The 144,179-nt window shown below is 40.3% G+C and overlaps 6 protein-coding genes across 20 annotated transcripts; 1 reads left to right on the top strand and 5 right to left on the bottom strand.

Moving 5' to 3' along the window:
* Positions 1–5,278: 5,278 nt before the first annotated feature.
* LOC118211321 (serine/threonine-protein kinase 35-like) lies at positions 5,279–22,881 on the bottom strand. 2 transcript variants are annotated; one of them, XM_035388456.1, is made up of 3 exons: positions 22,156–22,881; positions 18,701–19,451; positions 5,279–10,265 (listed from the first exon to the last, which is right to left on the bottom strand). In XM_035388456.1, exons 1-2 carry the CDS (start codon positions 22,664–22,666, stop codon positions 18,739–18,741), a joined length of 1,224 nt encoding a protein of 407 aa, XP_035244347.1. In that variant the 5' UTR covers positions 22,667–22,881; the 3' UTR covers positions 5,279–10,265; positions 18,701–18,738. The 2 variants fall into 2 exon arrangements, with proteins under 2 accessions (XP_035244347.1, XP_035244346.1); XM_035388455.1 differs by lacking the exon at positions 5,279–10,265 and having other exon boundaries at positions 18,545–19,451.
* A 15,220-nt stretch (positions 22,882–38,101) lies between these two features.
* Positions 38,102–40,839, top strand: LOC118211579 (proenkephalin-B-like). Its single transcript, XM_035388912.1, has 3 exons — positions 38,102–38,293; positions 39,040–39,192; positions 39,949–40,839. Exons 2-3 carry the CDS (start codon positions 39,064–39,066, stop codon positions 40,579–40,581), a joined length of 762 nt encoding a protein of 253 aa, XP_035244803.1. The 5' UTR covers positions 38,102–38,293; positions 39,040–39,063; the 3' UTR covers positions 40,582–40,839.
* A 1,975-nt stretch (positions 40,840–42,814) lies between these two features.
* Positions 42,815–77,501, bottom strand: LOC118211028 (helicase with zinc finger domain 2-like). 4 transcript variants are annotated; one of them, XM_035387743.1, is made up of 20 exons: positions 76,604–77,501; positions 68,850–69,904; positions 67,127–67,310; positions 66,731–66,838; positions 65,291–65,808; positions 61,611–62,252; positions 60,541–61,330; positions 60,283–60,358; positions 55,900–59,320; positions 54,756–54,841; positions 54,479–54,616; positions 53,826–53,981; positions 53,566–53,710; positions 51,648–51,776; positions 48,086–48,278; positions 47,105–47,239; positions 46,780–46,995; positions 45,411–45,567; positions 44,527–44,694; positions 42,815–44,409 (listed from the first exon to the last, which is right to left on the bottom strand). In XM_035387743.1, exons 2-20 carry the CDS (start codon positions 69,839–69,841, stop codon positions 44,297–44,299), a joined length of 8,367 nt encoding a protein of 2,788 aa, XP_035243634.1. In that variant the 5' UTR covers positions 69,842–69,904; positions 76,604–77,501; the 3' UTR covers positions 42,815–44,296. The 4 variants fall into 4 exon arrangements, with proteins under 4 accessions (XP_035243634.1, XP_035243633.1, XP_035243632.1 ...); XM_035387742.1 differs by lacking the exon at positions 76,604–77,501 and adding an exon at positions 74,749–75,256; XM_035387741.1 differs by lacking the exon at positions 76,604–77,501 and adding an exon at positions 75,025–75,256.
* A 91-nt stretch (positions 77,502–77,592) lies between these two features.
* On the bottom strand, positions 77,593–100,282 carry helz2a (helicase with zinc finger 2a). 3 transcript variants are annotated; one of them, XM_035387738.1, is made up of 20 exons: positions 100,123–100,278; positions 96,754–97,780; positions 95,555–95,738; positions 95,349–95,453; positions 94,383–94,900; positions 93,370–94,002; positions 92,121–92,916; positions 91,647–91,722; positions 87,994–91,549; positions 87,752–87,837; positions 87,006–87,149; positions 84,440–84,664; positions 83,858–84,002; positions 82,984–83,100; positions 82,436–82,628; positions 81,888–82,022; positions 81,262–81,474; positions 80,581–80,737; positions 79,206–79,373; positions 77,593–78,561 (listed from the first exon to the last, which is right to left on the bottom strand). In XM_035387738.1, exons 2-20 carry the CDS (start codon positions 97,737–97,739, stop codon positions 78,410–78,412), a joined length of 8,589 nt encoding a protein of 2,862 aa, XP_035243629.1. In that variant the 5' UTR covers positions 97,740–97,780; positions 100,123–100,278; the 3' UTR covers positions 77,593–78,409. The 3 variants fall into 3 exon arrangements, 2 of the variants coding, with proteins under 2 accessions (XP_035243629.1, XP_035243630.1); XM_035387739.1 differs by having other exon boundaries at positions 84,440–84,604; positions 100,123–100,277; XR_004761947.1 differs by lacking the exons at positions 77,593–78,561; positions 79,206–79,373; positions 80,581–80,737; ... (2 more) ...; positions 82,436–82,628; positions 82,984–83,100 and having other exon boundaries at positions 84,440–84,636; positions 100,123–100,282.
* Positions 100,283–100,427: 145 nt separating this feature from the next.
* Positions 100,428–110,952, bottom strand: gmeb2 (glucocorticoid modulatory element binding protein 2). Of its 5 annotated transcripts, none has more exons than XM_035387745.1 (10): positions 110,811–110,952; positions 108,698–108,858; positions 105,833–105,921; positions 105,279–105,409; positions 104,664–104,767; positions 104,170–104,327; positions 103,786–103,857; positions 103,279–103,416; positions 102,531–102,653; positions 100,428–102,444 (listed from the first exon to the last, which is right to left on the bottom strand). In XM_035387745.1, exons 2-10 carry the CDS (start codon positions 108,826–108,828, stop codon positions 101,807–101,809), a joined length of 1,584 nt encoding a protein of 527 aa, XP_035243636.1. In that variant the 5' UTR covers positions 108,829–108,858; positions 110,811–110,952; the 3' UTR covers positions 100,428–101,806. The 5 variants fall into 5 exon arrangements, with proteins under 5 accessions (XP_035243636.1, XP_035243639.1, XP_035243637.1 ...); XM_035387748.1 differs by having other exon boundaries at positions 103,279–103,413; XM_035387746.1 differs by lacking the exon at positions 110,811–110,952 and adding an exon at positions 110,222–110,459.
* A 2,031-nt stretch (positions 110,953–112,983) lies between these two features.
* Positions 112,984–129,778, bottom strand: LOC118211898 (stathmin-3-like). Of its 5 annotated transcripts, none has more exons than XM_035389469.1 (6): positions 129,760–129,778; positions 129,303–129,461; positions 118,176–118,271; positions 117,386–117,567; positions 116,211–116,402; positions 112,984–114,963 (listed from the first exon to the last, which is right to left on the bottom strand). In XM_035389469.1, exons 2-6 carry the CDS (start codon positions 129,319–129,321, stop codon positions 114,904–114,906), a joined length of 549 nt encoding a protein of 182 aa, XP_035245360.1. In that variant the 5' UTR covers positions 129,322–129,461; positions 129,760–129,778; the 3' UTR covers positions 112,984–114,903. The 5 variants fall into 5 exon arrangements, with proteins under 5 accessions (XP_035245360.1, XP_035245359.1, XP_035245357.1 ...); XM_035389468.1 differs by lacking the exon at positions 129,760–129,778 and adding an exon at positions 129,626–129,750; XM_035389466.1 differs by lacking the exon at positions 129,760–129,778 and adding an exon at positions 129,568–129,721.
* Between the last annotated feature and the right edge of the window lie 14,401 nt (positions 129,779–144,179).

Raw genomic sequence — 144,179 nt, 5'->3', positions numbered from 1 at the left:
CAGCACGATGCCACTATTTAATCAGAAAACAGGATGGCCAGGTTACAGTTTGCTTAAAAGTACCTAAAAGCCTACAGAGTTTTGTAAAACAAAAAAAAAAAAAAAAGGTGGACAGATTCACCGAGATACCAAGATTCACTTGTATCAGAGTGATGGCAAGAGCGAAATGTCCCAAGATCCAAAGCACCTCCCCCCCCCATCATCTGTGAAACATGGTAGGACGGAGTGTGGCACAGTGGGTAAGGAACTGCGCTTGTAACCGAAAGGTCGCCGGTTCGATTCCCGGGTAAGGACACTGCCGTTGTACCCTTGAGCAAGGTACTTAACCTGCATTGCTTCAGTATATATCCAGCTGTATAAATGGATACAATGTAAAGTGCTCTGTAAAAAGTTGTGTAAGTCGCTCTGGATAAGAGCATCTGCTAAATGCCTGTAATGTAATGGTAGTTTGGACATGTATGGCTGCCACAGGTACTGACTCAATTGTCTTTGTTGATGATGTAACTGTTGATAACAGCAGGACTTCATCCTACAGCAGGACAATGATCCCAACAATACTGCTAAAGCAACAAAATAGTTTTCAAAGCCAAAAACTGAAAAATTCTTGACTGGCCAAGTCATTCGCCCTATCTGACGACAATGTGTTTCATAACATAGAGAAAACTTCAGGCAACTAGCCCTCGAAACAAGCAGGAACTAAAGATAGCTGCAGAACAGTCCTGGCAGAGGAGTACCAGAGAAGCTACTCAGCACCTGGTGACGTCTTGCTATTTTCACATTGACTCATATTGAGGTGCCTTTTCGCGTAACCAATGCAAACCAAATGCCTCCCACCCCCTCAGCAGATTAATTTGTTTGAAATGAAAGTTCAGTTACTGGAAATAGAACATGTGGCTCATACACTTTTACAGATTTATAATTAATACTTAATTTAATGTCAATAACCAAAAGGCTTTCAGCGATTGAAAAGCTTTAGATGTTGGCACACAGGAAGAAATCAATCATTTATAGATAATAATGATGTATTGACTATTCCTTGGGCATGCTGGGAATTTCTTTAGGGTTCCACAAAATGAGTGGCCTGAAAATGCTAAAATAAAAAAATGTAATTGAACTTTACTTCCTTTATTGATTAGTTACTTTCAGATCATTTTGTATCGTTTTATTTTAGAAAAATCTAAAAAATATTTTTTAAATAAATTAATCATAAACGAAATAAACCAATAAACCAAATAATATTTGACATAAAAATATACACTACATAGCCTAAAGTATGTGGACACCTGACATGTAACATCTCATTCAAAATTATGGGCATTAATATGGAGTTTGTCCACCCTTTTCTGTGACAATAACCTCCATTCTTCTGACAAGGCTTTACACTAGACGTTGGAGCATTGCTGCTGGGATTAGCTTCCATTCAGCCAGAAGAGCATTAGTGAGGTTTGGCACTGATGGGGTGATTAGGCCTGGCTCGCAGTTGGCTTTCTAATTGATCCCAAAGGTGTTGGATAGTCATGTTCTTCCACACTGTTCTCAACAAGTATTTCTGTATGGGCATTGCTGTGTGCCTGGGGGGGCGGGGGGTTATGCTGAGACAGGATAGGGCCTTCCTCAAACTGTTGGTGAAGCACAGAGTCATCTAGAATGTGATTTTATGCCGCAAGATGTCCAGATACTTTTGGTCATGTATATAAGGATAAGCAAAGGCTTTATAACATAATGAGACTGGTAATGAGCTTTAATGTGTGCTGAAAATTTATATTATTTAAACAAATTCAATAGCTCAAAATAAAAGATTGTTTTTAACAAGTAATATTTATCAAAACATATATCAAAATTATTCACACCCCTAACATCTGTGTTAATTGAATCCAACAAAAATAAATATGCGTTAACATGATGGTAGCCAAATAATGTGGCACACACGTAAAATCCACCACCAATGGAAGAAGCAAAGAGAGGAGACAAAGGGTCGTTGCCTTCACAAGTCAGGAGATGGTTACAAACAAATAAATTATGATTGTTGGGGAGGAAAATAAAAATAGTTTTGATTTGTCATTATGAAATTAGTGTACTTTCCATGTTTGGGAATTCAAATATAGCTTAGTACTTCTAGCTTAGTTTTTATAAAAATAATTAATTCAATAATTGTTTCTGTTTCTATCTAAATGGTAAAAAAGCTGAGAAAACCACTTCTGTGCACTTCATTGTAAGCTTGCGGGTGAGTGTGTTTTCATGAGTGCATTGTGGAGGACAGCCACTCCAGCGCACTGGCTCCCTCCTTCTTCAGCCATTTTCTGTTCCTCTGTAAGGAAATCAGGTACATTTGCTAAGATCCAATTCAGGCCATTTGTCTGTCAGGGTTATTGAAAGAAAGCTGCAGAGGACAGACCCCACCCACAGCTCATTTGTAGCAAGTGTATATCTGTGATGGACTGGATTTGTCTTTCATTGGCATTTCAACAGTAGAGACAATGGGCCTCATTGACAAAACATGCTCACGATCCAATTTTTAAAATATAAGGTCATATTAACCTTATATTCATTGTTTCATTTCAAATTCAATGTGGTGGAGTACAGAACCAAAACAACAAAAATTGTATCACTGTCAAAATACTTATGGACTGCACTGTATACAGTATATACTTATAGTATTATTTATTTTTCTGAAAACTATGAACTATAAAAAACTAATAAAACTAGAAAACTAATAAACACATAAAAGGTACATAATGCCTCAACCAAGTAATCTACTGAACACGTATTACTTACCAGTGTTCTTGTTGGATGTCTGCACCTTCATTATTGCGCATTAGTCTCTTGCACATGGTATTTCAGCAAACAATAATCCCATTAGACAGCTGCTTTTGATTTCCCGACACAGACTGCTGTTAGCTCTCGTGCTACTGTACAGGGGGCAAGGACCTGAGCCGCAGACTTTAACAAAGTCTCACAGTGGCCTGACTCTAATGTCACTTTAGTGTGCTTGGCATCATGCACAAGAAAGGGAGACACACCACATATAGTGCATATTATACTTACGGTAATGTTACAGCATAACGGGACAGCCCCTTTCTTTTCTTCTCATTTGACCTCGCCATAAGACCATGGGACGTTGTCATCTCAAATATGTCACGGCCTACTCTTCGCTGGGAACAATGTCAATGTGCTGCCATGTTACACGTGGTTAATGAACCGCTGTCGCGGTTTCAAACGCACTCTTTATTTTTATTGGACGTTAACGACGGAGCCCTTGCAGTAAGTTAGCACTTCCGCGAGCACAAAGGCCTTTGTTGCCATTGAAAGCTTGACCTTGGGCGTTATTAACAAGTAGCCCACTGTTCTGGGAAGCGTTCAATGAGACGTCTTCCAGTTTAATGACGGTCTCTGTTGTTTCTGAGGCAACTCACTCCAGGGGACTCTCTTTCCCAAGGCCCGAGATCATAATTGGTACAGCCGCCGACGATTGCATGCCGATGAACCCGTGCCACGAGCCCCGTTTTTACGGCACTTGAATTGCGCAATTAAATGAACGCTGCGCTTCCAATCATAAGCTACACGCTTAAGTGTTAAAGTCTGTCTGGAAAACTGCCCGCGTCGAAGTCTTAATGTGCTGCTGTCCGCGGCGCAAGCCTGGCCCGACAGGCTTTCATTTCGCCCGCTGTCATTGGTGTGTGAAACTGCTTTTTTGTCTCACGCAAAAGTACAGGCATAGATGAAATGAATACAGAGCTCTCTGCGTGCAGAAATGTTAGTTATGAAGCTGTGCCTCACGGGTTGTTTATGAACTGTGCGTGAATTGATAATGGCGACTCTTAATAAAGCTCTATGTCATATTTTGGAGTAGAGCCAATGCTCGTTTACTCCTTTCTGCTCCCGTTTCGCACTGCTGTTTACAAAGCAATGCTCAGCCGCCAAGTGTTGTTATTTAAACAACACGTTAAAGGCCCAGACGCGGAACTACGCTGAAGGAGCCGCAAGAGATGACCCAGCTGAAGAGGGAAAGGGAAGAAACAGAGCTGTGGCATCTCCTTTCTTACGACCGTGCTTTCCAAAACAACACGGTAATCCATGTTACTTCATTTAATAGTAGGTGCACTTTTTTAGACTCCCCCCCCAACCCCTTCCCCCCACATATAAAATATGCATTGAATTTTCTCACTTTACATCTGATCATTTTGGCCCGAAGCAGTCAATGACACAGACGCTCATCTGACACAAAGTCAGCAGGATTTCGCTGAAGTAAAACCCTGAACAACTGAGGCTGTTCGCATGGTTCTCGGTTTATAATTGCAGAGGGGGAAACCATCATGCCACACCCACGAAGGTCCAGGAACCCTTCTTCATAACAACCGTGCACGCCTGTGAAACCTCACTGCACGTTCTCGTGTAAATCGTATTTCCCCAGTCGCCCAATGCCCACTGCGCTTAAGTGTTGACGAGACACCGGGCACAGTTGGTACTGGAGCGCACGCTGGCCACAGGACAGAACCGCCGATTGGCTCAGAACACCCGGATAAGCCGATAAAGCCCGTTTGGCTGAGCACGTCCTCTCACTAGCCTGACTGCAGATGAGAAAAATACAAGGAACCATCACCAATTCATCACCAAGTAAGCTTGATCATTAAAAAAAAAGAACATTTTTTTTAATTATTAAAAAAAATATAGGAATATATTCTATACGAAGAGAATATACTTTAGATTTAAAAACTGTCCACAAGTAATAAGGCATGAAACAAATTACTGAAGGGAAAACATCACTTGTTTAAAATATAAATAAAAGCCATGAAATGTTTGCACACCAGGCGAAGACTTGCAGTTCAGAGATCGTGTTTTTCCAGCCTTGTCCTCTGTCTGACCTGCCGTGGGATTCTCCAGGGTCATGCCACAGCAACGTCACCACCACCACCACCCCCTCCCCCTCCCCCTCCCCCTCCCCCTCCCCCTCCCCCTCCCTCCCATTCGCCTGTGGCACTGCAGCCCTTAATAGCTTCCAAACCAAGTGCAGAAAAGCATGTGTTACCTCAGACAACGGGGCAGTACGCCACTTTACTTTCACGCAGATGCAGACAGCACAGCTGGGCTCAAAACCTAGAGCGCCAGGCTTTGATTTGTTTGATTAACAAAGCTAAGCCTATAAAACGTTGAACTGAAATTGCCCCTTTGGTTTACCATTTTTGTGTGCTTTCTACATTCCATATTAATAGGCCGTTAATTTCAAACTGGAGGGGAAAAAGACAGGTCAGTCACGGCAATTATGACAATACACAACCAGTTTAATTTCTGATCATTTATTAAGACAAACAGAAGTCAACTTATTTACACAGGAGAAAGAAAACAAACACAAAAACAACAAAATTGATCACCAACACATTTTGGCTCCAGTTCTTCAGCCAAAACTGTCCATAACATTAGACTTTTAAAAGGAGAATGTCACATTACATTGTAATATACTGTGCTCCTCCAAACCAAGTGAAGCTGATCAGAAGCGTACAAGCTTGAGTATTAAAAAAAGCTTTGCACAGTGTTTTTCCAGTGAGAGGAGGTTGCATAGGAGTTTGTCAAGTTAATTTTCCACATGGAGCAAGAGAAAACCCAATACTGTGCCAGAGGTCAGAGGTCACTGGTGCGTCCTGCAGAACAGGAAATGACACCAGAGAGTGCTGTGCTAGTCAAACGCATTTCACCTTTCAGACCGTTGCTAAAACTGACGTAAAAATACCAGCAGCAATGGGGAATTCACAAAACATCGGGAGAGAGCCATTTTAAAGCACGTACTTTACACACACTTTAGTGGTCATGCAACAGACAAAACCTACAAGGTCGGGAAGGACAAGACTGTGACGCAAGGGTTTTGAGCTCTAAGTAAGCTTTCAGTTGGTGAACATAAACTGAAAAGTAAATAGGAACAGTAAATGCATTTGCGGAGTCCCACCTGAATAATTTCCACATAAATCACAAAGAGCAGAATCGCTCAACCTCAACTCACTCACAGTAGAGATTCATCATTAAACAAGCAGACGCTACAGGCCAAATCTGCACCGATCCTTTCGGTAAAAGACACACAATAGGAAGCCCATGCTAGACATTTCTCGGTCTTAATTGGAAAAGAATCGTGAGCACTAAAGTCTGAATTATGAGGTATATATGCAAATGCACTAAAGAGCACAATAAACTGGAAAGAGGCTTGGGAAAACAGGTGGCCATTAGAATGAGTTTATCCTTAAAAGTTGAATGATGAACTAAATGTTACCCATGGCAAATCAAAATGGCTAAAACAAGCAACAAATATCTCCAAATATTAACAGAGAATGTGTTTCATGGTTCTACAATGGCAGATGTAGGCTCCTGTTAGACTTCATGCAAAAGAGCTCTTCCCAAAACACAGCACTCTTAATACGCCACACGAAATACACCCCTACAAAGCAATGTTTTCAAAAAGCCAAGCTTCATGAACAATCAACAGAAATACAGAAACTGTACACAGACCAAATTAGCTTTGAGACCGAGAACATGGCAGTCAGACTGAGCAAGTGAAAACCACTGCTCCCATGAATTAGATAGAGTTCTGTCCACTGACTTCAAATCCAGTCTTTCAGATCTGTTCAATGCAACTGTGAACCAGCACCGTCAGGTTCATAACTACAGAAGGAACTTCAGAAAATACTGGTCTGTTGAGTTTGACCCATCTGAAACCGAACCCCATTACCAGTCTGATACTTTCATTACAGCTGCATTAATCAAATTAGCACAACAGGATTGTGGTTCCCTCTAAATCTCTGCCCCCTCTATCCTCAGCCAATATGTAATACCTGAAGTACACTCGATAGCTTAAGCAAAGTAAATCTTGTGAGGAGCATGGTCCATGAGGTAGTACCAGATAAGGAATAATCAGAATCATGTCTCAAGGCTTATGCCGGATTTACACCAAAAGCATTTTTCTGCGCAGTGTCGCAGGTATGCGTTGCTGGCACTGAAAATGACAACTTCCTAAGGTGGGCGTTCCCTTCTGGTGTCTCATTTTGAGTCCGAGGGGATCCACTTTGGATTTCATTGGCTTTCTGTACAGTATGCAAGTTGGGGGAAAAAAACAACAAAAAAAAAACAGACCTTGCAGATAGCCATCTAAATGCATTTGCAAGGTGGTTATGTGCACATGTGTGTGTAGAAGCCTGTACAGCAAATTCTGTAATTATTGCCAGATCTAGAACATTTAACTGGCTGCAATAAAACTATCAGCAACCACTGCAAATCTAGCCAACAGTGTTATGAAATGATGTTCCAATGTACTAAGTAGTTAACAGAGTGTTGAACTAGCTACCCAAGTATCTAGTTAAGTAAGTCAACTGAGCCAGTTATCTGCTAAAAACTGTTGGCTATGGAGTTGGGAAGTAGAACGTAACTCTGGCTAGTTAGCAATTTGGGTAAAAAGGTTTTCAGCTTGTTTAGCTAGCTACCTATCCAAGCTGGAACATAACACGATAAAGAAAATTAGTTATGGAAGACTTGGTAGTCGAAGCAAAAGAATCGCGCCTTGCAGGAGTGCCACTTTTGGTGTAAGGGTGAAGCCACACACCCTCTAACGAGAAGCAAATTTGTCAGGTGACTACATCGCCTTCATTCATTTTCAATGCAATTTCTTGTGGCCACAAGGCATGTTGGGATAGCAGGGCATGCGAGGCAAGCTGGAGAAGCGACCGGAAGGATTGAAAGACATTTTTAATAGCATTACATCTACCAGTCACTCTGGAGAAAAAGAAGCCAAAACTTCCAACTGCTCCAACCTGAGGTATCATTACAAATAGATAAATGACATGCATGTAGTACTGTTAAGTTAGTAGTGTTACATAACAGGGAGGTATAACAATATCTGTGGTTTGATTGGAGTGATCCGTGTCTGTGGTCCTGAAGAATACGCATGTCCATTCAAAGTGCAAATCACATAGTTCTGAGCTGTGATGCAGGACAAAAGCACATTTCAGCCTAGTGTGATCAACAGCACATAGTCTGGGTGTAAACAATTCTACTGCAAACAAATGCACATAAGGGCTAACTGCAGAAAAAGGTTTAGGAATCGAAAAACAGCTTACATTTTGAAATATCTTCACAAGTTTCGACTCGACATTCCTTGAGGCATTGCCGTGAGAGGTCTAGTGGCTATACGCAGTAAAATACAAATGAGCTCAATCCACCATCACAGTTCATTGATGCAAATGTGTACAGGCCATTAAATAAATGGAAGTGAAATACAAACATGAGAAAGACCATACAAACTGAAACTGATCCCATATAGCTAGTAGTAGGAGTGTTCCGCTCGTTAAACTTAATCCTACTGTACAATCCAATCAAAGGAGATAATTGTGTCCTTTAGATACTGGGGTAGACTGACGAAATCAAGCCAAAGCACTATATTAAGAGTTCTGATAGCAAGCTCTCGTTTTATAACACCATGCAGTTTTTATTCAAACTGATATTAGCTTGCTTCAGTGAACCTACTCTACTATTACCAGTTATGATATACACTGTACAATTCAATTTAGGCATTTTTTTCCTTTTTGGAGTATTGAAACAATAGTCAAAATTTGTCTTTAACTTGGAATCATAGTTAAAATGCAAGTGTTTTTATTTATTTCTCTTTTTACAAACACCCTTTGGCAAGTTCAGCTATCAAACCAAAATAAAATTCTAAAAAAAAAAAAAACAAGACCTGGTCAAAACCTAGTATATGGCTGGACCTAACATACTTCATCTGGCCGACCAATGGTGTAACTTCATCACTCGGTCACTCAGTCACAGACATTCGCGTTTGTAGGGCTTGCCCTGCTGTTTCAGTCCAGCCAAAAAAAGGGTGAGCTGGCACTTGCATGTATTTATAAGTCAAAGAACAAATGTTGATTGAATCCCAACTCAGTTAGATTGCTTGCCTTTGACATTTTTACATCCCACTTGGAAAAGAATATGTTCCATTATGCATATAGACATACTTGCAAGCAGGACACTTAATAGTAACTTATAATAGCTTTGAACAAGCTTAAGTATTCCAGTTTAGCGGATCCCTTTACAGTCTGTACCGTACTGTAATCTGTGGGCAAATGCAATGAATGAATAACTGGAAGGAATTGTTTCAATAAACATAAAAATTGGTAAGAATTAATCGAGATTAAATCTCTACAGGTCGATCCATCATTATACGGCATCCAAGAGTTATCATTCATCATTCTTAATCTCTCATGTTTAAAAACAGCATCTGAGGGAATAAATGCACACCTTCAACAAAAAAACTGCAAAATATGGCGAAAAGAGCATTTACTGCATGCAAAAATTGACAAATTAGTCACTCATCTAACTAATAAATGTTCCAAGGCACCAAGGTTAGAGGGGTAAAAACAGAAGCCATGCTTAATTTCAATTTTCAATACGAATGTCTTTTGTTACCAAAATCACAATAAAGGTAATGGCACATGTATGTTCAACAGTTCACATTCATAAATTCCTTTCAGCTACAGACTGAATCAGAAATTTTACCTTGGGCATCATACTTCTGTAAACTTGGAAAATACACCAAAAACATGAGCTTCAGTAACGGCTTTTGAGACCACAGATCTACAAGCAGAAATGATCAAAGTGTTTTTTTTTTTTTCTCGACAACAAGAACATGAAAGGATAATTTCATGGGAAGACTAGAAAACTTGGTGAAAATGACAAAATTGGTCCTGAGGTGTTGAATACAGGGACAATGACTCGATATACAATGTGACTAGGTGGCCTTGCTCTGAGAACCCTTGGTGAGAATGGTTAAAACTGGCTCAATCCAAAAGCCAACCCACCCATAGGAGCAGAGGACTTTGTTATGAATTGGCCTAAATAAAACAATATCCAATGGCAAACACAAACAAAAGAAATCTCAATTTTCAACATAATCACAGAAATGAATCCCTAGGTTATCCATAGCTATTCCAGTATTACCACGTACAAATAAGTTCTATGCTAAATAAGGTAAACAAATTTCAAAAAGCAGTTTTAATTAGGTAGGCTTTGAAAAAAATGCACATTTGAAAACATAAACCTGACTTTGTGCAAATGCATTGCATAGGATATCCCATTTCCTGTGTCCTATGTATGCTCAAGTGGCTCCATTTAGGCTATTCCATTTCCTTTTTCTTCACATTTAACAGTGGAAGTTTCACAGTTCAGAAGATCAGTCCCTTTTTCCACCTCCCAAAAAAAAAAAGCAGAACCTCAGGCAATGGACGTAAACAAATCTGCGGAGAGAAAAAAGACATTGGTAAGAAAAAACACTTGTGTAACAAAAGCACAAATGGAGGATAAATGTCAATGTCCGTGGATGTTATGCGATAATGCATGGGGGAGAAGGATTTAGGGGGAAAAACCTGCTGCAGTTGCAACAAGGATAACCGAGGACCATTATGCATCAAACGCAGCTAGAAAAATGTACTAATTCAGCTACAAATGCCACGATTCCAGAGAACAAGGACAAACAGAAACCTGGAACATGAGCAGCTACATTCACCTAGTGGTGGTAATAGCATTTTGCCCCACCCCCACCCCCACCCCCCACACATTTTACCTCATTACCACAGATTATCTGATTAGTGTAAGAAATGGGGACCCACTATGAACATCTTCACTGTGGAAGGAAAAAAGGAAGAAGAGAGATAATAATCCTTATTGTTGGGCTACTCAAATGTAATTACCGTCATCGGGTTAAATTATGCAGCACTCAAAGGACAGGCAAGCATTTTAAGGATGGGATTTGCTCTGCGCAGAATAAGCTCTGGGCCTCTCACAGAGGAATAGACCCACAGGACCCGGGCGGGTTCCAGTTCACTCCGGCTCCCCTCCGGCACGACCCTCAGCCGACGCGCTTTAAACTCCCAGATTTTCCCTTCCTTCTGAATGAAACGGGCTATGAATAGATCTCCTTTTTTTAAAAGGCTGGCGTTGGCTTAAGCAGGCCTGAGCGCTGGGTCTTTTTCAGCGTTGCGCAACCAAGCACTCACAGCGTAAGTTCAAAGGGTTCAGCGAGACTGCGACACAAAGAACGCGTCCGAATCCAGGCTGACATCTGTTGTATTTAAGCACAAGCCTCGGACGTAAACAACTGCAGTGCGCTTGGCTTTTAAAATGGAGGGCTGCCAAGGCAGCTCGCCTGGCTCAACCGCAGACTCCCCAAAAGTGAGCTCAGTTTCAGCCAGCGCCAGGTCTTTGTTTATCACAGAAGGCCTTCTTCGCATTTCAATTTGAAGCCAAGCACATGGGTTTCCATTTACACCTGTACGTATTTAACAGTAAATGAACCTTAAAATTAAAAGTTCAAATGTATAACTAATTTCTGTGGCCAATGCAAATGACCACACGGCAGGGATGCAATAGCCCTCTCTCCAGTGACTCAGCAATTACGCTTCAGTGCAATTAAGTTTCTCCACATTCAGATATTCTGTGGAACCCATAATTCATTATATATTATTCTTTGCCCTTTCAGTTATTGCATCTTAATACATTTATAAAATATCACATGCTCAATAATGCTTTGTTTGCAAAATTTATAAATAATTTATACCCTTTTATTCTCAGTAAACAGAGATAACGGAGGCTTGGCTCTCCAGACGGACATATTTAATTCAGTGGAACAGTAGTAGAGCAAAGAAAGGTGACCAACTGCCATTATGCAAAAGATGATCCCAGATCTTTAAATGTTTTAGATAAATTTCCCTCAAACCGTTTTCATTTGTTTTGCTTGATTCAAAATTAAGAAAAGCAACAGTGGAACCATTTTGACAGGACTGCGCTTGTTTTTTTGTGCAGAATTTGTACTTTTACTATTTGGTCAAGTCGATGGATTTATTCTTCCTTCACTGCACCCAAAACCAAGGAATGTTGAGGTAAAGTAAATCCATGAGCACTTTCCTTTGAACAGTTTGTTCTCTAGCCTTTGTAGCACTTTGCTCTCAAAGCTTGTACAGGCATTTTTTTTTTAGCAGATGCTCTTATCCAGAGCGACTTGCATTGTATCCAGTTATACAGTTATACTGGAGCAATGCAGGTTGAGTACCTTCATCAAGGGTACAACGGCAGTGTCCTACTGGGGAATCAAACCTGCCTTGTACAACGTTTAGCGAAGCGCTGATAACATTGATTTTGATTCATTGATTTTTACCAATTTAATTCATTCACGTGACTTGAACAAAACCACCACACAAGACAATGAAGGCAAACGGAACTACCAGCCAATGGGGACAGAATGATCAGACAATTGGCATGTCTGCCAGTCAAACAAAACAAGTGATAACAGTGCAATCTGTGATGAGTTTAAAGCCAGCCTCCTCAAGATCAAGCAATCATTATGATAAGAGAATAATCCATGCCACTCGTACTTTGCATACCAACGATGGCCCCAAACCGAAACTGGATTTCCACAATTGCATAGTGGATATTCAGAAGGAACACAAAAGGAAGTTACTGATTATTTCCACCACTGTGGATTGATGTGTGCTGTCTGAGGCCTCCAATCCAATTAGGCAGTGCACTCAAGAAGCTCAGTGAATCAGCAAATTCACTACAAGGTGGTCTGCGGGTTAGGGAAAATCCCAGCTCAGTACAACCCCATTTTAGAAACAGAGATATCTCCGTCAACTTAAAATGGCCTCCCTCCTTGACAATGTGCATACCTCAGCAGAATGCCAGGGCTTTAGAAGTCAGAGCACAAATGGCAAAGACAATATTCTTTAAAAGAAAAGTATGTTAGAAAGTAATGTTAGAAAAGTACATTTAAAGTTCATGACTACGCTAGTCAATTAGAGGAGGGGGAAAAAAAACTCAAACACTGAAGCACTTATAGAAATGGTTAAATGAAGATTAACCATTGACATGAAAAACTAGAATCATACAACATAAGGACAATAAAACTAGGCAACTAGAAACAGGCAATAAAAGTAGTAAGCCTACTATTTTTGACAAGTGAGTCTTGAGAGACTTTCTGAAAGTGGGGAGTGATTGAGTGTTCAACAGAGATGGGGCTGCAATGGAGAAAGCCCTATCCTCCCCCCACCTAAGGAAATCAGGAAAGGTTTTGGTTTTTGGTCTAACTACATTTAAGCTTAGTTTTCTGTGAAGGCACAGAACATTAACCAAGTAGTGGGGCAAATGGCACTACAGCAATCATAGACGTATCTGTGAAGCAGTGGGCTAGGCAAGCAACTGCTGTGTAGACTCTTCACCCTACCCAGACTTGAACACAGGCCAAGTGATTATGGGTGCATCATAACACAGCACTGAGCGGGGCATAGCGGGCACCTCTTCAGAGGATTACCAACGCACAGTTCGCCCTGTACTGTCTGCAGAGCAGAGATTAGAGTCCTGGGGAGAACATACAGTGTTGGCGTGGCAACAAGGTCAGATCTTTGTTGAAAAATAGACGAGGGGTCATACCTTGCAAGTGGAATTCCTGCAGGGTCAGTGCGTCCACAGGGACGGCAGGTTGAGTCATCTCACCCACCTGTCCTGCCACACACTCCTGGTTTGGTTTCAGACCTTCCTCTTGCTAGCTACTAAAACCAACCCAACAATCGGCTAACAGAATTTCTGGTACGTAATAAAAGTAAAGTCCTATAATTGCTTCTCATAAATCCAAAGAAATCTATTTTCCATGAACTGCCCTATGATTACATCATGTGCAAGTGTTTTGAGTTTACCATCAGTTCTCCTGGCAGTCCATTAACCCCCTTAGGTTGTGCAAGGAGTGGGTTTATTTGCATTCATAAATTTTAATTCAAATTTTTTTAACGGTGAAATTTTCAAATCAATCTGGTCACACAGTATACCGTTTCAAGGTTTTAAAACGCATGGTTCCCTCTAGAAACAGTAACAATGGTTCCTTATTTCGTAACTTGGGGAGACAAAGCAGGGTTGGGGCGTCCTCACCTATGCATTTCGGAAATCCAGAAACAAATCACAGAAAAATCTGTGTCCTTATCACAGCAAGGGCCTAGTACATGAAATCCAAAGTAGTTTTTGGTCCTCAAAAACATGCCAACTCAGATAAACATTGATTGAATGTCCATTGTTTACTTAGCACTTCTCTGGAAGAATTATCATTGCTGAATGATTTGCCATTGCATACACGCCAAGAGTATTGTGTACATATGAAATGTCACCATCTCCAGTTTATATATACTCTCTGGACCTAGATGAGCCCACATACGAGGTTCTCTGACCAGTACTGGCTAAGCAGTTCCTCAGTATAGCCAATGGGATCTGTCATAACGTCTCCCCAGTACACAGCCAGCCAATGGCAAGCTATTAGTGATGACTGAAGCATTTTAGCCAATTAAATTGTGCTCCTAACAGCGTATAGGTTGTTAGGCTTGCATAAAAATACACACATCATAAACAAAGTTTTTTCAGTAAGCATGCTGACAATGAAAAAAATAGCCTCCATTATAATAAAGAGACTGAAGCCCCATTACCTGCTGTGTGAAGTTTGGTTCACTTTGTAAAGTTTACAGGTTCTTACATACTCTTGGGTCAACACACTCCAAAATGTCTAGCATTATGCAATTCAGATGTGGTTAGAAAATGCCAAAATTGTGGATATCAAACAAACTGAAAACCCTTTGGCTCAGGAGCTGTGTCAGAAACAAAACAGCCTCAAAAACAGATCCATGAATAGGTTTTTTTTTTTTTTTTTTTTGGAAACTGCTTCAATCAGTCCAACTGCCTTTGCTTCTTGCAGCATTATTCCAGGAATCAACAAGTGCTCAATGTGTTACCTAGGAATGACTGAGACCATTGTATAAATCCAGCGGCTGTATTTTTATTGGAAATAATGTTGTCCAGACAACAGCTTTCGCATTGAGCTAATGTAAGAACATACACTCCATTTTCTCCCTTTTCATAGCAAATAGAACTAACCCTCCTAAAAGTTTATTCTGAAAATTCTTCTGTCAGGTCAGGTCCAAATTCCCCTTCCCAACTACTTTTGGTGGCAGAAAGACAGCAAGTCTGAGGATAGTACAATATCACAAAAATGATATCCTACAGTGTGATGTGGGGACTGAGAGGACCTCTGTTAAGGAAACTGAAGGCAATTGGGGAAATGAGGTGAAGAGGGTATAGTCACATACTAAATACAGAAAAAGCTTAAATTGTGTCAAGTTAAATCTGTTGCAAAGTTCATTGAAACTAGCAAACATCCCACCAAGAAATAAATCAGAAATGAACTAATCCTTCCCTTTCCCATAGCTCAAAAGCTGTGTCAAGAGTGGAACTGTAGAAACAAGTGATTCTTATGAATGGGACCACAAGGGGAAAAAGGGGGTGAGTGAAATGCTACCTAAATAGTTTCCAAATCTTCAAAGAAGATAGGTCAATTTGATTTGCAGTGTATTTCGAACTGCAAATAAACGGACCGAATAAATACTGACTGGTGACAACTTCATGGCGCTGCGCCGCACAAGCCTGACACAAACACAGGCCTTCTGCACACCTGCTGCAATGCGTTCCACTTTAACCCCCACGTCCCTATAGAACACAGCATGACGCTTCACATTACAGAGCTGCTGACATGCAATGCTGGGCCTGTGTTTCTAAGCGCCAGTGGTTTGTCCTGCCCTGCCCTGCCCTCGTTCACCCCATCCGCCTGCTGTTCCTCAGACAGCCCGGCTCTTTTCCCACATACATGAACACACCCTAGAGAGCCCCCACTGAAAACACGAAAACACGACCTGTTTTACTGAAAACACGACCTTTTTGAGTCATAAATAAACCTTGCCATTCTCAAACGTATGGCATTTATGCACAATCACATACAAGCATGGAATCCAAGAGAGTGAAGTCACGGAGTGCAATAACATGTCAAATGACGACACACTATCATCATGGACCAATTTGTTTAAAATGACAGCTTTACCAGAAACAGTTACCACAAATAAATGACTGAAATCAATGATTTTTTTAAGCTAATGAACACTTCATAAAACCACAGACATTGGAATAAAAATAAGTGTGTGAACTTGGAGGGAGGTATATATAAAAAAAAAATTAAAAAAGTTAAACCAGAACACTGATCAACCTTACCAAAAAAAACCCATAATCGTATAACCTACTACACAAAGGAGTCTATATAACCCTGCCCCCCTAGGTTAAAAAAATCGAATTAATAATTCAGAGAACCGTACTTCCGGTAAGGCCACTTCAAAATGGATGCGAGGCATGGTGATAATTTGTTCCGGTGTGAAATCTGTAGGCCATTTCTTGGAAGGCACAAACCGTACAAAATTTGTCACCAGAAGAGTTACAAGGGTCTCTCTCCGGTACAAACACTGTAGGAGCAGTGGGAGGCACACGTGTAGGCTTACTGCCAAGGGAGAGCAGATTACCCAGAACACCCCCTTCACGGGGAGCCCCCTTCCCACTCTTTGGTGGATAAACACATTCATTTTAATAAATATTAAAATAAAATTTAGAATGACACAAAACTGTAGAGAGAAAGATACGTAGAGATATTCATTCAATTTTGGATATTTTCTGCCAATTCAATGATCATAGAATAAAAAAAAATGGTAAACAGACATTGGAAAAGGATCATTCAACTTAAGTTAATTTATTGGTGGTTAGAAAAATACAGCCACAGCCACACACCTTTTTAAAATTTGCTAGAGAACCACTGAAAGTTAAAGGTAATTTTCTTGAGTGCCAGGAGCTTAAAACTTCGAGTTCACATTTTTCTGGCCGGGTTATCCTTCTGTAGTGATCTGCATCACTTTACAAAGCTCCTGTTTCTCTGGAATGGCCATGATAAACTGAGAGTTTCAGGCAGAAGGAAGTTAAGGGCTGGCCCCAATACAGCGAGTGTTCTAAATGTAGCAAGAACACTGCATTGCAGATCGCCATTGAGACCCACCACAGAAATAAGCCCTTTGCTACTTAACTCCACGCACAAGTTCTTTACGCGGCATCACCCTTTACGTTAATCGCTGCAGCAGCAAATGTTCAGTGTAGTAGGAAGTCACACACAAGCACACACAATTCTTCAACAAGTAATGTTCCTGTGAGTTTAAGGGTGGGAGCCAACTGTCAAACACAGCATTAGTTAGATGTGAACAAGCCACGCTTTGGCACAGGCTGCCTGAAATCCGGTTTCTGGATAACACTTCCAGCAACACCTGTCAAGTCCAGGCCTTACTTATCAAGCGTACACACAAATTTAATGGTCAACAGCGTGCAGCGTGCATCGTAAACAATGCATCGAAAGCAAACTTTCACCAGGAACATTCACACACGTTTCACAGCACACATACGAACACTCCCTTGTGGCTGAATGGTGGCAGGGTGTGGTTAATGAGCCATCAAGATGCAAGGAATGAAAGCAGAAGACAATACAATAGACAGAGCCTAATTACCATCTTGGGTTTCAGCCTCATAAGAGTCTTAAACCGTCTTGATCACATTTTTTCAAAGGGAGGTTTTCTGGCAGTTTGAAGACATTGTCTTAGTTTTGTTCTCAACTATCCCCACCTCTTGGCCAGGTCTCCCTTGTAAAAGAGATTCTGTCTCAATGGGACTCTCCTGGTAAAATAAAGGTTAAATAAAAACAATTAGCCTATTTTTCCTTGAATGCGTGTTCCCATACGCAATGCTAGCAGAAACACTTTAAAAAAACATTTTTCCTCACATATATTGGACTAACCACTTTCTTACACCAAATGCAGCAAGTTACAAGTGCTGCTTATGCTGATATTAAAGGTTTCTGCAAAACATTTTCAATACCCAAAAGCTGACACTGAAATCAGATAAAATGATAAATCAAGTTCATACAAATCCTAAATTTTTTGCATGGGAATAAAACATATGCGCTTGCGTCAATAAATAAGGCCCGTGGGGCTCACGCCTTCAGCTGAAGCATGTTCAGCGCACCAGAGACCTGATTAGCATCGGTGCTCGGGGAGGTTTGGTTGTTACAGGTGATGAGGGCAAGGCAGGGAGGGAAGGCAGGAGAGGATCCAAAACCGTGCAGAGCACAGCCGATTTAGATTATGCACACAGTCTGCTCCCACCCCTGCCCCAGGGGGAGGAAAAAAAACCCTGAAATGTAGGCTAAGAGGCGGGGCCTCAGCTGCAATGGGGAACGCTGTGCTCCTGGGATATGGTTTCAGAGAGAGAGACGGAGAGAGAGAGAGCACATCTGCTCACGGCGGCATGGTAGCCAACACAGCCAGAGAACCAGACGCCCAATTAAGCCTCCTCAATGAACTCGTGCGCTGGCAGCCACAGAACATCCCGTCCCCATGGGCAGCCTCCCATGTAAGGGGCCGCTTACGCCGCGACCTTCGCCCTCATATTGAAGTGCGCCAGTCTGTATCCTAGCATCCCTTCTGACAGCCAGTGTATTGCAGATTAGTTTCAATCTGGTGAAAATCATTTTTAGCATTTGTAATGGGAATTAAACAATTGCCATTCCTAATTGCTTTCAACACCTCCACTCCCTTGTCACCCAGGAAACAAAACTCTCACAAGGTTAGCATATAGTATAATGAGACATTTAATAAACCACTGGGGGGGAACATTTAAAAGTAGTAAAAACCAGTACATTAAAAACAAAGGCAAGCACAAGAGAATGACATGAGGATTTACCACAACGACGACAACACTGAAAATATATAAATAATCATACTGGTACCTGGAAAACAAAGAATGCATTCACTCAACTTCTGAACCTCACGCGGCACATGTGACCTGGTCCATTCGGTTCTCTAGTTCGAAGGCGTCGGGCCGGTCCTGGGGGTTGACCGCCAGCATGTCCTGGAGGAGCTTTCTAATCCCATCAGACATAGAAGTCCTGCGTTTCTGGGGGATGTGGAGCACCATCTTTGGGTTTTCCAAGAGCGCTTCCCCGACTGGCACGATCTCGGTCCCCTGCCGCACGTACGTGCCCAAGAGCTCCCGCTTGGACTCGGCGTCGATGAAGGTGATCCTCTCGATCATGGCCCATATGATGATTCCCAGAGCGAAGATGTCCGCTTTTGCCGTGTAGTGGCCCTCCCACACCTCGGGGGCCATGTAGAAGTCCGAGCCGCAGGCCGATGACAGCCAGAACTTGTTGACATTGACGTTCTTGCTCCCGTCTTCCCCTTCCTTTTCCCTCCCGCCCAGGCCCGCACACACCTTGCTCAGGCCGAAGTCGGCCACCTTGAGTACGGGCGCACCCGACTTCTCTGAGATCAGGATGTTGTCCGGCTTAAGGTCCCGGTGGACAATGTTGTTCTTGTGGAGGAAGGCCACCGCACTTGTGAGCTGCAGCATGAAGCTCTTGTTGGTTCGGGGGTCCGGACGGCGAGAGAGGATGAACTGGTTGAGGTCCCCGCCCTCACAAAACTCCATCACAAACCACAGGTAGCAGGGCTCCTCAGGGTACCCCAAAACTCTCTCACCTGCAATGGGATCAGACAAAGCAGTCACTGACTGACAAAAGTGCTTTGGAGTCAAAAACCTGGACCATGTTCAGGTAGATAAGATATATCACTGATGAGACTGCCCTGTGTGCACAGAGTCTCATTTTAAATTGGGTTTACAACACTAGAAAACCCACTGTAAATAAAACACAAAATTGCTCCATAGCTTGGCAACTCCTCCCCAAATGTTTTCCCAAGTAAAATGTGCCACAGTTACTTGGGATTTTTATTAATTTATTCAAAGATAATAAATATATAATATATAAATATGCTATAATAAATCCAGGTCCAAAACTCTGGCCACATTTACTTGTATGAATAGTTTGTCTTGTACTGTATTGTAGGTCAAAGGGTTAAGCATCTCAAAATTATGAACCTGGAAAGGTCTAATCAGGTGCTCATAGTCCTGGTCTTACAACAGTTAGCCTACTTGTTCTGCAACACTCATAAAGACCCTTCAAAAGTGGTCAGTCTCCCAGGACATAGCATGCCAGCTTTATCTTGTTCTCAGTGCGATTATAGTTTAACCACCCTGAGCAGTGCAGGTGTTCCTGAAGGAGCCGAGGGCGGACTCAGCAGCAAGTTGTAACTCCTCCACCCAACTACCTGTGGGCTTAGAGTTGGAAGAACCAGTTTCTCCTAGACCTAAATGTGCTTTGCTTTCAAAACCTCCATAGTTTAAAGGAGTGTCACAATCACAGTAGTTTTGAACACAAGTCTCATACTCCATCACCAAGTCCTTCTGTGCCAACAGAAATTAAGATTTCTACTCATAACTAGCTCAGAAAAACAAAATGGGCCTTCAACTTGTGAGCAGATTTCTCTTACATGACCCCGATATACCCATAAAACACGCTGCAGAAAACCGATGCAGATTATACTGGCTCAATCGTTCAGCTCTATTTGTATAATCAAATCTGCGGTCTTTAGCTAGTCAGCAAAATGGTTCAAAGTGCTTTAACGTTTTTAATTTGTGCAGACTCATACTGCTGTCAGTTTGTGCTAAATTCCAGACAACAGCATATCAAAACATGGCACAAAAGCAATAAAAGCAATACCCATTTAAAACCAAGAGTTTTTGAAAAGATATGGATCTATAATTCTTAGTCACTAAATCATACAAAGATCTTGTATGGTTCAGTGTTTCTAGCGGTTTTTTTAATGGTGATTGCAAATATAGGTGATTTTCCTATTCCCCTGCTCGGTAGTTTGGCTTAGTTTCTGAGAGAGTAGTGTCAAATTGGAAAAAAGTGGGTTAATAGTTTGAAAGAGCTAGAATTCATTCTTGATGCAGCAGTGATAAGAGGCAGAGCACCAAAGGGACTTAATTTCTTCACATTACTTATTCCAGACATTTAAGCTTAAGATCCTGAAACTGTATGTCTGGCAGCTACTGTTCCAATAAATATAAACAATCACCAAGTCAGTCCAAATTTACCCTTGCCAACAGCCTGCCAACATATTTCATACAGCAGAACAATCTAAACAATTAAGAGTCTCCAAAGATAGCTATTCTTCAATATTATTTGGGTCACAGGTGAATATGAGCCATTTCCTAAACAAAGTGAAGTCAGCTGTGAGTGAACACATCAACACAATAGAAGTGACCGGGGATTATTCACTTTGTTTATACCAGTTCTCGATGACTTGTCATACACATGGTTTTAAACAGGGTTAAATCGACACAAAATTCACAGCCTCAGTGGAACATAAATAAGGTTTACACAGTCTATAAATGTAACACGACGCTTTCGTCATAATGGAAGTACATTTGTTATCAGTGTATGTTTTCAAATGCTGACCTATTTAAACTTAAACGCAACGCCCGAACAAGGGACGGCATTGATTAGAACTGCACAAAGCGCCTTAGCCAAGAGCGTTAGCCAAACGCAATACAAAGCTTCCTGGGTACAAGAATTCTTAAGACACAAAACGGATAGAAGCGACAGATAATAAACGCAACCTGTTTTAGGACAACGCCTCTGTGTACATCAATATAAATATTTAATCCGCTGACAAGTGTTGTGGCCGGATTGGAACACCTATATAACCAACTAAAGAGGAGGCCTACAAATGAAAGAAGGCAACAATCGCCATTAGAGCCGCTTCCATACCGAGTCAACTTCTACAAGACCCTCACAAAGCCCCCCATCCCCCTCCAGAAAATTACATAATTCGAGACCCCACTATCCCAGCATGCTCTGAATTTAAAAAATAAAAACGGATATACCACTGTCAGCATTGACTACATATTCACAACCACAGATTTAATACATTTATCTGCATAAATACTGGAATTTTTAACAGCAATTCCCGAACACCATAAGACTAAGAGTAAAATTAAAGACTCGTTTAAACAATGGGTGATACTAAGTGACACAGCAAGTATTCAGCAGCATACCGTGGCTTATTAAAGCAGATACAACTGTCCATTTATTTCCCTTGAAAGTAGCCAACAGTTACATATGTTCAATCTTTGGACATTTGAGTTCAGTTATTAGACTTTGTGTTCAGTTTATATTCGATTAAATATGCAGTACAACTCAAATGGTCACCGTTGTATTTGATAAAACAGGGACTACAACGATTTCCCAGCACTTCTCATTAAAACAACTGAAATCAATTGTGACGATGAGAGTAGCAAACAGATTCAGATTGCTGGCCATTGTTTTTAAGAATTTACCTTTAAGTGAAGTCTCCACCAACCGCAAATACTGCCTGGATCGCTTGTTCCCATGGCTCATTTTCTGTGCCAAACCGTTCTTTTGCAAAACGCATTCTTCCAGCTGCACCACATTCTCATGTCGCTTCTCAAGGCTTGTCAAGGCCCAAAACTCGGCGAGCGCAAGCTCGACATTTTCAGGAGCGTCGCAGCGAAGTTTCTTTACCGCTACCCTTGCACCCGACCTCCGCGCAATGGCCTCGTACACCACGCCATAGCTTCCTCGTCCCACCTCTCGCAACAAACTGTATCTCGGTGCCATTACCCTACGCTCCAATTTCCCGCTCTTACGAAAGCTGCCGGGATAGCGGTCATCCTCCATTAGAACGTCATTGTCTTCTGTATTCGCTACAGTCAATGATTTTAAAACATGCACCTCTTCCTTTTTGATTTTTTCATTCTTCAACCCTAGCACCGAGCCGCTGGCTCGCACACTTTGTTTCCGTCTCCTCCCCTTTTCACCTGTATCCATGGGCTTCTTCGTCAGGTTATAACCAAACGTTTAAGAAAAGAAGGGTTTTCTCCACACATTACTCATTAAAATGCTTCGATTATTTATTCTACCGAAAGAGGGTTAAGCGAGAACTTCCGTCTGGTACTCATTAAAAAAGTTCACTTCTCATCAGGAGGCATTCTTCGACGTTCAAATTGTTTGAACTAAATAGACATGACTGTCTGAACCATTGAATGAGGGGGAGGGCATGCTGCGACTGCACCATTCTTAAAGCAGGGGCGATTGTAATATAATGAAGTTAGATATAACCACAAAGATCAACACATGGCACGATATTTTAAGCATAAAACGGGTACTATATTGAACTGAAATATATTGCCAGGCATATTTAACATTGCACTCAACTGGAAATACAAGTTAAAGCTCACATATACGTATTCTCCGCTATTGCTATTATTGAGACTGACCCAGATGGTAGTCGTGACATTACTTATATACGTGCTAAATAGCTGTTTTGATCAAGAAGTACAGATCTAATACTGGTCAATGTGTACCTAGTTTAACGAAACAGCATCTTTTTAATGTGTACATCAGAAAACTAGGCTACATATTCAAACTGCAATAATCAATATGCCCCTTTGTTCTTTTCACAATCAGTGAAAATAATAGTAACGTGTTTTGGAGTGTTTTCAACCTTTCTGTGCTTGTCAGTTACGCGTTTAAATACGCGGATAATGGTGGAAGGCAAAATGCATTTTTAAGAATGCAATATATCTTTGATTTTCTAATGTCACGGATGTCCCCATACTTCCTGGGTTTCTAACATGGTTTCTCCTGCCTATGCCTGCATGGCCTCTCACGTGTATGCCATGTTCTGAGAACATCACGTGTGGTAGCACATGAAATGGCAACTGATTTACGGCTTGCTTGGATTCGATCGAATGCAGACTTGACTGGTTCCTGATATTTTCTAAAAAATAATTTACACCTTCTCTCTTGAAGTATTCATGTGAGGGATGATGAGATGGTGATGATGCTGATAATTATTTTTCTTATTATGGGTCCCTATTATTATTATTATTATTATTATTATTAACAACAACAACAACAACAACAACAACAACAACAACAACAACAACAACAACAACAACAACAACAACAACAACAACAGTAGTAGTAGTAGTAGTAGTAGCAGTCTGCCCTAAAAGTATCTGGATCTTGCCGTAAGGCATAGAGCTACTAAATTTGGTGAATAGCCTGCAAATATCACTCACTATTCAGTCACCAAATCCCATCCTCTTTGACCACATGTTGGCGCTATAACAAGCTGTTTTACATTTTGGCCTGTATCTCATGAACTATAAGGCCTACAAACATGATCTCTTTTTTGGAAAATTCCTTGAGGCATGCAGAATTTTCAATGTTTTTTTTTTTTTTTGCCATATTGGATTTTTCTCAATTTTGTGGTTTTTGAAAAACTTTTTCTCCCTCAAACTCACCCTACACTGTTTAACTGATTGTCATGACCTTTGGGCTGAAAATGAAAAGTTTGAATGAACTCCTGAAGACCAGTGGGTCATTGTTCATGAAACACAGGATTTTGACCACTTGGAGTATGCCGAGAATTTATGAATATAATAATTGTAATCCAATGTGTTCGGCTACAAAACACTTTCAAAATTTCTGGTGAATATGGATAAAAAAGATATGGTGCGTAACCTTTGAATAACTCGTATGACCTGGATGAAACTCACATTCCTTTGTTTGTCTGACATCCACAATATATATCATGGACAAATAGCTGTGCTCTGTTGTGCCACCATCAGATTAAGCATGCATTTTTCATATTTTTCACTCTAACTCAACTGCTTGGCCCACATTCAAAATCCTTCCATTCAAAGATTCATCTGTGTGAGGTGTTTTTTGTGATTCATTACATCACGACAAATGATACTTAAGACAGGATGATACATAAGACATTTGTGTACCATTTTCCCAATACTTCCCTGTTAATTGTCGCTTGCGGCTATTGTTGTTGTTGTTGCTGTTGTTGTTGATGATGTTGTAGTTGTTAATGATAAATTATGCTTGTGATGGAACAAACAGTTGTATAGGATTCCAGTGCTAAAGTAAACTATAAGGCTATTCTTTATTCTATGACTATTCCAGCTAATTACAGTCAGGGCCCTGTTTCATGATGCAGGATTACTGTGTTTGCTGGATAGCTGTACCATCAGGAAGGGGGCCTCAATACATCACAGAACAGTCAATATTTTGAACAGAGTGTCAGAGTGAGGAAAAACAAGTATTTTTAAAAAATATTTCTCTTTAAATATACATAAAATGGAAACTATCGTTCAGCCCCATCACTTGCATGGTAAAATAATGAAAACAGACATGGACAAATATACGACACAAGCATGTATACACAATATACAATATTGCAAAGTTCTCCAGGCATTCGCCAAACCCAAATTCGTCCATCAGACTGCCAGATAGTGAAAGATTCATCACTCCAGAGAACGCATTTCTACTGCTCTAGAGTCCAATGGCAGTGTGCTTTACACCACTCCTGCCGATGCGTGGCATTGCACATGGTGATCTTAGGCTTGTGTGCGGCTGCTCGGCCATGGAAACCCATTTCATGAAGCTGTCGGTGAAGAGTTTGTATGCTGAAGTTGCTTCCAGAGGCTGAAACTGAGTAGTGAGTGTTGTAACCAAGAAAAGACAATTTTTGCGTGCTATGCGCTTCAGCACTTGACGGTCCCATTCCGTGAGCTTGTGTGGCCTACTCTTCAGTACGACCCATTCTACTGCCAATGTTTGTCTATGGAGATTGCATGGCTGTACACTTGATTCTATGCACCTGTTATCAATGGGTGTGGCTGAAGTAACCGAACCCACTAATTAGAAGGGGTGTCCACATACACTACATGACCAAAAGTTTTTCGTTACGCGATTTCGGAAGGGAAGAGACCCAGTGAAACTCCAATAACTCTTATATGAGATTGGGGTTTGGGACCCACTGGCTGAAGCCAAATCACAGCCTTCATTCAGAGTGGGCATATATAGCAAGGTGTAGGAGTGCTTTCCTGGTGCCATGACAACGCACAGTAAGACATTACAGAAGACAGCAAGCCATGACAAAGCTGGCTCTTAACACAGGCGGTGTGTGTAGTAGATCAGAGACGTGACCGTTGACCCGATGGCTCATTATTTATTTATGAATATGACATCGTAAATGAGGGACAAATAGTAGGGCAGTGGATGACAGGATCTGCTGTGACCTAATTGAAAGCCATATATTTAGCCCTGTGCTATAATGGGTCATCAAAGGCAAGCAGGAGGAGGTGGGGTTTGCCCTCGAATGTAGATTCTGCTAAATTAATTGTGGGACTATTCGCAAGCAATGGGCTTGTTCAATTCCCCGGTCAGCCCTTCTGTACCATTTCATTTTCTGCTGTGATTATCCCCATTTATTACAAAATTTGGAATGGCGAATCATAATGCCAGCTCCCGTTCACTCCCATTACTTTACCGCACACTTCTTTTCTCTGCGCAGTCCCACAGCCAAGCTGCTCGCATATGACATTAAGACTAAAGAATGGGTGTAACTGGTCCCAGCAGACCAGAGTCCCGAGACTACTGGGATCCTCATTGCATGATGATTACTGTGTGAATTCTGTGTGGATACTGACCAGTCAACTCAACGAGGGCCAGCAATGAACTGGATTAATATTTAATTCTTATTTGAATTGGCAGACAGAATTCTAATTATACTTAAAAATAATAACAGCACATGCCAAACAACCGATAAATTCCTAGTAAACAAGGAGATGATTAAAGAATCAAAAAGAGTTTGTTTCTTTTTGGACGAAACTCAATGGCTGCATGGAAAAAAACAGCCAAGGGAGAGGAAAGACTGTATATGAAGAGGGAAGACTTTAAGACACATTTTGGTTGACATAAAGCAGATGGCATATATTAATGTACCTAGCCATCATACAATATGTCAATTAAAGCAAAATGATCATTTTTAAAAAACATTTCTGTCTCGCTCTGACCATGTACAGATCAAATGTACTAAGCTGAAATATGCCATTTCATCAGAAATGGTGTTCACCTGAGGATGTCATTCTGAAAACACATCCACACATCCACAGAAGGGATTTTCATAAGCAGGTGTATTTTGTTTGATTCGCTTGCATGTTACTCACGTTCATGGACATAATGAAAGGTGAGAGGAGGGACCTGTGGAGAGAACGCTTGTTTTAGACCCTTCAGCAGCACCTCCCCCAGTTCTTGTTTATCTCACTACAGAGTGTTATATATCTCAGCATCAGATGTTGAAGCAACAAAACTAAGTGTTGCATGTAAAAAAGCTAAAGTAAAAAAATGCTTGTTGGGTGGGTTTAATATTTTCAGCCAGTCTCCAAGCCAATACAGTTACCTGTTTGATATGTTTAAACAACTTACATTTTCCCACAGACACAGGGAAAACTGTGATGGTCAATACCATAATGTATAAATAAATAAATAAGTGCATTTTTCTTGATTTGGCCCTGTACTCCACAATTGTAGATTTGTAATCAAACAATTCACGTTTGGTAAAAGTGCAGATTCTCTGCTTTTATTAAAGGGTATTTTTTAAATATATATATATACATTGATTTTACCATGTAGAAATTACAGCACGTTTTATACATAGTTCCCGCATTTCAGGGTACCGTAATGTTAGGGACAAATGACTTCACTGGTCTTTCTGATTAGCCAGGTGTGTTCAATTGCTTGCTTAGAGTTTTCAGTAAATCTACTCTTGATTCTAGGCTTTTGATTGCCTTTGGAGGTTGTTATTGCTGTTTTTCAACATGAAAACCAGAGTTGTGCCAATGAAAGTCAAGGAAGCCTTTATGAGGCAGAGAAATTAGACAAAAATAGTCAAAGACATAGACCAGACCTTAGGCTTACTAAAATCAACTGTTCAATTATTGCAAAATGGCCAGGTAAGCCAAGGAAGACCTCTATAGTTGAGGTCAAATTCAAAAAGAATGCTCATCATAATGAAGGAAAACCCCCAAGCACCCGTGTGACAGATCATTGCAAACCACTAGTTAGCTGTAAAAAATGGAACAGCCAGGTTATAGTTTGTTAAGAAGTATCTGAAAGAGCCTCCGGAGTTTTGGAAAAAGGTCAGACCAAGATTCACTTGTTTTAGAGTGATGGCAAGAGCAAAGTGTGGAGGCCAAAAGGAACTGGCCAGTGTCCAAAGCATCCCCCTCATCTATGAAACATGGTGGTGGGGGTGTTCTGAAGTGTACAGAAGCATCTTATCTGCTGAAGTTCAAGCAAATGTCTCCAAACTCATTGGACGCCACTTCATCCTACAGCAAGACAATGATCCCAAACATACTGCTAAAGCAACAGTTTTTCAAAGCCAAAAACAGGAACATTATTGACCGGGCAAGTCATTCACCTGATCTCAAACCAACTGAACAGGTGTTCAGGCAAAAATTCAGGCAAATAGCCTCTGGAGCTGAAGATGGCTGTAGTATAGGCCTGGTGCACCTGGCGATGTCCATGGGCTACAGACTTCAAGCAGTTAATATCCCAAACATTATGGTGCCCTGAAATGGGGGGCTAAAAAGTGCTGTAATTTGTACGTAGTGAAATCGAAATGTATAAAAATATCCTAAATGATAGCTGAGAATGTGCACTTTAACCCTATGTGAATTGTCTGTACTCCAAACTAAAATTATGGAGTACGGAGCCAAATCAAGATAAATGTCTTCGTAAAGGCCCCAAACATTTATGGAGCTCATTGTATTTTCCGGTTAAAGATATTTTATATTCTGTGAAAGTGATATAGCATGCAGTTTGCCACAGGGCTGAATTCCGGGGCCTGTTTTGTTCAGTCTGTACATGCTCCCATAAGGCTGGGATGCCGCTGAAACGTTCCAGTGAGACTGTGGCCGTGGTTAAGCTGAGTCATTATCTAAAAACAACAAACTTAAGGTTCATCTTTAAGAGTGAACTTAGAGGCTTATATTAGAAATGTGTCCGAGACTGCATTTTATCAGTTTAAGAGTACTGCCAGAGTCAGACACTTGCTCTCTCATGATGACACTTAGAGAACTTAATGCGTACTTTTATCACAACCAGGTGTTTCTGCAACACTCTCTTCTGTGGTCTTTACAAAAAGTCAAGAAGGTCAGCTACAGCTTGTACACAGTACGATGTCCAGTGTTAATCTAACTCAAACAGAATACATGTGAGTGCAGTAGGAGCAATTTACTGTGCACAGAACACTGCTGCTAGGGAAGAGCATGTGCATTATCTGCGTTGCCGAGCATGTATATTACCAAGTGTATGCATTGGCTTCCTGTCCTTTTTAGAAGTGACTTTAAGATTCATTTATTAGTATTAAAGTCTTTACATGGGCTTGCCCCTGAGTACATTTCTGGCATATTTTTAAGGTACTTTCCATGCAGGTCAGTTAGGTCCTGTAGTTCTGGTTTTTTAGTCGTGCCCCAAACCAGAACCAAAATGTAAGACGTGGCAGTTTAAGTTTCTGTGGTCCTAGGCTAAAGCCTACCCGAAAAACTAAGGACCGCACAAGCAGTTGATATTTACATACTTAAAACACACCCTTTAGCCTTGCTTTCACCTTGCAGCTTTCAGCTTTTTCAACAGCCATATTTCTCCTGCAGAATTCCCAGCACTGGTAGTTTGTGGCTGCAGATGCAGGCCATGCTGAAGGATTCAGTAGCTCAACACCCTTTAAATTGACAAAAATATGGGCAAATTATTTATTCCAGACTCAGTGCATCATAGAGAACATGTCATCTGCCATACATAGTCTGGATAACATTTGTCATCTACATTTTCATTACAAATTTGTAATGTTTAAATTCTATGAAATCAATCACGTGCCAGTAAAAAAAAGAGAAAATATATATCTATACATCATATCATATTTCATAAAGTTATCACTGTTAGCACATTTGATTTCTACTCCAAGAGTATTTTGTTCCCTATGCCTAATAACCACGACACCGGAGTTTCAATGAAACCCATCAATGGTTTGGCGCCTCCCTCTGTACTTCTGAAGTACTGCAAGACCTAAGACAAATAATGTAATATGACAACTGCAACAATAGCTACTACTACTACTACGAATAATAATAATAACTCCACAATATGCAATAATCAAAACATTCAGTAATTTTTTTGATTTATAAGTAGATTAGATTTTACAAACTTCTTCTGTGTGCATTGCAGACAACATTATTGTGGGAGTCATATTTACTTGTGCAGCTCATACTTTATCTAGTGGAAGGTATTTGATAAAGCAGTTCATAAGAACTTTGCTTGAGGTTTCTGAAACGGTTTTGCTTAAAGACCCCACGCCCTGTTTACATTTCAATCTGCTGCAAAGTAAATAGCAACGTGACTCATCGCATAGTTTGTTAGTGTCTAATGTGATCCGTCTTTCCAGAACGCACGCTGCCTTCTCTGTTTCTGTATAGTGCCACCTCATTTCTGTATGCAGTATGCGCAGATAATGACTCAGTATGCAGTATGCACAGATAATGACTCATGGAAATCAGCAGTGAGACTGCACCTGACAGCCAAGCCTTTCCAATGTCCACAGAGTCCATTAATCTTTAAACATATGAGCACCAACAATAGACAGTAATACCTGGGATTAAGCATACTCTCACCAGTAAATATAGCAAATGCCTCTTGTTAAAACTGGCTTGCATGCTAACCAAAGAATAATTTGTCTAACCAGATTTCTGTGTCATACAAACTTTATATAGCCAGTTCTTGATATTCAATTACACTGCCCCCACAAAATCATTATACCTTAAAAGGGTATATTTTTTTTTCATAGCCTGTATTTAAGAATATAAAGACATTTGTTCTGACATCCTTTCAGAATCTAATCTCATAATTCATCATTTTGTTCCTCATTAATAAATTTGTACACTCAGTCATTCATTCATTAGTTGTCCTGCTATAAATGGATTAACAAAGGTTGAGATAAAAATGTATGAAGTAAGCATGAGGTAAGTTAATAGAAAATGCATAATTTTTTTGTTTTAATCTGCAAATTGTGTAAACTTTGTGGCATGCAAAAAGCATGGAATGCAAATATATTTGGAGCTGTGTTTATAAGTTTAAAATAATGACTCTCTCTTGTGCTCTCTCACAACCACTCACACACACTCTCTTTCTCTCTTTCATACACAATCATAAACACATACAGTGGATATAACTGCTTTGTATCATCTAATCATTGTATCTCTAAGATATTGCAAACCATATTTGTTTGGAATGGAAATATATTTGATTGATTGAGTTGATTACAGTCACTTTACAAACTGTAAATGTGGTACACACGTGTGTTCATATTTGAGCACATACACTCACACAGTGGTATATCCATGGGACGTGTGCATGAATTTGTAATATATCTCAAATTATGTATTACTCATAATGTCACTATCCACTGCCATTCATACATCTTCAGGCTGACTGAGAGAAAACCTTCTTCCTTGCAGTTTTCATGGTCAAATGTCACATTGACAGTAGCGGAGGTATGGTTTGTCACCCTTTAAAGTGCATGGGGGTATTAAAAACACAACTTGACTATTAGTACCTCATTGTGGGTTCAGCTGCAGCGTTTAATTCCTGTCATCCAAAGGAACTTTGAAAATGAAATTTCTAGTTCTTGTCTGTCACTGCAGTTAAAGGTAGCGCAAAGTGTTTTCATCCTCACTTCTTGGTAGCACAGCCTGTGCAGTTAATCAGCCTGCACCATTGACAAACACGGTGCACAGGGTCAACAGAGGCTTGCAGCACGACTACCTTTCGAAGGGAGCTGAATCTCTTTGCCGTTCTGTTCTTTCTGTTTTTGTCATGCTTCTCTTCCCATAGTTTGGGCGTGGCACATTATGCACCTCCGTCAGTATCGAAGCCTTGCTCAGTTTCTGTCATGAACCCCTGTCAAAAAGCTCTGGTATCACAACACCTACAAACTGAGGCACTGACCCCGCCTCCCTCTCACCATTTACTGAGCCAATTAACATTTCCAACAATACACTCAGATCCAGCAATACAGACATAGTGTGTGTGCAAGGACACCGCATGAACTTTATCCTCTCTGCGGAGGTCCTGTTGCCATGGCAGCAGATAAGACATGACACTACTATAAATGATCATTATGAGGGGGTTTAAGATTTATCTATTGACTTACGTAGGCTTGTTTCTTGATTTTTTTCTTTCTTTGATTTTGTGTGTCTTTGCCTTAGCAAGGTTTGACACAGACGTAGTTCACATTAATTACACAAAAGGGTAGACTATGACCTGTGAGCTTTTATGAGTTTCATTGATAGAGAAATATTTACTCAGTCTGGGTGAATTTTGGAGAAAATTCCTTTGATTGGATTTCATTTGCAACTATTTCAATTGGCAATGTATTGGACATTTTTAGTTTACAGATGCATTTATACAAGTAATGTGGTATGTTTTTCTGAATTGTAAACTGAATAGGACTGAAACATATATGCAACAAATATAAAAAGCATAAGATTATACATGTGTAAGGGTAGACAGTATATTTCTGAATATCAATATGAACAGCTGATGTGTGTCTAAAATAAAAATATTGAAATACATAAATGTTATAAACAGAAGTTGTGTTACTTCAATCTATTACATTTGAGATATTGACATCAGCAGACACCTTTAATTTTCTTGGATCTACATGAACCTCCTATTCCCTTGTGTGCAAATTGACCCTATAATGTGGAACCGTCCTGCCCTAGCCAGCCATCTCTGTTTTTCATATTTCTGCTTAACAGATGGCTCCTTATTGAATTACTGAGGTGAAATTTTTTTTGCCTTTCCACAAAACAATCTCCTCAGATGGCTTGCTAGCTATTTAAAACTCAAACCTAGGTGGAGGATGTCAAAAGATTCTGCTAATAAAAAAAAATCCCAGTGCAATTTAATTTCCGGGGAACAGTGAAATTTGAGTTCATATCACCAGATCACTAAAGCCTGACATCACTGAGCTACACTGATCACACTGCTGTGGCGTGTCAGACTAAAGACACTGAATAGCACTGAAAAGCATCTTCAGTGATGTTTTCAACAGCGATACCAATGGGGCTGCTGGGAGGCTCATCCAGTGATGGCACTGATCGCATGCCAGTCCAGTCCAGTCCATCAGTCAAATCCAGGAATGAATCCCGAGTGTGCCGGAGCTGACTGCGGCCAATGGCGTCGCAGGGTGACGCCCGCCTGTTAAGCTGCACATGAAGCGTCTTCCTCCGACTCCTGTCTGTGCAAGCCCTGCTTGCCAGGTGTGGTGAGCTCAGATAACGAGTGGCACTTGACATCACATAATTTGAAGGACAGCAAGCACTTGTACGTACTTACCTGCACCCTCCCAAATGGATAGCAAATTGATGGCGAAGTGTCCAGTGCTATTTGGGTGGGAATTCTAAATTTGAAGAAAAGGGGGAAAAAGTAAAATAAACAACAAAAAACACTACAGCAAAACTTGACTGAGATAAGAACTGCAAGGGGTGATGCCCCAGGGGTTGGCCAACAGAAAGATTGACACAAGGCAATGCTCACAGCCAAAGCTGGGAAAATCTGACCGCAAAATACGATAGAAAGGATTAGGGTGGAAGGGGCAAACGTTTCCTTGAAGAGGTTAATTATCCTCTTTCTTTCCCCTTGGCAGTAGAGAATCTCAGAACTTCCTCTGTACATGAATGCATTCATACAATTTGCATATTCTTCAATAACGAACTAATAAAGTTTTCTCTCTTTCTCTCTCTAATGATGCATGATTTGAAGTCTGGGGATGACAGCCTCATTGAATATTTTATTTTGCGATAAAGTGAATCATCTGGCATTTATGCAGACTGCTCTCTGTTGTGTCATGCAAACCGGTTAATCCATGTGTATTTGCATAAAGCAATTAATGCCATATTGCTGGATGCAGTGCTACAAAAAATTAATAGTCATGACTACTGAGATTCCATTGGCTTTTATTTTGGCGGTGTTCATCTCAAAATAGACAAAGACATGTTATCTCAAATTAGGGTCAAGATATTTAACCCTCAACTGTGTTGGTCTAATTGAGGAGACTAATATGCAGAACGAGGTCAATGAGAATATTGATCACTGTTTTTGGAATGCATACTGATGAGTCGGCTGACATCACAATGCACACACAAACTCAAGCTAAATCTTTAGAAAGACCAGACTATATGTAGTAACTTTATTTTAACGTGTAACTTGATTAATTATCATAGAGATAATTAATCATGTATTGTAATAAAGCATCATCAGTGCATCAAAATGTAAAGAAATGGCTCCGTAATGTGGATGTTATGGTGTGATACAGGCATCAAAAAAGAGGAATTCAAGTTAAATTAACTAACCATGACAGATTAGCAATAAGTGAAAAAAATAAGCAAGTTTTTTGCTCTCATATGTACATTCTGATATAAGATCTGCTGAAGAGACAATGCTCCACACAAATAGTGTGTGTCTTCGACATTTTTCAGGCCTTCGCAATAATATTTTGTGGAGCACAAAAAAGCATGGAAATAATTTCTGCAATAGATGTTGGGACATCGTTTTCATTTTGACATGGTCCTTTTCACTGTGTCACTGTGTGTCAGATCCGTAGCACTCAGAAGACATGAACCTGAACAGCAGTTGTTAAAATTCAGCTGTGACTGGAATTTCACTTTAAATTCAGCAAATAATGTGTCACTGATTGCCTTTTTCATAGACACAATCCAGTTCCATTGAATCGCTATGTATAGCTGAACAGGGATTTAAGGACCCTTTTAGATGAAAGAACACAAATATGTGAATACAGTGTTCTTAACTGAACATTCTACTTCTGATGTAACAATCACTGCTGGTAATTAAAAGCATAGGAGTTCTTGAACACTGAATTAGAATTTTGAAAAAAAAAAAAAAAATCCAAAAAACCTACTCTTCATAGGGTTAATATGAGGAGGGTTTCAGGTTTAAAGGTTCTTCATTTATGTGTGATGCATATCCATGGCAACTATTTGCCTCTTAACATTTAGGAAAGAGGTTTTATAGTACCAGAGATGAGTCATGATGAAACTGAAGCTGCTAAAGCATTGCTTAATGACACAATTCAGAACTCTGAGTAACAATACTTAATTTTTTCATTGGAGTTCTATAGATGCCCTTAATGCTTGATAATGATGACAAAGTGCAAAATAGTAGATTAAATGGCTGCTGTGACAAAGATTTTTTTTGAGCACAGGCTTTTGCCCTAATCATTACCTCTACCTTTACCAAAACGCAGTCAACATTTTTGTTCGTTTGACAATGAAATGCAAGCGTCAGTTCAGCATTCACCAAACTGACACCAGAAGTTAACTTGCCAAACCGTATTTGTGGGGGAAAAAAAACAACAAAAAAAAAACAGAAAACAAAATAAAACTAAAGCAATTAAATCAGGGAGAGATGCTGATTGAGTCCATAACTACGCGTGTTCAGATTTCCTTTTTGGCTGTATTTAAGCTTGATTCCAATTCTGAATATTGGTTTTCTTAAATGGAGTGTTCAAATTGTCCTGCCATCTTTCTGCTCCCTCCTCGGATCCCAGTTTAGGAATCATGGGAATTGGAGTTCCATGCTTTACAAGGGATTGTTCAAAGTAACAGTTAAGGTATGACAGTTCTGGAGAAGTTCTGGTACCATGACTACCCCTTAGTTTAAATACCCTTAGAAATGTATTTCAGATCAGTTCTAATTATGTGGCTCCTGATGACTCATCAGTTGTGGAGCCTGAGCCCTTTTGTCTTAACAGATATTATTTGCATGGATCAGTGGCCTCTCCCCCACCATCCTCTTTGATAACATTGACATGACATCGGCAAGGGAACAGAATTTAGGAAATCTGTCATACAAAGCAATGGAGCGGATCCAAAAGTGCTATTGCCTGCGCAGATCTTAAGAGAAAGAAGATTTCCTATTCATTGTTGCTAAGGAACAGCTTAGTGTTTAGATTTGGCATCAACAACAGCAGGAGAGTAAAATCCTTTGGCTTTCCACCACAAGCACCAAGCAGTTCAGATATGTGCTAACTGCTTATTTTTAAGGTTCCAAGCCCCCAGTCGGTCTAAGTCAAGAGGTCACACTAATCAAAACACGCACAACCAGTTTCCACATTGCTTATAAAAAGTAACACTTTCCATAGTACGAATGCCTTTGTTCCTCTCAAGGACAAAAGTATATTTGTTTTTATTGTTTATGTTTGAGTCCTTACTCACAGAACATTAAACATGTTCAGGTTCAGGATATTATGTTCATTAATACTGACATAGTAGATGTGTTAATCCAGTGGAATCACGTAGTGTAGATTTACAGACAGGGTAGCGATTTCTTGTATGCTCTAATGCCCATAGTGCCATTGGAACTAAGTATCCCAAGAGATGGAAAGTGTTTCAATGGACAATGGCGAGGCATGTATGTCATAAAAATATGCTCTTCGTGCTGTAGCTACACTACCGTAGGATATATTAGAAAGAAGGTGTGCCTATGTCAGAACTGTGAGGTGCTATCACATGGGCTTTATGTGTAACAAAGAATAAGTGGCAAGCTGCCATATATTTGCCAATAGGAGTAAAGCTCTGAATCTGTCCAGCATTACTTTGTCCATGTGTGTCTGGCAATTGCCTTCAATCCAAAAGCAGTTGTGGCTGAGTCTTGGGCCTGGATTGAATCAGAATTTGTCCTTACCTCCAAATATGTTGCTGTCCACAAGTACCTACCCAATGTATTGAGGAGCCTGACATTAGCAGTATCCGTATGTAATGGCCTTCTCATTCACCTCATCTAAACCCAATCAAGCATTTGTGGTACATTCTGGAACATTCTGTGAGATAGCACTTTCCATTCCCGTTAACTCGGTGTGGGTTGACCGAATTGAGTAGCACTGGGTTGTATTCCTTCTGCAGAGTTCTGGGTGCTGCTGGGCTATGCCATCAATCATCCAGGTAGTACTGGCCACATGCTATGGCCCAGCACTCTTTATTTAATTTTCCCAGAAGACTGAGGCAGGCCTACACAAACAAAATCAAACACATAATTCTGCAGTGCACGTAATAAGTAGACAAATGGTCTTCTGAAAATGGTTGAAAAATGTTAACAATTGGTTATTAAGCCATGTCCAATTTGCATCCTATTGAGATATAGTCCTGTTGCTTGAACATTACATTGCCTGGCATTTCTGCAATATAAGAACTAGATCATGACATTCACAGATAAAGATTTTAAAAAGTGATCTTAAACAGGTGTGATATAGAGTAGGAACATATTACATGTAATCTTGATTATGTAATCAGATTACAAAAAATGAAGTAACTGTAATCAGCCCAGGATACTTTAAAAAAATACATTATATGACCAAAGGTATCTGGACACCCCTTGGTCTGGTGCTGTTTTTCATGGTTTGGGTTAGTGAAGGCATATCTTAATGCAATGACATTCTAAATGATTCTGTGCTTCCAACTTTGTAGCAACAGTTTGGGGAAGGCCCTTTCCTGTTTCCACATGACAATGCTCCTGGGCACGCAGCGAGGTCCATATAAAAATGGTTTTGTTGAGAACAATGTGGAAGAACTTAACTGGCCTGCTCAGAGCCCTGACCTCACCAATCCTTTCTGGGTGAATGGAAGCAAATCCCTGCATCAATGCTCCAACATCTAGTATAAAGCCTTCCCAGAAGAGCGTAGGTTGTTATAGCAGCAAAGGGTGGACCAACTCCATATTAATGCCCATAATTTTGGATGAGATGTTGGATGTCAAGTGTCCACATACACTATATGGCCAAAAGTATGTGATTAATCTGATTACAGTCACTTTTCTGAAGATTACATTTTGGGTTACTTCAACATACAATGTACACGCACAGACCATTGGTACATGCGCACACGCAAACACATTACGGCCAAAAGTATGTGATTAATCTGATTACAGTCACTTTTCTGAAGATTACATTTTGGGTTACTTCAACATACAATGTACACGCACAACCATTGGTACATGCGCACATGCAAACACATTACATGTAAACACACAGACGCACAGACACTCACACCCAATAAACCCGCTTACTTTCCTGACAAGCTACAGTAACGCTAGTTCCATTTACAGTAGATTATCAGATCGCATTGTATTGCAGTGGCCAGCTTTCAAACTGTGTCTTGCCTAGCAAATGCGTGTGTCGGCTACATGGGCTTGTGTGGGTGTTTGTGTGAGGTGCTGAGACGAAAATTGTGATGAAAGAGTGAGCAGGGTGTTGTTCATACAAACGATCGTTCCTATTGGCCCCATGAAATTAACCATTCTGATGTACGTCGGTGACATGACGAAGTCTCCGTCAATAAAAAGACACGATGCGAGCTATACCAGGCCAGTCAAAAGGAAAACAAAAGTTGTTTGCATCGAAGGTTCTGCTTTAAAATGCACTAGAAGACGACACTTGAGAAAGAAAAGAACACAAAGAGACAACGGAAAAGGAAAACTGCATTGCCGTTCTTAGTGGTCGGAGAACACTTTCATATTGCGAAGGTAAAATGTAGTTTTTTTTTAGTATTTATTATGTTCACTGTTGGAATACTCAACAATATTATACCAGCTACTTGTGCTCATTGGAAAATAATTTTGAAATGGAGGCTTATCCACTTTAAAGTGCAGTTTGTGTGCTTTTGTGTTTGGTTTTGAATCGTGCACATTATGTCTGATTGAGAAGTGGAGCGAATTAAATACAAATTAAATTAACATCGTAAAGTTTCTACCTCTATGAGACTTTTATATTGCTCAAAATTAAATGGATTTTCTGTTCAGCCCCCAACACCAGCAGACCTATATTATTGTTGTCTTCCATACTGCCGAACTGAGTTTGTCGTCTGTAGCTCATTGATAAAACTAGATGACGAGAAAATTCAAGTAAAATGTTATTTGTCTCAGAAAGCGTATCTGTCATGCTTATGTCTACTGATCACAATACAGACTTAGAACTTTCAAAGCCCGTTTACTGGTGTTCGACTTAAACAGTAAGATAGATTTGACAGATTGCATCTACCTGACGATAAATCTAGGGACAATCTCAAGGACTGAATCGCTCCCGTTTAGCAAACTGTGCATGAGCTACAGTTGTGGAAGTGTCCATATCTCGACACAACACGGTGATTTTTGTGTTTTTTCTTTCTTTTTCTTATTTAATGAATGATCCGTAATTATGTGCATTATAATTGATCATTACAATGTGATTAACGATACGTAATTTTCTGTACAATCATTAATTTGCATTTCAGCGCGTCAGAGAGTTATTGACCGAAATGGAGTGGTACCCACTGGCGCTGGTTCTTTGCTTGAGTTTTCCATCTTCCGCCCAGGCAGACTGCTCGACCCACTGTTTAATCTGCGCGCAACGGAGTCCCAATTTAGACACGCTCATCAACAGTCTGGTAAGATTGTGTTCGCACATTTATTGACATTTCAGGACACATGCTTAGTATCAGTTGACAGAAACTGCTTTTCATAATGAAATTGTCGATAGCCTACTTATAGTGAAGTGCCTTATAGTGAAATACGAATTACTGGTGAAAATCGGTACTTTATCAATCAAGTGCAGAGTTCAGCACCACGGAAAGCGCTCGTGGTTTGCTGGAGATTCAAGCCGGTCAGTACACGTTGTATAGGCTGTGTATTTCCCATACGCTTTTGTTTAAACAATCCACAGAGGTACTTAATGCATAAATAGGTGCAGATAGGAACACATTTTATGTCAAAAAGAAATCGGAATCTTTATCTCCATCAAATATGCCATATTAGGCTATACGTAGGCTATACAAATGAAATGCAATAACGAGCAATGAGAGATCACTTAAATCACAGAAAGTGCAACTTGTACAGCAATGACTAAGTAAGTTGGAAAATATTCAATTTTAATTATCTATCCAAATGCTTGTCTAGCTGTGTTATTGGTGTGACAGTGACTTTTCTATATTGCCCGAAATTTGAATGAATTAAAGAGAACTGCGTACTATGAAGAGAGAGATGGTATGAACAAGTGTAACTGTTCAACGGGGATGAATGTGGGTATTTTTGGAAATAATTGTCTTGTAATGTGGATACGTTCTTCAACACTTCACGATTAATTACATAATCTTGTGCTTTTATGGTTTAAAATGTTTCACATACTGTTAAAAATTCGTTTTCAGACTTGCACTTTAGAGTGTGAAGGTACCCTCTCATCTACAGAAGAAATAGATAAATGTGAGAATGTCCTTCGGTCATACGCTAGTGGTTCGAATGCCTTAAACGAAAGAAATGACCCTGAACTACGTGGCCCTCAGCAGGGAAACCCACAGACCATAACTACTGGCAATGTAGTAAAGCGATACGGCGGATTCATCAAGAAAATAGACAAAAACAAAATATTTACTGCTCTCCCACGTGACACTGCTAGTCTTAAACGGTTTTTCGCCCCGAAATATGACAACTCTCTCAGAAAATTGTCGGAAAGAGACATCCCAGAGGCGGAGCAGGATTCCCAGCAGGAAGATGGAACTTCGGAAGACGAATTGACAGTCTTCGGCGACGACACTCCCATCAATGAAGTGAAGCGCTATGGAGGTTTTCTCAGGAAATTTGGCCCCAAGAGAAGCTACAACTCGGCGGACGAAAACAGTCAAGAGGAGTTACAAAAACGTTATGGGGGTTTCATGCGGAGAATTCGGCCGAAACTCAAGTGGGACAGCCAGAAAAGATATGGGGGCATTTTGCGGCGCCATTTTAAAATATCTGTTCGATCGGACGAAGAGCCAGGCTCATACGATGTCATTGACCTATAGATTACCTTTGGAACTTAAATCACCAGTGCACAGGAATTCTCATTATCCGTTCTCCCCTATTCTATCTTCTGATTACCAGGCCCCACTAGGCAGTTGTAATATTGCTGTAAGGCACATTTAGAATGATATCTGATTTTGTCAGTCACCTTTTACTGAATTGGGGACTAACCAATAATACATTAATGTACCTGAAAATGTTATTTATTTCTAATCAGAAATGCTTGTATAATAAAATTAAACGAACAATAAACATAAACAAATGCATAGTTTCTGTGTCCAGTATTCAAAAATTGTGAAGTATTGTGAAGTAAAATAGTCACAGTATTGTGAATTTGATTTCGGAATACAGGGCAAACCAGACAGGAAAAATAAGTAGCACCTAAAATCCTACTGACTTATCAGATAGTGAATAGTCTGTATACGATCAAAATGACTACGCAACATGTTTCACAAGTAAGCAGAAAGACATTTATGATGTATAATGCTCTAAGCAATATGGTTTGGCGACTGCAGCCAGCACTTTGCATGACGATGCTCTTAGGCAGGATTGGTGGACTCTAAGAAGGAATATTTGAGTCCAGATTCATGGTGGATGGACATAATATTTATGTCCGACTCCGACACAACACACTGTTCTGCTTAAACAAGTACAGTCCAATGGACTTCGTTGTATTTATAGTTCTTCTAATCAAATATCACAGCGAAAGAAAAACAATGATTTTATTTACTGAATTGTCCTTATAAAAGTCCACGTTTCCTTAAAATATTATGTGCATTTGTTGCGGTATTTGTAGGTTTTTGCTAACCTTTGAAATATATTTTACATTTGAAACCAATGAGTCAATTGAACTTTAAAATAAGAATAGCAAGATGTTTAAAACGACGCCTGTTTTAAACCGCTGTCACTTGTGAGGTTTTCCAGTCAGCTCAGCTAAAAAAGCGTCGTAGCCTATAGTCAGACCTATAGTCAGTGACATACTATACTAGGTTTGTTTCAGCAAGCAACGCCAGTTGTGGCACTGCAAATTGTCCTCACTGGAAACAAATACAATTTTATAGAATATGGTAGTGTATGCCTACAGCTGTACATATGGAGCGAAAGTAAATTCGTTTTTTTAACAGTTTGATTGGGATCACGCAATTTCTATAACCAAATAAGAACACAGCGGTGCATTGTAGAAACATTAAACTGTTGCCCCGTTTCTGGTTAGAGCTGCTCCCGAATAAGACTTCGCGTCCTTACAATAAATTAGTTAAATAACATTTAAGATGTGCCCATATGACGACTCTATATAAGACTCTATATAAGACTAAGTGTGTAGGCTACCGACTGAAATGGTATCGCTACGTAGCAACGTGAAATCTAACACATTCGCGCCCTCTTGCGGATCAACAAAACACTGTGGCGTGATCTTCGAATATCAGTATGTATTGAATGTAGTCCACTACCTTATAACAATTTGGTGGTCCTTTATATTTTAATAATCCTTAAGATTCGTGTTTGGAACATGTTTGGTAACTGGCATGCACTTTTATTTTTAAGCACTTACATTGAAGTAGAAATTTCTACTTCTTAGGGAACTATCAAACAATATCTTGGGATTTTATTTAAGGATTTACATATTGTCAACATAAGGTACATGACAATCTGCAGTAAATAATGAGACTGAGAAACCATTATAATTATATACCTATATATTATTGGTCACTTATTGTACTATAATGTGCAGACTGTAGCCTGTATATTGTGTTATTTGTCATAAAACATTTTCTACAATATATGCTTTAACACTGCACATCGAGTTCCGAGGGGCTCTGTCAGTAAAGGCACATAAACAGATTGGTACCATAGTGACGACATTGTGGCAGTTTGGACAAAAGTTGGTCCGGTCATACTGGGCACTTGTGAGCCTTAAACATGCCTTGTAACTATGTGCTTTTGCACATGAGCCCAAGTGCCTGTTTCTCTATTTTCTATAACAATCGGTTCAAACTCCAGAAACTCACTTCCTACATTACTTTAGGATGCAATATTGATTTGGTTGCAAATATGATTCGATAAAAGTGAATCGTTATATTGTTGCTCTCGTACAGTTGCCCACCATCTATTTTCCTTCTCTTACGTCTAAGTGTGTTTGTGCCCCACCAGTGGTTTTCTGTTTGTTGTTACATACATGTATGTGCATATAATCTTCAAATTTGTGGGAAGAAAACCAACCACTTCACAAAAGCCAATGATTGCAACAAAACTGATTTATTACAGACATGATGCTTTACAGCTTTGAATACGATCAAATATCAAATTTCTAGAAAATTCTCATGTGTGAAGACTGCAGATCTAACCTAACTTCCACAGGACTTTGATCACACTGGTTGTGTATAACTCACAGAATGAGACGCATTCATAAAAACATTGCTCATGCATGTGTTTTACAAATCTCTTTGGATATTTAAATATACATTCTGAATATCAAACTCAAATGTATCTTTGAAATTATCATAAGTACCAAAGTAGAAAAATAAAACCACAAATCATCTTTGAGAATAATTTTACAAATTCAATACAACTCACCCTGTAGTTGTCACTTAACAAGATATAATTAAAACAAATCCTAAGGTAGTTGGAATGACATTTGTAATTAAGACAAAGCAACCATAAACTGAGAGGACTGGCTGAAATAGCTGAACAGCATTCATGTGTGAATCAACTGCACTACATAAGAAAACTACAGCTAGACATTTAGAAAATAGAAATTTAAGGCTTACGTTTGTTCCATTATTCAGTAGTATGAAAACGTATTAAAGTTTAAAAAATGCATTAAAAAATTTAAATCATATTGGGAACAAAAAAGTAATCTTAATACAGAAGCTTAAAAACAGAAGGTCTACATGGGATGAGATGACACTCATTAATGACACTTGAATGAATTGTCTGAATTTACATGTCCTGTGCTAATATTATTGGTACTTTAATCCAAATTGTACTACTGTTGTAAGGCCCAGTGATGCTTTAGGATTTTAATTCATAGTTGTTAACATACGAGCCAAACCATATGGTCTACAAATATATTTTATCATCTACTAACCCTACTAATGTGTCCATCCTTTGACTGACTGGATGATTACACATGGTCAAGTTTCTACAAATATTATTTTAAGCTTAAGAGCTTCTCTCCATTAAGACTTAATAAAATAATTCATATGCAGTGTGTTTAATCTATATATGTACGCCTGAAGCAAACCCCAGGTCTTTTCTTACATGTGGACTCTGAACAAATTTTGAAAGAGCAGACTTCACAGCCACAGAAAGTTTAATATATAAATAGTTTTGCGATTAATGACCCAGATGACTACGTCAACAGATACTTTCAAAGACAAGACTGAAAATACGCTATCTTGTGCTTGAGAGGAAAGTTTTAAGTTTGCCATTTCTATGAAAGATAGTTAAAAATATCAGGCTCACCTACAGGTTTTAGGACAGTACATGTATACTTGTGAACCATATAAAAGAACGGACACAAACATTAACACATGCCTGAATTAGCCTAAACAAACCAGAAATCCAGGCCCTTTAAAATAGTTTGAAACAAAATTATTTTGGCTGAGCCGATAATCATACGGCCATTTTCAGTTGAATCACGGTGCTGTGGGAACTGAATGCTGTTATTCTTGGTTTTTTTTTTTTTTTTTCACGTGACTTAATCAAATAACTGGATTAAGTCACGTTACGCACTGTGATGTCATCCGCCGTGGTGACACAGTTCTTCGACGTGTAATGTCGGAGCAGTCTGTCCCAGGCTTTACTGCACCTCAGCAGCTCTTGGTTCCCTTAAATAAAACAAAATGCATTGAACACCGCAGAACACACAGAGCTGTATCATCTGAGCTTCAAATTCAAGACGTGCATTTCATAAACAGGGCAGGGACAGGTCAGGCCTCACTTACCAATGATGCACAGCCCCACCTGTGCCCTGGTGATGCCTACGTTTATCTGGTTGGGATCGCCCACAAATCCCACGTTTTTGGAGAGCCACGCCCTGCTGGGATCCTTCTCGATCTCGGCACTGGGACAGGAGCGCACGGTGGACAGGATCACGTAGGGCCACTCGCTTCCTGGAAGACACAACGCTGCTGATTACGGAGGAGTACTGTCATGGCCGTCTCTTCCCCCAAGAAAGTAAGCACAGACATAACTACAGACTTTAGTGAAAGGTTAAAGTGTTGCGTTCAGTTAAGACCATGATGAATAAAGGGACAGCAGTGTGCTATAACGGCTGCGGAACTGGGCTTGTGAGATCAGGGTTATAAGTTTGTTTCCCAGGTTAGGCACCACCACTGTACCTTTGAGCAAGGCACTTAACCTTGCACCAGTAAATATCTAGCTGCATAAATGGACTGTGTGAAAAAAATCTAAGCTGTGTGAATCGTTCTGAAGACTAGCTTCTGTTACATGTCTAAAATGTAGATTGATTGTAAGTGCTTTTTTTTCACACACTGATGAAATATACCACCGAAAATGTCAAATTTAATCCAGCAACTTATGTGGCTGAAAAGTACACAGTGGAAGGGATAAAAAAGCTTAGAAGTAAATGTTAGAAGCAAAAATCTTACAGCTGTCATTGGTAATATGCTAAAATGTGTGGCCAAACACCTGTTTGCATTATTACCAGATAACTCCTGTAGATCAGTATCAGGAAGAAACTTTCAGTCAGTCAGTACAGTGGGAAGGATTAGAAGGCAATACTCTGACACTGATCACACTGGACAAGAGTGCATTTCAAGGGAACACTGCAGAACAGTTAAAACAAGTGGGGGATGAAATAAAGAACCTTGGCTCTTTGTGATGGTGCTGACTGTGATTTCATCCATGGCTTTTCTTCTTAGACGTTTTTTGATCTCAGAGACCTGGGCGTTGTAGGGAGAAAGAATTGCAATGTGCTCCTGACGGATTCTGCCATCATTTACAAGTGACACAGCAATGCCAACCTGTTGAGAAAAAGCACTTATCAACTCATGACTCAACAAGACAACCATCCACATGTTGAACAACCATCAGTAGCCCAACTGCCACCCTACCCACCACTACCCACCCCACTCCCACACGCATTACCTACTTGCCTTCCTTCCTTCCCTCTGTCAATCCAGCCACTACCACCCCCTGGATTCTCTCAGCTTCCCCAAACAACCACCATGGACAGTTCACACCTCCACCATCCCCTGGGGTCTCACCCCCACCCCCACCCCCACCCACACCCACCACCCCCTCATTCACCATGGATAATTCACACCTGCACCACCCCCTTGACTCTCTCCTCCCATCTCCACAATCACCTGGGACACATCACGCCAGCACCACATGCCCCTCAATCCGGACCGCTGGAGTTCTGGACTCAGCCTACCACTCCTAGGCACTGATACCTACTGCACTAATCTTTAATTGAACATTGTGGGGTAATTTGTCCTCTGCATTTCACCCATCCTAGCTACTGAGGAGCAGTGGGCAGCCACAGTGCAGCACCCGGGGACCAACTTCAGTTCTGAGGCCAGTGCCTTAGCCAACTTTACTGGATAACTGTCAGCCTTGGACATTTCACTGCACAAGCCATTTAATGCCATTTATTGCTCTTATTATACCAACTAATATTTGTATTGTTATTTTTATACACTGTGTCTTTAGACTTATTGGGCCTAATTTACAAAACTTTTCTGAAATTATTCTTACTTTTGTTCTTAAAAATGCTATGAAAAAATGATATGAGATTTATGACACACATGCTGACCTTTGTTTTTGTACATAGCCCAGGTGTATGAGATGATGAATGCTGGCTGTTTGTAAATTTTATGCACAATCCTGTTCATGTGATTTACATAAAGAAACAGCCATGAACAAATACTGATAAGAAAAAAAATGATGAATGGCAAAATATTCTTAGAAATGTTCTAACAAGCAGTTTACGATCAAATGTGATCGTATGCATGTTTTGTGAATGAGGCCTATTGTGTGATCCTTATACTTGAATTTGGTGGGACGATTCGGAATAAGAATTCCAATTTACTAGCACTTGTACTTGTTGCACAAGGCAAATCAAATTTGAAACTTAAAATCTGAAACAATAAGAAGTGCCAGCTAATTACTGCAGGATGGATAACTCCTTTCAGGCCAACTGGAACCTCAGTAAATATCTCAAAGTTACTCACAGCAATTGCACTCTCCTTTCTGTTTGCTTTGGAATTTTCATTTCCCTTCTCTGTCGTCACCACCAGGCTGATCTCTTGTCCAATCACATGTCCGAAAACAGTGTGGGTGCTTCTATTGGAGGTCGTAAGAAGGAGGGCACTGTTTCGCCCCGGCACGGCAGTTTTCAACTTTCCGTCGTACGACTCCACGGATGGAAATTCGCAGATGTCTTCATGCTACGATGGAGATATGCAAATTCCATTATCAATAGCTGGAGGAGTACGTGATGGAAATAAATAGAAAATACAAGCATGAATGATGCCACGCCTGTGCATGCGATATTACCATTCTGTACTGGGTGTCCAACATCACTGCCATGCCCATGTAGCGTTCAAACAGCGACTTTGCCATGCACAAATTTCGTACAAATATATTCTTGACGATGGGCCGGAGCTGTTTGTGATCACCGAGCAGCACGACCTGAAAAAACAGAGGAGTAATTCAGATTCAGATTTTGAGCACTGTGGAAAAAAAAAAAAAAAAAACATGTATGGGATTTACATTAATCACCCTGCCCTTGATGCGAGTTAGGTGACACTTCGCGGTTGAGCTCAGAGAGCTCAGGGTATGAAGAATAATTAAAATACTCTTTAATGCTCTCAGTCAACATGCTCCCAATGGGATTTCACTGGGGGTTACTGGTATTCCCATGCAAAAAACTGATTATGGATCAACCGGAAGTGCAGGAGAAACAACCGTACGTGTGGCACAGCAAGCAGACTTACGAGATGCATCACTTAATGGGAAAATGGTGTCTGAGCAAATAGGCAGGGAGGAGCTCCTGGAATGGCATCAGCTTAGGTCCTCAATGTCAAAACATGTCATTTATTCACAAAAATTACAAACTAGTCAAATGATCAGAACAGGCCATTCAGCCCCAGTTGAATACACAATGGCCCGTTCTCATCATTTCTTTAAAAGAAAGTTTATCAGAAACCAGCCATTCTGTAGTTAACTACAGAATCATAACCCACTACTTTACAACCTCAGGAAGACTACTTGTATGGAAATTCACAGAGGTCTTCATCCTATAATAGAGAAATTCAAAAGCCATTTTTTTTCAATGGCTTTTACTACTTTTCATATAGATTGTATAGAGTGTTTCATTTACTTATGAAATTGACTGTCTTGATATCACCGGTAACACAGACAGCATCATGGTGCTTGCACGTTCAGAGGAACTGCGCTAAAAAATGTTCCAAGCAACAATTTTCCAAGACATTCAACGTCATAAATGAATTATCTGTCAGAAAACTACAGACATACCTTTTCTGGTTTATAGCTGACCAATGGGACAAGAGCCTGGGGCTCAGTTGCCATGGCGCACTCGTCAATGAGAATCTGCCGTGCGCTGACGGTCTTGGTGAGGTTAGGGGTGGAAGCAGCCGTGCAGGTGCACAATATGACATCATGCTTCTGCAGCTCATGCAGCCGTGCTTGATTCAGAACTTTTTTGTATCTGGGGATTCATTCCAAAACTTTCATTACATACACAGACCAGGATTCAATCAAAAAATTTCCCTCATGTTCGATATGCAAATAAATTCTGTTTGAAGAGTTAATTCTGCTGGTTGCTTAGCTCTCCAAACTGTGCAAATAAAACTCACACTTGCATTTATTTTGATGTCAAAATAAAGGAAAACGTATGCTGATTGAATCCAGGTTCACGATTAAATCCAGCTGTGCATTTTCTTCTTTGCAAAACAAATTTAGCAAAAACTTTTATCAAGAAAATGTACTGTCTAAATTGTGTTTGTTGTTATTCATTCCAGTTTGTTATGAATGCTAGTTACGGTCTGCTAGTTCAGGGAAATGTAACTGAAAAGGTAACTACATCATAGTACACTTTCAGAGAATCTGTGTAGAAACAGTATGCTGAAGTATACTTGAATTATACTGTTTCGTATTTTAGTTCAGTAGTTTAGTTTTAGTAATTTAGTATTTTAGAATAGTTGAAATGTAATTAAAGAACAAGAAAGAAATTACACTCAACAATAAAAAACAAAACAAAAGCGTAGTCTTTCAACAAACAGGTGGACTGGATCTCTCAGGTAAACAAGTTTTCAGGTTGACCTTCTTTCTTGATCAAATTGGATCACTTGCGTTAATTTTGTTGCTGTGTGTTTGTGTGTGTATGCGCGTGCGAAGGAGTGGAGAATTAGGGAGACCAAACGCGGCTCAGCAGGATACGTTAAGTTATCCACCTGGGCGGAATAACCACGAAGTCTCGATAGAGACAAAAGGACAGGGAAAAAATAAACGAAAAGAAAAAAAAATACTCCCATGGGAGACTATCCCAAAGAAAAAGCTTTAATGACCCGAGTACAGGGTAAAGAACTAAGGCTTAGGGAGTATTGCGTATACTAGAACAAAACACAACATTCTGAAAAGAATGGTAACGTGAGAACTTTGAGAGCAGCCCTCGCACAGAGGACTGTCAAAATAACCACAAGAGAGTTGTAGAAATGAGTAGGTAGTAGAACTAACTTTGTAATCCACAATCCAATAACTTCAAAGTTCAGTTCCGCAGTAACTCTTCGCGTAAGTCAAAGGACGCAGAAGAGGGACTGATCTAGTACTGAACAAGCAAACCTCTTACCAAAACAGACCAAGTTACCGGCTTTCATGTAACGCAAGTTGACACTAAAGCAAAGCTTATCGGTTTGCTAGGGGTTTAAATAGAACGCCAACAGGTGCAAATCGTAAAAAGAGATTTGCACGCATATCATTCAATCAATGAAATGAAGAAAACTAAAAGGCCATAATAACTGAAGAAAAGCCGCACAAAAACACAAATGGCCGTAATAAACCAAATAATGACGCAGATGGAAAAGAAATGGTGTTAACACCCAAAACCACGACAATGCGCACGTGTGTATGCGCGGTTGTGTGTGTCCAAGCTAAAGCTTGAAGCTGGAGCCTCCATCACACAGAATGCTGATATGTGTACTCAGAGCACATATCAGACATTGTAGCTTTGAAGATCTCCCTTCTCCTTGGTTCTTCTGCCAATTGTTGTTTTCCATTGAAAGCACAAACTAAACGTGATAAGGGAAACTAAAGGATGAAATACTTATAAATTTGCAATTTAATTCAGTCTGAGGGTTGACTCAAGGAAGAAACAGGCAACTTACTGTAAATAAAATGAGGTTTGTAATTTCCACATTGTCTAACCCAGTGGTCCCCAACAATGGTCCTGGAGAGCTACAGGGTCTGTTGGTTTTTGTTTTCACCTTAAAATCAGCACCCAATTGAGATCCAAGACACCAGGTGAGTTGAGTTAACTGTGTAATCACCTGCTCTAATTGATTCATGAAGTGCAGAGTCACCATGAAAACCAGCAGACCCTGTAGCTCTCCAGGACCAGGATTGGAGACCACTGGTCTAACCAAAAGGCACATCCAACCACAGAAAGAAGAAACATTATTAATGTGGTGCATGTAACTGTGGGATAGATTTAGTGTTTATCTTGGAAATCTGGTTAGGTAACTATACACGCAAGTCATGTTACTGTTCATTTTTAAACAAACACTGTCATTCAACCACGTAGGTCAACTAAGTACTCAATTAATTTGCAGTGGCAACCTGGGGAATAGCAGCAGGTATGGAATTCCTACCAGAATTGTATAATTAAAAAAAATAATAAATAAAATTGTAAAAACTTTGGTATCTCCAATCTAACCAAAATTTGGAATGTCCAATTTGCAAACTATTTGCAAGCATGCTCATATACCGCCCCTGCTGCCAGATCGGGACAGTGACGGCACTCCCCGGTACTTCTCCAGAACAGTTGTGCCTGCCAGCCAACTGCTTCTTTTCACACAGTAGCTGCAAGCTGCACATGCTCAGAGCAGGGGCGGGGGAGACCCATTCATACGCATGTGCAGAGAGCTAGCTACGGGCAACTTGTCAGCCAGCAGCAGTAGCTGGAAAAATTACCAATGCTATATATCCCTACCGACTGTATCCCTCCCATATCCCCGAGTGACGTGGCCAATTATGTGGCACTCCTGTGGGGCTGTTGGCCACAGTCAGCACTGGCATGGGTCGGATTCGATCTGAGACTGTGGTGCTCACTCACGTGCTGCAAGTGGCGCTTTTACCGAGAGAGCCACCCAGCACCCCCAACAATGATTTGCCTTTAATACTGAGGTCGTATAATGTTGATAGAGACTTAAAATAATAACAAACAATTGTGAGAACAGGAAGTGACTCATAAAATAAATAATTCTAAACATAATTGCATAGCAGATGTTGCCAATTATCAACCTGCCCAATAGTCTCGATCTGTTTCCAAGCAGCATCTGCTATTGACAGCCAGTCAGAATTAAGTAAACAAGATTAATTCCATGCATAGATGCAATGTTTCTTGTAGTTGTCATTACCTAGAACAGGGGTCCTCAATCTTATCCCATGTAGGTGCAGGCTTTCCTTCTAACCAAGTAGTTACACACCAGATATAACCACTAGAGCCATTGCTAAGGACCTTGATTAACAGAATCAAGTGTGTTAGTGCTTGATTGAAACAAAAGCCTACATCCACACTAGCCCTTTCTGGATGAGACTGAGGGCCCCTCATCTACAATATCCATGTTCTGTTTTTCAGTACTGCAGTCTTCTGTACAGCAGTACGTTTGAATCCTCACTGACCTGATGAGTGGTGAGCACATTTTGTCTGAAATGAGGCCAGGTGCTGTGCAGTACCACTTTGGAAAGCAGTGTGTGTTGTCAAGAACATAGCTCAAGTAAGAGCGGCATGGAGCCCATTGGAAATTCCCCACTTATTCAGCACTGTTACAGCAAATATTAATCCAGGTATTTAACTTACGCTTCAATATCTGCATCAGTCATCGCCTCCTTTGATTCATTGGCCAGTCTGATTCTTTCATCAAATTGTTTGATCTCTTTCCAGTGCGGATTGTCTGGTTCCCTTATACGGTGGTGCATAGTGATAGACCTGAAATAAGTATGTTGTATAACACACACACACACAGTTGTTATCTGAACAAACATAACTCTTCAGAGACCAGTAAAAGTCCTGCAGAGAACATTTCCATCAAACTTCTGAACAATATTCTTTCATATGACAGAACATTTGAAATAATTTTCTTTTGTTTTATTAAAAATTCTCAGCAATCTGCAGGGGTGTGGGGGGTGGGATAGGGGAAAAGATACATAGCCAAAATTATGTGGACACCCCCATTAGTGAGTTTAGCTACTTCAGCCACATCCATTGCTAACAGGTGCATAAAATCAGGCATCTCCATAGACGAACACCGACAGTAGAATGGTTCGTACTGAAGTGCTCAGTGACTTTCATGGCACTGTCATAGGATGTCACCTTTCCAAGAAGTCAGTTTGTTAATTTCTGCCCTGCTAGAGCTACCCAGGTCAACTGTACGTGCTGGTATTGTGAAGTGGAATCATCTAGTAGTCGCAACAGCTCAGCCACAAAGCAGTAGACCACACAAGCTCACAGAATGGGACCTCCATGTGCTGAAATGAGCACTGTGTAAAAATCGTCTGTCCTCGGTTGCAACGCCCACTACCGAGTTACAGACTGCCTCTGGAAGCAACGGCACAAGACCTATTTGTTGGGAGCTTCATGAAATCCATGGCCGAGCAGCCGCACACACGGCTAAGATCACCATGTGCAATGCCAAGCGTTGGCTGGAGCGGATATAAAGCACACCGCCATTGGACTCTACAGCAGTAGAAATGTGTTCTCTGGAGTGATGAATATTTCACTATCTGGCAGTCTGACAGATTAATCTGGGTTTGGCAAAGGTCGGGAGAATGCAACCTGCCCGAATACGGAGTGCCAACTGTAAAGTTCAGTGGAGGAAGAATAACAGGCTGGGGCTGTTTTTCATGTTTTGGGCAAGGCCCCTTAGTTCCAGTGAAGGGAAATCTTAATGCTACAGCATAGAATGACATTCTAGAGATTTGTCTGCTTCCAACTTTGTGGCAACAGTTTGGAGAAGGCCCTTCCCTGTTACATCATGACAATGCCACCCCTGCACAAAGCGAGGTCCATAAAGAAATGGTTTGCTGAGTTTAGTGGGGAAGAACTTGACTGGCCTGCACAAAGCCCTGACCACAACCCACATCGAACACCTCTGGGATAAATTGGAACGCCAACTGCGAGCCACGCCTTATTGCTTAACGCCTAGCATCAGTGCCCGACCTCACTTATGCTCTTGTGGCTGAATGGAACTGAATACCCACAGCCATGTTCCAAAATCTAGGGGAAAGACTTCCAAGAAGAGTGGAAGCAGCAATGGAGGGATGAACTCCATATTAATGCCCATGGTTTTGGAATGAGCTGTTCAACACACATATATTTGATGTTTGGGTATCCACATACTTTTGTCCATGTAGTGTACATGCAATGGTTGTATCAGTATCCCATGAAAGAATTCAGGAAAAAAGATACATGCTACTGCGGCTGCTCCTACCATTACGCAGATTACTTTCACAGATTATGTTAATATGTTAATATAATGAAATTAAATTAAAATATGTGAAGGACTCTGTGAGCATGTATGCCGAAGCAGACATACCCCTTAAAAAATCACAGAAAATTCTGCCAACATGTAAATCGGTGAGTTTATAGAGGAAACGGAAATACAGATTTTTAAACTGAAATCGTGTAAAACTGAGAACACAAATAGGAAAAAGCTTAAAACGATAATCTCCATCCTTCTAAAGAAATCTTTTGCTTCCATCTTCACTATCCATTATACCTGAGCTGTGGCTTGGACCTCTCTTGCCGCATTGACTTGCGGGAAAGCTGGAGAATACTTCCTGGATAGGGATACTCCAGCATCTCCATCTGCCGGCTGTACACCCTGAGCGGCTTTATCTTGTCCCCAAACTTCAGCAGGTACTCTGTCGTCAAACCAGAAATGGCGTGCTTTAGCAGAGGGGCCACTCACCCTCCAATTCAATTTGGAGTGCCACCGCAGAAACGTTACTGCTGATGGAAGGAGACGGAGGAACTTGCCTGCAACAACATCTACCGATTTATTGGACGGGCCGCAGTAGAGAATAACCTCTTTCTTCTTGCTCTCTTCAGGATCCTGACATTGCCTGGGGTTCTCAGAATTCAGCACGAGGAACCAGTACACAATGTAAGCCCCCACCACAGTTTTTCCGGTGCCTGAAAAAAAAATTGATTTCTATGAGGAATTATTACACTTCTCCCCCCAAACTATTTGTCGATGTGGAGTCGCGATGTGACCACTTGTCAGTGTTTTGTACTCACTGAATTACCGGCATTAAAAAACCAAGACCTACGTTGATTGGACATCTAACCAACGTCTTAATGTTTGGCAGCCTCAAATAACAACCTTAGGTACTATGGAAACCAAGTACTGTAAATTACTTACTGTTCTTATTACCATTACTGTTAGCATACATATTAAAATGTATGCGTAAATTTTCTTCAGAGATTTATTGTCACAATGTGAACCACATATTTGTATCTAGTGAAAATAACAATGGAGATGGCAAGTATGCCATCCACTATTGCAAACCTTTTGAATTATATTTAGTCTTCCCTAAACTGGTCAAAGATGTGTTTATTTAGGGAAAATCAAGATAGATCAAGATAAAAAAAAAACAAATATGGATTAGACATTGTGGTTTTAGTCTTACCAGGTGGTCCCTGGATGACAGTAAAGTTGTTTTTCATGGCCTGTTCAATGGCAGCATACTGGCTTTCATTCAGTTTTGGAAGGCCTTCTGGTGGGATTTCTCTCATGATTTTCCACCTTGGCACCGGAGATTCAGAAGCTGCCGATTTAAAACAGGGCAACAACAAGAACAAAACAGGCCTCTTAGAGAGCTGAAGCATAAGAAGTCAACAGTGATATTATTCCAGCAAATAAGACATCATAACTGACGTTTTTCATGTGATGTCATGTTTGTTTACCTCCTCTGGGAATTCGACGTCCCAGCGCAATTGTCTGAACAAGTTCATTTGTGCGGATGAGGTTGTTAACAGCATTTTCTTTGCGCCTACGAAGCAGGAAAGAACACATTTTTCAATTTTTACTTTATAAGATATGTATGGTATTTCCTGAAAGAGAAAGCATTAAAACAAGAAAACACAAAGATGCTCAAAAGATAATTATTATTTGAAAGTGACAAAAAAGCAACCTTCAAATTTAAACATGAAATATGTATTACTTTTAGAAGATACAAGATTTAACAACTGTTGGAAACTAGCTAATAAAATCTCATTCCACACTAGTGGAGAGCGCAGATTCAGATTCTGCGGTTGTGATTGGAAAACACGGAATTAACAACGATTGCCGCACCAAACACAGAAAACAACAATAGCCCAGCAAAGGAGTGTAAACCTGGACATATGGACATCCATGATTTCAGAATTGCTTTAGTTTGTTCAGTGGTTGGCAAAACTAGTCTATACTTGAGAAGCCTAATAGCTTATGGGGAATACAGGGGTAGGTTCCAAGGCTATTGTGGGAAAGAAGTACACTTAAGTTCACAGCCATCACCACCATGATGGATTATATTATTAACAGTACATGTAGAACTAACAATGGCCAGATCCTGGTCAAAGTATTAACAATCTGTAGAGGTTTGCACATAATATATGCACAGCTGTAGAAGTCCTTATACAATGTAAGCACAGCTTCCTGCATGCAACCTAGGCCTTTCATACAGACCATGTTGTGAATGACAGAATCCAGCAGGAGTTAGATAAGGTGAATACATGTCTTGTGCCAAGACGGGGAAGGAGAACGGAACAGAAGAAAGGAATGGGGGCTTGGAAATAACGGTGGTTGAAAGATGAGAATGTTGTTATTTACTCATATCTAATGTGGTCATATCTAATGTATTTCATTATCCCTAGTTGAACCACAGATACATAAAATTTAATGGCACACTTGGTGAAATGGTATACAAAGTTAAAATGCGGATACATGGAATCTGCAGTTGACAAAGCCATGGTTAGCCAGGGACTGCTGTATGAAGATCAAAAAGATAACTACCATTAACACTCAAAAACAAGAAAGCTCATTTACCTGGTGACTATCGATAATACTTACACATCAGGAAGAAGTTTTGGGATGATCTCAACTGTGAACTTTGTACTTTTCTGGTACACACAATCTGGAATTGTGTCCATAGGCAAATGGTTTATATAGAAATTCACCTCTTTGTATTCTGAATTCTTCTTTGTCTCGGAAGAACCAGTAGTGACTCCATGGGCTACCCAAGTAAAATTGCTGGGATCCACATCTTCAGATTGATCAATAGCCACAGTTTGTTTCAAGTCCCTTTTTCTGATGCACAAGTAGCACTTGGCAAGGTTGCATTCAATGGCCCAATCTTTAAGAAAGCCAATGGGAAGAAGAAAACTGCCTTCCCGTACTCTAGTCCATGTCAGCTCCAAGTCCTCAATGATTATGCTCTCACTTTCATCCACAGCAGTGGAAGCAGACTCCATTTCACAAAGTGGTCCCCAGATCTTTGCATAGTCCTCAACATTGTCATAGAACGACTTTGTTTTACGCTGTGCATATTTGGAAAAACAGTCGACAGGACTGTGGGCATGATTCAGACACACTTCAAACTTTTCGTTGATGTTCAGCAACTGAATGGCGGGCATCAGAAGCCCCAGCTGCATCTCTGTTGTCATCTGAACTAGAAGGGTATCTCCGGGTTTGAGCTTGAGTGTGAGGTCAACATAATGCTCTGTCTCAATTTCTGTCAAGCCATCTATGTTGTCATTCTTTTCAGTGGCAGCATAATTTGTGTTAGTGCTCAATATGATTGACACTGCCATTTCCCAATTTTCCATCTTTAGTGCTTCCACAATGTCTTGCCAAGCCTGGTGAGGGACATCAGTGCATGGATTGTTTTGGTGTAGTCTTTTGAGCTCCACATATGTCTTGGTGGTGTTGATGGAGTACACTCTTCTTCTCCATGTTAGCTTCATGTGCCTGCAGTCTTTGTCATACTGTGGCTGATCCTCAAGCTGCAAATCTCTGTACAGAACAGGTATATAATCAGGCAAAGTACCTTTGTCAAAGGGAAATGACAACTTGAATTGGTCTCCTTCTGGGTCCACTGCAGTGACAAATGCCAGCTTTGGAGAATTTTGTTTTTTCAGGTTTACAGCATGGGAGAAGGTTTCAGCCTTCCTTTGGTACTCTTCTGCCTTCTTGCTTGTTTTGACAGCTTTATCGCACAAAATCTCGATTTCTTGCCAAGAGTATGGGACCGGAGTTTTACTGACTGTTGCATGGAGAAGTCTCTGAAGGATCAAGTCCAGGTACCTGCGGATGGGTGAAGATGCATTTGTATAAGATTTGAGCTGCAAAGAGTAGTGACCAACATTTGCCTCTGGTGCCGAGTTGGAACGAATCGTGTAGGACTTGCCAAGCAAACTCCTGAACTCTGACATAGCAGGCACAAGCTGTGGGTGGATGTCATCAGTTGTGATCAGGTCTGCCACTTTAGAAAAATCCCCTCTCTCAGCAGCAGATTGAAGCTTCCTCCAAAGTGAAGCTAACACCTGGAAACTCTTGCCACCAGAAGGTTGCTCAACACTGCCAATATGGTGTGTCAAGTGCACAGACAGTGGTACAATGTCTTTGTATTTGTCTTTCAGAGCGTTTACACCCATGACATCGGGGGATGCCTGGCATCTCAGGGGAGTGCAAAGATAAGCTTCTTTGTTGCTGATCAAAAACTCAGAAGTAAAGTTGTTAAACATTATCATCAGTTCTTCAATCATTTGATGGGATTTTCTTCTCCCAATGGATGTCCTGTTGTCGGGCTGTGCATACAGCCAGTCACCGTGAAGCCTGGCTTTCCTGTGGGCCCTAGAAAACTCATAAGCCACAGCCACGCAACCTTTCAATGTGTCAAAATGGAGCCCATTTCCGCTATGTGTTGAGATGATGTCTTCAGCTTCCTCGTATGACAGCTGTTTATCTGATTTTATCAGTGACAGCACAAAGTTTCTGGCAATAATCCTGTTTGTCGCCTTGTCCACAGTCACAAGCAATGAAACAGCTCTGCGGTCATACCCTTCCTGAAGACTCCATTGTTTCACACTTGATTTTGGGAACATGTAATTTGGCTCTTTTTTTGCAGTTTTGGGGTGATAAAAAGTAGCTCCACGTTCTCTTGCATGTTCGTCTAATGGGTTGTCCTTAACTACAAAACTTGCCACGTCTGCAATGTGCACCCCTATGTCATAATGGTTATCAAACTCCTGAACACTAATTGCATCATCAAGATCTTTGGCATCTTCAGGGTCAACTGTAAAAGTAGTTACATTTCGGAAATTCACCCGGCTCCCATCGTCCAATTTGGTAAAAGCACAATTTTGTGAATCACTCAGGACACAATCAGAGGGAGGTCGATTGAGATCGAATTCTTTATCCAGAATCTTCAGCCCCTGATCCAAGGATGTTCCCAGGGGTAGAACCTCTGTTACCTTCCCTAATGGAAACCGACAGTGTTCTTTCCAGCACACCACATGTACAACATAGACATGCTTCCGCTTTGACTCTTCATTTAAGGTCTTGTACCTTTCAATCTCCCAGTTTCCATCATCATATTTAAATATTGGGATCACATTGCGATTTTTCTTGCTAACCAAAATTCGAATTTTGGTGACATTCTTGTTAAGGGGTACCATGACCTTGGAGACATAGTCATTTTCCTGTGTTTTGTTATCATCGTCCTCAAAGGTGCACACATAGGACTGAGAAGATTCAGCATTCTTGGTGACACCTAAAACCTTCCAGGTGTCCAGACCATTGCCGCTCATTGATTTTTCCACTACAACCTCATCACCAGGGAAGGACATGCCCAAATTCTTTCTTCCTGTGATTACGATATGTGCAGTGGGGTTATCAAATGGCATGACATAGCCAGTGTCAAATCTTTCCATTACCAGTTCACCATGTTTGTACACTCCTGGGTGCTTTTTCACCATTTCCAGCAGAGCGTCTTTCTCAGCATTAGAGTAATATGCTCTCTTTTCTTCACTGAAGTTTGGACGGTCCTCATCCTCTGATTGCTCAGCCTCATTTGCTTCACCACTGACAGAACTGTAATCTTCTATCAGCTGTTGGAGTATCTCATCCACATGGCCATTTGCCCCAGTTGTGGTTGTGACCAATTCAACATCACTGACATTCTTGCTCTCAGGCCTAATAAATCTTGAGATTTCCTCCATTTCATACTCTAGGCAGTCCTCTGTGAGGTGCTGCGGTTCAGCGCTGTTCGTTTTGATGCACTGCTCTATGTAGCTCTTCCAGATCCTTGAGCACTTTCCAAAGGAGCAGAGAGCTGCAGCATCTCCCACCACGATGACCTGGGACTGTGCTCTGGTCATGACTGTGTTCATCACCCGTGGATCGTTGAAGAACTCCAGGCAAGTGGTGTGAGAGGACTGTAGACTCTCTCGAGTATGAACCGTTGACATCACTATTCCCCGGAACTGCTTGCCTGTTCAAGGAAATGAAAACATGCCAGTGTTTAATATTATATCGTGTACACACACACACACACACCTGTATATATATATGTATATGTATGTACGTATGTATACATACATATAAATGTATATATATAGTAAAGGCCAAAATAATTTTATTTTTAACTTCACGTACAGAAGAATTCTGTTAATATATGCACATTTATTGAATAACAAACCAAAGTACAAACATTTTTTTATTTCTACCTATAATAACACAAAAAGATGACTTTTACTTAAAAATAAACTTATACTCGATTTTCCTCGAAATAGCCTCCTTTGGCTTTAATTACAATTAAATTAATTATTGGAAGTCTATTCAATCATTTTGCAATGTTGGAGGTAGAGGAGTGGGAGGGAGGCAGAGGGGTAATTACATTGAGTGAAATATTATCTACCTTAAGTTCTTTAATACCTCAGGTACCGTAATATTTTTAGCCTGTACTAAAATTGCAAGAAATATAGCATATAAATATAGCAAAGGAGTTAGGCTTAGATGTGTGGGGCCAAGTAAACATTGTGGGAAGAAGGTTATTCCCAATGAGAAATTGAAAAGAAGCTTAAGATTTCCAGGTGTGGTGTTCAGTAAACACCTAGAATGTTCCACCTGATGGACAGTAATGTTAACAGGAGAAGACCAGGCAGAAGACAAATATCTTGTATTGTCTAGCAGGAGAAACCATCGTACAACTACAGGAAGAACTCAATGCAACTAGAGAGAAACCAGTTCCCCTGAGTCCTGTGAAACGGCAACTACGATCTGCTGGTCTGTGTATCTGTGAAAAAGCCCTTGTTATGTGCTGTTAACATGAAGAAAAATTCCAGTGGGTCATCAACACTGGACAAAAAAGATTGGAAAACAGCTGATTCTTTTAGACCCTTTGCAACATTAAACATTAGCTCCTTTTTGTTAAAATTAGATTTTGAATGATACCTTGAACATTATTCGCATTTTCCACGGTTACTCTGCCAAGACGTCTTTTTCTCAGTTCTTTCCTGATAAGGACAACCTTAGATGGAAATGGAAGATAATTATGGGGTTACTTGCGCACTGACAATCATATACATAAGTTAACATTAAAATACCATACCTAACACAGTTTCTTGTTGCATTTAAGAATCTGCACGCATGGTTTATTTTACCCATATCTGCACTTTTCAAAAAAGCACATTTCCTGTGAGGGAAAAATACCTGACTTCCTTCAGAGAGAACACAGATTGTTCTCTGCTCCTGATTCCCCCACTGACGTGGCCATCCTTCAAATAGTTTTTGCACTACATCTGCAACACATGCAACCTCATCAAGATTGTACCAGGACATTGTAGTCGCGTCCAAATGACACTTTCCACGAACGTGGTGGAACCTCAGGGAATGGAACTGTGGGTGAGGGGGCACATGTCCACATGCCTTGATGGCACCACTCTTGCCATAAAAGTGAGAGGACACAAAATCGACAATTTCTTCAGAGGAGCGGTAGTTTTCATTGAATATGATTCTGCTTTTCAGGGCCACAGAATTCTTTTGTTCTTGGTAGTGATGGAAGAGGCGACTGAGTAGTGTGTGGTTGGAGCGCTGGTCCTCGTCCACTGAGAAGAGCTTTGGACCCATCTGCATGTGATCTCCAGCCAAAACCACTCGCGTTCCTTGCCCTGCCAGAGTGAGGGGCATCAGAGCTTCACACTCTAGCATCTGTGAGGCCTCGTCAATCAGAATGTGGGTGAAGTAACCAGCTGGAAGATTCAGGTTATAGAGTTCCCCTGTCATGAATGCTGTTGTTATGATCACTCGGTGAGAGTCTAAGGTGGGTCTTCCAGGACATGTGAAAGATTGGCCATCCTGATGGCAATACTGCAGCGTGATGTCATCAGTTGCACTCATAGGCACTCCCTTTTTGTTGGCTTTTATCCTGAGAGGTTTGGCTTCAGTACGTCCAGCATTTACATACTGATGAAAGTGATCCTTGACATACAAATCTGCAGAGCTAAAGGAAGAAAGTGATTAACTTTTTAAAAAAAATTTTACCGTAAAAATGAACAGCACTAAACATCTGTGTTAAAATCGCAGTTTTACTCAGTCAGAACACATCGCCAGAGGATGCTCACCGACTATAGGACAAATTACTATCAGTTACAATAAAATTACAATAGACTTCAACCAGTCACATATACACATGTGTAGGCTTGTGCATGTTGGTACTGTACATAATTTGCACTCATATCTATAATTAATAATGAAATAAGCATTTATGAAGTCGTGGTTACCTGTTAGTATAGGTACAGATCAGAACTTTGGTTCCAGGTTGCCGTACCAGCTCTTTAGCTGCAGTGGCCAGGGTGAAGGTCTTCCCTGTTCCAAAGGGTCCATAGATTAGAAGTGGTGCCACAGTCTTGTTGTCATGTGTATCCCCAACGATGAAAGCCATAGCTGCTTGCTGCTTTGCATTGAGCCTGGAGTATCTTCCTGTGTGCACTGGGACACAGCTCTTCATCAGGTCTGGCAAAACCCACTCTACATCTGGTAGAAGGTCTACAGCCTTGTGCATCATGCAGAAGTGGAGGCGGTTCAGCTGAAACTGGACCTCCATCTCACACGTAGTGTTGTTCTGGAGATCCAGCTCAGTGCAGCATCTCTTGGAGAGCTGCAGGTACATTCTCCTCTCAGTGCTAGCATCTGGAACAATGACTGCCTCATAGATTTTTTGATGCTGATTTTCCACAAATGAAGAAACTGCTACCAGAGCTGACCGGACACCTCTCTTTAGGATAAACCCCTCTGGTGTGTCAGGGGTGAGCATAGACGGTGCTGGAACTGAGGCAAAAAGTTCTTCTGAAAGAGCAATCTTCATGCCAAACTGAGGCTCATAAACTTTGTCAGACAAATAGATGCTGTCTTTGAGGCTGAGTCTGGAGGTTGAAAAACAGAGAAATATTTACACCTGGATTCAAACAGCATTTGTCTCAGCCCTTAAATAAATGGCTTGAATAAAGTGCTCATATATATAATAAGCTCCATAATGTTAGGGACAAAGATTGTTCTATTTTTTTCTTGATTTGTCTCTGTACTCCACAATTTTAGATTTGTACTGAAACACATGTGGTTAAAGTGAACATTCTCAGCCTTTATACACTTTGGTTTCACCATGTACAAATTACAGCACTTTTCATTTTTCCAGAACACTGCTGTCTTTTTAGCAAACTGTAACTTGTTCACCCTGTTTTTGCAGATAACTAGTGGTTTACAACTGGCAACCACTGGCACATGCATGTTTTACTCCTGAAGAGTGTTTCTGATCTGTCAAACAGGTGTTCAAGGGGTTTTCTTCATTATGGTGAAAATTCTTTGGTCATCAACTGTAGAGGACTTCCTTGGCCTACCAGGCCCTTTGCGATTACTCACCAGCGCTCACTTTATTTTTATTTGATTTTGGTAAGCTGAAGTTTGGTCTACGTCTCAGACAGTTTTTTTTCCTTCTTATTTCTCAGCCTAATAATGGCTTCCTTGACTTTCATTGGCACAATCGATCGATCCCATGCCCTGCCTATGCACTTTAGCCACCTACCACAAGAAACAATTGATCGATTTTTGGGATGTATCGTAACGTATCAACTAGAAGCCGGCAGCAAGGCCTTCAGTATGCTTTAAAAGGATATAGAAAATAATTGAAAGGATTTGAATAAATGAGAGAATGGCAACATGAAAAGAAAAACTGAGCTGAAATATTAGTTAGTTCTCACATTGCAAATAAAGCCCAGTCAGCTAGCAGTTAAAGAAAACACTACAAACCAGCGTTGCTCTTGCAGTATCGGGTGAGTTGTTTATCAGTTTTTAGTATTAATGCAATGGTTTTGGATACAATACATAAGTCTCCAAATCAGAGGAGCATTATGAATACGCTGGGTGTTTGTAAAAAAAAATATTGGCAAAGTCCCTGAGCAGCCACAGCCAAGTTGTTGAAAATCCTGAAAAACTAAAAGAGGCTTAAATCACAGTGTTTTTTTATTTTTATTTTTTTAAAAACATTAATCAATCTTTAGATCTCATGCATCAGGGAAAGAGCATGCTTTCTTGTCCCTGACAGAACATTGTAAGAAACAGTATGCTGTGGAAAGGAAGTGCACGTAAGCTTACAGCCATCACCACTTTGATGGATCATATCATTAACATTACTTGTAGAGTTAAGAGTGGTCAGACCATGGTCAAAGTATAAACAACCAGCAGAAACCTCCACATAATGTAAGTACAGTCTCCTACAATGTACACTTGGCCTTTCAAACAGACCATGTTATGAGTGATAGAACCAACAGGGTCTAGATGAGATGATTACCAGTCTCACGTAAGAAAGGAGTGGTGAACACTTATTTTTTATATAAGAAAGGAAGTGGGCTTGGAAATAATAGTGTACAATCTGGGCAGAAAATGAGAAACAATGGTGTATTGGAAGGAGTCAATTAAAATGATGTAAGCATGTGGGAAGTACCAAGTTTAAGCTCCACAACAGGAGGAGCTGACAAGACAGGATAAAAAGGAGTGTTTGGCTCCAGGGGAGTTCAGTGTGTCCTGTCTGTGTTTTGTGAGTGTCTTGTGGAAGTGACTGGGGAGTGTTTGTATTGATCTGTGCAGATCAGCCCGGGTTCTTGCATGTTATCTTTGAATTACCTGCAATAAATCAAGTTGCATCAGACTCTGTGAAGTGTATATTTTGAAGAAGTATTCAACAGTGTGAGGAGAACACCCAGCGCTTCTGGCCCAGGCTGGGACCTGTTTTTCCCACAATGCTCAAACTGCATTAGTGAAACAGGGTGATGAAACCATGTGTCCCTTTTCATTTCTTTAAAGTTTGTTTTTGTACAACATGCAATAACCAACTGTTGGCTACATTAACTTTACCAGCTACCATCCACAACTGACGAAAAATTACAGAAAGCACTAGAATCGTGGAAATTACAAAAAGAAAATTGTGTTTCTGTTCATCTGATGGTGTGGTCTTCCACGGAGAGGGATTCAAAGCTGACACTGAAGTAATTTTGCTTTGGGTTTTGTAAGCGGATAAAAAAACACCAGCTACACTGCTAGGATCCCAGTTGCATCTTCTGTTATGTTCAGAGCCTTAAATTATGAAATTTGTCTACAGGAACCAATGGCATGGATGCTGAAGTCCTGAAAACTTGATAGAGGTTATGACAGATAGCAACAGTTGTCAAGTTGTGATTGGAGGTCAAGAAAATAAGGCAGGGCTTGGGATCGGTCAGTTCTGGTTCTCATTTTGACAAATGCCAGTAACAAACTCCAAAGGCAATCAAAAGCCTAGAATCAAGACTAGATACTGAAAGCTCTCATACCTGACCTAAGAAAGCTAGCGAACTCACATGACTAATCAGAAAGACCTGTGAAGCCATTTGTCCCAAACGTTATGGTGCCCTGAAATAGGGGGCTATGTACAATGAGTACTGTAATTTATACCTGGTGAAACCACAGTATAGATACTCTTAAATAACATCTGAGAATGTTAACTTTAACCACGTGTGATTAGTTTGATTACAAATCTAAAATTCTGGAACATTATGTCCAAAATATTATGAAGCTCACAGTATATATTACTAATTTCTTCTTGATTTAGTCAAATTAGTAATAGTCTATGTGAAGCAATCTTTTCAAAATAATTTTACATTGCTAAACTAAACAAAAACAAGGCATGCAGTTTATGTTAGGTGACACTTTAAGATTAGTAAGGATACTATCTGTTTTGTATTTTTTAGCACATGACATTGAATGTGTTAGTAGTGGGCTAAAAATAATATTTAATACCAAGAGCAAATACACCTCATCTACGGTAAGATCTACAATTACTAAGTTATGTAATAAAAACATCCGCTGGAATTAAATCCAAAATTTTTTTACTGATCATAAATAAAACTGTAGAGTGTAATCATATTTACATTACCTGGACACTATGTCTTCCTGGGCTAGTTCCTCTCTGTACAGGAAGTGGTGCATTCTCTCTCTGTAGTTATGGAAGGTGATGGACATGTTGGCTTCAGATCTTGGGTTAAACTGCAAGTTTATCTGAGGAGGCTTGTACTCCTTCAGAAGCTTTTCTTCTTCTTCTGTCTTGTTCAAACAGGGAATAATGACTCTGTTTCCCTGGTGCCAGCGCTCCAAACTCTGAACTGGAGGCCCGATGTCCTCCTTCATCCACACAGGACAGATGGAGCTCTGCTCTCCCACCCTCACCTCAAGCTTCTGCAGCAGCACTGGCCTCATGTCAAAGTCAAACACCACCCACTGCTCATAAAGGCCTGGGTGTAAGGGTTTGCATGACACAGGAATGTCATAGGACATGTCAGAAGTGCAGAACTTGTTTCCTGTGGAGTAGGTAGAGGGACCTTCAGGAGTAATTTCACCGAGAGTGAATATAGCTCCAGGATCCTGTTTCAGCAAGGCGACATGGGCAAGTAATCTCTGAAAATACAAAACATTTTATAACTGAATTACAACTGAAATTCGGTCATTCCATTCAGTTCACTACATAGATATTTGGCCTGTTTTTACTGATGGCGACACAATGTGCCGAAGTATATTCATCTCAGGACCAACAACACGTTACTTTACTGAGGTGTGCTGTTGCATGTCATTACTGTCCTTAGCTTACAGAAGTTAGTCAAGTTACTAGCTAGACACTGTGGGAAACAGTTCCTTGTCATTTTCTGAAATCATTCTTCTGTCAGGAGCACTGTCATCAAAGTAGATCTTTATTGACAGTAAAGGCAATACAGTTATGTTTGGTGGTATGGCTCTGTTCTGGAGCTCTCCCGCCAACCACGCAGCCCACGTGGATAAGGTCAGGAGGCCAGCAGCCAAACCCTCCTAGAGGGGTACACACAGAACAGATCCAGCAGCAAAGCAAGTTCTTAACACATAGGGATGGAGCAATACAAATTCTTAACACATATGAATGGAGAAATGCAAATTCTTGACACATAGGGATGGAGCTGGGGTGGTGGAGGGGATTTACAAAGCAACGTGCAGCAGCTTGCATGCAGGAGGAGCAGCCGAATGAGTAGAGGGAGGCTGTTTAAGTAGACCGCCCTGTTAAGTGAATGTACTGTGATAGGCGAACATCACTCAGCTGAGCCATCAGCTGATTCAGCCGGAGCGCTTGACTCTCGTGGCCTGCCAGAACTACGCGATGCTCCATTATTAAAACTGAAGAGGGGCTTGACACACCAAATTAGCCCTACAAGTCCCCATGAAGCCACTGAAAAGTTCCCCTTAACCTGCACTTTTCCAGTTCAGCTGTGGAAAATCAAACAAAATTATAGTGAACCTATATATGTAATAAGTTAGTTAAATTGTGTATTACCGTAGATGCAAAGTGTCTCACCTCTGTTTTTATCTGAAAAATCCATTTCAGCTCAGAATTGGTCTCTTCACACTCCACACTTAAATCTTCATCATGGGTGACAGTGACATCATCAACTTGTTCTGACATCTACAAAGTATGCTAAATTTATCAGTACATGCAATATTATTCTGTATCATAGAAACTTTAAAAATTAACGGAGCTAATACAATATGACTTAAAGGGTTAATCTTTCAAACCACAAAAATACATCATCATTTGTTGTCTTATGGTTAAGATTAATGACAGTTTCTTTATATACCCAGAAACTAGACTGTACTCTTAAAAACATCTCTTGCACGTAACTACAAATTTAGGGAAGCCCTGGGAAGCCCTGTTCCATTACACTTATTACTGGTCCTATCGAGACACACTCACAATGTGGACTACATTACTGCTGCTCCTGTACTCTTGCAGCAGGCGGTCCCTGTAAGACCCCAGGCCCTGCGCCTGCACAGTGTGCTGGATCTGCTGAGCCTCTGTGCTTCGCATGTGCCACTCCTGCAGCTCCTCCACAGAGTGGGCCCGAAAGCATCTGTCTCCATACTCGCATGCTTCAGGCCTGCAGAGAAACGGTCACATCAGCACGCTCAGATCAGAAACGAGCGCTGGAGGCAGTTCTAACTAGTGAGTAACATCGAACGATACTGAAAGAGTAACAGGGCGTGGAATGGCGCGTTTCTTTCAACGTGTTCATTTCACATAAATGGCCTAAATTCAGATTTTTTTGTCTGCCTAATAGTGCATGTGTATGTAGAAGTATGCTGGTATATGTGTATGTACATGTGTGCATCTATGTATTTATATGGGTATGTATGTACATATGTATGTGTACCAAAGCATCTAAATGTTTTCCTTATTATGTTAAAATTTTTTCACAATAATCCTTACCAGACCCAAAAGGGTAAAAGAATATAACAAATAAATGAATACAAATTGAAGTGCAATGGACCCCTGGCATGGGATGGCATGAGTGCTGGTGGACACAAAAAATAAAAGATTAAACAGTGCTAGTAATGAAAAAAATGGACAGTACCCCATTAGTATTTTGACACCCCTTGGTCTGGGGCTGTTTTTCATTGTTTGGGTTAGGCTCCTTAGTTCCAATGAGGAAAATCTTAATGCTATAGAATACAATGACATTCTAGAGAATTGCGTGCTTACAGCTTGGTGGCAACATGACAATGCCCCCATGCACAAAGCAAGGTCCATAAAGACATGGTTTGGTGTGGAGGAAATTGACTGGCCTGCACAACATTAATGGCCATGTTTTGGAATGAGATTTTCAACAAGAACATATGGGTGTGATATTTGGGTGTCCACATACTTTTGGCCATGTCATGTAGATATATGTGCGTGTGTATGAGTGCGTGTGTGAGTGTTTGTACATTTAGCAGGCACTCTTACCCAAAGCAAGTTTAGCTGGGTGCAAGCGGGAGGTTGGGAATGAAGTGCTTAATGTAGCAAATGAATGCAAGAGCTCCCTTTAAGTAGCAATCACAGTATTTATGTCAGGCAATTTATATTTCTAGGTGAAAGGAAATGTAAACAAAATATTTTCCTGTACAAAGAGTCCTTCCTACAGAACATCAAGCAGTGCAACTGAAGGGAGCTACATTCATATGCACATAAAACAAAGGTGGAAGGTGAAAAGGCACTGCTGTATGTACCACATAAATATGATAGATGCTGTGATTGCACATGTGGTCATGTCTGTAAGTATAAAGTGTAAACTAAATAACTAAATAACTAATTTTTTCTAACTGAACTGCTGAATTGTTCATGTGAAGACTGCACTTTTTCGGGAAAGAAGAGAAAGTTATTTTATTGGAATATTGCAGTGAGAGTGGGATTATCATCGTGGATAGTGGAAGTTACTCAGTGCAAATTGTGGCCCAGATGTATTTACAGTATGACCATGATCATGGTCCATGTCATGCTATGCAGTATTATGATGTCCTTATATATTGACTAACATCACCTGGAAAATACATTTCCTCATATGTCATACAATCTCCACTGACTCGGCTGTTTAACGGTCACTGACACACAGTGCTGAGAGGCCATATGAAATAACAGTGGGTTAACAGCCGTACCATACCTGTCACACAGCAGAAACTCTTGCTTGCGGCTGTGTGGCGGAGGACGGTGTTTCCAATCCACGGTGTTGCCCTCGGAGATCATCCGAGCGTGCTCCAGGGAAGCACAGTGCTTGATGAAGCTCTCCTTAGAGGTGCTGGTCAGCAGGCAGGCTTTGCAGTAGATCTCCACCTGGGTGCTGGGGGAAGCCGAGGCTGGAGGTCCCCTCCCCTGGGACAGCAGCGGCAGCTCCTTGCGATCCCACCCGCCACCGACCTCCTCCTTCCACACGGCCATCTCCACCTCGCTGTGGGCGAGCTGGCAGCGGGCGTGTCCGTGCCAGCAGGGGGCGCCCTGGGCCACGTGGCTACAGTACCGCAGGTTGTCCTTCGCATTAGGAGGCAGCCGCCGGACTTCGTTGTACACCTTCTTGCTTGGCCCTTCTGCCAGGTAATGAACCAACACCGGCTTCCAGGCATGAGCTGCCTCTGACATGCAGGTGTTGTTCCACCTCTTGGCGGAGATCACCTGTGGGCTGCCGTGGAAACAAGCTTCACAGAGTTCGCAGAACTTCCCTCCAAACTCAGACAGGATTTTTTCTGGTGTCCCCAACTGTCTGGGGGCTGCCCTGCTGGTGTCTGACACTAGAGCTCTCAAAGTGCTGATGTCCATGCGGTGGTTTTTAAGAAAGGTCCACACTGTAGCCTCCTCGATGCTTCTGGCAAATGTACACCGGTTTTTGTGCTTTTTGCACCCGGAACCTTCCACAAAGAACCAGCACACAGCATACTTGCTTGGGTTCGGTACTTTAGGTCGACGAGACACGTGCCTCCACTTTCTCCCCTTTTCCCGGCCTCTGGCCAGCAGCAGGTCTCCATTGCATTTGTGACTGATGATTTTCAGGGAATAAGTAACTTCATTCTCTTTCTCGACACAGAGAGAACAGCCAACCTTCAGGTTGCACGCCCGTAAAATCTCACTCAGAGAGGATTTGTTTGGATCCACGGATGCCATTGCCTGACATGTCTGTCCACATCACCGTGTCACAGTGAATTGTAACATCACATGCGCAGCACGCTGAAAGCACACAAGGTGTGTTTGATAGGATTGCAGATTAGATAGCGGGTTAAATTCAATAACACATTCAATGTTCTCTCCTGCAGCACCGGCTAGAGGGAGAATACATATTAATTTGGAATATTTATAATACATGAATTGTATCTTAACCTTTCCACAAGCTATGTAGCTAAATTTCAATTGGGATATAATAAACAAAGGACTAGGTAGTGTGTATGTACTATGCATTTGCAAGTGAAGTACATGGGGTATACGCTATAGCTACTTTAAAAAGTTCAAACAGCATTTTTCTTAGCCCTTGCTTACAGTGGAAGCGTGCTGATACTGTATATTGTACTGTATACTGATATTAAATATATATTAAAGTATATACACTATAACTGTTTCAAGAAGTTTTTCTCGACAGTGGCTTAAATAAAATATGTGTGCTGAAAAGCCATATTGCACTATAACACTGTGTGCCTGTGCATGCTTGTCCACATTATGGCTACTGAGGATATATATATATATATATATATACAGGGAGCTCTATAACATTTGGGACAAATATTTTTTTTTTTTGATTTGACTCTGTACTCCACAATGTTACATTTGTGATCAATCTCAAAGCCACAATTCACATGTGGTTAAGGTGCAGATTCTCAGCTTTTATTAAAGGGCATTTTTATACATTTTTGTTTCACCATGTAGAAATTACAGCACTTTTTATACACCGGCCCCCATTTCAGGGAACCATAATGTTTGAGACAAATGACTTCACAGGTGTTTTCTGATTAGTCTGGTGAGTTCAATTGCTTCTTTAGTGCAGGTATAAGAGGGCTTTCAGTATCTAGTCTTGATTCTAGGCTTTTGATTGCTTTTCGAGTCTTACTGGCATTTGAAAATGGCTGAAGATGGTTGCAATACAGGCCTGGCACAGCATCACCAAAGAAGATACTCAGAACCTGGTGATGTCTATGGTTCACAGACTTCAAGCAGTCATTGCATGCAAAGGACATGCAACAAAGCACTAACTAAACATGACTACTTTCATTTATACAACATGAATATGTCCCCAATATTATGGTGCCCTGATATGGGGGGTAATGCATAAAAAGTGTTTTAATTTCAATATGGTGAAACCAAAGTGTATAAACACCCTTAAAGGGGAATTACACTTTATAACACTTCTGCTTCTGATGACTGATATTGTCCTTCTAATGAATGCGTCACCCTTCATTTTTCGATTAGTTATTTCATTTTAAATGTCTAACATTAGAAACAAAGACCTATTTTTTTTTAGCGCAAGTTCACATAGTAGTATGGTTTCCGTTTTTTTCTTCTTCAATTTCGTTTTGCAGCAAATCGAGAAGAAGCGAGAAGCAAAACATTCCGTTAACTTAGCATTGAAATCGAACAAACTAACGTCTGCTAGCTTTTGTTTGATGCAATATTGGTATAATAATGAGGTGCAATAATGAGGTGCATGTACCCAGTTGTTATAATGCCCCGTTAGACTTGACTTGAAAGCACATTTCCTAGTTTTCCACGCAATGCAACTTTGTGCCAGACATGGCTGGATGTAATCAGATACCCCAACATAACAGCCGAAGAAGTTCGCAAACGAGGACTAAGGGTATGCAGCGACTACTTTGAAGGCAACGACTACCAAGGCGACTGTCTTAAGCCTGGAGCTGTACCCACAGTTTTCTCATCGTTGGTCAAACAGCTCGAGATAGGTACTATGTGGGCTGGCTAACACTATCGCATCTGTCTGTGATAGATAGGATGTCTACCACCAGTTGCCATTTGTCCTGGGAATAGCCTGTGGTTCCTCAATCTCGGTCCGCTCCTGACTCGCTCTCGCACGATCAGCCTGAAAATTAGCCAGCTCTTCTTCTGTGTATTCCGTCATGAATCAATAGGGCACAACAATCCCATGATCAAAAATAAAATCTCCTTCGTCCTCAGACATTTTCGGTTTCACTAGCTAGTAGTAATACAACACTATTTCTACGACCAACCTAATGCTATTGTCTGAGCAGTGTGAAGCTAGCGACAGTAAGGACTTTCGTGCGGGTCTGAAAATTTCAAAATAAAAGTCCGACGATAAAACCACTGTTACGTTCAGCAAAATGAAATGAATTAAGGAAAAACCGGACTGCAGTTGTCCTAAAATATGAACTATTCGTTTTCTATTTGTACAATATTAAAACAACTTCGATTTTAAACACAGACATTGTAAAACTAATCACAACACTAATATTAATTACAAACAAATCTGTCTTCATTTTTTCTATTTTTTTTCCCTACATTTTTAACAATGACAATCCAAAATTTTAAATGGAGAATAATAGATAAAATACACCCATTACTTTTAATTATTATTGCAATATCCAATACAACATTACATCAGTACATGAGTTTAACTGAATGGTAAGGGAAGAATTAGAGTAATTTAAAATGCGTTACTTCAACATTCTGTGCTACCTTGTAACATCAACTATGCAACTAAAAAAAAAAATATATATATATATATAAAAATGTGGCGGGATATTTCACTAGAATGGCAAGGAGAACAGGACAGTATTAACACTTGTTTGTAAAGGTGAAAACATCGCACACAGAATAACATGGCTGGGGTATAAGCATGCAGTACATAGGGCAGATTTCATTCAATTAAATCCCAATTGCTTTCTGATAGCATGACGTATATAATGCGCTGCTGCCTCCCCTGGACATGTTGTCTCAATGATATGGGGGTGTTTTGAATACCTTGAACCCTCCACTCTTCAGATATGGTGTCATTTATATCAAATAAGCGTCATAGAAAATGTGGCTGGGGTTTGAACATTCAGTACATAGGCGAATTTCATTCAATTAAATCCCAATTGCTTTCTGGTAGCATGACATATATAATGCGCTGCTGCCTCCCCTGGACATGTTGTCTCAATGATATGGGGGTGTTTTGAATACCTTGGACCCTCCACTCTTCAGATATGGTGTCACTTATATCAAATAAGCGTCATAGAAAATGTGGCTGGGGTTTGAACATGCAGTACATAGGCAAATTTCATTCAATTAAGTTGCAATTGCTTTCTGATACTATAACATATATAATGCGTTGTTGCCTTCCCTGGACATGTTGTCTCGATATGGGGGTGTTTTGTATACCTTGGACCCTCCACTCTTCAGATATGGTGTCACTTATATCAAATAAGCGTCATAGAAAATGTGGCTGGGGTTTGAACATGCAGTACATAGGCGAATATCATTCAATTAAGTTACAATTGCTTTCTGATACTATAACAGATAACATGCTCTGCTGCCTCCCCTGGACATGTTGCCTCAATGATATGGTGTCACTTATATCAAATAAGCATCGTAGAAGATGTGGCTGGGGTTTAAACATGCAATTTCTCGGCAAATAGTGTATTCCTATCCTCTGCTTGTACTGTTGAATGCATACAGTTTTTAACAAGTGCACATACAAGTCAAACAGTCTTGAATTAATTTAAATCTCTTTATGAACTCAGAATATGACACACATAGTCATTAGTCATGATACAGTTCATAGCAGGAAACAGCCAGTATTGGACACCTGGGCTTGTAACAGGATGTGAAGTACAACTGGCCTTCACATTAAGCAGTAACTATAAACAGTGAACAGAATTTTTGTAGTGACATTTTTTGTGTGACTTACAAAAGCAAAGACAGATTTGTTTGTAATTAATATTAGTGTTGTGAATAGTTTTACAATGTCTGTGTTTAAAATCGAAGTTGTTTTAATATTGTACAAATAGAAAACGAATAGTTCATATTTTAGGACAACTGCAGTCCGATTTGTCCTGAATTAATTTCATTTTGTTGAACGTAACAGTGGTTTTATCGTCGGACTTTTATTTTGAAATTTTCAGACCCGCGCGAAAGTCCTTACTGTCGCTAGCTTCACACTGCTGTTAAAAGTGTTACCTTTGTTACACATAAATTGCATAGCCTATTTGTAACACAAACGTAGTAACTACCGCATGCTTTGAAAGTAACACAAAAAATGTGTATTTGTGTTCAAATATATACAATGTGTTAAAATTGTATATATTTGAACACAAAATTCAGGCCTTTTTGTAACCACAATCCTGGAATATGTGCATCATATTCATATTTCCTCAACCCCTATTTCCTGAAGTTGGCCCGACGCGCCAGTCAACCTGGAACGGGAAATCTTTTTGTTTAGTGTGTGCAAGTAGTTGTATGCGGGGTAAAATGCACTTTTGGCGCATAGTTCACTTTGTAAAACTTGCTGTATATTGTGTGTGATGGTGATTATGTCAGTATATATGTTTCTAAAATAATATGTCGAATTCGACTGCTACAGAGTAGCTATAGTCAACCAGCGTCATACCTTAAATTCCCTTGGAGACTCCGACTCTATGTACTGATAACCTGCATTTTCTGTATCTACCCATAGCCTATAATTTCAATTTCTGCAACATCTGTCATTTCTAATAAGTAAATAATGAACAGATACATAAATCAGCAATATTGTAGTATTTGCTGTTGTCAATACTGGTTTCCATAACAAATTACTCAAAATTAAGAACTTTAAGAAGTTTATACGCTCTAGGCTATATTTCTTCTCAGTAGGCACTGTAGAGCTCGTTACTTGTTCAGGATACTCAGAATGAGTCGTTCAACACACCAGCGATTTCTGGGAATAGCATACGGTAGTGAATTTTTAGTGATCTGTAGGCTACTGCAATTTATTGCTGTTATGTAGCCTATATAAACATTAACTGAAGCATCACTACAAACAACATCAAAATCTATGTACCCAAGCGTATTGTAGGTTTCAATTATGAACTTACCTTATTTAATACAACAGAAATGAATAAGCGATCTGTCAATGAGGTTAATTCAGAATCGAAACCTAGGCTATTCTCTTCCGACCACAATTCCAGAAGCTGCCAAGACATTTGGCCAGAACCTGTTTATCGCGGTCTAGCTATTTTATCCGCATTCCTTTTTTTATCATAGAACATATCCCACTTTATCACATCCTTTCGTTACGACAAAACTGTTTCTCTAAAATTAACAAATAAATTCGGATATTTTAATAAATAGGCCTACTTAAGAAAACGTACCTTCACATTTAGCCTACGGATGCTATCCTGTCGTGTAGTTCATCTTAGGTATCATTTCCCCTGTCTGTAGCTTTCTGAGTTTCGTTTTTGACTCGGTGAGATGACGCGCACCACCAAAAGCGATTGTGTTGGCTAATGAATCTTATTTCACATCATTTCATTCCCTGAATTCCATTAGTGGCTTATAGGCTATTATTGCATAGGCTATCAACATTTATGAAATCCCTTTCTGGTTTTCCCGTTTAACTAGATTTTTTTTTTTTTTTTACAACTTGAGACCGCGAGTTGCCAGTTTGCGATGACGAAATAATATCACCAGATTTTGGCGTTGTGTTCACCATTGCGCAAAGCGAACGGTTGATTATGGTTCGTTTTTAAACACATAATAGACGATATTAAACCACATACATAGACGATATTAATATTTTATCTGAAACGTTTCAGTCCCAGTTTTTAAAAAAAGTCTCTGAACTTAAATATGCTTTTAGGATAAGCTAAAGCTTCCGCCTTGAAACATTTGGCTACGGACAGAAGCGGAATTAGCGCGCGTACTGTGGGTGCGGGGCATCCATATGAGCAGCCATGGGGGTCCCCCAGAGTACTAAGCATGGAAACTAACTTAGGCCTAATATATGAAAAACATTGTTTAATGAATGTTGACAAGTAACACTGTATCGTTTACGTTGAAAAAAAAAAAAACATATAGGCCAACGTATTTTAAAATCATATTTTAACTGTGAAATATGTTTAAATTGGATTCGCTTTTACTTCAAGATATTCTAAGCGTGGATGCTTTATTTCTCATCTTGCCTCGCACCAATATGTATGACAGGCTAGCTCCGCCCCATACGCACCTAACTTGATTGTATCCATATCAATTTTAAGCAAAGCTCAAATCTGCAATATCCTCAACTGACATCACGACGATGGTGATGATGTTGATGATGATGATGATGACTATAATTTAATTGGCTAGCTCAGCTGTCATTTGCACCATTTCGTGGTTACTGATGCGGGCGTTGTGGGGCACTTCCAAACCATAATATCCAACCACAGTTTTAGATAGAAGAATAAGTAATTAGGTAATTTGGGATATACAAATACAAAAGATTAATTGCCCGAGAGCCCTACCCCGAGTTTGCTTGGCAATTCCTCCCTCCTGTGCGCTGGTTTTTTATAATTTGACCACGGTCTGACCACTCTAACTCTAATAAGTAATAAGTAATGTTAATGCAATGATATGATCCATCATCGTGGTGCTGGCTGTAAGCTTAAGTGCACTTCCCTTCCACAAAACTTTCCTTGAGTATTAACTAGGAGTAATGGGATGAGAATATAATTTAGCAAAAATAATGTATCATTATAATTTCTAATATAATTTAACAAAAAACATATTATAGCTTATTATACCACATGACCCGATGAAGGTTAGTGTGCCAAACTGCATTTGCTACTATATTCCACTTAAAGAGGCTTAATGAAGAAAAACAAAGCACAACAACAAAGTAAAACATTTGCAAACAGATACAATACGAGATAGTAATAGTCAAAGCTGAATGAATCATCTGTGGTTGCTCACCAGTATGCTGTGGGCAGGAATGCCAAGGTCGCTCTCCTCCACACTGTTGAATACTTCTTCAAAGTATGCACGCTTCTCGGAGTCTGATGCAACTGGGTTTATTGTTAGTGAATCAAAGATTACATACAAGAACCCGGGCTGATCTGCGCAGTTCAGTAAAACTAACAGTCACTCACAAAGTAAAGACAATACATCCACTCGTTCTCCAAACACTCTCCAAGCACTCCAAAAACACACACTAAAATCCCCTGGGGCTGAATGCTTCTTTTTATCCATTTTTTCTAGCTCCTCCTGTTGTGGAGCTTAAACGTAGTACTTCCCACTTATTTTCTTTGTTGCTCAGGTCCTGTTTTTGACACCATTATTTCCAGATTTTTTGACACCAATATTTATGAGCCCCTTCCTTTCTTTATTTAAAAAAAAAAATGATGGCGCCCATCTCCCATCTGAATCTCCCTCCCCCTTCTATCACAAATCATATATTCTGACGACACCCCTGTCCACTCTGCACACTCCCTCCTCTGCTGGCCATGTAATCCATCATGGAGGTGGCGGCTGGTGCTCTTGAATACATTCCTTTCCCATATACATTGGGTCTGTGCTCTTTGAATACATTTCTTTCCCGATACATTGGGCTTGTGCTTTTTTGAGTATATAAATATATTTCTTTCCCACAACGCCTTGCACTTTGAATTAATGCACAAGTCTCATAATCTCACAAGTGCATGAATCTCTGTTGCTCCTGCCTTTTCGCTGACAAAGTCTTTCCCCTGTTGACATTACTTTAGAAATCAATGCTTGTGAAATCTTTTCATACACAACCCAGGGATGTTATTTGGTTAATAAATGACAGCCACAATGGTGTAATAGCCTCTGGCTTGCATATAATTGGTGTTCCTCATTTACCTAGTTTTTTTTTTTTTTGCATTTTTCACTATCTGTAACATCGTAAACATTGATAATAAAACAATTATACTGTGAATCAAAAATAAAGCACATACAAAACTTTTATTATGTCAATTGAGCTTGGCATAATAAATATTTCTCTTACAGTAAATGTTTAATGTCCAGCTGCTTCAGGTAGGAGGTTCAGTGCACAGATACAAACAAAATTACCCATAGAAAGGAATACATCGCCTAATTACACAATAAATTTACACAATCTGTCTTAAAGTGCAAGTGCTTTTCAGCTGGTTTTTCTAATTATGTATTGCACAGATTAGGTACATGGATGATAGTTTGTTTTGATTTTGAGAGTAACGTAAACAGTTATATATTTTAAGACAATTTTTACCTTTAAAATTATTATTACTTTTTTCTAAATTAGGAATGTGCATTAAGATTTGGATGCAAGTCTGTTCAATTTATACATTTTCTGTTGATTCACAAAACTACAGATAAGCACCCACTTTGCTTCAAGCACCCACTCTGTGGTGCTAATCACTGAAATTGCATTCATACATGCTACATTTTTCAGTTAAGAATGTACATAATAATAAAAATAACATAAACATAATATAACATATGCCACAAATTGAATGTACTGTCCAATCTTGTGTTACATGTTCTTTAGTTGTATGCAGCATGGATTTGTTTTTAACAGGATTTATGTTCAGTAAATTTTTATTTAAAATCTCAGGGGGCTCTCTATATAGGCACTCTCTATATAGTCAAACAGGTGTATTATAACAATGTTAGTACGTAAGTAATTTCAGGAGCCCAATCTTTATAGCAAAAAGGCTCAAAAACTATTCCCATGTGCACAACTCATTTTTGAGTGTCAGATAGAACTAGCCTACTTTAATGCTAAGATCTGGATTTGGAGAAACGTTTGAACGTTTTTGCACCAGGCTTTTGAACTTGAATATCTTTTGCGCAGTCCATCACACAGTTCTTTTCCTGGTAATGCCTCAGCAATCTCTTCCAGAGAGCACTGCAGCGCAGCAAATTCTTGTTCCCTGCAATGCACATAGCAATCATATAGTTTAAGCAGCACCCAGTGCTCTAACATTCAACCTTTTTTAATCTGACAGAGAACAGTTTTATTTCCATTTTCAACCATCCGTCCATTGTTTATACCCGTTTACCCAGCATGCATTGGGCGAGAGGCAAGAATACACCCTGGACAGGCCGCCAATATATTGCAGGGCACACACACCATCACACCATTCACTCATACCTATGGCCAATTTAGAGTTTCCAATTAGCCTGCCTGCATGTATTTAGACCGTGGGAGGAAACCGGAGTACCCGGAGGAAACCCACATGGGCACCGGGAGAACATGCAATCTCCACACAGAAAGGCCCAAGCCGAGATTCTAACCCGACAGTACTATCCACTGCACCACTGTGCCACCCTATTTTAATTTCCGGAAACAATAATACATCTTTGGGCCAATGCCCCGGACTGTTTCAGGAGAGTTAATATCAGGAGCGTTTTGCAGTTTCAAATTCATATCACAGAATTTATGTTCTGTACTATTATCACTATGTCAACAGGTCTTAAATCATGACTCATGACATATGAATAAGATAAGCAAATAATAATTGTGCTGTGGTAGATTCTGGCCACCAGGAAGATGAAAGGCGCTAAATGCTGTTACCTATGATGCAGAGTCCCTCCTGCGCTCTGGTGAGGCCCACGTTGACTTGGTTGGGATCCATGACGAAGCCCAAGTGGCGCGTCAGCCACGCTTTGGTTGGTTCATTGTCAATCTCCGAAACAGGACGGGAACGCACGGTGGAGAGGATGACATAGCGCCACTCACTTCCTGTGGAAGCGAACAAACACGCCCAAGAACACCAACCTTGTCAAGAAATGTGGCCCAGGATCCGACATTATATTTAATTCAGTCTTTTAGCAATTTAGCAAATGCCCTTATCCTGATTTACACAGAATGCACATTTATTTTATGCAATCTAATCACAGTACTGTGGGCAGGAGAAAACGGGCCCCGGCCTGGGCCAGGAATGCCGAGGTCGCTCTCCTCCACACTGTTGAATGCTTCTTCAAAAGATGCACACTTCTCAGAGTCTGATGTAACTGGGTTTATTGTTAGTGAATCAAAGATTACATACAAGAACCCGGGCTGATCTGCGCAGTTCAGTACAATTAACAGTCACTCATAAGTAAAGACAATACATCCAATCACTCTCCAAGCATTCCCAAAACACACTCTTAAATCCCCTGGGGCCACCTGCTTCTTTTATCCATTTTTGCTAACTCTTCCTGTTGTGGAGCTTAAATTTAGTACTTCTCACTTAATTTTTGTTAATTACGTCCTGTTTCTGACAACATTATTTCCCAATTCTTGGACACCATTATTTATGGGCCCCTTCCTTCCTTTTTTAAAAATGATGGTGCTTGTCTCCCACTTGAATCTCACTCCCCCTTCTGTCACAAATCATATATTCTGACGATACATTTTCCGTGAAAGGCAGAAGCTTCCGTTCGTTCCACAGATATGCTTGTATACAGCTTAATTAGCAGGGCAAAAATTATGTGTGTATTACGTGTTTCTTCTAATTGCACCTATTTTTAGTATGAAGCACTTCACTGCTGCCGGTTGTTAATCTTATGGCTCAGGTTGACCTTGGTCCACCTGCATCCTTCCTCCTTTACTAGCCGGATGATACATCAGGGAGGAGACGGCTGGTGCTCATTAATACATTCCTTTCCCATATACACTAGGCCTGTGCTCTCTAACTACATGTCTTTCCCAATACAATGGGCTTGTGTTTTTTGAGTACATATATATTTATTTCCCACAGTACCCTTAAAAATGAGTAGTGAATGCATCCCCTCCAGCAAAAGAAATGTTTTGTTAATCATAGCCTCAATAAATAAAATATTCTCACTTAAATATTTAAATGTTTCACTCAATGTCAAAGCACAGCCTAGTGTATTGAATAAAGGCCAGCGTAACCATACACATTCCTTCTCCATGATTTCCGAGGGACACATAGGGTGATGCCTACCTTGACTTTTCATGATGGTGCTCACGCTGACATCCCGAATGCGCCTCTCAGACAGAATTTCGTTTATCTTGGCAACCTGGGCATTGTACGGCGTCAGAATGGCTATGCTACTCGGAGCTACTTGGGCATGAGAGATCAGAAGCCAAGCAACGCGGACCTAGAACAACAAGTAAGGAAACAGAGTGCTTACACTTGCGTTTACCTTACTGGCCACGTAACCATATCTCCAATGTTATTATATTAAATTTGGTCGCACACTCATATGGACATTGTTTCTAATTTCCTGTTCTTGACCTGTGGTATTACAACACTTATGTAAATAGTTTCCACAAAACAAACACAGTAAATAAATAAATAAATAAATAACAAGGACCACCAGCAAACTAATGAGACTGGTTGCACTTTTTATATTTCAAAACATTACATGGGTTAGCATTTTGATTTGGTTTCTAATGTCAAAATAATACAGGACAGAGTGGGTTTAATTTCTGACACAGATACAACTTCACTTTAGCTTGTGAGTTAAATATTACATTTTTACATGACATTCATTTGGCAGACACTTTTATCCAAAGCGACGTACAAAAGTGCATTTTCATGATCGTAGACAACTGCTGAACACGCACAAATTAAACAGCCAACAGGAAATGCGCTGTTGTAACGAAGAGCCATTCTGCTCACCGATTGTTCAGCTTCCTCCGTGTTTGCCTTTGAGTTTTCATTCCCTTTCTCTGTGGAGACCAGCAGGCTGATCTCCTTCCCTTCCAAGTGGCCAAAAACAATGGGCGTCGGCTGTCTGGACTTAGTCAGCAGGACACTGGGCACACGCGTTACCCCCGTTTTTAAGTGCCCTCCGTAGAACTCCATGGAGGGAAACTCGCAAATGGACTCATGCTGAAAAGATACATTTTATGAAGTTTTGGATTAATTGCGATTAAATTAAATGACTTTATGGACTTTATGTGTATGTGAGAAAAAGGCCCTTGTTATGTGCTGTTAACACGAAGAAAAAACTCCAGTGGGCCAAGCACCATCAATGCTAGACCAAAAAGGCAGAGGCACATCTTTTTAAACAAGCAGATCATAGTTGCTGTTATTCGATAAATGCACATATATTAACTGAATTCTTCTCTACCTAAAGTTAAAAAAAAAAAAAAAAAACAGGTGGCCTAATACGTTTGGCCTGTACTATATATATATACATATATACACACACACACACACACACACACACACACATATATATATATATATATATACAAACACGACTTAGAGGGACTGTTTTTTTCAACGATATACATACATACCATTCTGTATTGTGTATCGAGCATCACAGCTTTCTCCATGTAGCGCTCAAACAATGACTTCCTCATGCCCAATCTCTTACCAAGATCACAGTGTACAATGGGCTGCAATTGCTTGTGGTCACCAAGTAAAACAATCTAGGAGGGAGAAAATTACACAGAATATTAAAAAACATGAACAGATTTTAAGATTTCATTTTCCTACCAATGACACATTAAAAATGTTCCAACCCCCCAAATAATAGAATATGCTTATCGTAGTCAACTGCATGATTTGGACACTTCAAGTTACGTGAACAAATGTAGGATGCTTGTGAAGAAATGCTTTGAAATATAGCCTTACAAGTTTTTTTTTGTGAAATATAAGAGTGAAAGTGTGTACTGTAATTTGGCATCAGTCCGATATCAATGATTTTGTATAAAACTTATCTTCTGAAATGTATATTTACATTTGGCTGTTTCTAGATTGTATGCATTGGCTGTTGAGATTATGTATACCAGAAAAAAACGTATCATGACTGACAACTTATTGTTTATATTTCTCAAAATACCTGGTTAGGATTGTGGCTGACAAGCGGTATGAAGGCCTCTGGCTCTGTTGCCATGGCACACTCATCAATGATAATCTGCTGCAAATTCAGCATCTTGGTTATATTTGGATTTGAAGCTGCAGTGCAGGTGCACAGAATGACATCATGTTTCACCAGCTCCAGCTGTCGAGCACGATTCAGGAGTTTTTTGTAGCTGAAAAAAATATATTTTTATAAATATTTATAATGGTTATTTCTGCAGCAATAACAACCTGTTGAGAAGTTAACAGCTAGTTAAGAACAACACTAATACAACTAACCTAACCAATATGTACAAATAAAGCACTTAACACATAATATTTTTATTTATTAATTAAGGCCCATGAGATGAAAGACAAATTAACATGTATTTCTGATTCAGCCTACAGAAGAATGAAAATTGTGTAGGAAATTTGGTTGTCCTCGTACTTATGATTACAAGGTGAAAATATTGATTAAAATCCAGTATAGAATTACGGCTGTACAGAGACACAATGGAAATCAAACATGTTTTAAACTTTAAAAACTACCTTTCAATTTCTTCATCAGTGAGTTCCTCTCCTTTTTGAATCCTTGCATCAAAAGCTTGAATTTGTTTGGCCAGTGGGTTACCATGTGCCCGTATCAGATGATGCAGTGTGATGGATCTAGAAAATATGTGGATTTAGTGATGCTTGAGTTTAACCATTAGACAGAACTATTGTCTCTTTGAAATGCATCCTTATGAGGTCACAGTTTATTATAAATCAGATTATTTCAGTTATTTCAAGCGCATTTGAAAATTAGAATGAATAATTTTCACATACATATTACAATTTTTTTGGGCGGTTGGATAACCCATCCAGCACCTGTTTTCAGTGCATAATCATGCCCCACAATTTGGAATGGAATTCTGACTATGTCACTGTCAACCATAGCAAAAAGGGCAGCTCATAATTGCCCATCATTTCTGTCAGAAAGAGAGGATTTCATTCATTCAAGGTGTCTACTCCTTCATCAGACATTAGCAATTTTTCTGCAACTTCTCTGGTCGGATTGTTGGTCTGACATCTGTCTGTATCATATGCGTGAGTTCTGAGGACCTCCAGCACAATGACTGCAGGGTGGCTGTCACCATACACATTCTAGGTTTCAAATGATTTAATTTGGAATTTTTAACCACATCTTAGAGTCTGTATACATCATAGTATGTAGCCTAAGAAAAAAATTAATACTCTAATTCTGAGCTCAACAGTGACAAATATTATAGATGGAATATACAATAAATGCCCTAATTTAATAAGGTCACCTGGCTTTATTGCTATTATGCATTATGTTTTACTGTAAGTAATCTGATAAAGAGTGTCGGCTGAATTAAAAAAATGTAAGACTGAGATAAATGTAGCATACGCTGCTAAATGTTACCTGAGTTCTAGGTTAGGCTTCTCCTCACGCAAAGCCTTGCGAGAGAGCTTCAGGTGGCTGCCTGGGTAAGGAAACTCCAGCATCTCCATCTGTTCGCTGTAGACCCGTAGTGGTTTCAGCTCCTCCCTCAGTTTCACGAGATGTTCTGGAACATGACGACAAGCGATTACGATTCACAAACTAGGGCCTGGCTTCCATCGACAGATTATATTTTTCCCTTAACTGCTTATTCCGCTAGCAATTAATTGCCGCCATTAGCCTCGTTTTTTTTCTTGTAGAGCTTTGTAAAGTTCAACAATCATTTAAATTAACTAAGCGATTTGTTTGTGGAAGAAGAAGAAGAAAAAAAATTACTTCTACTTAGTTACAAGGTTCTTATGTTAACTGCATCCAGACCTAAGGTAAGATTCCATTATGGCAGCGTATGAATTGTTTGAAAGTAAAATGCAGAGAATATTTGGATTCTATTTTATGTGAGAAATATATGGTAATCGTTTCTATTGAATTAGTAATACATTGGTAGTTTTTCAATGTGGTTTAAATTCCAGTGCCAAAGCCAAAGCTTAAAAGGAGTGAGCTTACCAGCCACAACATCCACAGATTTGTTTGATGGCCCACAATAAAGAATGCATCCATCCTTCTTTTTCTCTCCATTGTTGTCTGTTTTCTTTGACGAGGTTAAGACTTGTTTGTTCCGCATTACAAACAAAAAAACGACCTGAACTCCAACTACGGTTTTCCCAGTTCCTGAGGGAAATGATCTCCAGTTGTTATGGTTGCTTATGTTAACAAAGAACAGAAATATATCTGGAAATATCAAGAGTTGCAATCAAAAGAATATTGAATTTTAATAGCTGGAAACAGTACTCTGAGATTGACACTGTATATAAATATACAGTGCAGTATATAAGTATTTACACAGTGACACCATTTTTTTTGGCCCAGTACAATGGATTTGAAATTAAAATGAATATGAGGTTAAAGTGCAGACTGTCAACTTTAATTTGCAAGTATTTACATCCATATGGGGTGGATCATGTAGGCATCCAAGCCCTTTTTACACATAGCCCCCCCCCCCCCCCCCCCCCCCCCCCCCATTTTGGGGGACCAAAAGTAATGGGACAGTTAGCTGCTCAGCTGTTTACTGGCCAGCTGTGTGTTGTTGCATCATTAGTCCATGCACAGGAAAGCTAACAAAAGCTCTAGAGTTGATTCTTGCTGTGGAATTTGCATTTGGAGTCTGTTGCTGGTGTCTCTCAACACATGGACCAAAGAAGGCATTGACAGTCAACACATGGACTGTCAATGCCAGTACAGCAGGCCATCACGAAGTGGAAAAAAGCATAATAAATTGGAGATACAGCAGGAACATTGGGTGTGTCAAAAAGCAAGAATGCATTGGTGAGCTCAGTAATATCAAACAACCTGGTAAAAATGGACTGCATTTATATAGCACTTTTATCCAAAGCACTCTACAATTGGTGCCTCTCATTCACACACACACTCACACACCAACGGTGAAAGGCTGCCATGCAAGGTACCAATCAGCTCGTTGGGAGCAATTAGGGGTTAGGTGTCTTGCTCAGGGACACTTCGACACACCCATGGCGGGGGGATCGAACCGGCAACTGTGGGAAATAAATATATATGTACTCAAAAAACACATTGTCAGAATATATGATTTGTGATAAAAGGGGGAGGGAGATTCAGGTGGGAGATAAGCACCATCATTTTTAAAAATAAAGAAGGCTCATAAATAATGGTGTCAAAGAATTGGGAAATAATGGTGTCAAAAACAGGACGTGATTAACAAAAGAAATAAGTGGGAAGTACTAAATTTAAGCTCCACAACAGGAGAAGTTAGCAAAAATGGATAAAAGATGCATTTGGCCCCAGGGGATTTCAGAGTGTGTCTTGGGAATGCTTGGAGAGTGATTGGATGTATTGTCTTTACTTGTGAGTGACTGTTAGTTGTACTGCACAGATCAGCCCGGGTTCTTGTATGTAATCTCTGATTCACTAACAATAAACCCAGTTACGTCAGACTCTGAGAAGTGTGCATCTTTTGAAGAAGCATTCAACAGTGTGGAGGAGAGCGGCCTCGGCATTCCTGGCCCAGGCCAGGGCCCGTTTTCTCCTGCCCACACAACCCTCCGACTGCCAGACAACCGCTCTTATTTACTACATTTAAAAAACTTTATTTAATATTAAATAACTTCGTAAAATTAATTTTGGTCTTCTAAAATATAAATGCAGTCCATCCAACTGGTGGATTATGGAAAACCACTGAAGTACGATGACCGAAGACTATCAGTTGTGAAGAAAATCTTTTCAACTGTCAAACAGATCAAAAACTCTCTCCACGATGTATGTACCAGCATAACCTCGGGTTCACTGCAAGATGCTAACCATTGGTAAGCCTCAAGAACAGAATGGCCCGGTTAGAGTTTGGGAGAAAGTACATTTGGCAAAAGGTGGAACAAACACTTATGGATGAGATGAGATGAGTATTAACCTGTACCTAATTAATGGATAAAGAAAAGTGTACAGAAAGAACTGCTCATCTTATCTGCTCAGATCCAACCAAATGCCTCAAAACCCAGGATGGAATGTAGTGGAATATATACTAGACTGCCTAAGTCAATCACCCAGTCTGAATTCAACTGAACATGGGTTTCACTTACAGAAGACAACACTAAAGGTAAAAATTTCCAGAAACGAATGGGAACTGAAGATGGCTGCAGTACAGGCCTGGCAGGGCATCACCAGGGAAGATACCCAATGTCTGCTAATGTTTATGCATTGTAGAATTCAGTCAGTCATTGAATGCAAAGGATTGGCAACCATTTACTACATTTAAAAAACTTCATTTAATATAAAATTAATTCGTAAAATTAATTTTGGTCTTCTAAAATGGAGGACTAAATATGAAAAGGGCTATAATTCCAACATTGACCTCTAGATATAGATGTGAATACTCTTATAGCTGACAGTCTACACTTTTAACTCATATTCATTGTTTCATTTCAAATCCAATGTTCTTGTGCCAAAACAACAAAAATTCTGTCACTGTCTATATACTTACACATTTGACAGAAAGAGGGGATAAACCCGTAGGTGAAAATGAAGCAGAAACAACTTTTCCTACCTGGTGGTCCTTGAATTAGAGTGAAAGGGCTGTCCAGTGCCTCATTTATGGCTTTCCTTTGACTGGGATTCGGACATGGTAAACCCAAGGACTGATTTATGAGCTCAGAATTCCACCTTTTTAGTCCATAACCTGCTGCACCACCTGAAATAATAAGTAATAAAAGTTAAATAATAATAATGGGGGGGGGGGGGGGTATGAATTCCTGTAGGTGTGAATTTGTTAGTGAATGGTGTGGAATGAAGGGCCCCTTTGATGGATTGAAAACTTTGTCCAAACCAAATGTATTTCCGCCTCTTGCCCACTGCATGATGGGATACCCCAGCCCCCCTATGACCCCGACCAGGAATAAGCAGTTTTTTAAATGGATGGATGATGGAAATCATAGGGATTAATTATTTTCTTTATTGTACAATTCTGTGAAATTCATAGTGTATTCTGCATTGACCTCAGTGCCACCCCTGCATCCTTATTTTTTTGTACAGTAGATGTTCATCACTATTCTGTCACTGAACTCTTGTTTCTGGCATTGTCTTTATGTTGAATATGTGTCAGAATGCTTTCCTAAATTACTGTGCTATGCCCCAATGTAACAATACCTTATAGTGTTTCAATTTGAGAATTGTTTTTTTTTTCATACAAAGAGGAAGTGAAAAGATTGAGAAGTGTTTTTTATAAGGTTTTTTGATTTATCACAGATGGCACCAGAAATGAACTTCTGTCATAGAAACTGTTGAAAGACTTACTTCTAGATCTTGGTGTCTTTCCAAGGGCAATGCTCTTCACAAGTTGATTGGCTTTAGTAAGGTTGACAATGGCAGTCTCTTTGCGTCTAAAAATAAGGCAGCATCATTTAGCGACATTCAACATCGAAAGTAACCTTTATTTTCTCTTTTTTTTAGCAGAATAATGTACACTGATGAAAAAAACAGTAGATAATATGCCTCAATTGTTTCTGTTGAGATAATGTAGATACTACAGAACTTACGCATCAGGCAGTAGTTTTGGGATCAGTTCCACAGTGAGGTTTGTGTTCCTTCCGATGTCTGGAATGTTTTCCATAGATAGCTGGTTGAGGCTGAAATGTATCTGTACATAGGAGAGTTGCTTTGATGTTTCCTCATCTGTGACTTTTGTGGTCATGCCATGGGCTACCCATGTGAAAGATTTGGTGTCCACAAGTTCTGAGGGAGGCTGGGTGCCCTCAGGTGTATCAGTGCTCGTCTGTTTTAGGTCCCTCAATCGAAAGCACAAGAAACAGTTCAGAAGATCACACTCAATGGACCATTGTTTCTTCTTCTCCAGTGGCAACCGAAAGAAACCATTTAGATATGTGTTCTTAGATTTACCCTTCCATGTGACTTTCACATCTTCCAGGACAATGCTGTCATTTTCGGCCACAGCATTTGAAGCTGATTCCATTTCACAAAGGGGTTTCCAAATTTTCTGGTACTCCATGTAGTCTATGTACTGTTTCTTTGATGCACGGACTGCATACTTGGAAAAACACATGGTAGGGTTCTTTATGTGTTCCAAGCAGATCTCAAATTTTGGATGGACATTCACTAACTGCACCACAGGGACTAACAGTCCCCGCCGAGAGTCTGTGCCTAGCTGTACCTGGATTATCTCCCCAACTTTGAGTTTCAGCGACAGCTTGACATAGTGCTCTGGCTCAGTTTTAGCCACGCTGTCTGTATTTCTGGACACAATTTGCCATTCCCTGTTTGAATCATTGGGCTGTTCTTGACTGTCCTGAGTGATGCTTGAGCGGATTTTCTGAATGGACTCACGTACAGTCTTCCACTTCTCCATTCTGAGAGCCGACAGAATATCTTTCCATGTGTCTCTTAGTACTGGTGCGATGAGAACATCAGATTGGGGTTTCTTCAGCTCGGTGCGTATTTTTCCATTTGTGAAAGAATACACCCGTCGCATCCATTTCAGAGTCATGCAGTTGCTTTCTTTATCATACTCTGGTTGGTCTGTCAACTGCAAGTGGCTGTACATAATGGAGAGTGTGTGTGGCATTGAGGTCCTGTTTAAAGGAAAAGACAAGTTGAAACTTGTCCCAGTTGAGGCCACATCAGTGATGAATGCCACCTTTCCTGTGCTCTGCTGCCTCAGTTGAGATGCCAGCCTTAGAGACTGTGCTTTTTTTTCATACTCAGTTTGCTTTTCATACTTTTGTGAGAAGTCCACACAGAATCTGTCGATTTCTTTAACAGTATATTTGATGTTTGCGTTTTCAAGGACTGAGTGCAGTAATCTTTGTAAGATTATGTCAATGTAGCGGCGTATGGGGGAGGAGGCCCAGGTGTATGACTCTAGCTGCAGATCACAGTGTCCGATTTTGGAGTGAGTCACTGAATTTGAGCGTAGAATGTTTGCCTTTTGGAAAAGCTTCCTTAATTCAGTCACAACTGGTAGCAGCTGGGGATGAATATCATCGGTTGTGATAAGGACTGCCATTTTGTAAATATCTTTGCTTTGGGCTGCCGATTCAATTTCCTCTATCAAAGATTTAAGCACGTAGAAGGTGTCAGAGGCAGGAATGACATCATAGTCTCTGTGTTCTGTGACTGTTTTGCCCATGCTTATTGCCCTTTGATCACTCGCAGATCTTATGAATTCCTGGTTTCCGTCAAGGTGGTTAAACTGGTAGGAAAGGTGAATTGACAATGGTATTAGGGAGCTGAACTTGTCTTTCAATTGGCGCATCTTCTCTGGATCAGGCTCATCTTGACATCTGACAGGAGTTAAGCTCTTTGTTGCCTCAGTAGTGATCAGATGTTCAGACACAGCATGATTGAACATAATCATGAGTTCTTCTATCATTTTATGGGACCTTCCTTCACTTATGTGCACATCCTCGTCCGGACTCTTATAGCAACTGTCCTCCTGCATCCTGTTTTTCCTGTGAACCTCAGAGAAGTTGAATGCTACAACAAGGCAGCCCTCTAAACTGTCACAGCTTTCACTACCTTTGCATTTCTTCTTGATTATTTTCTCTGCATCTTCATAAGACATCTTTCTGTCTGAACATATTACAGAGAGGGAAAACTCACGTCTCAGGATGCGGTATGTTTTCTTGTCAACTTCCACCATCAAAGAAATAGCCCGTCGATCACATCCAGGTAGCAGGCTGAAAAATTCAGTACTGAGGTCCTTTGGGAACATATGTGCAGGTTCTTTCTCAGGGCGATAGAATGTGGTCCCTTGTTGCTGAGCATATTTGTCCATGGGACTGTCCTTTTTCACAAAGCTTGCAATGTCTGCAATGTGAACTCCAACTTCATAATGTTGGCCTAAATCTCTCACACTGATTGCATCATCCATGTCTTCTGAATTCACTGGATCAATGGTAAAGGTGATGTATTTACGGTAATCTTTTCTACCTTTTCCGTTGAGGGTAAAGCCCTTGTAGTTTTTCAGCTCTTCTTGGATGGATGAATTAAGAGCCCTTCTCAGTTGATATTCTATGTCTAACACTTCCAGTCCACCCTCTAATGTTGTCACCTGTGACAGAACGTCTACAGCAATTCCCAGAGGGTTTCTGAACCTCTCTCTCCACTTCAGGACTTTGACAACAAAAAGCTTATTCCTCTTTGTTTCCTCGTTTATCTTCACAAACCTTTCTGGCCTCAAGCGATCATTTTCAATGTTCCGTATTGCGATGTGGTCAGGTTTGTCCTTCCAAAATGGCGTGTATATTTTGGAAACACAATTGTTGATTGGAACCATCACCTGAGAATCATGTTGATCAATGGTACAGACAAACAAAGATGAACCCCCCCTCTTTAGCACACCTTTCACTTTTCCACTTGGAGGGCTGCTCTGTTTGTCTATCTCAACAACAACCTGATCTCCAGGAAAAGAGTGACCCACATTCTTTCTACCATTGATGGTGATATGCAGTGTAGGCTGGTCTAGCGGTCTGGCATATCCTGAGTCATACCTCTTCATAACAAGTTCACAAAGTTTGTAGTCATTAGGGTTAGTCATCAACAATTGATGCAAATCAGGAGCAGAGAAATCTTGATGTGGCTCTTCTTTCTGGCTGTAGAATTCAGTTGTCTCACTTGAGTTATCCGTATGGAAAATGCTCATGAGCCCTTCTGAGGTAACTGTCACTCGGACATCGCTGCCCTCATCCAGGAGCTCCTTCAGTATAGGGTCATCTATGTCAGATGTCTCTGGTGTGGATGATTCAGTATCACTGCTGTCATCCTCGTCATCTTCTTTTTTGGTGAATCTTTTAGTTTCTCTCACTTCACTCTCTATGAAGTCCTCTGTGAGGTGCTGTGGTTCAGCGCTGTTCGTTTTGATGCACTGCTCTATGTAGCTCTTCCAGATCCTTGAGCACTTTCCAAAGGAGCAGAGAGCTGCAGCATCTCCCACCACAATGACCTGGGACTGTGCTCTGGTCATGACTGTGTTCATCACCCGTGGATCGTTGAAGAACTCCAGGCAAGCAATGTCATAAGTCTTCAGGCTTTCTCGAGTATGAATAGTAGACATCACTATAGCTCTAAACTGTTTGCCTGTTTGTTAAGGAAACAAAATAACATAACATATTTAAACAATGATGACTAGCGTGACTTATGCATTTGTACACTGATAGCTTAAGAGCATGAATACCTTGCACATTTTGTGAATTCTCCACAGTTACTGCTCCTAATCTTAGCTTCCATAACTCCTCCCTGATTTGGAAAACCTGTTATTGACAAAAGATACAATAAACGATTATTAAATATTTGTCAAACCATCTGAAAGTTGGTCTAGATGTCCAATGCTGTCAGCAATAAATTAAATGAAATCTTAAAACTCTAAAATATATTTAAAGGCCTACTCAGTCATTTTGAGTGTACTTATACGGTATATATATATGTATATATATATATACACACACACACACACACACACACACACACAACTCCACAGTACAATGCCCAACTCTCCCAATTTACTCTACCAATGTACATACTCTCATGTACTCTATTAGAGTTGAATTAACACTGGGCATTTCACTTCATGTATACGTAGATAGATAGACTGATAGACAGACAGACAGACACATAAACAATGCCTCCACAGGTAAAAATGGTGAAATACCTGCATTCCTTCAGAGAGAACACATATCATCTTCTGTTCCTGATTCCCCCACTGAGGTGGCCATTCTTTAATCAGTTTTTGTACAACATCTACAACACAAGCAACCTCCTCATGATTGTACCAGGACATAGTTGATGTGTCCAAATGGCACTCCCCATGAATGTGATAGAATCTCAGAGGATGGTACTGAGGGTGAGGGGGCACATTTCCGCAGGCCTTGATGGCATCACTCTTGCCTACATAGAAGTGAGTAGACACAAACTCCACTATGTCTTTAGTGGAGCGGTAGTTTTCGTTGAAGATGATTCTGCTTTTTGAAGCCACGCTCTGGTCCTCTTCGGCTTGGTAGCGATGGAAGAGGCGATTGAGCAGGGTGTGGTTGGAGCGCTGGTCCTCGTCCACTGAGAAGAGCTTCGGACCCATCTGCATGTGATCTCCAGCCAAAACCACCCGTGTTCCTTGCCCTGCCAGAGTGAGGGGCATCAGAGCTTCACACTCTAGCATCTGCGAGGCCTCGTCAATCAGAATGTGGGTGAAGTAACCAGCTGGAAGATTTATGTTGTGGAAGAGCCTAGCCGTGACTGTTGTTGTTATGACAATTTTGAACTTGCTCAGAGTGGTCATGTCCGGAAACTCAAAAGATTGTTTATCAGGAGACAAATTGCAGTACTTTAATGTGACCCGATCAGTGGCCCTCACACGCGTCCACTGTGTCTTTATTCTGAGAGGTGTTGCTCTAGTACATCCAGAAAGTACATACTGATGGAAGTAATCCTTGACATATAAATCTGCAGAGCTGAAAGTAGAAAGAGATTAACTTGCCTTATTTATAGTCAGTCAGTAGTGATTGTCAGAGTTCACAGTGGACAAATTACAAACCTGCAATGACAACCAGATGACCAGTTACAGATTTACTGTATATAACTGGACTGGGTTTAATTTAATGTTTGATTTGATTTGATTTGATTTGATTTATTTGCACTCATCATATAAAAATTACAAAACAGAACAACTACACTTATTTAAAACAATACAAGGAGGACTATTGTAAAAAGTGAGATGTTAAAACGAGAAACAATTTGTTAAGTATTGAGTGCAAGGATTACCCATTAAGCCAGTAATAGCTGGCTCATTTCCAATGGCATCCTAGACTAGACTATTGACATAACTAAATATACAACAAATATACAATACTGTAAAGCTTGCATTAATTTACACTTAAAATTTTAATTTATGAAGTAATGGTTACCTGTTAGTATGGGTACAGATCAAAACTTTGGTTCCAGGTTGTTGTACCAGCTCTTTTACTGCAGTGGCCAGGGTGAAGGTCTTCCCTGTTCCAAAGGGTCCATAGATTAGGAGCGGCGCCACAGTCTTCATGCTATCTGGATCTCCAATGATGAAAGCTATAGCTGCTTGCTGCTTTGAATTGAGACTGGGGTATTTTCCTGTGTGCACTGGGACAGAGCTCTTCTTCAGGTCTGGCAAAACCCACTCTACATCTGGTAGAAGGTCTACAGCCTTGTGCATCTCACAGAATTGTTGGCGGTTCAGCTGAAACTGGACCTCCATCTCACAGGTGGTGTTAGTCTTTAGATTAAGCTTGGTGCAGCAACTTTTTGAGAGCTGCAGGTACATTCTGTCCTTATTGACCTCTGGAAGGATGATTGCCTCATACACATTCTGACACTGGTGTGCCTCAGATGGAGGCGCAACTAGAGCTGACTTGACTTCCCTCTTTAGGATAAAGCCCTCTGGTGTGTCAGGAGTCAGCAGGTAAGGCACTGGAACAGCAGCAAATAGGACTCCACGTGGAGCTTTCTTCTCAGACTCGCCGACAGTGAGTTTGGCAAACAAGGAGATGGTCACTTTGAGACTCAGCCTGGAGTTTTAATATATGAAACAGAGGAAGAATAAGAGTAAGAATAAGAGAGTGAACGTTGAGGGAAGTGACAACTCAACAGTACAACTTGGTAAAGGAAATGAAAACCTTTAAGACTGATTGCTTTCATCATAATACAGTCAGAAAGTGCAATTCTGATTATACCACTTATAATAATAAGTAATTAATATCAATTTAATATCATAGCAATCAATATCAATTTAAAGTCAATTTGTAACAGCAAATAAATGTATCATTATGAAGTGCAAGTTACAGGGAATATATACCAAACAGAACAATACTGCTAAAATATATCAATCTTATCTGCCACACATCCGTTACATTTATAGACATAACTACATAAATCTGATTTACATTACCTGGACACCACCTCTTCTTGAGCCAGTTCTTCTTTGTACAGGAAGTGGTGCATTCTCTCTCTGTAGTTATGAACCGTGATGGGAATGTTGGCTTCAGATCTCGGGTTAAACAACAGGTTTATCTGAGGAGGCTTGTACTGCTGCAGAAGGTTTCCCTCAGCCTCTCTCTTGTTCAGACAGGGAACAATGACTCTGTTTCCCTGGTGCCAGCGCTCCAAACTCTGACCTGGAGGCCTGACGTCCTCCTTCATCCTCACAGGACAGATGGAGCTCTGCTCACCCACCCTCACCTCAAGCTTCTGCAGCAGTACTGGCCTCGTATCAAAGTCAAACACCACCCACTGCTCATAAAGGCCTGGGTGTAAGGGTTTGCATGACACGGGAATGTCATAGGACATGTCAGGACAGCAGAACATTTGTCCTTTTGAGTAGGTGCAAGGATCTTCAGGGGTAATTTCACCCAGAGTGAATGTTGCTCCAGGATCTTGTTTCAGCAATGCAACTTCCACAAGGGGCGTCTGGAAGAGAAACAAGAACAAAATATTTCAGATGTTCAAATATTTTAAATGTTTTCAGAGTGTACACCTTGCAAATTTGGCTACCATCTGGGGGCCAGCTTTTTATTCCACTATTTTTCAGGCAGCAATATTCGTAAATTTGGAGTAAGCCACATTCAGCACCATTCAGGATGATTCCAGAAGTGTATCACTGTAACATGGACTTGTGGTTTTAGGTTAGGGTTAGGGTTAGAGCTAACAGCCCATCAACTCTTTTTAGCCTCATATTCAACAAATAGTCATTGATATCATAGTCAATGTCTGTAAAAACATTGAACTACAGCTGATTTTCTACAATTTCAAAATGTAATTTGTTCAAATAGGAGAACATTTCCCTTTTTTTACCAATGGGCTAAACATAAAAAATCACAACATAAATCCTAGCTGAGTATAAGAACAAAAGTCCAACCTCTGACTGTATTTTGAAAGTCCATTTAAGAGGCAAGAGGTCTCGGCCAAGAACAGTCAAATCCTTGTCACAGCTGACAGTGACACCAGGTACCTTCTCAGACATCTTAAACAGAGGGAGAGATGAAAATAAATATTTAAACATGGCAAAAAAACACATCGGGGTTTCTTTTCCAATTGTGAGCGGTGAAGCAAGCGGACCCTTACAATGAGAACCTCGTTGAGGCTGTTCCTGTACTCCCTCAGCAAGCGTTCCTGGTACGACAGCAAGCCCTGCTCATCTGCTGCCTTAGCTTTCCTTCTCGCGGTCCTGTCCCTCATCCGCCACTCCTGCAGTTCTTCCACCGAGTGAGCCTGGATACAGTTGTCTCCATACACACAGGTATAAGGGCTGTGGAACCAAGGTTTTCTTCATTATAGTACATTTATAGTATTTCACATACGTACATTTGCACACCAGCAACATGTTACCACTATCTAAAAGCAGTCGATTGAATGATTAACCCACAAGGTAAAAAAAAAAAATACTGGCAGTCATAGGGAGGACCTGAATTTATCAAGTGCATTAAAAGCATGCCGTTGCATTATGCCCAGCGGATTCTAAGCCCCCTTACGGTCAGGTCTGTTTAAGTGTTAAATGCAGCTTTCAATCAGATGCATCTCATTTTATCATAATTTTCATGGGTACTTTTACCTACCCATTTTACTTCAGTCAGCATTTGTAAATAGGAAGTTGCTGACAACTGACCTACACCACATGACTGAAAGTATCTGGAAACCCCTTGTTCTGGGGCTGTTTTTCATGGTTGGACTAGGCCTCTTAGTTCTAGTGAAGGCTAGAGCATATGTGGCATGTGAAAATGGCATTCTAGACATTCTAGACAATTCTGTGCTTCTCCCACAGTTGAAACAGGAAAGGGAAGGTCCTTTCCTGTTTCAGCATGGCAATGCCCCCAGGCACAAAGCAAGGTCCATATTGAAATGGTTTTGTCGAGAACGGTGTAGAAGAACTTGAATGGCCTGCACAGAGTCCGAACCTCAACCCCATCCAACACCTTTGGGATCAATTGCAAAGCCAACTGTGAGCCAGGCTTAATCACCCAATCAGTGCCTGACCTCACCAATGCTTTTCTGGCCAAATGCAAGCACATCCCTGCAGCAGTGCTCCAACATCTAATATAAAGCCTTCCCAGAAAAGTGGAGGTTGCTATAGTAGCAACGGGTGGGCCAACTCCCTACTAATGCCCACAATTTTGGAAGAGATGTTGGATGTCAGGTGTCCACATACTTTTGGCAATGTAGTGCATCTTGTTAAACAGAGAGAATAAATTGGTAGTGTGGCGGTATTTTCTGATCAAGAATCTCTGGTGTCATCAGTTGTGAACTGAAGTATCGGGTTGTTGTACCTTGTGCACAGCTGTAAGACCAGGTTGACGTTCACAGGCGGGGGGCGGTATTTCCACTCGGTGACCACGTCCTCCTGGATCATCCTCTCATGATCGAGGGAGGCGCAGTGGTTCATGAACCTGTCTTCCGAGGAGAATTCCCGTTTGCAGGGTTTACAGTAGAGTCTCTGCCGCGGCGGGGAAGTTGCGACCTGCTGCGAGGCGTTCGGCGGCTGCCAGATCAGCTCGAGGCGCCTCAGGCCTTCTTGCCTCTCTGCCGTCCACACCGCCATCTCTACCGCGTTGTGGGCGAAATTGCACCGCTCGAGCCCATGCTGGCACGGCTCCTCTCTCAGCACATACAAACAGTACAGGTAATTGGAAAATCTCGAAGAGGGCAAAGGTCGAATTTCGCTCCATTCCACATGTCCGCGCTCGAGTTCTTGGTAAAAAACCATTAAAGGGCTCCACGGATGCCCACTTCTGCAAAGTCCCCTGAGGCTTGCTACCGGAGGGTGACTGTGGAAGCAGAGTTTGCAGAGCTCGAAAAACGCGCCCGGGAACTGGAGCTGGATCTTCTCCACTGCACTGAGAGACCTCACTTGGGTCCTGCGGTTTGGAAACTGCATTTGTCCAATCAGGTGTTTGAGCTGGTGGAGTTCCAGGTTGCTGCGCTTTTGGAAGTTCCACACTGCGGCCTCCTCTGCGCTTCTTGCGAAGGAGCAGCGGTGACTGTGCTTTGTGCATCCCTGTCCATCCACAAAATGCCAGCACACTGCGTACGTCTGTGGACTGGGGTACTCTGGTCGTTTTGATATGTGCTTCCATATTTCTGTGCTACCTTTCTGTCGGGCAAGAAGTATATCTCCAGAGCACTGGTGATCGTTGAAAATAGGCCGGTATGTGATTTCTGTTTGTTTCCTGCAGCACAAATTGCAAGCAACACGCAACTCATGTGTCCATAATATTTCACATAATAAGCTGTGCTCAATAGATTGTTCCATCATCGTTGATGATTTCACTCAGTTCATTCAGATATAAACATGTTCTGAAATAATAAAAAAAAGATGGAGGTCATTATCAACTTCCTTTAAAACGTATCGTACTGTCCACACTGAAAATGATCAGCAATGATGAAGTTCTATCTTTGATTTTAAACAAAAAATAAAGATTTATTTTTAAAAATTCAAAATTTTTTAAATAAAAACAGCAAACAGTCGAGGAGGTACATTTTGTCTAAAACATTAAATTACATGTGATAATTAAAATGATTACATTTGCAAATTATATAACAATACTTCATTTTCTTTTCATTGTGGTAAGCGTAGTTTTTTCTGTAGGTCATTTTGTCATGTTTTATGGGAATTTTACTTTGTGGGTGCACAGAATTATGAAAAAGAAAATTCACTGAGCAATCCAATCATCTGCAGAGCTGAAAATCAAAGAATCATTTCCTGCTCACATTGATAAGGACATTGGATACAATGATTTCACAAATGTATACTGACTTGTATCAACAACTTATATTATTGCAGCCTACTGCAGCTAAAGTGGCCATCTTTCAATACTATAAGAAAAGGAAAGCCGAGGAAGATGTAAGGTTATCAGCAATAAAGGAGCATTGCTTTATAAGAATAAAGATTTTGCTGATCCCTTAATTAGTTACTTTGTTGAGATTTTTACAAGTGAGGAGATTACTAATAGACTGGAAGGCATGTCTTATCTAATGTAGGGCAGTTTACAAAAGCCTGACTCTTATCAGCTGAGCCTAGAGCAGTAACAGCCAAGTATAATTCAATTAAATTAATTTATATTCATTTTGTATAGTTATTTTTACAAGGAACAGTCACAAAAACACTTTACAGAGAAACAGAAGGAAAATTGGGCAGAAAGGAACTGAACTTGAAACCAAAACCAAAGGGTTGCAGGTTTTGTTCCTAGGTAGGCTACAGCTGTTGTACCCTTGAGCAAGGTACTTCACCTGCAAAGCTCCATTATATATCCAGTTGTAAAAATGCAAAATCTGTGTAGGTTTCTCTGGTTAAGAGTGTCTACTACATGCCCATAATATAATGTAAACCTGTATGTAGGTGCTGGACTCTTTCTGAAGAAATATATGTCTTATGTATGTGAATACACCTTGTTTTGCCTGGTCACTTTAAGGAGAGAATTCTCTCTGCCCAACATACACAAACACACCCCTCACTTGAAACACTTCCGCTCAGTTGAAAGCAAATACATAAATCCAGATATCCATAACCATTATAACTACACCCTTGGATACTGCAAACAGTCAACACCCTTTTGAAAAAGAGGACCTCACAGCCCAACTGTCCCTATGTGAATTGCTCCAATTTGTTTGTAAACGAAGGCCTGTGCCTTTTAAACGTGAATAACAATAAAGTATGTATTTTTGAATAGGGGCGCACATTCTTTGTTTACTGTTCTCCGCATTTTGAGCTCATGCCTCTTCCATTGACAGTTCCCTTTAAGTTCATGTTTTGCCCAAGAATTTCAATTGAGCGGCAGTAAATTTCTTGTTTTATTAAATCTATAAAGGATACTCTTGCACTACTTCAGTGATCTGGTTGAGTCTTTCTTTCACACGTAACAGTCCCTACTTGCCCTTTTACATTTTATCTTCTCAATGAAAACCATTTTTTGACATGTTTCAGTGTCACATCAAAAAACGCAAGCAAGGAAAATTCTAGTTTCATATTTTTTCAATGATAATCTTCCCAATCATTTTAATCATCCAATCTAATTAGCCAGACCACTGAAGTCTGCTATGTTTAAAAGGAATGTCAGATGTTAGAAACCTCATTTCTTTTACCTTCACCATACATTTACCCTCATTACAGGTGTAGTCTCATGTCACTTGTATTTTGGAATTAAATACCTTAATTACCTGCTTTACTTACTACTGTAAGTATTCACACTGCACATGCATCCTTAAAATTATGGTTAGATGATCTTCTCTGTCAATTAGAGAATGCCTTTCACCCACCAAACTCAGAGCACAGGGGTGAAACTTGAGTCTCAGCTGAGTTCAAAGTACCACACTGTTTACAACCCTACTATCGCCATAGCATCTGTTTTGTGGAGGGCAAGTGGTCAGGATTTGCATTGCAAACCTTGATACCTTGATCCCTGTGATAAACCAAACATCAAATGTTTCAGTTCCTCTGCATTTAGTATTTTTCCTGTGTAACACTCATGCCCAAATATATGCTGTATATATAATGTTTGTTCTTCCAAGACCGGGTGCTGGATTTAACAGAACCACTTAAAAAAACAAAATAAAGGATACACACTTCTATATATGCAGTCATAAGTATCAGTGTGATTAAACCATCACAACAAAAGTAAAAACCAAGATCCATAGCTTACCTTAGCTACCTCTATGCCATCACTGTTAAAAAATAACAGAAATGATGCAATTTACGTGAAATTATCATTTCATTGATATATCAATACAAAGCCATTGTGGTAGTCTGTAATGTAATTCTCTTCAGACGGCTGTGCTGTTCCGTGTATGTGCTGCTCACATTTATAGTGCTCAGAGGGAACTACCGGGCTCCTCCCAAGCAAGCACACATAAGTTTCGCTTGTCTGAAAGTGAAACTGAAAGCAGTAGTGACACAACATAAGAGTTTTCTTTTACCCATCATTTTACACTGAAAAGAAACTGAGAATTCAAAATGTAAACAACACTTTTATTCTATGTACACAACAAAATGATTAATGCCTTATATCAAAGCAGTTCTACCAGTTCTACCTTTTGTATTCCAAGAACAAAGCTATTTTGGATACTACTTTCAACAAACTTTTGTTTAATAATTGAATACCAAAGGCAGCAGTAATTATTTATTATTTTTTTACAATGTGATATAATGAAATAGCTACAAACAAAGATCATATTTTATAACTATACAATGTACAATTCATTAGCAAAATGTAAACTTTACAGACTGTTTTATTCAAGTGTAAACTATCTACAATTTCAGTTATGGCAGTTTTACATAAACCCAAAACAAAAACCTTGTAATAAACAGTTAAAATTCGTAATGCATTTAACAGTATGTCTTAGGAAAGGACGTTTTTGAAATTGTGCAGCATGTCACAGCGTTTGAAAATCTTTATCAGTTTCTTGGTAAGTTCAGTTCAAAAAAATATTAAACCACTATGCTGGGTTCAAATGCTCGGGTGTTTACGGGAGTTGTTGCAATTAATATTTCGGCGAAGACAGCACGTCTCCAATTCAGCATAGACAAAACAATGTTATTTCCTTTACATAATGCCGTTACAGCTTACCAGTAAAACTGTTTCATTTAAATAGAAGAAAAAATACTGTTTAGGTACACTGTATGTAAGCCAGAGTTCCTCGCAATTAAAAAAATGAAGGATGAGAAGGCACAAGCACTATGTCTCAGCACTGCTTTAGAATGGCATGTATTACATTTACACCAAACACTCAAACTGGGATATTTTCTGCAGCCGGACTTGCACTCAAGTTTTTTTCCACAACGGGAAATTACCCTGTATTGTTTTCACAAAAAGGAATCTGAAAGATTAAAATAGAAGTTTTTAAGAAAAAAATTAACTGCACACGAGCAATCGCTTAACAATACTCAATATCCTTGTCATCCTGGAGATGCCATGTCTATCGGGTCACCGATTTAAACATACAGTTAAGACGAGTTGCTGCTGAAGTGCAGACATGAACTTTTACATTGTTAACTTCAGTCAGCTGTATGAAATGTGATTGGTTTAAAATGATAACCACATGGGCAATGCCACTGCCTGATTGGTCCACCAAACAATCCCTCACACCTGACCAATGAGCAGCTGCGTATTGGTGACCACCAAGTCTGATCTCGACATCTTAAAACGAAAGACAGACAAAAAGACAAAAAAAATACATTTAAATTAAACGAACAAAAACAAAACTAAAACAGTAGTCATGACACATTCCAGGTCAGGCTCGGCTGGAATACGCTCCCTAAGCTTAGTGGCGAGACATTGGGCACTCCGGGTGGCTCTGCGCCTGCCGTACTGGCGGCCGCTCGGCCTTTCACTGCTTTTCCGCCATTTGATCCACCTCTTTGACCTCGATGATGGCGGCCTCCTCGGCCTGCGCCACCACCGCCTCGATGTTGCCGGTCGGCATGGCGACGATGGTGCCCCCGGCGCCCGCTACGTTCTGCAGGGCGGCGCCCAGCCCCGGCAGCGTGAGCAGCTGGAAGGGGCTCATCACCTTGACGATGGTGCCGCCGTCCTGGATGGCGGCCGTGCTCAGCACCGTCAGGTTGGAGGCATCCGGCTGGATCTCCACCGCGCCAGGGATGCCCGCGCCGGGGGAGGCCAGCACCGTGTAGCCGCCCAGGAGCGGTGAGCCGGCCGCGGTGAAGGCGGCCGCGTGCTGGGAGTTGTTGATGCCGGAGGCCTGGAGGGCCGACACCACTTTGTCCAGGGAGAGGCCGGCCAGCTGGCCCACCGGCAGGCTCGAGGTCAGCGTGATCTGCGCGGGCTGGCCGGCGGCGTGGGCGGCCACCGAGGCCGGGCCGGACGTGGCCCGCGTCAGCCGGGGCCTCTTGGGGGCCGTCGATGCGGAGACGGGCGTCAGGGTCATGAGGACGTTGTTCAGGTGCTGGGATTTGCTCTTCAGCTCTTTGGCTCGCTTGCGGTGCTCGTCGCACTGCTGCTCCAAGGCTAACGGTAAAAAAAGCAAAACACCGGCGTTAAATCACACGATGCACCGGGTCCACTGTGGAGAGTGCCGGTGTGCTTACGCCTACCGACTAAGCTGCGGGTATACTGCTCCCGATATCGGTCCATTTGGCTTTTATGGCTCGCCAAGACTTTCTTCACGAGGTCCAGCATGCCAAAGTTCTGAACTATGTTGTTCAGCAGCACTGCATCTGCAACAAAACAGATCTAACCAGTTCAGACAGAATATCTATCAGCATCTAATCTTAGCGTCTAATCGGCTACAGCTGTGGTGCTTCCATGAACAGGCCATCACGTTTTCCAGTGTAATCTGATTTCGCAAAATCATGGTTGTGGCAGCGGCTGAACAAGAAGCCCAGGAAAAAGACCGACCAACTGCCTGACTGGCTGACTGACTGACACGCACCCTGACTCAGTCAGTCAGTCACTCACTCAGCAGCACCTGCAATGATGAAATACCCAAACCGGAACAACTATCAGCATGTCCCATGTCTGTCCTACAATTCTAAAATGTAAAGCAGTAGAATTTGCGTAACAAATCCCATTGCAGACATTATTAACAAAATAAAAATCCAAAAATACCAGTTTTGCTGTTTTTAAAAATGGCTATTTTCCGCAGTAAAATGTACATTTTGTTTGACTTTTATCCCTAAAATGTCAATGCCACTACAAAGATTAAGGACATTGGAAACACAGGTTTTCCACCACTCCAAGGGGGTGAATAAACTACCTTTTAAAATAGTTTTTCCCTCTTGGTGAATCTAACACGAATCAGCAGCACATGAATCAACAACATTTGTGGTTTGCGATATTCACCAGTGACTTGCAATGGCGGTTGTTGAATGCGGTCCTGTAGTCCTTTCAATGTTTCCTTCACCTCCTTCTGAAACTCCTCAACCACTTCCTCCAAGAGTCCTGCGTCCTTCAGCCCTCGCCAGAAAGTTACTGTATCTTCTTTTTTCAAGAAATGAAAAGAGCAGATTTTTAAGCTGCCACAGGCAGTCGCTAACAGTGATTTGGTACACTGTTCCCCAAGTCCTGTGGTCCCATGTGTGGGCTGGTTTTTGCTCCATAATTACTTAAGGTCAATTGAAAATGTGCATTTAAACACTTTTCTTGTTTTTAATTTGTCATAATTCTGGCATGGTTAATTTTTAATCCTTTTTCTTACACTAATCAATTAATGAGGTCATCCATCAAGTGTATGTAACGTGGCCACAGAGCTAATACAGACTACAGCTGAATGAATACTGTAGCTCATTAGCCCGGGACTGAGCATGCTCTGATGCAGCATTTCCTGGAGTTAGAGAAACGAAGACCCACCTCCTATCGTTGTAACCCATTCGGTGCTTTCTTCTGTGGTTTCCACTGTGAATGTGGCTGGTGATCCATTCACTGCAACCAAAATGATACTCTTAATGTACGAGTACAACAAATTGACTTAGGATCCAATCTCAAATTTATTTATATAAACCTGGTCAGAATGAGACATTCGGTAGTTGCCTTTTTTACTTGTTAATTTAGTTACTAACTATAGTTACAGAAAGTCCGTTTTCAAAACAACCACTAATCTATTGCAAATAAGAATGAGTCTTTTGTAATAGAGATAATGAATAAAAATTTTCAAACAACAATAGTTTAAGCAACAATCACAACACAGAGAGCTGGAACATGGAAAAAGGCTCGGACAGAATTAATGGCATTTACCATCTGCTGAAGAAGGGGTGACAGGGATGTACTCTGTGGACTGCTGACTGCTAAACGATGTCCTGCTGCCCACTAAATCGATTTTGGTACTGCGGCAGGTGTTGGAGCACACTTTGGTGTGCTGGTAAAAGTCCAGTTCTCCAGAATCCATTATTTTCCTGAACAGTCAGGAAGAATTAAGAAAAAAGATAACTGAACCTGCGCCTTGTACATAAGTCCCAAAATGTGGTTATCACACAAGTGTAAGTACTCCAAAAAAATGCTAAATTAAAGGTAGGGGAAAACGGACCCCCCCACCCCACAAAAAAGAAACAAATTCCAGGATATTTAGAAAAATACATACATGTTTATTGTGCAGGCATTGTGCTACAGTGCTCCAGAGCAAAGTGATAAAAATTGATTGTAATTAGACTGTTGTCCTGATTTCTAACCCACGTAGGGGATGTCTGCATTAAGGTGACTACTGTTGAAGCGGAGCACCTTTAAAAACAGACCTTAACATGATTCCATTCAAGCGAATTGCTCTTTTCCAGTCCTTGAGTGTGGATTTCCCTGCCAGATGAACAAACTCCTTTGGACTGATGAGGTGTTCATTATACTAGGAAAAAGAAAACACACACACACACACACACACACACACACACACAACCAAAAACAGATTTATCAATTAGGATGGCAAAATGCATGACATCAATTTTTAAATGACAAAAAATGTTTTGTTACTATGCATGGTACTGCATGTAATAAAAACAGACAGTCAATATCCCAGCTAACACAAAACATTTCAAGAACACTGAGGAACAATCCATTTTGATTCCCATTGGTTGGGAGAACATGTTCCATTCCCCAATAAACATAACATATTAAGAGAATTTCAAGGTCATAGAAAGAGGTGTTCCCGTTATGTTGTTGGTAGCTTGCCCCAGTGGTCATTTCATCATGAAAAAAATCATGAAGGATATAGGTCAGGGTTTTCACAGCATTATTTTTTGTCTATAAAATGAATGTGAATGCCTAGGAAAGAGGACGAACATGTGGGTTGGGAGCCTTATGCTTAACACGTCTCTCAGAACCACAAACGGAAAAATCGTACATCGTAGAGTACTCACTTGAACACATTTGATGTTAATTCCAGGACACACAAACTTCTTCCAGATGAGGGCAGCTTTGCTATCTCCACAGGTTATGGGGTATATAATTTCTGCTTCCATATTCTCGACTTCTTCGGACAGCTTCATTGCTGAAGGTGGTCAAAGGAGACTAATGGTGACACACTGACAAGGCACATTATTTTGCAGCAAACATACTGGCATAACACAACGTACGTTTTATTATTTGACGAGATATCATTTACGGGCACAGAATTACACAGCACAAACAAGTGTTTATCGGAAACACAATCCTGCAACATTATAGGCAGACTGCTCCAACAAGATAAGCCCAACATATCCTGTCACTGCTTATCATATACCACAGATATATGAAAGGGTGGAGTTGGGGAGGGAGGGAGGGTCAAAGGGGGGAATAATCCCCATGACACAGTGGGGAAAAATCGATAAATCAGATTCTCGCTAACACTTTAAATAGGAATTATATTAGCGTATTAGCTTTTGGACCGTGTCGTTCAACATTAAGTACCCATAAAAACAGTTGAGTGTGGTACCTATGACTGCTTCTTTCTCCAGGATGGGAGTGGCGGTGAAGGTGGAGGTTTCAGATTCATGTTCCATGTTCTCCTCCACCATCTCTTCCCTGAACAACAATCACAAACACCCACATGACCACAGGAAGAACTGCCTGTAATCCTTAAAAAAAGACAAACATTACAGTGAGGACTCATGATACTTATGCCAGCAGGTGCTATATATATATATATATATTCTACACATAATTACATTTCTGTTTTCCTTAGACAACCAGTGGGAGGGGCTGATAAAGGCTTCTGACTAATAATTATTGTGTTTCAACAAAACATCTGTTGATGTCATACAAGAATCTGAGACGCCCTTTTCCTTAAAGGAAACAAAACAATTTATAGTTCACAAATAAAAAATACCAAGCACATTGCTGAACGCCTCTTACTGCTATCCGTGTCAAATTAACGACTCATTTCACTGCACTGCTTGTGTTTTTATCAACATACGTATGTATGCAGGTGTAATGAAATGTATTGTGCACTGCAGTATCTGAATTGCATATTTTATTTCTGACGCTAATGTCAAGAGAAATTCTATTTTAAAATATGAATGCAATTCAAGTCACAGTGCAACCACATCCAAATAGTTAGAGAGAACAGTTCACCAATTCCATAGTACTAAGCAAGCACAGAAACACGTGACGTCAGCCTTCAGAAGATACTTTTTGAGCGAGAGTCAAAGTTTCATCTTCTGTGCTGCATTAGTTTATATTTGAGTCTTCTCCTCATCTCACCTGTCTGCACACAAATTTTTTTTTAATGGATCTTGCTGCCAAGTTACCTCTGAATGTACAAATTAAGTAAAAAGCTAGTTTTTCACACTTGTTTTAATTTGCATAAATGGCGCTTCAATAATAGCACTTGGAATTTGCTTTAATTTGACACACAAATAATGGTACACAAATAATAATGACTAGCAAAAGGATCTAAGCAGCCCAGATCTGGTTGAATGAGCAGAAAATTAACATTGTACTATCACAAATTGTACTATCATGGACAGTTGAGCAGCTTCAAATGCATTATTAGTAATGTGGTTACTGGATGACTATGACAACTACCAACCGGTTTTCACATTGCAAACATTGTACATATTCTTCTTATGGTACTTTCAATATTCTGTGAGTGGAAAGGTATCACGATCGTTGTTTGATTTCCCTCCTGTATTATATAAGGCATGCAATAGCAGACAATCCACAGAGGTTATCTAGGCCATGCCACATATTTACAGGAAGACGAAACAAACCATTTAAAAGCATTTCACAATCATTTAGGCTGAAACGAAAACTTCAGAGCCATGAAAAAAAAACAAAAAAACTGGTCAACTGCCAAACATATTCACAGAGATGCACTTCAGAATGGAGGACAAGGTAGGATAGGAAACAGATAAATTATTTACCTTCAGACCAATTTACAAAACATAAGTAAGTGTACATGTTTTCAATACTTAGTTTCTTACACAAATAACTCATCTAAATATGTTTACTGTCAACTGTCTGGATATATTTAGGCAAGGTCTAGAATTACCTAATGGTTTTGCTTTAAGTACTTATTTATTTCTAACTTATATTATCAAAATATACAGTTGAACCAATTCACAAATATATTTCGGCAATCTCACTTTAACTACTGATATATTTCTAAATATAGGAGACATACCAATAAAGATAGGGGCATACAAAAGTCATTCAAAGTTCATCTGAAATAAACACACGAGTACATAACATTTAAATTTATATTACAGTAGAACCCGTTTGCAGGCATGTTGGATTCAAGATTACCTGCGATATAATAATGAAAATCCATGGGACAATGCCAATTCAAATGCTATTTAAATATTCTATGTGTAGTAATAATAAAGCAGTCTATCACTAAGAAGCATTTTGCCTCAGTCAAAACATTGAATACTTGCAGCAGGTTTGGCAAATGAACTATTATTAACAAATTAACGATTAAAATGCGTTTTTGCTTGAAATCTGTTCATCTTCTCAGCATACCCCATATCACACGAAAATGGCTATTCACAAACTCAGAAAATACTGTTTTATCATCTTCCTTAATCAGCATAATAAAACCATGTAACTTATAAAATTAGCATCAGTCATATAAAAAAATATTTACGACTTAAATTAGGTATTTAATCTACATTAGCTTTGTGCACATTAGTGGACACATTTTCCTTCCCTCCACCACATACTGTAGCTCAAATTATAGCCCAGTAAAAAGAAGATATTCGTTGATATATCACTGTAGCTCCTGAAATGCAGTTGCTTAAATTTCAGATGTAAAATGGCAACATCTTTGTTCTACAATATGTAAAGGACAATTTCCGTTGGGTCTCCCCAAATTGACTTTTTAACTAAATGGACAGCTGTTTCACTGTAACTTGTATTTTGATTGGGGTCATAGGTGTTGTTTGTTTTCAGACTGGGCCCAGTCAGTCACATTTCCTGTTTTGTATGGATCACCATGTAACATTTATACCAATGTGAACTCAAGTGAAAAAGACAACATGGAATGTGGCTGCCTCCCAGCTCCCCACAGCAAATGATCATGCAGATGAAAATAGAGTTTGTTTTTCAGCCACCTTCTATAAGTAGTAAGCCAGTCATTCAAGTCTGCCTAGATTCCAGGTGTAGTCCAGCTAGCACAAACACGCTGACAATCTGAGCCTCAATCTTGGCTACATCATTAGCCAACCTTACACTGATCATTGCTTATAGCAGACCCAATCCTCAGTGACAAGCTATAGTTTGCGATGCTGCAGGAAAATGTAGGGCCCTTCTTGCAGTTCTCATATCAAGGCAAGGCATGTTGGCATACTAAAACACTCACCCCTGCTGGGCCAGCTCTGTGGTGACCAGCATAGTCTTCACCTCCTCCACAACTGCTGTATCCACCGCAGTGTCTGGCGTTGTCACGACAACCACTTCCTCCACATGCATGCTGACTTCGGTAGAGGCCATGGCTGGAGCTGCAGTCAGCCGGGCTGCTCACTGGGTGGGAAAGAAAGGTAAAGCACTCAACACAACATTCTCGCAATTACCAATGCAAGCAATTCAAGTATCTTACAAGTATTGTTCATGTATCATTACCCTAAATTCAAGAAATTATTATTATTTTCTTAAAAAAGCAGACCAAAATAAATAGAAGTCAAGAACTTTAAAGCTACTTAGTTAGCATCTGACCATTTCAAGAACCTTCAGGTCCTTTTACTACTCTAGACAGGACTGGGAGCCCAGTTAACATTAAGCTCAACCATACAGAAATTTCAGACTGAGTGCTAAACCTAAAGACTTAAACTGACAAGGTATTTTTATGGGTTTGTAGTAAGCAAGCTGTATGATTTATTGAGTGTTTTGAATTTTTAACTACCTGAACTATATCAGGCCATCATTGTAAATTACCTACCTGGTTCAATAAAGGCAATAAATTGAATTAAATGTGTCTGCTTCACCCCAAAGAGGGTTAAAAGTAAACATGGCGTGCTATTGGGCTGAAGAGCCACAGTACTGCATTCACAAATCTATACTGTAACTAAACATCACTGTAAGGTTGGCTCTTGACGTATGTCGACGTTCAGGCTGGCTGACTGACTGCGTAAGCCATGGATTCAATTTCCCACCTGAGGTAAATTCAGGTGAATAAAGACATGTGCTGCAAGAAAAAACATCCTCCTGAAACTTATTTTGTACACAAGGGAAGCCTGATAAGTTGTATGATGTTTCTTTTTTCTCGGAGCTAGCTAGCAGCAAAATGTTACAAGAACATCTTGATTTAAACTTAGCTAACGATGCAGGGTAGCTCCTAGCTAACAGTCATGCAGGTAGCCACTGTGACTGATTTGAGGTTATTTGTTACCACAAAGTTATTTGGTGCACGTAAGACATCAACATAATAGAAACCTTTCAATAATATTTCATGAGCTACGAATGTTAATACGTAAATTGACTTGTAAGCTACGAGCTAACGAGCATTGCAAGTAGTCAGAGTTTCTTTTGCCTATAGACTTTAAAAATGTTTTTATTAACGTTGGCTTATTCAACATTAGCTATCTAGCTAAATTAGCTAGTTGGCTGAGAAGTGTAGTTAGTTGACTAACAGTTAACGTAGGGATATCTAAGTTAGTCTAACGTAGCTAGCTAGCTACTAGGAAGTGGCAGCTTCTCCTAGGCTAGTCCTTGCAACTATGCCTGACGAGATGCAACCAATGATGTTCGTTAACATTACATTAGCTGGAAAACCAGCTATGGTAGCCTACACGTAAAACAGCTTCGAGTTTTTTAATATGTATCATACCTGCTAGCTAGCTAGTTAGCTTAGCTGCTGTAAGTTAACAGGGTCCAAATAGTAGCCTACCGTTTGTTGAGCGGAGTTCCATAATACAAATACAACATAGCCGAAAGTTAGCCAGTTAGCAGATTAACAGTTATAGTGCCCTTAATTTTGTTCTGTTAATTATGTGGATGGATGATGGGGCCTGAAATGCAGTTTTAAGAGGATAAACCATTTCCGTGCTTTGTTGTTGGCTTAGAATGACATGATGTGGCAAAACATTGCCGGCCGTCAGTGATTATTATCCCACACTAGCTAGCTACCACGGATGTGTAGATAGTCTATCCCAAAGCACTGGACCCGGATCAGCTAAGGATTTTTACGACAATATTTGGAGTAGGGGTTACAGTTGTGTAAACTGATCCTCGATCGGTTATTGTGTGGACAAAACGCACCCTGTGGTGCACTCGCTAGATATTTTGTCACCACCCACCAGACGCACGGTTTACGCCAGATCGTACTGAGGGCGCCGTCTTGACGCTCTATAATCACCGGCGCGGTGGGCCGTATCCGTCCGTACGGCAAGCTCAGGGTGTACGTCCTTACGTTCAAGCACCGAAATCATCAGAGCCATTTCCTTACGCAGATCATACGGAAGAATCGTGTATCTTACCTTCTAGGTTCGGAGACCTGAGACGCAACCGTATTTGATCAAGTGGCTGTAAAAGATGTGGCGCTGTGCACTGAAATGGTGACGCAGGATGAAAAGCAGAGCTGGCACGGGGGCGGAGACTGCGGTTCTCGCGTCACCCACCGGGTCGGCCGCAAGGGGGCTGCTCGCAAAAATCTGAACTCCACTGCCCTGTCCAAATTGTCTCTAAAGTGCATGCAATGGTGTAGATATGGATAACCTACAACTGCAATCATTGAGTAAATGCGGTCATTGAACACAACGCGTCACATCATACTGATTGCTATTGTCAGACAGAATAGGATTGGACTGTACAACTCGGAACGAACCCAAGCAACGTTAATAATCAGCAAGATACAACTAATACACAATCACTTTAATTCAGTCACTGAGGTAAGTGAAAGCATGCAAATGAACACAGAATAGTCAGGCTGCATACAGTGTGCAAGGAACTCATCTGACAAGGTCAGCATACCTCAAACAAATGATTTTCAGAATATATTATTAAATTATTTGACATATTCTTTATATGTCCTATGGAAAAAAGTGTGTGGAAATTAAGGATCTATTGTGCAATATTATATGCTAACGTACAACCTTAACACATACAGTATTTTTGCTTTGTTTTGCTAGGTTATATTTTAATGTTTACACTTACCACCACCGTTTAGGTAAGAGCCAGCTTGCCTCATGCAGTACTTTTCTCTTTTCCGAATAGGCAAATAATAACTTCCACTTAGGTACTACTGTAATGGAAATGTTCTGTTAATAGATAATTATTTTTGACTTGCCATGCTCAGTGTGTTTTTACCATGCATGAGCTGCCTAGGGTGGACTGTGATGACTGCATGAAAGCTGCTGTTACAGTTAGCTAACCCCATGCCTGCTGTCTCATTGCTGAAAAAAGTGATATGGTCAGAGGAGTCATCCTTCACCATATTCTCGACAAGTGGGCGAGTGCATGTGTGGCATACACCAAAAGAACGGTACAGGCCTGAATGCTTGACCCTTACTGTAAGGGGGTCTGGTGGGTCTGTTATGCTGTGGGGGTAGTTTCCTGGCAGGGTTTGGATCCACTTGTCCCCTTAGAGGGAAGGGTCACTGCAAATCAATACAAAGTTATTCTTAATGATCACCTTTATCCTATGATAAAACATTTCTGTCTTGATGGGAGTGGTCTCTTCCAAGATGACAATGCCCCCCTGTCCACAGGGCACAAGAGGTCTCTGAATAGTTTGATGAGTATGAAAATTATGTAAATCATGCTAGGGCCTTTGCAGTCACCAGATCTCGACCCAATTGAACACCTATGGGAGATTTTGGACCGACATGTTAGACAGCGCTCTCCACCACCATCATCAAAACCCCGAATAAGGGAATTTCTTTTGGAAGAATGGTAGTATCTAGTAGAGTTCTAGAGATTTTTAGAATCTATGCGCATTGAAGCTGTTCGTACAGCTCACGGGAGTCCAACACCTTACTTTATGTTGGTTTTTCCTTTAATTTGTCGCTTGTCTGTATACATACTGATCTGGAATTTTGATGAAAATTATTGCACCATTCTGAGGGAATGCATGCGGTATTCATATGTATGCATTGCATCTTTTTGCCATGATGGATGGAAAGTAGGCCTGTTATATAAACAACTGCTGAAACGAATGGAGGTAAATGTACCAGTGGCCTCCTAACATCACAGCTTCGACACACATTTTTGTTTGTTTATTTTTGAATGCCAAAGAGATCAAAAGAAACAATTGCACACTTTGGGTTTTCAATTGAGTGACCCCCTTGAAGAGTGAAAATATTTCTCAGATAACTAAAGTGGCATGGTATACTGTTTTTTTTTTTTTTTGTTAAGAATAAAATATTAATTGAGGTGTTGAGTTTGTGGTTAATGAATTATGAATGCTGCATGCTTGCGAGGATGAAACCTAAGAAGTATTATGGGATTGTGAGTGTTATGATCAGTGTCATCAAAGCCACTGATCCTAGTAAAGGAAAACAATTAACATTTTTAACTTTTTGATTTTTCTTTTTTTCCAAATTTGGAATGCCCGATTGTTTCTGTAGGCCTTGGTAATTAACACAGCAGTCTTTGTAAAAATCATAAGAGCACAGACACTGTTTACATCAGAAGCAGAAACAATCAAAGAGGACTGGTGAGTTACCAACTTTATTATTATTTATTATCATTTCTGTTCACAATAACAATCCAGAGCTGACACTGTACTGGAGGTGAGTTTCTTGAGTATGATTATACTGGTAACTGCAACTGTCTTGCGTCTATGTGCGTTATCCTTTTGGACTGTGGGGATCGGATGCTCTGTAATAACCTACAAAATGTGATATGGCAACAAGAATATTTGTGTTTTGAAATTTAGAAGTGAAATAACCTGGAATTATTCAATTATTCGCTGTCAGGTGAGGGGAGGAAAGGGGCTTCAGGTAACATAGAGAGGAAATGCTAACAGTGGATGGCACTGGTGTCTTAAGGCAAGGTTGCAGTCCATTTCAAGCACGAGCACAACACATCTCTGCCCAATTTAAACAAACTAGGACATCACACACTGTGAAGCCAAGTACAGTTGCCTTAGTCAGTGCAGGGATGGAAGACCAGAAAGCTGTCTGTTCACAATTCAGAGAAGGCATGTTGGCCTGTCCATACACATTTATTTTTGAAGTAATAACCATGTTACATCATATTTATACAGTATCTAATTTCTTTGTTAAACAATGGCTAAATTTGACTGAATTTCTTATTTTCAATCAAAGATGCAGTCCGCATTGTACTGTTGTGGCACAGTACTAAAATGAACCCTACTGCATTCACCCAGCATTCATTTACAGATATCGTGTTATGAAAAGTTGGCATCGGAGAAGAGAAGGCATCGGATTAGAAAGGGAGAGTGTGAGAGAGAAATCACACAGATCAACACTTTTCTTGCTGTAGTCAGTTCTCACTTTATAGTCTTGGCAACCTCTTATTTATAACCTTTAAATATGGCAATATACAGTAAGTCAGAATACCAGATAAGCAGATATACGTATAGCTTTTCCCTGTTCAGTGATACGCATGCCTTCCAGTGTTTGAGCCTGTGCTGCGTGAAATGCAACAATGGTAGAACATGACCATCTTCATGGGGCCACATCATGGGGCCACATCTAGATTACATAGCTGAAGCCTAAATTATGTTAATATGCCACTCTCTGAACAAGAGAGGGAGAAACTACAGATTTACAGTATGTAGCACCAAATTTAGCCTCCTTGCAGTAATGGGTTTAACAGGTGACGTATATGTAGTATATATAGGACCAAAAAGACGAGAGGAAATGCAATGCGTTATAGGAGCAATGAAACCTAATGAGGGAAAAATGACCTGTATTCTGTTTTTTAAAATGGAGGAGGAAGCTAATCAAAGCTCAACTTCAAGCCAGCATGTTTTTTTTTAAACAATCACTGCATCACTGCAGTAAAATGATGAAGATAAAAAATGAATTTGGCTCAAGCAATTTTTTTTTGCACAAACAGTTGTAAATATTTGGAAGAGAACGGTCACTACACAATTATTTTGGTTTTGTTTCATAATGTCATTCAGCCAGTAGTTGTTTGATTGCTAGTTGTGCTTCAATATAATTTCACAGCAAATTAGAACAGTTATTTGTATGCGAAACCCAAATGCATAAATATTTTATAATGCATGAGTATTTGACAATTGTTATTTAAACAATAAAGGAAAATGCTGAACTGTTTGTGTGGCAAATTCTAGTACTAGATTCTGTAGTGAAATGTACAAAAAGCCCTCCAAAATCTCTCTTTCGTGTAGAATACTAGTGAAATAGACTTGAAAACCTCTACAGAGTACTGAACTTTCACTGGTAGATCAACGTGGTGAGTTGTATAATTGCAATTACACTATTTGCAAATCGATTTCATATTGCATGAAGAATGAGTTCAATAACTTGGTAAATGGACGACAATGGATGACCTTCGATGCAGGAAGATTAAAAAAGTTGCATTTCCTTGCCAAAAACTCCTCAAACATAAATTTTCTTGATAAATTCGTAGAAAAGGTCTTCAGCCAGAAAGCCTGGCCTGCAGCTCCTTGTTCCTGCGCACTTCAGCTGCATGCATTTCCTGCGACAAAATGCAAGAGAGGGAGAAGCATCAGCAACCCACATCCTTCATTATGAATGGAAAGGAACACTTATAAACAGTGCAGAATAATTGTGTGCCAGCCATTTTATTGAGTAGTTAAAACACAAACCAGAGACTGGAATGGTTTCATAGCATATTTTTGATTTGAACTGAATTCTGAAATGTGATAGTAAAAGGAAACTCCAACCTATCTTATATTCAGGTATGGTGGTCCTTGCATGGACTTACTGTAATAAACACAAACTAGAGAGTGTTCTGGTGGGCTGATGACAAACAATAGATTTTTGGATGGAGTATGGCAGAATAAAGTTTCACATTCACCAATATATCATTCTTACGTGTCTGCTTTCTGTACTAGTTTACCAGCATGAGACAATTAAGACCTCACAATAACCACATTGAACATTCAATGTAATTTATACAGCAAGAGTGTGATAAAATACATTGTTATTAGTGTGTAGCAAAAGGAATGTCAACAGGAAATGAAATAAATTATATCTTTAGCAGGATCTTTCATTTAATGATCCTCTGGTATGTATCTTTCCACCTAGGTCTGAGCATAGTGCAAAGTGCATTAAATCATACTTACCCCTATAGGATGATTGCTCCGTATTGTAGGTGGCCTAATCATTATATTGACTATAAATTGTGTGTGTGTGTGTGTGTGTGTGTGTGTGTGCACGCACACAATTTTGTCTTTAGGTGGTTGGCAGTAGTGGTCTCTTCTAGGAACCTTCTACCATCCTTCCAGCATTATCTACCTTCAAACCTTTGTTTTTTCTCTATTTGGAAATCCCAAATGTATTTGCAGGCCTCTTTGTAAAAGTGGAAGTGCAGAGACGCATGCGTGCTGAGCTGTGTTTTCATTGTGTTGGAGGAGTACGTTTCATGTGCAGCAGGCGCAGACACACCATGAGGCACGAGTGTGCAATTGGACAAGAGCAGTCTAAACGAAATGACACTGACAAATTCAGGATTTGTTCCCAGGCCGTGGATTAAGTTACTAAACCAGGAACCGGTGCTTTTAGACTCTAGATATTAATTTTATCTCAGTCTGACACACCCGTTGTCTCTCTTAGGCCTGTGCAGTAGGTCAGTGACCCCCACCTGTCACCATGGGAGGAATGAATGTCTGAATACTCTAAACATAGGGACGTTCAGTGTCCATAGTGACATTAGTGGAAACAGTAGTTACTCAAAGAGTCAGAGGAGGAGAGGAAGCTTGCCTTTTCCTGAAGCCGCAACTTCAAGGCGTTCAAATAGGCCTCCCTTTTCTCTTTATTGGCCTCCATCTTGTAGTTGAGCTTCTCCTCAGCCATCTTGCTGAAGTTGTTGTTCTCCTCCAGGGCCTTGAGCAGTACCTCCCGCTCGTGCTCGCGCTTCTCAGCCAGATGCTTCAGGACCAAGGCCTCCTGGGACTGTGGGGCATGAGACACACCTGTTACAACACCCGGTCACCTGGCCATCTGGCTTCAGGAAAGAGACCTGCATGTAATCCGAGGGTGCCCTCAACATGGTTCCTGGCAAGTTCAAGGATCCAAAAAACTGACAATAGGCAAGCTGTGCTCGTGATGACAAAATATTTTTTAAATTTATTTGTTAAGTTAATGTTCAGGATAAATGTTGGTTTAATTCAGGCCACAGAGTGGCGCTGTTGAGGCAGTGGATCGCAGCATCTTCTCGGGGGCTCTCTTTGCCCCGCCTGGTTAGCAGATGGCTGACCACATGACACTGCGCCTCTCCCTGCTTCTGAATTGTGTGTGATGCAGGAAGATCTTCCATTTGGCAGTGAGGAGCAGCATTTGCGGCCAGTTAAACCTGCGATTTATCGATAAAATAAGCTCAGTTGACCACAAGAAAATTATCCAATTAATATGTCATTAAGCTTCTGTATGCTTTGAAGAGTAGATTGCATTTGAATTCTAGCTTGTTGCCTGTGAAAAATTATTGGTTTGAATTCAAGCAGATACATTTGTATTTAAAACTGAAAATTCCTTGACTGATATTGGTTATTTGCATAATTTAATGCACAGTGAAGCAACATTGTTGTTTCTATAGTTATGTTCCAGATACAGTTCATTTTTTAATTATCTGTTAATTATTATTTAACTCTACCCGAAGGGGAATTTACTGCATATTTCATATTTGTGGTTTATAGCTGCATGGCTTCTGTTTTTATGTTTTTTTATTATCCTGGAACAGTTCTCTAAAACGAGGGCTGGTCAAAGTGTTTGAAATTATGTAGCAAACAGATGATCTCTACACAGTTTCATCAGTCTGTGCATTCATGAACTTCCCCTCCCCTCAGGTATATTCCTGTGCAAGTCCCTCTGCTTAAGAGAGGCTGTAAGAGAGATGTAAATGTAAAATGTGAATGTAACGAACGCAGGTTTAGCCCCACCTTCCTCCTCTCCTCAGCAGCCTCCAGCCTCTTCTGCAGCTCGTCCAGAGACATGTCCTTTTTCTTCGGGGGGGAGGCCAGGGGCTGGGGGCGGTCGGGGGACAGGTCTGCGGGGGCCTTCAGAATCACCTCGAAGGACTGGCCGGAGGCCCTCTTATTGATCGGCTTCACCTCCATGTCTGCTTAAGAGGACGACAGTCGAAGTATAGTAAATTACAGCTGTTTAATATACGAATGTGCAACTGCCTGATTGAGCCATACCTATGCTGCGGCACGTTTATGGTGAAATCTATCAAATTAAGCACTGCAAGAAAGTACTGCTCTTGGCAACCTCCCCATATATAGGCTATGGCACTCAAAATGGCATTTGGCAATTTGTTTAAATTGATTTATTGTAATCTATCTGTCATTAACTCAATTTTTAAATCACAAATATATCATAAAATTAAGTATTCACTAAGCAGAACATTTAGTACAGACATTTGACTTTGGCCTTATAATGACATTATTAAGCAACATAACCTAGCCCCCTCTTTATTCAAAGTGTGTTGTACATATATCTGTATTGTATAAAGTGCTTCTACAATACAAAAGCACATATTTATATAGTGTATTGATAGAAATATATACATTGATGATTTGATACATTTGCAATTAACTCGGCACAGATACAATGTGGTACACAGTTATCTATATATAATAAATAAAAAAGCCAAAATCATACAAAAGGACACATTTACAAAAAGCCTATTGTCCTATGTCCAGTTCTCAGACTGAGCTCAACACCAACCTGCATATTTGTAATTTTTGTTGAGAAACGGTTGCGAGTGGAAACAGGAACAGATCAGAGACAGCATAGACATCTCCTTCATTTTCTCCTTGTAGGCTGAGAGACGAGAGAGGGATAGAGAGTCAAATGAATGGCTGGTAGGTCATAAAACACTTGCAGGTCAGTACCAGAGAAAGGTCATTTCTAACAGACGTCGAATTTTAGACAGGCCAAGTTCTAATGCAGCCATTTTGCAACAACACCTAACCTATGATGCTTCCTTAATAATGAATAAATTATGCATTGCAATGCAGCTTATCGACAACGCGGTTGGAGACCTCATTGGAATTTGTTTTGTTTTCATCTCTCTGAAGGTTAACATTATAGAAGACACTTTAAGAAAGGCACATTATAGAAGAACTATAAGAGCCCTTTCTTCCTTCAGAACATCCATGACTAATGTTGAGCCCTTTTTATTAACCTGGGGAGTTCCATTTCTCCTCTGTCAATGAAAGCCTCCCCTTCTAATTGCTGACATCCCCACAAGCAAAACTACATGTCCTATAATTCTGAGATGCGTAAAAGCACACTGGTGTTCCAGACTTGAAGGTACGTTGTGTGAATAATGACTTATTATTGGTTGATATTATGTGGGGATATTCATTTTAAGGGAAAAAAAATTAGTTGGGGTGAGATGCTATACAGACATACATGCACTTAAACCCCGCGCTTGTAGGCCAGTAACTGCATGAATCTCCCATGAAAGGATTATGTGCGCTTATTTAAGTGGACTGTCACAGGTGTAATGGAAAAACAATGTGGAAATTTTTTTCTGTTTTTTCTTTTTTCTTTAGAACATTAAACTAGTCTCATCTGGCTATTTGCAGGCTGCTCTAAATGCCATGCAGCTTAACGGCTAATAGAGTTGGTTTGAAACCCCATGTGACAAAACCATGTTGTGTCGATGAATGAAAAACTCTCTTAAGTTGTTCCAATAAATCTCCAGAGAATTGTATTTTTTTGGCATGCAAGGCCAGGTTTTGGTGTCTGATCTTAGTAACTCTGTGGAAAGTAGCGCCATAAGAAGGAAAGATAAATGGCTGAAGTCTTTTGTGAAAATGGGCTCAGCTGAAACAAACAAAAGAAATCAATAGAGTAATCAGGCTTTTGAGGAGGTCCTTCAATTACTGCGGTCTGGAGTGTTCTTCCGCCAGAGAAATAGTCCAGGTTGCTGTAGGCATTGATTTGTTTCCATCCTTTAAGCTTAGTGGATTCACTAGTATTTCGGTTTCATTTTTAGTAAGTGTTGTAGTGTTGTAGTAAATTATTTTTTAGCCCCATAGGCTAAATGCATTTTAAAAGGAATCCTGTTTACCGTAGAATCTAAATAATGAAGGTAAATGTATTACGCAAGAAAAACTGAATTAAGCCTCTTTCAATATAACTGACCCCTTTCTTAAATCTAAGAAAACATTTTAAACAAGTGTTTTGTAAAAATGAATAAATAAATAAATAAATAAATCACAAGATTAGCATTTACTGTGCTTAATGAAAGATGCATAAGGTAGCTCCTGAGTGGCTTGGTCAGGCATTCACCACGAGGACAGACAGTGCTCTCCAAACACAGGCCTCAATTAAGCAATTAGCTGCCTAAGATAAGGGGTCTGCAGCAGCAGCTGTATTGCCAGGAGAAGGGTAGGCTTAAGTCTGGGAGAGTTCCTCACCACTCTCTTTCTCCCAGTGCTGAACTCGGTGCCCACATGTTATCTGTTATCATTAGTGACAGATACGTTAAATGATCCAAACAACATTACAGAGTAATTTGCTTTTGCGTTTTTATGCAATAAAACTAAACTAATATGATCTGAATAAGATTTCTCAGAGTCCAATGAGTACAGTAACAGTACAAGCAAAAGTAAAAAAAGTACTGCAAAGTACAAGGAGCAGTGAGTATTTTTGTAAAAAAAAAAAAAAAATACAATTGGCTTGTGGATTACATCGGTTTAGCTAAATTACTTAAATTACCTCAGGCACTGCAACAACAGCCAGATCTCCATGTGCATCTTACAGTTGCACCAGAATAGATTAAAATGCAAAGAAATTAAATAAAGGCGTATTCAATATCCGTTATTACATAGCCTACCCAAAATGTCATTATTTGATTGGTCTAAAGCAAAAGAGGGTAGTCAATTTAAGGTAGTCACAAAAGAAAGCTTACTGTATCACAAAGTCATAAGTAAATAAGAATGGGAAGGTGCTTAGAAAAAGTCATGTTTTCATGCAATAAGATGATAAAAAAGAAAAAAACAACACATCATTTTACCATATAAATGTATTGTTTTTAAATACACTTCGTGAATCTGTCTTTTAAGAGACATTGGCTGGGTTCTGTCTCTTTTTTCCCCCTTCATGCGACCCAACCGCCCACTCATTAGCATTCATGCTGGCATTATATATTAAAGGAAGTGGACTAATTTGTGTTGTTTTAGCATCAGAGCTAAATTACAGCAATTAGCCTTGAAAAAAGCGGTCCATGTAGTTTCAGTAAACACTGTCTCTATTTTTAAACCTGTGTGTGATTTTCTGGCTGCAGTTATGCTTAAAGCAACATATAATTTTTTTTCCATTGAGTTATAATACAGCGTACCAAAATGTTATTGGCCTTATCCAGAGCAGTCATTTTAGTGTTACATTTAAATTGGAATATGCCATCACATTGCTCTACGTAACTGTGGAGCAAGTTAGTATACAGCAAAGCATTTAGATATTGTGATACCTTAGAAAGATATTACTAATGTATCATTGAAATAATTCTTTGTACATTTGTTCCCAGACTGAGAGAAATACATTATCATTATCAATTTATTCCACCTTTAAGCCAGGAACCACGGTAACCCAGAAAATCTACTGGTCCAAACCACAATAACATCCTTTGAACTGCTGACATCACACAAATGAGAGGGAAGGATGTGCACTCAAGTGCAAATTAATAAATGCTCACTAATTTCTGAATTGATAAAAGTAGTAAAGCATCAGTTGTCATTTGCATCAGTAAGGAACTAGAATTGTCTAGACTGAATACTGAGCTACTCGGGAGCATATTTCTTAAACCTTAGGCGAAGAAACGTAGATCAATAGATTTTCTCCTGTTCTGAGGTGGTCTACTGAGTCACAGGGTGCTAAGAAACAGGCTTTTATAGTCAAACTTTAATGTTTTAGAAGCCAGCTTTATTGTGCTGGACTCAGCTTAGAATTAATATCATATTGCTGACATCGATACTCGAATAGAATTAGATTACACACAACAATTAGGTTTATATTCCATTTATGCCAGAAAAAAATAGAAAGCTTTTAAAATCCAGAAGTTCATGTGCCAATTAAATAGACTGAGTAGGGAGGTCATTACAAGATTACAAAAGATACAGTTTCTGTAGTAGCCCACTATACTGTATACGTGAATTTAAAAAAATAACACAAGGCTCTAGACTGGGGCTGAAAAGAATTAATCCACCATCCCGGAGAAAATATGTATTGTAGTTGCAAAAAACTTGCATGAATTTATGCATCTGAAATAAAGTTGAATGGTTATTTCATTGAATATACATACACTTTATATATATATCTCCCATTTTACAGGTCCACCCTGCTTAGCTTTTGCCATTTGATAAGAGTTCAGTCTCGGGGTACTGGTGAAAAGGAAAACACTCATGAAGTCTGGAAACACTTCATGAGTGTTTCCACACAGTTTTGAGTCGTGGCAACAGTGATTGAGACCATTACTTTGTGTTACAATAAAAAAAAGCCCTTTAAGACCAATTTGCCCAGTTTTTTAGGAAACATTTGAACAAAACCTTGCTATAACATTTCAAAGACAGTCCACTGGCCATCCCAACCAAAGATCTGCTAGTGATACACCAGCCATCGATAATACCTAGCTGTCTTTATTAAACTACGCTAAATGTATATAACTAATGGCTATCTTATAACTTTCAAATCACATTCAGTTATTGACCCTGTCTGGCTGACCCACAAAGAAGCACAACTGAGGCTAATGTCATTCTGTGCCCAGGTGACCACATTTCCACAGCCCCCAGACGAGAACACACTCTCTCCTGTACTTCTGTTCCAACGGACCAGAAGCCCTTGTGTTTGGAGGCCTGGATTGAAACTGCAGCGTCAGCAGGGAGGGCTTTGTCCCCTCCCCCTGCTCACTGCAGCAGGGCTATTCAAATCAGCAGGCCGCGCTAGCCTGATGGGTGTGTTCAGTGCCACTATTAGCCAGTCCAATCAACTCCTGCCTGCAAGGTGACATCGCTGACCGCCATGCCGCAAAGCGCCCGGTCTCCAGACTGCGCATGGCAGAGAGACTCTGGGCTTCCATATGCTTTTAAAATACCTGCTGTACGCACTAGAAAGGGAACAATGGAAGCCAAGAAAAATGGACCGCACGGTTGGGGTTTCTGATTATAATTCACTTGTCGTCGTTTGCCATATTGGCCTTGAATTAAAGCAAATGTAAAGAGTAGGGGACCGTCCCACTGTAAGAACTGATTTACTTACAGTAAGTTAGTTGTTGTACGTCAATGGAATTTTCACGACAAAGGAATTCACATGGCTGCTCTTCATTAAAAATCTGTGCCTTCTGAGGACCCGCTCTTACCACTCCTGATCAGGTACTGGTGTCAATGTGTAGATATCCAAGATATTTGAATGAACTGATATATTATTCGCATGGTCAAAATGCTACTGATGCATGACACAAGAAACGGACAGAGGGAAGCATTTCTGAGTCGGCCCCACCCCTCCACCTCCCACCCGGAAGCATAGAATGATTGTAATACACAGAGCCGGCTCCGATGTTCAACACGATTAGTCTGCAGAGTATGTATTTACATAAGATCCAATATGTTCTAATGGGAGCTTGCTTTATGATGCTCCCAGAATATGCTTATAAAGGCACTGGTTTGCTATATAACCGGGGATACAGATGCCATCTGTAATTGTGACCAGCTTGTAAGGGGAACAGAAGTTGTAAATCGTACATGCATTTGCATGGGGTCTCTGAGGCCACACTTGCCAAGCGCAAGTCTTTTGTTACCAGAGTGTAAACAAGGAATGAGATGACTGAAGGAGCCAGAAAGAAAAATAACAAGGTCCTCACATCTCACTCACCCTCGGCTGTGTTCAACTGCCATTTCACTCACCCTCAGCTGTGTTCAACAAATCCAACAGTGACATCTGAAGGTGCAGTGCATCCTGCCCAACCACAACCTGACACTTTTCATCTCTGCAGGAAGCAAAATCCTGTGACCTTTTCATGTATTTGGATGCATTGTTTTGGAAAATTGAGATAGACCCCAATTACTCAAGAGTCAATGTTTCAAAGGGCTGCTGCTCAAAGACCACGTTTGAGGTAGTGCCTGATTCTCTCTAGACAGTTGGTAAGATAGCTTTAGCCTAGATGGGCTAAATGTGTTCTCATGTTACGTTGATACAGAAGGGACTGTTAAACAGGCTAGATTCTCTGTACTGTACACTATTTCTATGTTTTTGTGTACTTTCCATCCTATCGAGAGACAGCAGGCCAGCCTGAAGACAGAGCGCAATCCAAATGACCCGCAGAAGGAGGAAGTAGCATACGCCTGAGGGGATAGCTCCACACACAAAGAGCTAATCTTCTTTCATGAAGGGTGCATCAAAGCTACACAAAGCCATGTACAAAAGTACTGTCGGGCCAACAAGAGAAAACAAAAATCACTGACAATTTAAAGGGGCTACAGTATTATTCATAAAACATACAACAATAAGCTACATAAAATATTGAGGGTTTTTTTTGGGATGTTTTGGGTCAGACTGGAAAAATGGTTGCTTCAGCTCTGATCTGATTTGTCTCACATTGAGGATAACAGCCATGGGGTATAAGAGTCCCAAGATTACCATAACCTGAGGAAAATGGTGTGTGGCTTTATTACATTCTTCCATGGGGATTTGCAGTATTGCGCCCCTGGGCTCTCTCAAAGGAGGGGCAATGCAAGGAGTAACTGATGGCTGCTGTCCATGGTGCTTACGACCGGCCTGAAGTAGCCCTCTCCCAAGAATGACCACCTGTGGCCAGACCAGAGGGCAACAGAGGGCATATTTCATTTAGAGAGCTTGACTGCGGCTTTTCTCTTGAAGAAATATGGCGAAAGGCCTTTTCAGACTAGGGGAGTGGGATGGAAATTTTGCTTCATCAACATTCCCCCCTGATAAATGGGGCCCCTCGTCTCAGAGCCGTAATGGCGACGGTAAATGATTGGTTTCCCCTCTCTCATATTTGTCTCTGCAGTGCCCGGGGAGCAGCCCTGATTAAATCTGGGTTGGTGGTAAATGAATGCCAGGATCGGCAACAGTCTGTTCGCACTGAGGCAGTGATATGGATTCACTGTGACACTGACTGAGTGCTTCAAGCTTCTTACTGTGGGGACAGAAAGGCAATCAAATTCAACGCATGAAACATAATCAGGACCTTATTTAAATTATCCCTAAGCGGGACTGCATGAGATTTACTTCTGATTTATGTACAGTACCTGCAATATGTATCATAGGAACAGAGATGCTTTTGTTTTTGAATACTAACATCTACAAAGAGAAGAGGACCAGTCTATTTACGATGCTTCAGAAAGCACAGGGTCCAGATTATTTTAGAATGATTTGTGTGTACTTTGGATGTAAGACTATTTTAGATAGAATCACATGATTATTAGTTGTTTTGTTGTGGCAATAAACTAATTTGGCTTTGTTTTTTGTGTTTAATTTTGCCTTTGCCTTTTTTTGTGTTTAACCTGGTAGCTCAACTCACATCTCATGAGCAGTTCTGACCTGTGGAATCATTGGGAAGGCCAATCAGATGCTCAAGTGATCATATAAACCATTTGTTTATTAGAATTTCAGCTGAGATTGGGAAATAAGTAATAACCCTTGTCTGAGAAATCATAGCCCAGTCCTGCACAGTATTTGCATAATTAACCAAAATGCACGATCATTAGACATGAACAGATATTTTGCTCTACTCCATCATATTCAATTTGAAATGTAACTACATGAGGTTAGCTTTAATTTGTGGGTATTTACGTCCACATTCACATCCAACGTTCCAGAGTACAGAGCCAAACAACAAAAATTGTGTTACTGTCCCAATACTTTTGCAGTTACTGTATGTATTGTGTACACATGGGTGCAAAAGTAATGATAACCATGCAAGGCAGTAGTTTATATCATAATTGTCTGTGCTCATATCTATGCACCCTAAATTCTGTTTAGAAATTGCTACCTTTTTCTGTATACATGCTGACAAATGTCCTGAAGCCTCAAATTAGTTGAACCTTTCTCCGAGGGGGGCTTTCACATCTAGTCAATTTGGAGAGGATGGCTCCTGAAAGCATTCATTTTCCATGTACAGTGCCATCTGGCCGATATTGACAGGTGTAAATGTCTGACACATATCATCGAGTTGTTTGCACAAACACAGGCTGAGCATGACTGAAAATAATAGAAAATGGTTCCTGTCAACACTGGATGACATGAATTCAGTTATATTTAATCAACATGAAGTTTAACTTTTTTTATTATGCATGCCATTTTGAAGGCCTTCACACTGAAGGAATCAGTTTCACTAGAGCAAATGAATACATTCATGGAAAAGTGCTGCTGCGTAATGGAAAGAACTCTATCCACTTTTCTATCCACCAGCAACAAGTCAGTCACATTTTTCTCTCTGCATGAGTCTTCAAAACAAGTTTGCCTGGGTGTCAAGAAAAAAGAGTATGTTATATTAACATATCTATATTGCTTGAAACATTTTAGCCAAAGGTTTCTGCTTTTGTTTATGAGTGATTCCAACCCCCCAGAACGCACTGTGAAACAGCTGGCATAATTTAAAATTAATTTAAATTTTGCACCCAAAATGAGGCAAAGTATATCCAATTCCCATCCCAATTTGGAATAACCAGTTACTATTTGTAGCCACGTTCATATGCAATCCCTCACTTCCGTTTTGAGAGTGAAGACCTTATGGTTCTCCTCCAAAATATGCGGCGTCAGTAGCCTGCTATACTGCAGCCCATAGCCAAGGTCACAGAGTTGAGTCGGAGGAAGACCTTTCAAATGTGGCTTTGGCTTCAGTCCACAGGCAGCGGGGGTTGCTAGAGAGTGATGAAACACTGACGCCTAACTGACTGAACCCTCCCTTACCCTGGTGCGATGCGATAACCCATTTCACATGGCCCTATGGGGCTACTGGCCACAGTCGGCACTACCAGTGTCTAGGCTCATCCATGCACTATGACATGGTAGCTTAACTGAATGAGTCACCCAGCAGCCCGATAATTTAGACTTTTAAATGTAAATTGGGAGGCAAATATTAACTGTCTTAGAACTGTGTGTGGATCATGCAAGACGTTCAGATGATACTAATCTTAAGTGAAGAGCCTATAGCTTTCAATTTGCCTATGTAAGCAAATCCGATTGTTTCATGTTAGCCAGAATAGGGCCTCATTTGGCCAAATTTGACATTTGAAAACAATTCTTTCTGACACTGTTTCTTCAAGCTGAAAAGTTTTTGCTGAACTTAGCTAAATCACTTCTGAAAAGCTCACCTCTGGATGAGGCCCAGTCTCCCTTCACCATTAAAAACATTGTGATGATGTTGCCATAAAATTGCCAAGAGTCTTTTTCCCTCGGCAAATGTCCTCTAAACCTGATGAGTCACAACTGCACCAGAATACAAGCTATCAGTGGTGGATTGCCAGTGAGAGATATAACACCACAAGAGCAGCTTCAATGCTCCATCTGTCTGTAAAAAACAGAGCAGATAAAACATATAAGGAATCAATATATTATGGAGAGGTTTTAGGTACATGCCCTACTATAAAAGTATTCAGTAAAGGGGGAACTATACATGTTAGCGGTTGTGTTATAAATTTTATTCTTTGAAAAGAAATTCAAATGAATTGTAATGAAAATGAGGATCAATGCTTATAACAAGTTGTGTTTGCGCACGGATCCTGGCTGGGTTCCATCTTGTCCCAGGGCTGTGGAGTGGAAATACTAGGCCAAGATACTTATGCTTATCCTTCACTGAGCATTATATACTGGTAGCAGCACACAAGCTAGCTGCAGATTCTGGAATTTTTGGAAGCGGTCATAAACAAGTGTGCTGGTGTCGACAGAGGAGACAGTCATCTATCTGGGAAAAGAGCTGTACTCTGCAAACACACACTGGCAGATATATTAACCTGGCTCTGACCACAAATAGCATCCATACTGATTTCAGGGACATCCTTCTGTAGATTGTACTATCAAATCTGCTTTCAAAACCAAAGCCCTATATATTCACAGCCTGAACATTTTTCACAAAAATACTAGCCCCATTTGGGACACTCACCATTCAGAAAGATATGAAATTAGCTCAGCAGACATATTGCATATCACCAAACCATTCTGAAATCTTATCAAGAAAACATCGGCTTCATTAATGATGTGGGACAGAGCAGAGGACATCACAAATGCACTAAGCTGTGCTAAGTATAACCAGGTGCACAGTTATCTGCCGTTAACATAAAACCATATATAATATTTTACATTTATTCATTTATAAATATTATGTCTTATCCACTGTTACTTACCTCATGTTCTGTTTGTATCTAATTCACAGAATAAGTGGTTTCCTTTATGCATGTAAATGTATTACATAATGAAGTTAAATTAACAGGCGAGGCAGCAATATGATTTATGTTAATGGTAATGATGCCTATTTTAAAATAGGTGGCAAACAGGACCACAGTTCATAACTATTGGGACAACAGAAGTGAACTGAATCAGCCAATGCAGGATTATCCATAATCATAATTTGGTCGCTCATTTCTTTTTAATGAAAGCAGACAGGAGACCCTGCTTATTGTCTCGATCAAGGGCGGTTTTCACTGTATCCAGAAGACCTCTGTGCTGTACGGACAAGAGAAATGCTCAACTCAACCCCAAGTCTGTCAGAGCCGGGTGTTGTTTCAGCCGTAAGGATGCTAACGCTAATGCTGTTGGTGGTCCTCCCTGTGTATGACTGCTGTCTGTGTATGTGGGAGGTTCATTAATAGGGCCACGCCTGGATCACCTCTGAAACAAATCTCTCTCTCTCCCCCTGTAATTTGCTTTGTTTGGAGGAGAAAAAATGGTTTCAGACCAGAGAAATTATATATATATTTGGAGACCACAGTCTCCAAATACAATTATATATATATTTGGAGACCAAATGCCTTTCAGTTCACTTGAACCAAATCACAAAATGATTAGTCTAAACATTGATAATTAGCTTTGTTCATGACCAGCCTCATGTAAACTCGTATATTACATACAGCTTTAATGTGGTCAGTGTTACTCTCATGGCTGCAACTGGTAATAGTCCAGTGATTGAGCCATCATTTGCCGCATTGCAAGCCTCGGCGTGAAAGCTGTTATTTACTGCTTCATTGTCAAGCCGGCTTTCAATCAGCACCACATCTCGTTTGCATTTTAAAAAAGACAGGAGCGGCATCCACTCGTTCTCAAACTGCAGCAAAATCCCCTGCGTTCTGCGTGAGCGCCACCATTCACTTTCACAGCCGTAGAGGATTTACTCAGACCATCCCGTTTTACAGAATCAGAAAGAAGTAGATCTTTCTAGAAGATGTGGATTATTCAAAACTTCCTTTCCTTTCTGAGACGTAGTTTGCATGTTTGAGATCATTTTATAGAACATAATTAGTCAGAAGGGGAGTAGGGGGGAGGGGGGGTTGGATGCAAGGTGATTTCTTTCTCTTTTTTTGCAAGCGACAGGGAGACTACACCCTTAGGAATGTAAACCAGATGCGTACTGTTGTAAATACCAAAAAAACAGGCACATTCTTAGCTAGTTTTTACAAATGACCTTCATCACTGCAAATACCTGGGTCTTCCAATATTGAACTAATACAAAACGCGTTACCGTCAGATAAAAAAAGAAACGAAACGAACCGCATGCAGCATCATTAAGTCTCGTCTGCGTTATTACGTTATTCCCCACCCTGTACCCTGTTATACTGAGAGCCGCTCCTCATTTTCCTACGACACAAAGCAGGGTGTTTTCGCACGTCCTACCTGACATGGTGCTTGCCATGGTCGCTGCGCGTGGAGAGCAGAGCTGTGCGGTGCGGTGCGGTGCTGGATGGAGGCAGAGGGATAATGTGAGGCAGGAAGAAGAGAGGGGCTGGGTCTGTCTCTGGGTCTCAGTGGCGCAGTGCTGAAGCCTCCGGTTGCCTGGTGAACAATGAGGAGCACACTGTCAGCTCAGCGGGGCTGTAACCTGCCAGCGACAGCGAAGGGGGGAGGGGGGGGTGAGGTGGAGCGGGGGGCGCATACGTACATTCGCTCTCGCTCGTTCACCCTCCCTCTTTCTCTGGTCCTTTTTTTTCCTCACTCACCCTGTCCTTCTCTTGCTTTCTTCCTCTCTTCCTGATCTCTCTCTCATGCTCTCCCTCCCCCTCTTTATCTCTGTGCTCTCTCTCCCCCCTCCCCTTGCTGTATTTCTCATGTAATATTAATAAACAGCCCTTACCGCTCTGTCCTTAAGTCACATAATCTTTATCTACATCTCTTCAGACATGTACATATTCATGATTGTTCTAGTGGCTGAGCATATGGTAAGGTGTATATGTCTGTGCAATGTGTGTGTGTGTGCGTATGTGTGTTTGTGTATGTCTGTGTAGGTTCTGGGGAAGACAGGGTAAAAGCCATGGCCACGCCCTTTTTGCTTGCCTTTCTGTTCCTCATTTCTTTCACTGAGATGGGGCTCTGCCTTGAAATTGGATTGTGAGGATCTTTCACAAATATTATTAAAAGCTTAATCCATAAGGACATAAATATTTCCTGATCTCATTTTTCCATAATATGAATTAAATGCACACTGAGCATCTCCTTTTGCTGTAGCCTGTTACTGAAGATTACATTTTCCAGGGAGATATTTGTGCACAATCTGTTAATGCCTGTGTGAGTACTATGTGCATTTACTGTGTAAAGGGAACATTTGATTTCTCCTGACATCAAGCTTGCCTTTCTGAATTTAAAAAAACCGAATGGGTGCTCTTGATATAAAATAAATTGTCAGCATATGAAAGAATGCCGTATGTGAACATTGGAGAAATGCATGTAGGCAAATAGAGCAGTATTGTTCATTCACAAGCTTATGTGCATGACAAGTTTTATTGGGGCAGGTTCACAAATACACACACAGACCAAATTCATCTTACATCATTTTCATCCATTGCAATGATCTCATAGCATGGTGATGATGTCATCCTTTTTGACCTTCATGGACGAGCAATGAAGTTGCCTGCTCCAGCACATTTTCCTGAAAATATTACATTCAACATATATTCTCAAACTGCTTTCAAGGTGGTAAGATTAAAATCTCTCTCACTGTTTAATTTGGTGTATCTATGATTATTTTAAATCATTTTATTCAGAGATTCCCAAAAAAGGATGAAAAGGTAACAGAACAGTACCAATTGACTGTTGGCCAGTGCATTAGCAGGGGCAAGATAAATAATGTATTGTGGTTTGTACTGCCTCAGTAGACAATACAACAAAAAGCTAAGCAGTGGATTCAAAAGAGTGAGCCTTGTCGACATGCATGCAAATAGTAGAAATCCATAAATATGTGTCACTACCTACAATCCAGCTGTATTTATGAATAGAAATAACATTTAATATACACCATGGTTTTTGACCATAGTCTTTTCACCAGAACCACTTTAACAAACTCTTGCACTTTACCCATTGCTCCTGGTAATAGTTCCTTTCACAAGCAGAAAAAAAACACTTAAAATGCCAAAATTGTGATTGATGTGAAATAAGGCACAAACCAGTAGTGAGAGAGAAAAAAAGACTGATATTACTATTCACAAATTATGATACAGACACTCATTAAGAGCCCTGCACCATCAATGCTCTCGTCACCAAATTACCACTTGTGCTTCAGCTGCAAAGGGCTTTACCGAAAGCAGTATAGTCAATATGAACTGAATCATTGCTTAAAGTAGACTGCCGCATGCCTGAGCTTTCTTCACTGTTATTGTGGCAAGCACAAACAAAGATTCATCAATAATGAATCAGCATGATCAAAAGCTTCACGAAAAACTGTGAAAGAGAAAATGACGTTGCTTACTATAATTGTTAGCCGGCCATGGGGAGAATAATTCTCTCTGTATACTGTTATATACCGATGCTCAGTGCAGTGTAGGGCATACTGCACTCTAGACTAGGGCGTTCTCAGACTCAGCATCTGTGAAGGAGCTTCCAGGAGAAGATCAACATATTTTCCACTTTGAAGGATATTTTGTTGGAGGCCACTGGGTGGCTCATCCAGTTGAGGCCCTGTTCTATGCTGTGGATGAGCCCCATGGTACAGTACCGAATACAGGCCTTCCCAGCGCCGACTGTGACTAAGTCCAACAAATGACTCAGTCTGGCAACCTGCTCCTCTATCAGGAAATTATTGTATGCAGCATTATGCTCATGTATGTTGTGTGCTGTCCATACTGGTGTTTCAGTGACCTGGAGAGCTGCAGGACCATGGACAGCACCCCCGACTCCCCCCTACTTTCCCTTATTATGGGTTTTAAAGAAAGCCTTGCTCTCAGGCCTGGGGAGGAGGGGGGCTTGGTCGAGGGGGGAGGAGGGGGGCTGTGTGAACCTTGGTGATAGCTTTGTGGGTTCCCTTTGGTCTGCTTTTTAAACACCTGCGTGCCCTTCCCCTGCCCCTCAACATTCTAATTTAGTGGAGTATGGAGTGGAGTAAATTTGGGCGATTATAGCAACTTGCACTCTGAATGAATGGTTCTCGCCCATGTTTAGTTTCATTCATTTGGACTTTTGGCTTCTTAACAATGAACACAATTTCTGCTGTAAAAAACAATGTATTTCTTTGTTTTGTGTTCTGGTGGCCTATAATGGTGACATGCTTAAGTCTGATTAGAGAAGCTATGTTTAGGTCATGATTAAAACAACAGAAAAGGTTGTAGCTGTAACCAATGTATTCAACTTCAGTAGTAACCTAATACATTTTATTTTATTCAAGCAAATGCCAAGCAGTCTGGGGTGGTGTGTTTGTGTGTGTGTGTGTGCGTGTGTATGTGTGTGCGCGTGTGTGTTTCTTTCCCTTGAACCAGTAGTGATAGCGCTGGGATGCAGGCGAGTAATGAGATTAAAAGAATATGCTGAGTAAAGTAGCTCAATTGAATTGAGCTGGTTTAATCGTATTATCCATTACAGTACATGTAAAGGGTAAGATAAGGGGGGGAATGTCAGTTTCTAAACATTATTAATATGCATGTAAATATAGCCATTGATTCTTGTCACCTTCAAGACCTTGTTGTCATATTTGGAAGAAGATCAGAAATAAATTCCACAGCTAGCCTTTTCCACAGCTAGGCCCTTTAATGGGATACCGTATTGAGGTCACATTCAAACCTGCATGCACTATACCCTTCTTGAATTCAATGTCTAATAAAGCCTCTACTTAATTCATATGCTGTATATTTTATTGTATAATTTAACAGTACTAAAGGGAGAGTTCACCAAACTGCATAGTGTTTAGAGTGGGTTTGGTCATTTTTCTCACATAAGAACTGCCATGTATTGTTCATGATTAAAAAACAGTTGGTCATGATTTTTTTTTTTTTTTTAAATGCAAACCCTGATTATTGCCTCTAATGTTTAAAGGTAGACCTCAACAGGCCTGTTGGTGAAATGCAGTTTCCTTTGGTTTTTCAATTGCCCTTCCAACAAATTTATTGTAGGGAAAAACAGAATAATTAAGGAGTTATATACTGAGTGCAGACAATGGGGTACATCCACACACTGAATATGTGCCTTAATGGGATGAGCCACCCAGCAAACTCCAGCAGCCACTTTAAGTTAATCATCTGGTTTTCGGAATACTGTATCACGGGGGAAATACGCTTGGGAATTCCCAGATGGTCACAAGAGAACCTTTAGAGCATGTTAAATCCAGAGCAAAACAGGATAGCCACTTTAGATGTGTGCCCACTCCTTAAAAAAAACTGTATTCATTCACAGCTCATCACACTCCAAAGAAACATAGGAGTTTCATACATTATAACTTTAATACATGAGGCTAATACATGAGGCTGTTACTAAACAAGGTTTCCCATGTAACACTACAAAACAGCAACATGTATTATAAACAAATCAAGTAAACAGCATTTTAGTGTATGAAGGACACTTTAAATGATGGAGCCCATTCAACCTAATAACCATTTCATAGCTCTTTGAAATATGGTGTCATTTTAATCAGAAGACATCATGCATGTAGGCTAATTTATGAACTGCCACCTAGTCTTGGAATGGGAGCAGAAAGAGCTACGGACTTGTGGTAAGCATTTTTATCACCAATGGGGTCACCCCATTAGACAGTTCAGGAGTCTGGCACTAAGATGGTGTGGGTGATGTCAATATGTTAAAAGGAGAAAGGAGTCCATTTGTAAAATGAGCACAGTTATCAGACTTGGCCACTCACCCTGGCTGGAGTTAACAGATACACCATTAGATATAATAGGATTACTCTAAACACTGCGAAAGACATGACATTAATTGTGCAACAATCTAGATCAGCATGTCTGATTGGTTTCTGAAAGTACTTACAGCAGATTACAATAAGTCTGATTAGTTTCCTACAAGACTTACAGCATATTACAATAAATCTGATTTGTTTCCAGCAAGAATTTTAACAGATTACAATGGAAAAGACATTGAATTTTGCTTCACATCATTCAGGAAGTTGTCATACCTGGAGCTAATTTATTTAGAAGCCTCATTTCCACCACTGAATACAGTCTATCGATCGTCATATCATTTTTACAGCTCGTCCTAAATCCATAGTGACTAAGCTAGTCTGTGACCTAGGCATGATCCTCTCAGTCTAGTCTCTGTAGCAGTCCTGTGTCTAGTCTTTGGGTTGGATGAGTTATGTCCATGCCAAGTTTCTCATCTACAGAGGATGGGAATCTGACATTGTACTGACAGAAAAAAGTGGGGATTTGGAATCTGAAACCTGGTTTCAAAAAACCCTCCCTGACACAGGAAATGGTGCAATATAGTGGCTGCCTGTAGAAATAGATTACTTTCCAGTTTTAATGAAATGTCACTTGCTGAAACTTTGAGATCTCTGGAAACCTTAAGCCATTATATTTGAGTTTGTTCTCATTTATTGTCTCGTTTATTGTTTGCCTCCTTGTTCTTAACTTTTTAGAAAACCTTGTATTATATTCAACATTTAAATATCCACATGTAAAATTACAGATATAAAAAAGAGAGGCATTCAATGTATTAAAATAGCTGCAGATTTTTCCTTAGCTGCAAATCAATCCCTCACATCAACTGTGTTAGTTTATAAACACTTTTAATTCACCATTTAACTGAAACTGAACTGAAATGTAAAATCATATGCATAACTGATGTGCATATTGCTATGCATAACCCTCGCAAACAGCTGTGCATCCAAATGATACTTAAACATGTTGCTGTTTAACCAAAATCTGCATAAATTACGCAATTTGATGTCTAGTATGAATTGTTTCGCATTTAAAGAAGCATAATAAAGCAAGGAGAAAATGAAGAAAATTAAGAAAAAGCCTGGGTGATGGACAGCCCTCCTTTCGTACCAAAAAAAGCTCACCGCACATCAGCTGATGGTAGTGAGACGGGTATTAAAATGCCAGTTACTCTGCAGAATTTGGCCAGGGCAGCAAGGAACACCAAGCTCTGTGATAAGTGCCATAGTTTAAGTACAAACCTTGAGGACCCTTAATGGCTGCCTTTCTTGCTTTAATGTTAGATAGCCATCATATGGAGCTTCATTCAAGACACAACACTGATATAACGTTACTGCTTCACTAAAGATCTAGCCTACAACAGGCTAAAAGGTGGTTACAGCTAACTGACACTGGTCATAAAACTGTAACAGCGGTGCAAAGAGGCAGACCTGAGAATTAGCATGCTTCGTTCAACAATGAGGTGCTGAGGCTGAAGCTGGAGGTTTGCAGTGCCATAGCAAACAAAGCCGTGCAGTAAAACATCAGTGTGCTTGTGCCACTTCCAGCATGTATTTAATGCACGTAATTGTTTTACACCAAATACCAGGGTATACCGCCAACTTGGTTATCACGGTGGGGGAAAATGTTTATGATAAGCATGTTTATGACATCCCTATTTAACACCTCACCTGAGGTCCAGTGTCTCCTACAGCACAATGTTCTGTTTGCCGGGGCACTGACTTTCTGATTGGTCCAGATGGAAGTCTACACCCTGCTGGCCCATCAACACCACTTCCAGCAGCAAGGTCTCATGTCCTAGCGTTAAATCCAGCAATTACAGACCTAGTACCAGCCATGTTCAGTTTAGACCCATCCGGCAGTAATATGTTTCAGGGTGGTATGGCTGCTGGCCAATATCATTAAACTGGAGTGTAGCTCGTTAAAAATGTGTCTGGCACCATGTGTCCATAAAAATGTTGAGACATTGTGTTCTGTGCCATTCTTCAATTATCCTTCCAGTCATTACATTTCTGTTGCTTCTGAATCTTACTGTATGTGAATAGATGAAACAATCTGGATAAGCAAAAATCTCTCCAAATCAGGCCTGGAACAAGTTCATGTTGGAGTGAACTAATTCTCATGGCCTCCAAGAATGCCAAGGCCTCTGCAATCACCAAATCAATCATTCAGTGCAGCAAAAATCTACGCTTTTGCTAACACCCTGATTGCCAAATCAGGTTGTTTCAGTGTGTGCCCCATGAGCCGAGCTGTACATTCCAGTTTTAAAAAATTACAGTAATCAAATTATATTTCCACTGTAATTGTTATGCAAATTTACATGTTAGGCTTGATTGTAATCCATTTTTCAAGGTTCAAAGGGCAAGTGCTCAATGCGCATTTGAGGAGTCCAAATTCCTAATTTTTCACACTGACTGTGATGGAATGGGGGTTTTGGGAGACCAAACGCGACTGAACAGGGATTCTTTAAGCTATTCACCCGAGGTAGAATAACCACTAAGTCTCTAAAGAGACAAAAGGACAGGGGGAAAAGAACGAAAACAAAAATACTCCTAAGGGAGAGTATCCAAAAGAAAAGCTCTGAACAACCCGCGTACTGGGTAAAAAAGACAATCTTAAGGAGTGTGAACTCTGAAAATAAAACAAAATTGCCTGTGCAGAAAACGGGGTAACTCAAAGAAAACACACCTCGAACCGAGGCTGAAAAAGTAACACCCTAAAATAAGAATTCTGAGTTTAGGTTGTGGCACTAACCTGTTGCCAACAACCCATTAAGCTAAAGACTGTTGTGCTAACTTTGTAGCCACAACGATCCTATACCTTTACCACACTTGACAGATTACCGGCTCTCGTGCAACGTAAGTGACACGAAAGCAAAGTTTAGCTGCTTGCTAGGGGTTTAAATAGAAAGCCAAAAGGTGCAAATTGTAAAAAGAGATTTTCACGCGTATAATTCAATTAAGTAAATGAAGAAAACTTAATGGCCATAATAACTGAAGAAAAGGCGCAGAAAAAACCAATGGCCGTAATAACTGAAGAAAAGTCGCAGAAAAAAACCAATGGTGGTAATACACGAAAGAGTGACGCAGTTTGGAAAAGAAATGGTGTTATCACCCAAAACCATGACACTGACCACTCTTTTTCATCAGTGGTGCAGTCTGAGGCATTGTTTGAAGTGTGTCACTTGGGATTCCATTGCAGCATTTTTTTTAAAAATTTGATTTGGATGGTTAATATGAGATTAGATTTTTCAAGGTTCTTCTTTGGAAAAACATGTTTTCCACCCCAGAGGGAAATCATTGATAGGATGCTGTTATGAGCACAACCACAGCGGGGAATATATAACTATATGCAATGTTCATGCCTCCACTGTAGTCACCTTCATTGGAAGGCATGTTGAGAAAATATTGGTCCCTGACAAAATCTTTACCTTTGGTTTAGTTTTTCCAATATAAAAAAATCCAACAGCATTTGTTTTTCCATTTATTTATACACCCATTAATTGTTATCCGTCACAGCATCTAATCTTAAAATTAAACAGCTGAATCTGACGGTGCATCAAGCTGTCAGAGCTAATTGTTTCTCCTGCTGTTAATAGTGACCAATGCATTATGACTGTGGTCAATGGCGTATGTGTTTTATACATACATATTGCGCCAATGAGGCGACATGGAGCGACATAGCTCAGGTGGTAAGAGCGGATGTCTGGCAGTCGGAGGGTTGCCGGTTCGATCCCCACCCTGGGGAAGTTGAAGTGTCCCTGAGCACGACACCTAGCCCCTAACTGCTCTGGTGAATGAGAGGCATCAATTGTAAAGCGCTTTGGATAAAAGCGCTATATAAATGCAGTCCATTTACCAATGAAGACTTAATCGTTAATACATGAAAATTTTATTTAAAAATTACATTTAAATTAAAAAAAAAATGAGTAAAAAACCCCAGGGGTTGACATACCCATTTAGTATGCACTGTGGTCTGATGTGACCCCATGCACTGCCTAATAAATGCATGGGGAAGAATTTCAACAGTAGCCATACTTCAGTTAGCATGACTTTATATTGCTTTTGAACATGTCTTCCCCAATTCTGTGTGAACTGCCCAAAGGAAACAAGTATTGGCATTGCAGGTAAAACATTTAAATGGTTTATATTTATGGAAAGACAAGAGTGTAGCGTTTTTATTAATTCAACAGTTCAGGAAAAAGCTGAATAATTTAAAAGCACAATGGCAAAAAATTCACACAAAACCTACACCTCACCCTGGCCACATTAAATTAATATTAGCAGGCAGCCTGCCTAAAGACCTGTTGATTTATTTTTTGGAATGGGACATTCATCATTCAAAGCACATTAGTGAGGTCCCCACTGCGGCTTTAACAAAAATGAATGAGTATGATCCAATGTATTTCTGCAGGTTTATATTAAATTCAAATATCATATGGAACACTGTGGGGACCAAGAAGTTTAACTTTCAGTTAATTTAGAACTTCAGGTTTTAATCACTCGAAGCTGTTTAGCCAAAAAGTAATTTTTCAATTGCTTTAATGTTCTTTTTGCCTTCCTACAGTCACCCAAATTTATTTAATATGCAGGTTTCCTGGTTTGCTTTTTCTTTTGCTCTTGGGGTATGTTCATATCACATTAACATTTTTTGTGATATTTCAAATACAAAGCCTTATACCAAGATATTAACCCTGTAAACTTCCAGGACTGTGAGGTCAGTTAAAACCCTGTTACTGTCACAGTGTAACATTTTCACTGTTGTTTCATTTGATGTTAAACATGGAATTCTACAGCAAGCACAGTGCAATAATATCCTCTGTCAGTCTTATTCCAATAGCACGCTGTAATAAATCGCTCTAATACGGTCATAGCCCTTCTTCATGAAAATATGGAAATTTTCATTTAAACATTTTCAGTTTTCCCACATCCCACACTCCAGTATGTTCATCTGTTAGTTTATCTTGCATGCCTTCCCAAAGTGAAGCTGATAGAAGGTCCTCTAGCCCTAACCTGGCAACATCTGAAGACTGTTCACTGTAGCCTATGACACATACGATCTGTTTCATATGTGTCATAGGCTACCAATGTTTTTTTTTCCCCCTCAAATATTCATGTTATCCTGAGTTGAATGAGATACATGCTCATTGCTATCGCTGAGGCCAAAATGGCTTTTCCAGTCAAGGACATTTTCTAAGTTTTCCATCACAAGATGACAGCTGCAGCTTCATATTTTAAAAACAGAGAACGCTTATTTCAGACCTCAGTGAACCCAAAACACCTGGAAACTGGCTATACTTCTATGCAGTAGCACTGACCTGGTGCTGAGTGCCCCTCTACTGAAAAGGCCCTGCAATGCTATTTTACGGTAGAGTGATTCTGTGCTCAGACTGGTAATGTTCTGTTTACTTACCTCTGATCTATAAGGAATAAAGCGTAATGAAACACACCTGCCGACTGCCGTATTCAGTTTGACCTCCCATTTGCTGATTTACTTGATTTTACTAATGTTTCTTCTCATCTGGGTCAACCGAGGGGGACTATGCGAGGCAGGGCACGTGCAGGCTAGTGTGAAGTCAGCCGTTGTTCATTTGCATTCAAACGTGTTGCCGGTGTCCCTTCAGCAATTTCATGTTCGCATAATTAGTGATGTAAGCTTTGATTTATAGGCTCTTGTCGCGCGGCAGAATTGCCATCGATTGCCCCGTTCTCTCTCGGGAATATTGCATATGCTGGCAACAGCGCATATCTGACTGCAGAGCATAAATCGAAACGCTAAAAGACCAGTGAATTCTGTGGAATATTCAAAGCGTTGCATTCTAAATTTATTCTATATTGTAGCTTATCACAGTGTGTTTGTCCAGGTGCAGTAGATGCGTGGTGCACAAGGCTTGGTATTTCTTTCTGAGTGTACCCATGCTTTGTGGCAGAGCCTGTTCTCACAGTTCATGATACAAGCAAAACATCCGACACCTAACCGAGAAATGTAATTGAATTTGAAAGAAATTAAAACTACCCACCACATACTGAATTTTGAAAGGAGCTCATAAAATAGCACGGTTATCCGTAATGCTGAGCCTGACGTTTTTACATGAAGCATTGGCACTTGCTACCATATAACCACATGGCTTTTTGGAGTAGTGATACATGTCTCTGTGACGAGCTTCGCCTGAAACCGAATTTTGCGAGGAAAACAAAATGAGATTTGGAAGATAACCATGTGAGTAGTCTGACTGAAAAGGCTGCTGATAAGGTATGGCATGAATACTACAATTCCGGGTGTTTCTGTTGCAAAACTGATCAATACCATAATCGTTATAACTCTTGTCTTTTAAATACTGATAAAGATCATTGCAAAGCATCATCTGTTTTGCTAAAGGACGGCAAACATTTTGAGAACTGTGATAATACAGTAAAAGCAGTAGCCTAGATTAATGGCGCTCTGTATTTTCTGTGCCTATATAATGAGGCTGTATAGCATCCTATTAATAAAGAAGTTCATAAACTGCAAGTAATTTCATACAGTTCTACTGCAGTTGCAAAACTCATTACTGTTGTATCCGTTGAGCAAGGGCACTTAACCTCAATAATTCTGCATGGTTAATATCCAGTTTTACAAACATATATAATATAACGGTTCTAATGTAGCCTAAGCCGCGTGGATGTCTCCTGGGGTACGGGTGTCTGCTGGGCAAACAGCTGTGTAATGCAAAGAGGAGAAACAGATGAGTCCCTTAAATCAATGCTTCCTGCTTCTGTTACCCTGAATTCAGTTATCTTTCAAAGAAGGATTTCCTGTTCATTTGCAGTCATTATTTCAGTAGGCAGTGGCTGTATGCAGCGGATGTCAGTGGGCGTTTGCATAAATAATAATGCAGAAAAAAAATTCACATGTCCAGTTTTTTTTTCAGGCATGTTGGGTATGACAGGAGCTTCCAGCCTATATGATCACTGGCAGTTAAGTTATAAACTAAACAAAGAGAAAAGCTATCATGCTTATTTGATGGTAATATGCCATTTTAACCCAATAAGCTAATAAAGTATTTTTAAAAGCATGCCATGGTGCATGGTTCATGATGCTTGACATGTGTTTTATGTAATATGTAAATACAGATTTTTGTAATTCAGTGTACATAATTATTATTAAATACAATGGCACTATATAATTATACAATTATACATAAATAAGCGTTACCATAGAATCAGTCATCACCACTTTTTGTCAATCATCAGTTATGTGAAAAGGTGTTAATGTTTACAAGAAAAATTAAGCGTTTACTCCGTTTCTCTTTCAGTATTTCTTAGAGGTGTACAGATATGTTACTACATGATACTGTGTCTGTATCTGTATTGAAAATGACCAACTGTCAACTGGGGGTTGGGTTGGGTATATTGACTGCAGAGGGGTCTTTTCCTGAATTGCACAGATACTACTTAAAGGATGATGTAAGTGCCGAGAACAGGAGCTATGACCGAACTGCATTAACGGAAATGTTGAAACACATGAGCAATGCTTTGAGCACCCGCCCCCTCGCATGCTGTAAGTTGATTGATATCGGTTTACGGGCACTGGGCTGGTAATTCAGGCCTCTCCGGAGAGTGGAGGGGGGTGCAGCTGTAAAACGTCCTGTTGTTGGTCACACTCTGGCCATGCTGCTCAGGAGCTGATGCTCCTGTGGGAAGCTGGCAGTCAGAGAAGGAAATGGCGGTAACGGGTTGAGTCATGCAGTATCACGTACTGTATGCCTGGCTCGATTTTGTTAAATGAAAAGAAATCCAGAAAGGATCAGATTTACAGCTAGAACAGAATATGTTGAAATAGGTCTATAATAATAATAATAATAATAATAATAATAATAAGAAGAAGAACAACAACAACAACAACAAGAACAACAACAACAACAACAATAATTTAAACTCAAAATGCTTAACAATACAATGGTAAAAAGTATATACCCTAAAATATTTTGAGAGGCTCAAAACATGGATTTTCCTGGTAGTCACCTGCTGTATATGTTAATTGTATCTATTGTTATTGACGCATGGTTGAATTTGTCATTTGACTATTGATTGTGCTGGGAAATTACAAAAATCAATAATCAGGTTATCATTAGTGATGCATATTTTCACTGTACTGTTTTGTTTCTGTACTTCATAGAGGAACCAGGCTGAGCTCAAAAAGCCGTCAAAAAAAATTATGTGAGCAATTTCGAATGCTTTTTTAAAAGGACACCTTGGAGATTTGGAAACAATTTGCATGGCCCGATTGCTTCAGTTAAATTGACTTGCTCTCTCCCTTATAAATATTACATTAAGTACCTGGCTGTGAAAACACAGCTGTCAGACAGACAGTGGACTGACTGTCTGGAAATAGCCTGTTGCTATGCACAGCAAAAACATCTACGAATTGAGCTGGTATGGCTAATACTTCAGCTGCCATTACTTGTATCTTTTCAGAGGATACAAAATTGCCGTTAGTGGATGCCATCAAATACACCAGGATGTAATAAAATATTGCTGTGATATAATATAATTTTTATCAATTGAAAGCAATTGTACTGAGTGCACGCACAGCATAGTATGGCATTTGTGGAAGGTTCAGCTAGTAAAGATGTGAATAATTCATTTTCTGCTGTAACAGGCCTCTATCTGTGAGTGAGACAAGCAGATGGCTGAGAGGTTCTGCTTGAGTTGCCTTCCAGATGCAACTCGTGGCACGAAAGTACAGTACCTGAGTTGCTTCAGCCAGGTATGATTTTAGAATGGGGTTTCCTGAACCTCTGAATGGGTGGAGCCAGAAGAAGCTGTCATTCACCGACTCATTTGATCCAAACGGTTTTGTTCACCACAGCAAATAGAGAACATTGGTTCAAAGTAACTTTTACTTATGGTAGCCCCACCCATCTTGGAAGAGCAAGGAAGTCGCATTCTCCCATCTGGTCCTACAGACAGGTGAATGCTTTCTCATTTTTGGGGGCATGCTTCCTGGCCTATTAGAGTTGTTCTGTGTACCATGGTACAGTCTCGGTACAATATGCTTTTATTGGTGATTACAGTATGTAATTTAATTATTTATTGGAAGAAGGCCTTGCTGGGAAAGGGCAACTGTAAGCATGACCTAGCCAGTGAGTTCTTTGTGTCCCTGAGGAAGACACACTCTGACTTAATTGAATGATTTATTAATGTCTTATCTTGTACGTTTAAAAGCGTGTCATGTGTTCCCGTAACTTAACAAATAGTAAGGAAAGGGCTTTGTGTTTGCAGAGCTTCCCACAGTAAATGAGAAAATCTAAATTGGTGCTTCAGCATGTAATACTTAAAACGTTCTGATTTTAAGATAAGGCACAGTATATTGGTTTTTGGTTAGACGCGACTGTCGGCAAATGACAAGAGAATAAATTTTCAGATGCTATCATAAGATGAGTCGCATAACCTGACATAATTTACTGGACTGTTCATCAAATTACTTTCACAAATGACTTTCAGCAGAGCTCCTATTCCATTCCTGCATAATTACTACAGCAGGCCTAATATTTGTTTAAATATGCAAGGGCCACTACTGATTCTATAAATTATGTTTAGTTTTTTTCTTGAAAGTATTACCTTTTTTTACATATCTGAAGACAAGCTATTGTTCAGAAACTTGGCTACTAAACTGATCAGCTCGTACATATTTAATATTTTGCATGAAGGCATTGTCTAATGCATTCTATGCAACATACAATGATTAAATATATATTTCCTCAGTCACTAAGTCACCTCCATCTTTGTTCCTGGTGTCCATCATATTCCTTGTATTTATTATGCAAATATATTTACATGTATAGTAAATACAAGGAAGATATTTAAAGGGAGTGGGGGTGGGGGGATATAAGGCAGGAAAAAATTGTTTTCAGATATTACAATGTTCTAACTACTCCATCTGTGTTGTCTGCTCATGTTATCATGCTCACTTCAGCATGAAGCCAAACTCATTTTTGTGTAAAGATTCGACCTCCTGTGGTCTGGAGGTGAACTGTTTCCCTCCCACACATGTCCAACCACGAAACGAGGATCTTCCTTTGCCCTTTTCTCCTCCAGCTGGTGCAGATTATTATTATTTTCAGAAACAGCACAGTCCTGCTTTTTTCCCTCTGGCTCTATACATGCTGCACTGATGAGGCTGGGCCAGTTACATCCTGTCCTTAATGGGAGGCCATTATGGGCCTTAATGGAGATGCTAATCTCTTTGGGTTGTTGTGTTTTTTCTTAAGCCCAAAGCTGTAAGTCCCGCAGGCAGCCTTACCCATTAATGTTCTGGAAATTTACTGTTTAGGGGTCAGGAGTAAATGAGAGCCAGTCAAAATTCTGGGAAAGGTGCATTTTGCCAGCTCAAGACCCTATGACATTTATGGACATGTTCTGTG

This window comes from Anguilla anguilla, chromosome 13 (assembly GCF_013347855.1).
Source record: "Anguilla anguilla isolate fAngAng1 chromosome 13, fAngAng1.pri, whole genome shotgun sequence".
Taxonomy (NCBI): domain Eukaryota; kingdom Metazoa; phylum Chordata; class Actinopteri; order Anguilliformes; family Anguillidae; genus Anguilla; species Anguilla anguilla.
The sequence above is the reverse complement of the archived record's forward strand: the minus strand, read 5'-3'. Positions and strand labels throughout refer to the sequence as shown.

Bases quoted from the DNA above. Each gene is read 5' to 3' on its own strand.
- LOC118211321 (XM_035388456.1), bottom strand. From the start codon at position 22,666: ATGGATACAGGTGAAAAGGGGAGGAGACGGAAACAAAGTGTGCGAGCC. The intron at 19,452-22,155 runs GTAAATTCTTAA...ATCCCATTGCAG, and splicing joins GGTGGAGACTTCACTTAAAG to GTGAGAGAGTTTTGGGGTAC.
- LOC118211579 (XM_035388912.1), top strand. From the start codon at position 39,064: ATGGAGTGGTACCCACTGGCGCTGGTTCTTTGCTTGAGTTTTCCATCT. The intron at 39,193-39,948 runs GTAAGATTGTGT...ATTCGTTTTCAG, and splicing joins ACACGCTCATCAACAGTCTG to ACTTGCACTTTAGAGTGTGA.
- LOC118211028 (XM_035387743.1), bottom strand. From the start codon at position 69,841: ATGGCATCCGTGGATCCAAACAAATCCTCTCTGAGTGAGATTTTACGG. The intron at 66,839-67,126 runs GTGAGTGTGTCT...CATACTTTGTAG, and splicing joins GCAGTAATGTAGTCCACATT to ATGTCAGAACAAGTTGATGA. The intron at 59,321-60,282 runs GTATCATTCAAA...TTCCTTGAACAG, and splicing joins AAATGCGAATAATGTTCAAG to GCAAGCAGTTCCGGGGAATA.
- helz2a (XM_035387738.1), bottom strand. From the start codon at position 97,739: ATGATGGAACAATCTATTGAGCACAGCTTATTATGTGAAATATTATGG. The intron at 82,629-82,983 runs GTAGTTTTTAAA...TATTTTTTTCAG, and splicing joins ACTGATGAAGAAATTGAAAG to CTACAAAAAACTCCTGAATC. The intron at 82,023-82,435 runs GTATTTTGAGAA...TCTCCCTCCTAG, and splicing joins TCAGCCACAATCCTAACCAG to ATTGTTTTACTTGGTGACCA.
- gmeb2 (XM_035387745.1), bottom strand. From the start codon at position 108,828: ATGGCCTCTACCGAAGTCAGCATGCATGTGGAGGAAGTGGTTGTCGTG. The intron at 105,922-108,697 runs GTGAGTGTTTTA...ATTGTTGTTCAG, and splicing joins ACAGAGCTGGCCCAGCAGGG to GGAAGAGATGGTGGAGGAGA. The intron at 102,654-103,278 runs GTGAATATCGCA...GTTTTGTTGCAG, and splicing joins ACCGCCATTGCAAGTCACTG to ATGCAGTGCTGCTGAACAAC.
- LOC118211898 (XM_035389469.1), bottom strand. The intron at 117,568-118,175 runs GTTGGTGTTGAG...CGTCCTCTTAAG, and splicing joins CAAAAATTACAAATATGCAG to CAGACATGGAGGTGAAGCCG. The intron at 116,403-117,385 runs GTGGGGCTAAAC...CATGCCCCACAG, and splicing joins CTGCTGAGGAGAGGAGGAAG to TCCCAGGAGGCCTTGGTCCT.